The sequence below is a fragment of the Copadichromis virginalis genome, linkage group LG2 (assembly GCF_057382275.1).
Source record: "Copadichromis virginalis isolate Kocher_CV1m ecotype Utaka linkage group LG2, C_Virginalis_male_GT1.1, whole genome shotgun sequence".
In the NCBI taxonomy this organism is placed as follows: Eukaryota; Metazoa; Chordata; class Actinopteri; order Cichliformes; family Cichlidae; genus Copadichromis; species Copadichromis virginalis.
Window position 1 is genome coordinate 2,768,488 of NC_140619.1, and position 142,964 is coordinate 2,911,451.

Consider the following 142,964-nt stretch of genomic DNA (forward strand, 5'->3'; position numbering starts at 1 on the left):
CATCTATCACCCTCTTCCTGTAGCCACTTCCTGGGTCTTGTTTCAGGGCCTCATAAATAATTTTGTCACTGAGCAGTGACAAAATTTTCTTATCATAGTCTTTTTGGTTTAGCAAAACTGTGCACCTAGCCTTGTCCGCCAGAAGGATGAGAATGCTGTTGTAATGTAATGAAAACCTTTTTTTTCCTGATTTAATGAATAAAAAAAATATGCCAGCAAACTAGAGATAAAGATACTTGGGCAGGTTGTCATATTATAGAACTATAGAAAACAGACATGCAGGCTACCCAGGTGAACGCTGTGGCCGAATATAGTACTGAAGCAGTAGGAATGTTATATCTAAAAGCTCTGTGCTCATCTGAGCCTTACAGCTAACTGAACTAAATGTACAGTCGAGGCATGCAGTATGCTCACAACTTTTATGTATTCAGTATGTGGGTCGGAGTGAATGTGGACAGACAAAACATACTACTGAGTTTAATTTTGTCTGTACGTCGTATTTATGATTAAAAACAAATGTAATCAAATTAGATATTGATATTTTCATATGGGAATTGATCCTGCAACATGAAGTGCTGATATTGGATCAATACGTTATCGATACGGTCGCCACTGACAGAAAATGGCAGTAAACATGTTTTTAAAACTTTAAGCACTTATTTCTTAAATCCAGCTCCACACACGGTGTTACGTCTATGTCAGTTACGTGTAGCATTGCATGTCCCCTTTAACCCAAAGGAGATCCTTACAGTTTTTTCTGAATGCTTAAACCCTAACTGTGATTCCTGTAGCACAATCTCTAAAACTATTCAGACTTATAGCAAAACCACTCACTGAGTTTGCAAAACTAAAAGCACAAAAACTGCTTTGCACTCAGTTTGCAATTTTGTAACACACGCTTTGCAAAACTTTAGGCACAATTCACTGCACAACACTCAATTACCAAATTTCCAACACACTCCTAGCAAAAGTATACACATGTATGGCTATCATTAACACTAATTTGCCAACTGTCTGGCACACTTTCACATGTGAAAACTTTTTTAGATAATTAGTTCACTTTGCAATCAGCCTAAGCACTATAATCCAGGTAAGCTGTGTGTGCGGAGTACAATGGAGGGAGCAGAAAGAGTGAGAAGTAGAGGAGGCCGAGGAAGAGGACGTGGAGGTGAAGAAGTAGGATGAAGAGGACGACAAGGACAAGGAGGAGGAAGAGGAAGACGAGGAGGGGGGAGAGGAAGATGAGGGGGGGAGAGGAAGATGAGGGGGGGAGAGGAAGATGAGGAGGGGGGAGAGGAAGGGTAAGAAGAGTAAGAAATAGAATTGCTGATGACATCAGAGCTACAATAGTGGACCATGTAATCAACCGTGGAATGACCCTGAGGGAAGCTGGCCAACGGGTCCAGCCTAACTCGAGCCGCTACACTGTAGCAAGCATCATAAGGACATCTTGAAATGAGAATCGGTGAGTACAGTCACTTCGCACAAAGATTTGTAGCACTGCCATATGCCAATGAGAAACACACCAATACCATTGATGTAAAAATACTGAAATTGTTACTTTACAGAATTGCTAGATGACCAGATGCTGGGGGCAGAGGAAGCATGTTCACTGCAGACCAAGTAACCCATATAGTCATTATGGCGATTGCAAATAATCCTATACTTGGAAATAAACACTTGTGTTTGTTTTGATGTGTGTGAATAAACACCAGTACTTGAAGTTTGGATCCCTCTATGCTTATGGATCTATGACAGAAGTATGAGCTCACACTGACATAGCCTACCTTGTGCACAGAGAAAGCAAAAGCCAGATGTGTTTTGTATTCATACCATCAGTGTGCAGTTGGCGCATTGTGTGCTTAGTAGATGATGGCTTGTGTGTACTGTTTGATACGGAAACACCATTTTTACGAAGGTGTGAAGAGTTAATCTAGCTGTGTTTGCTTTTGCAAGAGAACTACAGTGTTTTGATGATTGGGTGACAGGTTTTCTTATTTGTGTGAAGAGTTTTGCAAAATTAGCCAATAGTTACAAAAAATGTGCTTAAGCAATCAGAAAAAACTGTAAATATCCTAAAGTAATTGTTCCTAATGACAAAAACTGGCAGCTTCCCAAAAAAATGCAGTAATACTGTTATATATTAATATTGTTTTGCACTTTAAATGAGTCAGTCTTTTAAAACTACTTCTGCCTAAGATATTCGTATCAAGTATAATTATATTTTGGGGGGTTTAACCCTTTGAAGGCCAGTATGTTTACATAGCTGCACTGTTTTTTAACTGGAAAACACCCAAAAAACTAAAATATTTTCCATAAAATACATTTCAAGAAAGATTTCATTGCTATTATAATTAGGCCTTTAGATTGGCACCAAGGTTGATTTTGATTCATCATTATGTTTTTTTGCAGGGGCACAGTAAATGTAATAATCATAACCTATAATGGTATATGATGTTTTTCACTTTTTCCACACTAAATGTTTATTACCTTGCTAACGTAAATAAAAATACAAGCTCAGTTTGAACTAGAAAAACATTTATTTTAGAAAGATAAACATGAACATTTATGTTGTTGGGGATGGGGAGAGAGACAGTGTTGAAATCTCCCAATTCTTTGAATCTTTGGGCTGAAGGAAGGACAATACTCGGTGTATATATGCTCAATCAACAATCATTTATTTCCATACAATTCAACACAAAGAGCATTTAGAAACATCATGATGGGGAGACATGCCTGAAGAGGGTCACAGCAATCTCAAAATGCAAGCCCAAACATTAACATTCTTCCTCTCTTACGGCGCCTAAGTTATGACCTCGGCAGTTGTTTCTCTGCTCTCTGTAAGGTGGGGGTGTGGAATGTGGTCTATCTCCCCTATCTTAGACACAGAGTCTCCTGCTTACAACCTTCTTTTTATGATTCAACAATTAAGCATGTCAAGAAAACAGTGTAATACATTCACAGCAGATCAAGGATACAGAGTGATGCACATTTATCTAATAAACTAATAAGTGAATATGTTCTTTTAACTCAAAAGTATAATGAGAACTAAACTATATACAGATCACACACTCTATATTAAAGGGTATAATATGATCTACAGCAGTATTCTAATTCAACTACTTTGATTACATATATAAGGTAACATATGATAACAGAATAATCTGATAACAGACAGGGAGAGAGGTAGTATGTGTCTGGGTGTGAGAGTCCTGCTCAGTAGTGATGTGCGATACCACTGATTTCCTTTCCGATCTGATACCAACTAATATCAACGATACTGATCCGATACCGATACTTTGTACAAAAATTTATTTTATTTATTGTATCTTTTATTGTATCTCAAATTATAGCGTCATAATGATTACAGGACATCAGATACTTGTTCTTATCACTTAATAATGCAGAATTCATCATATAGAAATAAAAAATCTGAAGTTGTTATTTGAACTATTTGAACACCTTGCCAGCCTGTAGCACTAAAGGACTCAGTGAGAGCACCTGTCCCTGTCCTCTTCAGTTCGCCTCAACATATGCTCGTCATATTCTGTGATATGATTTACTCTGAGCTGTTTGACAAGGTTAGTGATGTTGCCACAACCATTCATGCCAACCCTCCCGATTTTTCCAGGAGAATCCCGAATTTCAGTGCCCCAGAGCCACCATTCTCCCGAATTTCTCCCGATTTTACACCCGGACAACAAAATTGAAAAACCATATCGCAGAATTCATAGGGCCCAGCCAATTCCAGTTTCCAGATACTTAGTTTTAATATTACTCTTATTTCTCTTTCTGGGTCGCAAAAAAACTTTTAACATATTTTCAGGTGAGAATGTAGCTGTGTGAACTTCAAATATCTGAGCCGACACATCGTCTTCAAACCCCCGCGGTCTTTCGCTACTCGGGTTAAACATGATGTATAAGTCACTTTGATAATTAAAAATGTTATTGTTTGGCTTTTTCAGTGTTTTATTTGTTCGGGAGTAAATCGGGTTGGCTGAGATTAAAGTTATTAGATTAAATTAAATTTAACTTTATTAATCCCTCGGGAGGGTTCCTCCGGGGTTTTCACACAGCTGAATAAACGTCAAACAGGAAATGATTAAATAGAAGTGTGAGACGGTCGAGGGTTTACACCAGCGCCCGGTTATATTTTAGATAGCAAGGAGCAGACGGCAGAGTTTCATCCCACCGAGGGAGCTCGTGACGCACTACCTGGCTTTCTTTAGACCGCGAAGGCCGGGTCCTCAGGTGGAAGCAGCCTCTGAATTTGGACCCCTGCTGTTTCCGGGCCGGCCCATTAGAATGGTGATATTTAACATATTTTATCCGATAAATAAACACTGTAATTTATTTATCCCCCCCCCCTTTTTGAATGTCTCCCTAATTCTGAGGTCTCAAGGTTGGCAAGTATGACCACAACACCTCCCTTTTTTGACACATGTATCGCAAACCACGCCTCGGCTGTTTGTTGATGTAAAATACGCCCGCACATGATTCCAATTACGCTCAGCCAGTGTTGTGAGTGCGCGCGCCAAGGGGCAGCAAGACATTTATACAGCCGCATTTCGCACATGACTATGAAAGGCGGAAGAGGAAGTAGTTCCTTGGAATGTAGACAATCCGAATGATATAGTTTCTTTCCTCTGTGTTCCTGTTAATGATAATATACAAATTTACCCTAAATTACTAAAATATTGATATTTTAATATGAGAATCGATTCTAGAACATAAACGATTGGTATCGGAGGAATCGATATTTCAGGATCGATCCGCACATCACTACTGCTCAGATGGGGCAGTTGTTACAAATGGACACACTGTGGTCCTTGCATGTATACTTCTCACATTTGCAGCAGGTGTTGAAAACTCTTCTCCTTTTGTCTTTGCAAAGTTCGCACTTCCCCCTGCTCTTACATTTAATGATGGGAGAGTGGCCTGTAGCCGCTGCAGCAGTAGTCAGATTTGTGACTACTGCTGCAGCGGCTGATGAGCGAGGAAGGTGCCCTCTCTTTGCTATGTGTGGGTTCACCAGCATTTCTCCCACTTCTTCAATGAAGACCCTCCGTCTGTATCCTTTCTGCTTCTGCCAGGATGACTCGATTAATGTCCACAGGACGTAGGCATTGTAAAGTGAAACATCAAGGACGTTGTGGAAGAGGGCCATTGGCCAATAATTTGTTTTCCTCCTGCAGGAGTAGGTGCCAACAACCTAACAAAAAAAAGAAGCATAAAACATACATATATATTAGACATGAATATGAGCAAGAATGAATAAATATATGCATAACTGGTTCATAATGACACCTACCTTATCAAGGTTGTCGACACCTCCTTTGCATTTGTTGTAATCTTCGATTATTACAGGCTTTCTCTTCCCTTCTTTGCTCACGTCTGGGCAGCGGTGTTTTGTGCTTAGTAGCAGCACATTCTTGCCCCGTCGGGGGATGTAAGACACAAGTGTGCGGGTGTTTGTAAAAGCGAAGATGGAGGAGAAGATCTCTCTCTTTTTTGCCTGGAGCAAATGAGGTGGAAGCTCAGGCTTGTTTTGGCGAATTGTGCCAACCAGGGCCATTTTCCTCTTGAGTAGCTCATCTGCCAGTGCACAGGAAGTGAAAAAATTATCACAGGTGACGACGTGTCCCTGGAGCCCCTCTGTCATGTCCAGGACCACCCTCATCCCCTGGTTGACTTCAACACGATCTGGAGCTGCTTTGCCCGTGTACACCTGCAGTCTCCATGCGTAGGATGTTTTGACATCACAGGCTGCCCAAATCTTGATACCATATTTGGCCGGCTTCTTTGGCATGTACTGCCTGAAGCTACACCTGCCTTTGAACGCGACGAGTTGTTCATCCACACAGAGATCTCTGTCTGGGCTGAACAGCATCTCCAGGCGGTGCGTCCACATATTCCAGACTTTGCGGAAGGGAGTCATCTTGTCAACACGGCGTTGGGGGCGGGATAGCTTATCATCGAACCGCAGTGCTCTGCTGATGTTCTGAAACCTCTTCTCGGACATCGTAGCCCGGAAAATGCTCCGTCCCCATTTTTCACTCCAGAGGCTCTTCGTTGATTCGTGTTTTGACCTGTAAACACCGGACAAAACGAGCAGCCCCACATAAGCCCGAAACTCCTCTGCGTCTATATCTCGCCAGCCGGGAATTTTGCGATTCCCATGCAGGTTTGTCATGGACACAATATGCTTCACGATCTCATCCGTTAGAAACAGCGCGAAGCTGGATATGGGGTCAACGATTCGGAGAGTGGCATAGCGTGTAGGTCCCGGGGTCAGACCAGTGGCTGCTGGGATGTAGCGGAACGTCTCAGCGTTTGTGGGAGACCAAGATATTTTTCCATTTTTTGACGTCCATGCTGCTTCATCAATTTTCTCTCCGTTTTCATCTCCGGCCGCTGCTGTTTCATCAATTTTCTCTTCGCTTTCATCTTCATCCGAGTCGGAACTGGACCCCAGCTGCTCTGTTTCTGCCTCCGATACCTCCTCCTCTTCCTCCTCGTCCCCAGATTCCACGGGGGATAACGCGGAGCTATCCTCGTACTCAGAGTTCATGATGACTGGATATCACGGATATTTAAATAGATTTCCTTATGCGGCCAGGAGATCGTTTCTCTTGCCTTCCCTTTTGCCAGCACGTGCAGGACTAAACCGATTCAAAACTCTATCCGGTTAGTCGTGACGCATGGACCCTGCTTCCGGTCAGTCCAGCTAACGTAAAGCTACAAACATCTCTACTGTTTAGGCTACGTCCACACGTACACGGGTATTTTTGAAAACAGAGATTTTCCGTATTCGTTTTTAAAAAAAAAAAATCCCGTCCACACGTGAAGTTTTGAGAAAAATATCTCAGTCCACGCGTAACCCCCCCCTCTAACAAAACAAAAACAAAGGCAAACGCTGTAATGAGCACGCCAAAGCAACAGGTGGCGATATAATCCTAACCTTGCAGAAATGTTGGCCAATCGGAAGTCTTGAAGCCAGGGCGGGAAAGCATAAACAAAGACGGTGGAACTTTTTTTTACTTCCAACTTTATTTCTTAAGAACAATAACAACAAATATAAAAAGTTTGGCTTCTTACTTGAGAACTAAAAAGTAGTGATGGGCAGATGAAGCCCCATGAAGCACTGAAGCTTTTCATCCAATTGGTTCACCCCAACGCGAAGCTTCATGAAGCTTCATTTGCTCTAGCAGGACACCTACTGGACGTAAAAATAATAGCTGGCATGAATTTGAAGAGTGTGGCATTTTGCACACAGCCTGTAAATGTCAACAACAAAAGGAGTGTGTAAAACATGTATATTGTAGTGATGGCAGTATACTGTGTATATTTATAGTGGCAGTATGGGAAATGATTATTTGGAAATGCTTGAAATGGAAATGATCATTTACTGTGAGGTGAGGTGTGGTTGGGGTGTGGACAGTAGTTGTGCTTTTGTAACGTTGAGGTATGGACAGCTACACACTGAGGCTTTGAGCCTCAGTCCTGCCTGTTCACATTTTATTCTGTAAAAACTAAATTTTCACTGCTTTTACGACCTTTTTAGTGGGGAGAACATAGCTGGGATTTAATGATTTAACAAATCTTTTGAATCCTTTGTCCTCCACAATGCTAAATGGCTGGGAGTCCTCAATCACCATGCTGACCAGGTCTTCATCTATTTGAGATTGTTCTCCTGAGGAAAGACAATAAAGATAAAGCACAAATATAAATATCACACACGTAACTTATAACAGTTGTATAATATTGTTATATCATTTAGTAACATTACTGCATCCTATATTATCATTGCATTTGATGGCTCACCTGGTCTTGCTCCACAATCGGTGTTCCCCTTATTCTCATGCAAAGCTCTGTAGTGCCTAAGCATGGATGAGGTGTTGCTGTTATATCCCAGCTCCCTGGCACATAGCAAACACTTCACCTTGTACAAAAGTCAAGACAGCTCAACATAAATTGTATTGCACCATCAGTATCATGAAAATACATCTTCTGTAGAAATTTACATACCTTGTTGGGAGGGATAAAATCAAAATGTTCCCACACAGGGGAGGACATCCTCCTCTTCTTAGCTGGCTCCATTCTCTCCTGAGTTTCTCTCCTCACTCTCATAAACCTCCAAACGGTCTCCAAACTCTCACTAACCGCAACTCTCCATCAAACACCCACATTTTGAATGAAGTCTGAGGGGTTTATATCGCTGTCATATCTCGCGGCAAAGTTCGAACCACTTCATGAACCAGTCACGTGGTACAGCCGGGCAGCGAGGCTTCGGACGTCATCATTTTCAGCTCCTCCCATAAATGAAGCAAGCCTCGATACGCGCTTCGCGGAAACGCCCCCTCCATTACTCGACACACGCTCCGAAGCCTCGATACAGAACGTCCCATCACTACATAGCTGCACTGTTTTTTAACTGGAAAACACCCAAAAAACTAAAATTTTTTCCATAAAATACATTTCAAGAAAGATTTCATTGCTATTATAATTAGGCCTTTAGATTGGCACCAAGGTTGATTTTGATTCATCATTATGTTTTTTTGCAGGGGCACAGTAAATGTAATAATCATAACCTATAATGGTATATGATGTTTTTCACTTTTTCCACACTAAATGTTTATTACCTTGCTAACGTAAATAAAAATACAAGCTCAGTTTGAACTAGAAAAACATTTATTTTAGAAAGATAAACATGAACATTTATGTTGTTGGGGATGGGGAGAGAGACAGTGTTGAAATCTCCCAATTCTTTGAATCTTTGGGCTGAAGGAAGGACAATACTCGGTGTATATATGCTCAATCAACAATCATTTATTTCCATACAATTCAACACAAAGAGCATTTAGAAACATCATGATGGGGAGACATGCCTGAAGAGGGTCACAGCAATCTCAAAATGCAAGCCCAAACATTAACATTCTTTCTCTCTTACGGCGCCTAAGTTATGACCTCGGCAGTTGTTTCTCTGCTCTCTGTAAGGTGGGGGTGTGGAATGTGGTCTATCTCCCCTATCTTAGACACAGAGTCTCCTGCTTACAACCTTCTTTTTATGATTCAACAATTAAGCATGTCAAGAAAACAGTGTAATACATTCCCAGCAGATCAAGGATACAGAGTGATGCACATTTATCTAATAAACTAATAAGTGAATATGTTCTTTTAACTCAAAAGTATAATGAGAACTAAACTATATACAGATCACACACTCTATATTAAAGGGTATAATATGATCTACAGCAGTATTCTAATTCAACTACTTTGATTACATATATAAGGTAACATATGATAACAGAATAATCTGATAACAGACAGGGAGAGAGGTAGTATGTGTCTGGGTGTGAGAGTCCTGCTCAGTAGTGATGTGCGATACCACTGATTTCCTTTCCGATCTGATACCAACTAATATCAACGATACTGATCCGATACCGATACTTTGTACAAAAATTTATTTTATTTATTGTATCTTTTATTGTATCTCAAATTATAGCGTCATAATGATTACAGGACATCAGATACTTGTTCTTATCACTTAATAATGCAGAATTCATCATATAGAAATAAAAAATCTGAAGTTGTTATTTGAACTATTTGAACACCTTGCCAGCCTGTAGCACTAAAGGACTCAGTGAGAGCACCTGTCCCTGTCCTCTTCAGTTCGCCTCAACATATGCTCGTCATATTCTGTGATATGATTTACTCTGAGCTGTTTGACAAGGTTAGTGATGTTGCCACAACCATTCATGCCAACCCTCCCGATTTTTCCAGGAGAATCCCGAATTTCAGTGCCCCGGAGCCACCATTCTCCCGAATTTCTCCCGATTTTACACCCGGACAACAAAATTGAAAAACCATATCGCAGAATTCATAGGGCCCAGCCAATTCCAGTTTCCAGATACTTAGTTTTAATATTACTCTTATTTCTCTTTCTGGGTCGCAAAAAAACTTTTAACATATTTTCAGGTGAGAATGTAGCTGTGTGAACTTCAAATATCTGAGCCGACACATCGTCTTCAAACCCCCGCGGTCTTTCGCTACTCGGGTTAAACATGATGTATAAGTCACTTTGATAATTAAAAATGTTATTGTTTGGCTTTTTCAGTGTTTTATTTGTTCGGGAGTAAATCGGGTTGGCTGAGATTAAAGTTATTAGATTAAATTAAATTTAACTTTATTAATCCCTCGGGAGGGTTCCTCCAGGGTTTTCACACAGCTGAATAAACGTCAAACAGGAAATGATTAAATAGAAGTGTGAGACGGTCGAGGGTTTACACCAGCGCCCGGTTATATTTTAGATAGCAAGGAGCAGACGGCAGAGTTTCACTCCACCGAGGGAGCTCGTGACGCACTACCTGGCTTTCTTTAGACCGCGAAGGCCGGGTCCTCAGGTGGAAGCAGCCTCTGAATTTGGACCCCTGCTGTTTCCGGGCCGGCCCATTAGAATGGTGATATTTAACATATTTTATCCGATAAATAAACACTGTAATTTATTTATCCCCCCCCCCCTTTTTGAATGTCTCCCTAATTCTGAGGTCTCAAGGTTGGCAAGTATGACCACAACACCTCCCTTTTTTGACACATGTATCGCAAACCACGCCTCGGCTGTTTGTTGATGTAAAATACGCCCGCACATGATTCCAATTACGCTCAGCCAGTGTTGTGAGTGCGCGCGCCAAGGGGCAGCAAGACATTTATACAGCCGCATTTCGCACATGACTATGAAAGGCGGAAGAGGAAGTAGTTCCTTGGAATGTAGACAATCCGAATGATATAGTTTCTTTCCTCTGTGTTCCTGTTAATGATAATATTTTTACCCTAAATTACTAAAATATTGATATTTTAATATGAGAATCGATTCTAGAACATAAACGATTGGTATCGGAGGAATCGATATTTCAGGATCGATCCGCACATCACTACTGCTCAGATGGGGCAGTTGTTACAAATGGTCACACTGTGGTCCTTGCATGTATACTTCTCACATTTGCAGCAGGTGTTGACAACTCTTCTCCTTTTCTCTTTGCAAAGTTCGCACTGCCTCCTGCTCTTACATTTAATGATGGGAGAGTGGCCTGTAGCTGCTGCAGCAGTAGTCAGATTTGTGACTACTGCTGCAGCGGCTGATGAGCGAGGAAGGTGCCCTCTCTTTGCTATGTGTGGGTTCACCAGCATTTCTCCCACTTCTTCAATGAAGAGCCTCCGTCTGTGTCCTTTCTGCTTCTGCCAGGATGACTCGATTGATGTCCACAGGACGTAGGCATTGTAAAGTGAAACATCAAGGACGTTGTGGAAGAGGGCCAGTGGCCAGTAATTTGTTCTCCTCCTGCAGGAGTAGGTGCCAACAACCTAACAAAAAAAGAAGCATAAAACATACATATATATTAGACATGAATATGAGCAAGAATGAATAAATATATGCATAACTGGTTCGTAATGACACCTACCATATCAAGGTTGTCGACACCTCCTTTGCATTTGTTGTAATCTTCGATTATTACAGGCTTTCTCTTCCCTTCTTTGCTCACGTCTGGGCGGCGGTGTTTTGTGCTTAGTAGCAGCACATTCTTGCCCCGTCGGGGGATGTAAGACACAAGTGTGTGGGTGTTTGTAAAAGCGAAGATGGAGGAGAAGATCTCTCTCTTTTTTGCCTGGAGCAAATGAGGTGGAAGCTCAGGCTTGTTTTGGCGAATTGTGCCAACCAGGGCCATTTTCCTCTTGAGTAGCTCATCTGCCAGTGCACAGGAAGTGAAAAAATTATCACAGGTGACGACGTGTCCCTGGAGCCCCTCTGTCATGTCCAGGACCACCCTCATCCCCTGGTTGACTTCAACACGATCTGGAGCTGCTTTGCCCGTGTACACCTGCAGTCTCCATGCGTAGGATGTTTTGACATCACAGGCTGCCCAAATCTTGATACCATATTTGGCCGGCTTCTTTGGCATGTACTGCCTGAAGCTACACCTGCCTTTGAACGCGACGAGTTGTTCATCCACACAGAGATCTCTGTCTGGGCTGAACAGCATCTCCAGGCGGTGCGTCCACATATTCCAGACTTTGCGGAAGGGAGCCATCTTGTCAACATGGCGTTGGGGGCGGGATAGCTTATCATCGAACCGCAGTGCTCTGCTGATGTTCTTAAACCTTTTCTGTGACATCGTAGCCCGGAAAATGCTCCGTCCCCATTTTTCACTCCAGAGGCTCAACGTGGATTCGTGTTTTGACCTGTAAACACCGGACAAAACGAGCAGCCCCACATAAGCCCGAAACTCCTCTGCGTCTATATCTCGCCAGCCGGGAATTTTGCGATTCCCATGCAGGTTTGTCATGGACACAATATGCTTCACGATCTCATCCGTTAGAAACAGCGCGAAGCTGGATATGGGGTCAACGATTCGGAGAGTGGCATAGCGTGTAGGTCCCGGGGTCAGACCAGTGGCTGCTGGGATGTAGCGGAACGTCTCAGCGTTTGTGGGAGACCAAGATATTTTTCCATTTTTTGACGTCCATGCTGCTTCATCAATTTTCTCTCCGTTTTCATCTCCGGCCGCTGCTGCTTCATCAATTTTCTCTTCGCTTTCATCTTCATCCGAGTCGGAACTGGACCCCAGCTGCTCTGTTTCTGCCTCCGATACCTCTTCCTCCTCGTCCCCAGATTCCACGGGGGATAACGCGGAGCTATCCTCGTACTCAGAGTTCATGATGACTGGATATCACGGATATTTAAATAGATTTCCTTATGCGGCCAGGAGATCGTTTCTCTTGCCTTCCCTTTTGCCAGCACGTGCAGGACTAAACCGATTCAAAACTCTATCCGGTTAGTCGTGACGCATGGACCCTGCTTCCGGTCAGTCCAGCTAACGTAAAGCTACAAACATCTCTACTGTTTAGGCTACGTCCACACGTACACGGGTATTTTTGAAAACAGAGATTTTCCGTATTCGTTTTTTAAAAAAAAAAATCCCGTCCACACGTGAAGTTTTGAGAAAAATATCTCAGTCCACGCGTAACCCCCCCCCCTCCAACAAAACAAAAACAAAGGCAAACGCTGTAATGAGCACGCCAAAGCAACAGGTGGCGATATAATCCTAACCTTGCAGAAATGTTGGCCAATCGGAAGTCTTGAAGCCAGGGCGGGAAAGCATCAACAAAGACGGTGGAACTTTTTTTTACTTCCAACTTTATTTCTTAAGAACAATAACAACAAATATAAAAAGTTTGGCTTCTTACTTGAGAACTTAAAAGCATTCGAGTCTTTCCTACTAGAGTCAGTATAGCCAAATAGCACATTTAGGTAAAAAAGCACAAAATCCGATAAGACATCGCATAGAAGCAGAACTGAGTCGTACATGTGACAGACAGTGAGGTGGAATTATTCCTCAATATCACACTGGAATATGAAACAGCAAAAAAAACAAAACAAGAAAACGTGGACTGGGAGACTTGTCAGGGGAAATAAGGTTAGCCTACCATACATGTATAAACGAATGCCCTACTGTATTTCAGTAGCCCAATTATAGATGCCTTTAGCACCTTTAGGTTTGACCTAGTAATGATACAGCTCGGCTTCATTTCTTTAACTACTGTGTAGCTTAACCTACACGAAGTCATCATAATGACAGATTTATATTCATCTGAATCTGCAGTGTAACTGTGTTGGTGTTGAATCCCTACCTCAAGAATGTTGTAGAGTTAAAAGTATAGGAAAAGAGAACACTTAACCTAAAATATTTAAGTGTAGCACTTAAGTAAATATTAATCTTGGTATTCCACCACTGATTTATTTTTAACATTTATTGTGGTTAATTAGTTTTTCATTGTTTTATTCTACCTTTTGTCAAGGCAAAACTCAAGGGCCACAGACAGGACAGACTTGAAAGAAGACTTTCAACTGAAACACATTTGCGTAATGTTGCAGAGGTGGACATACAGATGAAGAAAAGAATTCTGGATATGATGGAGACATCTGAGAGGCGAGCTTCTGAACATCACAGTAAATTATAAGTCACTCTTGAGAGACAAGTTCAGTTGCAGATGGATTTTTACTGCTAAGACAAGTCATGCATCCACCACCACAACCTTTCAACCTGCCACCACACCATGGTGGGCACATCTATGCATGTGCACCACCACCACACGCTGTACCTGGCTCATTTCCACCCAACAGTACCATAACTGAGCTGCCAAGCAGCACACCCTACCCACCCCTACCTTTGCAGGGAGCAGGGCAATTTTTCTTCACACAAGCACTTTTGGAGGATGATATTTGAAATAATCTGCATCGTTACCTATGCTGGGAAATTAATAACTTATGTTGGGAACTTTTGGGGCTGCATCTGTATGCTCAACTGTTGGCATGTTAAATGTTTTCTATTAGCTATTATGCAGCTCAAATCCTTTGTTCAAAACAGCACTTTGACTTTGACTTAAGTGTAAGAGGTCTTCCTTGTAATTTACAGCCCCCCCCCCCCCCCCCCCCTCCAAATAATCAGACCCAACCAATATAACCCCTTCAATAAAATTATCTTATCTTACATAAATAGGCTGTTGATTTTCTTTACTCATTTCAGTTATTACCAACAAAATAGTTGCATGTTTAATCATCTGGGAATTTACCCAGATTTATTTATTTAGACAGAGATCTTCTCCGAGCAACTCAGCCTCCACTCTGCATGCTTTAAATCTGTTGCTCTTCTGCTTCTACCATTCTGCGTTTCAGATCCACAGCCATGCAGCCCGCCCTCTCTCCTTTCTCCTCCTCACCGTGGTCACTCAGAACCCTGTCCCAGCCTCCATCTTCATCACTACCAGCATTTTGACTCTGGGGTGTGGCTTGTGTAAAATCCTGTCACTGCTGAGATTTCTTCTGCTATGATGGGTCATTGGAGTCTAACTTCCTAACAGTTACATTGATTTCTGTATCTCAATAAATCATGTTCGGTTTTTCCACATGATCTCTCCTTATTGAACTGCTTTTGTAGATAAGCTTCAAGCCAGAAAGCAACAATACCTAAACCAAAAATATCAGTGAGAAAGTGTGTGGACTATCTCCAGCTGTGTTTCATGCATTAAAGATAACTTCAGACACTGTCTGGTTGTCATGTCTGAAATAGGCTGTACAGTCACACAGATACAAGACAGCAGTCATGTTTCTAATGATATAAATCAACCAGAAAGATTATAAAGATAAAAGCTGTGAGACCCCACTTGTTATCATTACATGAAGTGATTTAGAAATAATATGTAAGCTTTCAGGGCAGCACTCACAGCTTTTTAAAACTGATTACCTGATGGTGAGCACACACAGGTATATAAACATACAGGTGAACTCTAAGAGGTTATAAAGAAGAGAGCTGTGCTGCTATTTTTAAAGAACACAATTTATTCACATTTTTATATTTACAATCAGTTTTTATTTATATAAATAAAATAAACATTACAAAACTAGAACAAAACTATATTATGTACAATATCAACAGTTTCTCCCCTATTTCCTCTTTTCTTCCACCCATCTTTGTCTCTCTGCCTCATAGAAAGGAGACTCCTGAAACTCCTTCCAGGTCATCCCCTTGGCCAAGCCCTTGTGCCCGGGCAGAGAGTGCACTTTTGAAGGGCAGTAGATATATTTCCCTGCCACTCCAGGGAAGCCTGTGTGAACATGTGAGCTATTTGGGCCCTGTTTCAGGTCCATGTGGCAGAACCTGCAGAGGCGGCCTGTTTGTTGGGTTTCTGGCCTTTTCCTCTTTTTCTCCATCCTTTCCTCTGACCTCTTCCTGGTAGCATCCAGTTCCCTTTGGAAAAAGTCTGTCTGGGCAAATTCCTCAAAGGTCATTTTAGGGTTAGTGATTCCCTCAGCAGCATAAGTTTGATGCACCTTGTGGGAACTGTAGAAATAGCGCACAGGCCCTCTCTGGTAAAAATAATCGACGGTGGATCCATCTGTCTCACATTGAGACTTGGGCTGTCCACAGGCAAGACAAGTCTTTGTCTGCCCTTTTTCCCCTCAGGCTGCTGCTGTGGCTGCTGCTGCTGTTGCCTTTCTAAGATGCCGTCCACAATCTTCTCTGTTGAGACTTGTGTCAGTGGTGTAGACGGGGCAGGAGGAGGTGGGTTAAACGCGGCAGGCTCTATGGTGATTACAGGGACACTAGTTGTTTCACTGCCTTCAGTTAAAGAGTGCCACAGCTGCTGAGTCTCCAGTAGTTTTTCTGGGCTTATGTTCAAAGATGAACTGGTGTTGAGAAGCTTAGCCAAGTGCTTCAACTACCAGGATATGTGCACCTTGGATGTGGGACGCAGCAGGCTGTTGGGATCTGTAGCCGAGTGATGGACCATGTCTGCATAATCTTGATCCACAAGCTTCAGGATGTCCTTCTTCCCATGGTACTTTTGCAACAGATCATCTATTGCCTCTTTCATGGGTCGTGTCCAGCATGTGTGGTCCAGCACAAAAACCCGTCCACCTGTCTTTATAGGTCCAGTGCGAGCACTCCTTGGTGAGGCCCGCATCGGCAGAGGTAGAGCTTCAGAGATTTCTGGGAAACATTAATAATAGTTACTCATATATCATGTAATGAACTAATAATAATAACGTATACATTAATAATAATAATAGTAAGTACACGGAATTGTTTGACAATACCACTATGTTAACTTACCCATGACTGTTGTAGGTTGCTGGGTGTCTTCTGATGCTAACTCCTGCTTTAAAAGTGCACCAGAGAAAGGGTGGGTGACAGGTGGTGCTGGTGTGGGGGATGCCACACCTAGCGGTGCCAGGCTGGAGGAGGGTCCTGCTGCTGGAACCTGAAGTTGGGCAGCCACAGGTTTTGGAACAGAGGATGGGGGCTGAAGGGCAGCCGGTTCATCTTTTCTCAGGGTTTTGTGTTTGTCCCAGTTCAGAGGGACTGGACGGCAGCCTGGCTCTCTGTGTTCAAGCCCAAATCGCTCTCCAGTGTCTCTGTCAGAGAGGTGAAGTGCAGGGTACTTCTCCTGATCAGTCACTCTTCTGGAGGCTGCATTCAACTCCACCACTAGAGCTGGATCAAAAACAGAAGGGAGAATGACACCTGGATGCTTAAGGTCCACCAGTCTTTGGTAGTTCCATCGTGCCACCCCTGTCATGCCCTGGACTTGGAATAGTTCATTGGATACATGAGTCCCGGTAATCCACTGGGCCTGGTGGAAATGATAACCCTCCTGCTGTGAAGTGCCTCGGACAGGAATCCAGATGGGGACCTTGGCACCTTCACCAGGGACATGGTTAAGCTGAAGAGTCCCACCGTACCTAAACATTACACCCTCTGAGAGTTCAGGGTCACTGAGGCAGCCACGCAGAATGTGGACTCTCTGAATGCACCACGTCTTCAGCATGGATGGCTTGAAGAGTGGGACATTGTTGGGGTCTGTGGCCAGGTGAAAATGATTCAGGATCTTTTCCGCTCTGTTCAGCAGCTCAGTGGGTTGTGGTATTTGGATCCTGCAGTGCTCCCATATGTGTTGCTTTGTGGGATTAGCAGGATGGATGCCACAAAACTTATAAGCATCCTGGAGCCTCTTCAGGTCCGCCTGATCAACCACTGAGAATGCAGCAGAGAGAAGCTGGCAGAAAGTGCTGAACAGAGGATGATGCTCAGAGGTACACTCCACTCGCCTCAGGCAGTGGAACGGGTCCACTGGTACCAGTGGTAGCCGGCCTTTTCCACTCCTGCATCACTGTACCTTTTGGCCATTCCCTGGTACATGGTTCAGTCTGAGACCTTTCTGTCTCAGACTGAACCATGACCCACGAAACACTCAGCCAGTTTTCATTCATTATGTAATAACTGGACATGACCCCAGATGCCAGCGTGACTTTTCGTGCCACCTTCCTGGTGTGGTCAGACCTGAAGATGTGGCCTGGAGGAGTTTGGATATGACTGGATGTTGACGTCGGAATTCGTCGAGCAGGCAGTCAGTCAGGTAATGGCTGGACACAGAAACACCACACTAGGCATGTGGGTCTTCATAAGACCTGAACTCCTGTGGCTTATTTTCCTTCCTCAGGAACTTCCCAATGGTCCTCTGTCCATGGGCTCCTGCCTCAGAATCCCAGACCGATTCTGTGGCATGGAGGTACGCCAGGTGAGCTCGCTCGTACTTGAGGTGCATGAGTTCATTTAATTGTTTTGCAATATCTGCTGGAGATTTCCCAGTCCTCCTGAGCTTATCCATAACAGACTTGCAGATGGCCTTTTTATATGTAAGAAAAGCAGGGAGAAGGTTGGTAAACCTTTTGGGCAGTTTCTCCAGCCATCGTGGATTGTCAGCAAACCAGTTCCTGCGACAAGCCCTGCAGCAGAGTCGTGAGGACAGGATGTAATACTGACCACTGGTGCCAACAATTACTCGTGGCCTGCCCACACCAGCAGAGACCACTTGTGAACCAAAGCAATCATGGAGACATGGCAAGATATAATTGTTTCTTAACCTGACCATGATAGCACTAACACTCTCAGGTTGGAGAAGAAGGCTGAAGAAGGGGTGGAGCTGGAAGAAATTTGGCGATGGTAGGTCAGCCACTGTATCTATGAGCTCAGGCTGTGGAGGGAGACACCAGAGTGAAGTCGCGTTCCCTGTGTGACGCACTGGTCGAGACCCAGGCCACAGTCCAAGGTCCTGAAGCTCAGTCTTCATCCACAGCTGCTGGTGAGTAGAACAATTCCAGCTGCTGAGGTCATACTCATAACCAGCCACTGGAACTGGAACAGCTGGCTGAGCTGAAGGATCTGGGATTGAAACGTAAATATTTGACAAAACAGTGCTACTCTTATATTGTTACTGTTGGAATACACAGAAAAAAATAAAAGACATGCAGTATACGCTCACCATCTTCACTGCTGTCTTCAAAAGTCAGCACTTTGCACACAGATGTGGAAGCAGCATCTGTACTCGGTCCTGAAACAAATGAATGCAGTCATTCTGTAATTCATTTGTGCAAATTATGAGCAAGATGACAAAATGTAACCTGAGCGTGAATAATATGCTATCATTAATGATCTATGCTTTAAGCAGACGTTTAACTGAACATCAACTGTAAATGAAAATAGAGAGGGACCAGGATTTGACTCAGACCTTTCTGTTTCACTGACCTGTGGTCTCCTTAAGTAGAAATGCCAGCTCCTGTGGGAGGGGCGCAGGTGACTTCCTCTTCACACTTGAGGCTGCACCTACAGGTATAGTAATCGAAAAGAGTAATGGAAACATTTTTTTACTCTAGACACAATAAACAGAACATTTAATTATATGAAAAACATTATAGTTGTTTTGTACCATCGGCTGATGATGCCTGAGGTTCTGCAGTTGTACTGGACGGTGGTATGGACAGTGCAGCAGATGGAACTACAACAAGAAAACGTGTCAGCAGCTTCATAATTTACACTGTATGTGAGTGTTGCTGTTAGTAGGAACTCACACATCCATACTCTTACTTCTCCTGTTTCTCATTGCAGAACAAATGTAATTTATTTATATGCAACCGAGATGCCAAACCAAATCATTTTAACCTCTTCTCATCGAAGCAGGAGGAGCGGTATAAGTCAGTGAACAACATGCATTCAGGTGTTAGTAACTACTGCTACTTGTTTTTAACACATTCATAGAGAACAAGAACACATACTCACCCTTTGTGGTTGAGTCCTCAGGACAGTTAGCATAATGCCAGCTGTTAAGAAATATATTCTAAAACACTTCTTCAGTAAAGACTCAGAGAAGAGAAACACACAGAACTTCTTGCTAGCAAGGGCAGCCTCCAGACTGAGAGACTCGCGCTGAGAAACTGCCCCGGTCTTTATTTATACTTCAGTGAGCGTTTGTTCCTTACATTGGAATGTGGAGGTGTGTGTGTGTGTGTGTGTGTGTGTGTGTGTGTGTGTGTGTGGTCAGAGTGTGGCCCCATAAACAACTTCCCTAAACCTGCTGGTCTCGAAGTCCAGCAGTTCATCAAACCAAAAAGCACTTAGACTAAAACTGACATAGCTACGTTAATCCTACCGTAAAACAATAAGACAAGGTACGACCTCTCCCATGCTCCTAGGATGTGGGGGTGAACACCCTAGAATGTTACAGACCTCCTAGGATGAGACATTCTTTCAATATGCCACCAACTATATACTTCTACACACAAATAATTACATGCAGCATTCTACCATATGCAAACTTATATCATTAAAAGATTATACTGACTACTAAGTACAATTTTCCTATTAACACCAGCATACAACTATACTATTAGCGGAACATCGCCAGAACGTGGCCAGAACACACAAAACAAGAACAAGACAATATATAAAAGTTCAGGCTCAGCTTTGGAGAGCAATTATGGGCGACCATGGCTCAGGGGGTTGGGAAGCGTATCTGTAACCGGAAGGTCGCCGGTTTGATTCCCGGGCTCTCTGTCCTGGTCGTTGTGTCCTTGGGCAAGACACTTTACCCTACCGCCTACTGGTGTTGGCCAGAGGGGCCGATGGCGTGATATGGCAGCCTCGCTTCTGTCAGTCTGCCCCAGGGCAGCTGTGGCTACACCTGTAGCTGCCTCCACCAGTGTTGAGAGTGAGTGAATAGTGGCATTGTAAAGTGCTTTGGGTGCCTTGAAAAGCGCTATATAAATCCAATCCATTATTATTATGTAAAACAATTGTACTCCAGTTCTGAAACCTTTCATTTGAAAACCTGTGTTTGCTCCTGAAGCTCCTCTGGGTGTGGACCCTGCTGCTGCTGGCACAGTGACTAGTTATACAGAGACAGAGGACAGGGACATATGAGACAGAAACAGACTTAGCAATTATCGCTTCTGACATTTAGTAATAACGCAGTACTTACAGCTCTGCATGTGTAGTTTTACAGGTGACATGCTCAGCATTGCGTCCTCCAGGTCTTTATCCTCATCCATCCCTATGATGCGGGCAACAATTAGATAAATATATAATGAACTTATATTTCACATCAACACTGTTATTAAAATATTATTAAAACAACTTACCCAGGGGTTTAGTTGGAGCATTTGTGGAAGCAGGCGCAGACTGCTGCAGCTTATGCATCCGTGTTCCTTGACTGCAGCTCTTCCTCATGATAAGGTCTGCATAGCCGTCACCTCTGCCGTCCCAAATCTCCTTCCAGGTGCTCTTGGCTCATGAGCCAAAGCCAACCAGCTGATCATCCTCAGAGGCTTCTGCAGCAACACTCACTCTGCTGGCCTCATAGTCCAGAAGAGCTTTTATCTCTGCAAAGCTGAGGGTATACTGTACAAATGAATGCAAGCTCTCCTTGCCATGCCCTTCTTCCAAAGAGGTCCCTGCATCCACTTCTTTCCTGAGATCTTTGATCAGGTACATGGTGTACCCGACATCATTCTCCAGAAGCCACCGGAAAGATTTCCCTTTATATTTTCCAAACTGCAGGATGTACTCTCCCTGCACTTCCTTCATGTTGGAGGCATCCCCTCCTCTCTGATGACAGTCAGAGCATCGTCTTCCCTCACAGGTGCAGACTTGTCCTGAAGCTTGGGGTCATTTTTAATATCCAAGTGGCCTCTTGCGGAACGCCACAGAGATTTTCCCTGGATATGGCGCAACAAACCTTTGTGCATCTTGACATGCAGTGAAAAAATAAACAATTATATTAAACAAAATTGATTCCAAACAGAAACAAAGACATTTCAGGTTATAATCTTGCTGCTTGGTTTAGACAGCAGGATGCAGGAGAACAATAAAGAGACACAATTTGAAAGAACATTGACAACATTTGCGATAAAATTGTTTTTTCCTCCAGGTATAACAAACTGTTCTGTCTGTAAATAAAAACCTTTCATGGTTGAATGATTATCTGCAAAATTTGTGGTAACTGCTTAGCAGTCATGGCACATAAGAATTGCTGGTAGATTATCAACATATCTATTTAAGCTATCGTGTTTATTCATACACGAGTGGGCATTGCTCATGTTAGAGAGATATCAAGACAGACTTCCGCATTGATAAGATTACTGCCCATTACAAGATGAAAGCAATACATTTTTTAAGCAGGTTCAGTCATTTAGCATGTCATCTCATAACAAGCCACTTATCGGTTATTTAATTGTACCACATTATAGTAATGTCAGTGTCACAGCAGTCAGAAACCTACAAAGTTTATTTAACAGTAAAACACGTCAATGAAACACGCAATTTATTTAAGGATCACGTTCATTCATTTTTTACCGTGCCACTTTACAACAGCAGATAAACTCCCACCGTCTTTAACTGAGCGATGGATGCTTCGTAAATGCAATCGCAACACGCCTATTACCTGTAATATACAGCTGTAAATGTATTCTGTTTGTTTATTCTTATTTCAAACGACGTTTCTTACCTTTGATCAATGAATGAGGAGCGTTGGGATGTGTTGCGAGAGGTGAGTTACTTGTTTTCTCTCCCGAAACGTAAAAGAGGAGATTTTTTCAAAGTGCCGCCGCATCTCAAACTCGCAACAGCGCCGGAAGACCGTAGTGGCCAAAAATATATCACACCCGTAGTGCTTTAGCGCTACCATAGAGAATGAATGGGAAACAGTTTAGGGCCGTTTAGCTAAACAAACCCAAGCATCGCGCGGGGGCATTTAGATTAATGTCCACAATGCCCCGAACCGCGCTTTCAGTCTGCCAAAAGCACATCCAATGTGCATTCGAGCTCGAATGGTCATTAAATAAAAAGATCAGCCACACTGATCATTTTATTAAAAATTAAAGAATTTAGACAGTTTTTAACTCTCAGTGATACCGCAGTGTGTGTTTGACTTTGGGACCTGAAGCGGAGTCTGAACTCGGAAATTAAACCTAGTCCTTTTTTATGCTTTTTTTTAAAAACGAATACACGTAACAGTCAACTGTCTTCAGCTGCAGCAGAGTGGCGCAGCGGAAGCGTGCTGGGCCCATAACCCAGAGGTCGATGGATCGAAACCATCCTCTGCTATCTGTTTTTGTCCCTTCAAGATTTCTGACGTAATTCAGTGATCCCAATCTTTATGCATTTCCCACACAGCTCATGGATGACCGGTTAAATTCAGTGTCCTTTTTTAGTGATTAGAGGTTTCTTATATGAAGTTCATTTTTACATTATTTCTCACTGGACATGAACCTCACGTAAAATACAATCTCGCGAGACGCCACGTTGTTTGGACTACGTTGAACGTGTCTTCCTAGGTAGGCTGCGGATAGGAGTGTTTACAGGGATGCGCTCGTTTAGAGACAAAGATCAGTGTATACATTGACATTTTCTAAAGATGGCTCACGCAGCAGCTGCTCTTCTCGTCCTGTAACCGCCTGAGTTCAGACCGAGCAGTAGCTGCAGTGGAGCCTGATAACTGACAGCTAGTGGACACTGGGCCCAGAGTCGTCCAGCTCTTCGTTGTGATATGGCGGAGAGCGGGTCGTCAGCTGAATTCTCCAGCTCCCTGACGAGCTCCAGTCTTCCACCGCCGAGGACCCGCATCTTCAAAATCATCGTCATCGGGGACTCCGGGGTCGGGAAGACCTGTCTCACTTACCGCTTTTGTGCCGGCAAGTTCCCCGAGAAGACCGAGGCCACGATCGGGGTGGACTTCAGGGAGAGACTGGTCGAGATTGACGGCGAAAATATCAAGGTGTGTACTGCAGAGGAGCTTCATTGTTACACATCCAGTTCCTCAGGGTGTCTTGGCTGGACTTCAAGGTTCAACGACAACACAAAACGGTTTATGCTATATGGTGATTGACAGCTAGTGGCAGGTCTTATCAGTGGGCCTCTGATCAGGTCCACTGCAGCAGCTATGTAAAAAATGCCTTCTGTAGTACTTGGGACATGTTTTACTTCGACCTCACTGGATACCAACCCTGATGTGCAGGTCATTAGGATCATTTGGATGGTCACTTTGAAACAGCACTATTTAATCCTTGTTACAAGTTCTCATCTGTAGGCAAGTGATTACAGACTGTATATAAACGATGGACGTAGTCATCGTGACATCAGCCATGGGCACTTAATCGATATTAAATGAAAACCAACATTCAGAAGATCTAATTGAAGTACTCTTGCCCATCTTTTCTTTCTAAATTCTGTCTCCTTTAAATCATGTAGTGTTTTCCAGTTGAAGTCGGAATTTTCAACTCGTCCACGAACTGGCCAAAAGTCCTGTGATGTCATTTGTTGTGAACACCACAACAATGGAGGACGTTGAGCAATGATATACCTATTGCTTAGTCTATGGCTATTTGTCACATGTGGGGGCCACGTTGTTATTTATAAAGCCTCGTTGCCAGGTTTAAAAAATATATGTTACTATAAGGTAGACTTGTAGTCAAGACCGCCTAAACCAGGACCAAGACAATACCAAGACTTACCGAGAGGACAGACGCACGCTCCACTTGACTGTCGCGTCTCTCACCCTCTCTGTTTTTCACATAATGATATTATCCTATATCCTCGCATGTGATTGGCCACAATATGGAGGGATTGGAGCACTATGTCGATCTGAGACAGCAAGACTGAGACAAGACCAAGACCACGTAAAAGTTTTCTCAAGACCAAGACCAGTCTCGAGACATCCAACTCTACTACAAGGTCATTAAGATAAGATGGGGCCTGATTATTTAAGACCTTGTATGTGAGGAGCAGGATTTTGAATTCTGGATTTAACAGGAAGCCAAAACAGGAGAAATCTGCTCTCTCTTTCTAGTCCCTGTCAGGACTCTTGCTGCAGCATTTTGGATTAGCTGAAGGCTTTTCAGTGAGTTTTTAGGACTTCCTGATAATAATGAATTACAGTCGTCCAGCCTGCAAGTAATAAATGCACGAGCTAGTTTTTCAGCGTCACTCTGAGACAGGATATTTCTGATTTTAGAGATGTTGGTGCACATATTACACACAATGAAGAAAGCAGTCCTACATATTTGTTTGAAGTTTGTTTGAAGGACATGTCCTGGTCAAAAATGACTCCAAGGTTCCTCACAGCGTTACTGGAGGCCAAGGTAATGCCATCCAGAGTAAGAACCTGCTTAGAGACCATATTTCTAAGATTTTTAGGAGCAAGTACAATAACCTCACTTTGATCTGGTTTTAGAAGTGGTGCCACTGACTAGCCAATATTTGGTATGCAGTCTGTTGACGTCACATTTTCAGACCACCTGGCTGGTATGGAACCCCAACCGAGAAGGTACTAAAAAGGTATCTTGTACCAGGTAGTACCAGCTAATGGAAAACCCTAACAACAGAGTCGAGTCGAGCCGACCGGAGTAGGTACTAGTGGAAAATGGCTATAGATAAGCATTACACAGTCACTGACCATGCAGGAAGACAAGCGTATAAAAGAATGTTAATCGAGTTGAGTAAAATGTTCTGTCAATTGTGATTCTAATTTTTTTTACTGCACTCTACTGCCTCAACAGTTTGGTCCACACCATGTTGATTTTGTCTGTACAGTTGTGAGCCTGTAAAGAAGGAAAGGTTGCTGTTGCTAGCTTTGCTAACATTAGCCACTCTTTACAAACGAATCTGTTTTCAGTAATATTTACAAAGTGCCACACATTCCTACAACATTTAAAACATGACTTGATTATCAAAGATTTTAATGGCTCCTAAATCCACTCAAATGTATGTTTGTGTGGCCAATGTTTAACCTCGCCTACTCCACTGCGCTCACTTTAGAACAATGTACCACTTAATGTGACCTTTTTTTTGGGGGGGGGGGTCTTTATAAGAGAAAGAACTTTGAACACATATTTAGACCAGGTATTTCAGTTAATGAGCTAGCTGCATCAATGATCTGCACAGATATTTGGATTTCTGTGTTGCATAAGTGTGATCGTAAAGGGCTTCATTTGCTGTTAATTCAGTTAATTCAGTTAACTGGCATTAACAATGACAGCCACATTTCAAGACTAACTGACTCTTCCCTAATTTCTAATACTGATGCACAGATCATGAGACCTGCAACAATGTAGAAACAGTGTGTCAGTGTTGTGTTTGTAATGGTTTTTGGCTGACAGTAGAACTTAGTGACACAATAATATGGATAAAAACACAGTTCTAGTTTGGACTGTTCTAACTAAAACCACTTGGAGCAGTCAGTAAGATTAGAAAAACGGTATAATAATAATAATCTTATTATAATAATGAATGTAATTTGTGAGTAAATGACATCACTGCTTGTCTTCTGGCAGGATTTCACTTCTGTATTGTCTCGTACAGATCCAGCTGTGGGACACTGCAGGCCAGGAGCGTTTCAGGAAGTCCATGGTGCAGCACTACTACCGCAACGTGCACGCTGTTGTCTTTGTCTATGACATCACCAACGCTGCCAGCTTCCACAGCCTCCCTGCTTGGATCGAAGAGTGCAAGCAGCATGCACTGGGCACAGAGGTACCCAGGATCTTAGTCGGAAACAAGTGTGACCTCCAAGACTCCGTGCAAGTAAACACGGACTTGGCTCAACAGTTCGCAGACGCCCACTCCATGCCGCTGTTTGAGACATCTGCAAAGAATCCCAACAGCCAAGGAGACAGAAACTATGGAAATAGTGACCATGTCGAGGCTATTTTCATGACAGTCGCCCATAAGCTGAAGTCTCAGAAGCCCCTGGTGCTCAGCCAGCCCCCTGAGGCATCAGGGGGAACCATCAACCTAAACAGGGGGCAGGATGATGGGGGGGACGGGACCAGGAGCTGGGGCTGCACCAGCTGCTGAGATAGGCTAACGGAGAGGATAGAAGGAGACGAGCTCGGCCCAAGGTGGCTGATGGCTGATGAGGTTGGAGGCAGACGGGGCAGAGCGAAGAACGGATGTCAAAAAAAGAGAAAATTGTTCTTAAAAAATGGCTTCACAATCAGAACAACAGATGAATGTTTCCAGTAGAGGATATATTAGTTCACTGCTTGTGCTTAACTGACTTATAACCATTTGAGGCAGTATGTGACTGTCTAGGATTGGCAGGGTTCACGGAAATGAACTGTGCCAATGAATGATTGGAAAACTGGGGCCAAAAATCTGATATTAAATCAGTAATTATTCGTTTAACTCCTTCAGTAGAGGCAGATATGTAGGGTCAAAATAACAGAGCACTTTACAAAGTAATGCACTACATGCCGTTTAATTAGACTGTATGTTAGAAGAGCGGTGTCACTGTGGTATTATAATGTTTGTAGACTGCATTATCTTAAAGGTGTTGGTCATGTTATCTCTGCCCCCCTCGTGGGTGTAACACTCCACAGGTAGCTGGTTTTAGTTGTCTCATCAAAGGCTCCATGTGAAGTTTGCATCTAAATAGTATTTTCACTCTTTGTTTATGTTGAGTGTGAATATGCAGATGCAGTATTCTGAATATTTCACATGGGATCTGGTCTTCCCAGTCCACGGTCTATGTTTCTATTCTGGGACACCATCAGACTAACTTTTCTCAAGTAACACTACATTTAATTCTTTATTCCTGGGACTTTGAATTTCCAGTGTATCCCCTCTGTTCATACACTTTCTTCTGATTGGTCGCCCTCCAGAAGCTGAGGGTGTTTTTGCTGAACTGCTTGCTTTCTTAGCTTGTTATCACCATTAATGCTAAAGTTAATTATAAGAAGCAGAAACGGGCGCGTGCTAGCAGAGTGTGCAGACCGTTAAAAACAGCGGCTACAACTATGAGTTGAAAACTTCACAGGGTGCCTTTAAATCCTGTTGCTTTTACTCCAGTGATCAAAAAATTGTCCACTTATATTAATATTCTGTGTGTAACTTAGTCATAACGAGTTCACTGAAATACTAAATTGGAATGAAATGCATGGAGGGAACAATATCCACATTATTGACTTTTTATAGAAAAAGTGGAGTTTTTTCAACTCGGTTTTGGGCTGATTCATTGAGTTATGGACAACCTTTCTTTTTCCTCCTACTATATGAACTTTATTATTATGCCGAAGTGAAGTTTGTTTAATATTAAGAGTAGATGGAAAGTAAAGAAGTATGATTACTTCAATGACAGTTTTACAGAGTGGTTTCGTAAAGTTAAAGGCAAATTTTAGCTATTTGTCAATTATTAGGACAACCTCAAACCACAGCAGGGTCTGGGAGCATGTACAACAATCATGTGTCCATTATGACCAATTCATCACATCTTTTCCAGCCAAACAAAAAGATTCAACATCAAGTTCATGCCGTGATGTCTGCTACTGGCATCGCACCTAGTGAACCACTCCCGTCTGTGTCAGCTCACTTTTATTTTTACAGCTGAAGCTGCTTCAGAGAAAACGATATTAATCCACTTCCTGTTCCTCGTAACAGTGGGGGAAACTGCTAAGGTGTTTTCAGTGCATGTACAGTCATTGCTAACCACAGCTACCAGTAGATATACTTGGTACTTAATGTCCTGATAAATGTCCCAGGGAAGCACAAAACCATCCACATAATTACGAGACAACTCAAATTTGTTTTTTGAGCAAAATCTTTGCTAATAAATTGTTTGTAAACGTAGCATTAGCATTAGCGGACAGTTAACAAATGGTATTATCTTTCGCACCTTTACTGAAACATTGTGCCAATAAAAGGTGAGGAAATGATCAAGTCTTTTTCATGTCAGGCCTTAATATAGCTCCTCATAATTGGAGCTAAAATATCCAGGAAATCATGGCTACCATCTAGCTGCTAATCTAGTTTGCTAATTTCCTCTGTTTTTGTTTCACTATGTATGTACAGTCTGTGTGCAGCAGTTGTTATTATTAGGCCTTTAAATGAACCTTTGTATACTGCAATAGAGTACCACAGTCTGAAAAGAGCTAGCACTGTTTCACTCTCTTTTCTCCAGGTTTTTGTTTTTGAATGGATTTGCTTCCTGAAACAAGATCTGTAGTTTTCCTATAACATAAAAACTGGGACTAAATACCCTGCTGATGAACACTGAGATTGTGGCATTGCAGAAGTTGCCAGGAATATAAAATGTAACAGGACCTATAGCTTAATAAATAAATTTAAATACATTTTTGTTAAGATATCGATAAATCTTGAAAAACCTTTGGCTTTTTGAAACATTTTAGATTGATGCTAATGTTCTAAGATGCCCCACAAAAATATGGCGCTATTGCTTTTCCAATTCCTAATCTTGTCTGTAATTCAGGAGCAATGACATATAAGGAATGTGCTCAGTCAGTCAAACGGGAACCTTTACGGGAAATACTGGTTAAATACTGCTTTTTATGTGTAGGGTACAATTCTGCTGGCCAATCAGATGATTAAAACAAATAAGTTAAGTATGTATCAATGTGGTGGCGGTGACGCCAGCCATCATCCACCCACGATGCATTCTTCAGATCCCCTCCCAGGTCATTAAGCCCTCACTCACACCTTTGTCTGTGTGACCATAACAACTCACAGGATGGTGGGGAGGGGGGGGACACCTGATGAAGGATTGACACCTTGGCTAGCGTGACCTAGAGATGTGAATCTGCTCTGGAACCACCTCCAAGAGGACAGTTCATCAAAGGGTTAAATACCCGGGACTCAAGTTTTAAATAGTTTTTTCTTTACAAAAAAGGGAAAATTAACTATCAGGCAAATTGTTATTGCAGACATTGCGCTGACCTTGGATTTCCCTACTTCATAGTGCGTCGCTCAGGTGTCTTAACATGTGGAGTAATGTCTACATCCGCTACTTAGATTACACATAAGCTTGTGATATAATACTAAGCATGTCTGGCAGCATTCTACAATAAATGCCATCATTCCGTCCACAAGCAGCGACGGCCCCTTTGCTGGTGTCCATAGAGTCATTTTGTGGCTTTGTGTCAGTTTGTGCATGTCTGACCACAGCTGGTACACTAGAGACACACAGTAAATGAAAACACCACTTTCTCTCAGGACTTGCTGTTCACAGCCCAAGCATCTGTGGAGCCTGTCAGTGACGTGACTGGAATGGGGGGGTGGGCACTGCGTGGGTTTTAATTGTTGTGGGCTCGGCTGCTTTTTTCTGTTCGCAAAGTGTCCTTTGTTTTCATTCCAAGTCCGCCTTCACACTGGGCTCTACTGTAACTTCCTTTGGTTTACTTTTGTTCTTTAAAGATGCAAGACAGGATTGCTGTATATCTTACTGTAAATGGGCCGAAAGAAATGAATTAAATCCATTAAACTGGTGGAGAAAAAGGGAGATTCTGTGGTTTTATGTGCAATAATGTTTCAGCTCTCCAACAGTTCAGTCCAATTTGTATTTAATGCATACATATCAAATATATTAAGTCAGAGCAAAAGTCATTCACACAGCGTAAAAAGAATTAAACATGAAAGTACTGACACGACGCACACACAGGTGTTCAGGCTTTGGCAAGTTTAAATGAGTCTGACTGTGGAATTGTGAGGCCATTAACCAAAAGAAACTCCCACAGCGCAACAATTCGTGTCTCTCCAACAGATCTGTAAAAAGTCCTGTTTTTCAAGACTTGGCATCTTGAGCTTCACTTGAATTATGTAATTCCGCCTCTGCCTGTGCTCAGAAGTAAACCCATAGACTTTAGCTTTAAATATAATGAACCTGCAGTCAGAAGGAAGCAAGCAGGAGTATGAAGTCCCCAACAGGCATGGTGTCAGGTCAGTCTGCTGTATGGGGGCAGGTTGGAGGAACCCTCCTCTTCTTCTGGATGGTCTTTGTGAGTCGTTTGAGCTGGAGAGTTAAACAGCCTGTTGTCTCCTCCTGCTGGACACACATGAGAACTTCATTACAGGACTGCTGAGAGTTGGACAACAAAAAACAGAAACGCGGGCGAGACTTAGGTCCCCTGAGTTTGTGGTGCATAAAGGCGCGACTAGTTAATGGGTGGGACGTTTATTAGAAGTCTCTGGATCATAATGGTGGCCCGCTCAGCCTATGTTGTTTGGCATCAGAAAAACGATGCTGTTGTTTTGCAGATTAGATTCAAGCCCCTCCCACAATGCTTCATGTGACAAGTACAAGAAAAAAGATTAATGAATATGTTTCAGAGGAAGAGTGCTCATGCTACTTCCTTTTACCACTAGAGACCAATCAGGCACACTGCTACACAAACCTGACAGAGCAGCACACTAATGTGGATGCCCCCGTGACCTTTGAACCTGCTGCTTCATTGTACATGATTGTCTCATTCTCTGTCAGAGGCTTCATGGTGAGATTTCCTGAGTAGTGTCTGAAATTTCTTTCTTTGTTATCATTGTTTGGTGATAAAACACCAACACACACTTAACCTAAATCCACCACATTAAAATGTTATATGCTGGGTTCACCTTGATTATTGAGAAAATTTCCTAACACAGGATCCACATTTAAAGCTTACTCTGCAAAGTGCACATCTCCGTGTCCCCGCGATCACACTGAGGAACCAGGCTCTCCTGAAAACACACACACGACACATAGTGAACAAACTGAAGTGAAAACAGAACATCCAGGTGTGGCCTCGTGAGAACCCCACTGTGATTATGTCACACTGGTTAGTAAAGGGTTTTTTTAAAGACGTCACCAGCTTGGTTTTAGGAAACTGGACATGAGAACCAAGGGGTGGACCCAACTAAGAAATGAAGACACGCTGGACTTATATGGCAGCAACCTGACAACCACAACGCCCACCCTTAATCATATCTGGCCTTAATTGCCTTGTTTACTCCAACTGGAACCATCATTTTGAAAATAATCATAAGACGCGTAAGATAAGATAGGCTTTATTAGTCCCACAGTTGGGAAATTCACAGCACTTTGTAATGAGACGTTAAACTAATCAGAGAGCGCTTGCTGATATCGCACAATCAATAAACCAGCTCAAACAGCTGGGCCATTTTCCTGCAAACATTTAGGATCCGCTTCATTAGGTACGCCTGTCCAAAGCCCTTTTGATGTAAATGTATAGTGTGCTGCACTTCCCTGTTGATGCCAGAGATCAGAGCCAGACTATTTCAATCTGACACTGATGCAACGTGAACTCAAATAAGCACCCGTTATGACCAAGGTGTGGCGAAGAGAATCTCAGAAAGCACAGCCTTGTTGAACTTTGAATCAAACGGGCTAAAGCAGAAGACGCCGTTGGGTGCTGCTCCTATGAGCCGATCAGGTCACAGTGACTCACCAAAATGTTATCAACTGCGCACGGCTCCATCCTGGCTTTCAGCTGCTCCTCAGGATGCTGGTGCCACTTGTAATGGTGGAGACACTTTTGGAGACTCGTTATAAATGAAGCTGACCATGTCGTCTTTCAGTGTGCTCATCTTCTGATGGCTGCACAGCGTCACAAAGCTCATCTCAAACAGCTCAGTAACACCGAGTTCGCTGCACTCAAATCACCTCCACAGTCACCACACCTCAATCCATTACAGGGATGTGGCAGAGTGGGAGATTTGCATCAGGGATGTGCAAATGGCAAATCTATAGCAACTGCTGCAACTGTCAGTATGGACCAAAATCTGCAGCATCTAGTCTGGAAACATGCGGAGCTATGCTGGAACTAGCAAGCTGTAACTAATATTTTAGGCTAATGTTAGCAGCTCCTTAGTGAATGTGGACAATCCTACGAAAACAACCATAGGTAGCTTCTTTTTTTGTTTAAATCTGTGTGGCAAACACATTTAGTCCTGACCCGTGTCTTTGTCCAAGTATGTTTGCAACATAAAAACATTCTGCACGTGTTATTAGTTCATGTTTTTCTTTAGTTAAAAACCAGAGTCGTCTTCCTCTGAAATACACTGTTACTCATATTTTAATGTGAGGGTTATCATGTTGCTTTAATCTTAGCGTTTTCAAATGAAATCATGACTTTCAGGGTTCTTGTTCCTTACAATTACAGCACATTAGAGTAAATTTGACCTTTGTGTTTTTTGTTCATTCTAAATAAATAATTTGAGATGAAAACATGTTATGATTTTTTACTATGCTGTCCTTACCAGTCCAGTTCTGGCATCATAGCAGGCACACAAGGGGATGCTGCGACAGCCCATGTAGCCGATGACAGAGGAGAAAACCAGGCTGATGGCGCAGGTTAGCAGGATGGTGGCGTTGGCACCTTTCACCATCCGATGAAGCACAAACGTCTGTGCAGGGAGACGAACAATGTTACAGCCATGAAGTGTGTGTGTAATAAAGAAATGGGGGGAGATCAGAGTGAAATTATCTCTCTAAAACACCAGCACCGAAACAAAAAGCTGCACATTTATTTATCCCTCCATGTGTTGGACATTTTTGTTACACATTTCAGCAAACTACCCAAAAACAAAACAAAACTGGAAAGCCACAAGACATGTTTGTGTGTAATCAACTTCCATGAACTGTGGATAAGTCTGCATATATAGAGTCGTACAAAGGAGGGCATATAAAAAACATCAGGATGTGACAGACAGGCAGCACTGACGTCCCACATCCTTAGCAGCAACACCAACTCACACATCCATGCTTCATCCTAGTGTCTGCACTACTGCGAAACAGCTGGCCAGAAGTGCTGCTGATGTGAGTCAAGATCACATCAGGAGAGCGCATAGCAAGGTTTCCCTCTCCAATAGGACGCCTCTGACATTGTTGGAAGATGTGAGCTTAAAGGCATGCTAACATGAGCTGCTGGTAAATATGTAAATCATCAACCCACTCAGAGGAACAGAAAAACAACAACAACAAAAAACCCCAAACATGGAATTTGATTCGTTTGTTTGCTGAACAACATTAATGTGTCAGGACATTCAGAAAGGTTATGCTAGGTTCCTGCACAAGTAACTGTGCAGGAGATGCAGGTGACCAGTGTCACATCTAAAATAATTGGAGACCTCCGGAACATGATAAATGGACCTGTTCCTATAACACTTTCTACTCTGAGCACTCAAAGCAACTTGCCTCATTCACCCATTTGCACAAGCACTTCTTATCTAACATTCACACACATTCACACTCCGATGGATGTACTGGAGAGCAACCTGGGGTCAGTATCTTCCCAAAGGATATTTGGCATGCAGACTGGAGCAGACAGGGATTGAACGCATTTTCCTGAATGTTTCAACCACTTTACCCCTGCAGATGATCTTGAGAAGTTAAAGTTCCTGAAACTCGTTGTGTAAAAGCACCTCAAGCTGGTCATTCACAACAGCAGGACCTGTTAGTTCTTGATGAAATGCAACCAGGTCTTATTTACTACAACTGACTTCGTCAAGAAATGAGTCACTGATTAAAACAGTGATTGTGTGTGTGCAGGTTACCACTTCAGGACTGTTGTGGTGATGGAAGACCTCTTTATCCTCCTGCCCATAGGTGAGGGTCAGACAGGAGTAACTTGATATGATGATTGCAGCCAAAACAGACAGGCCTGAGGCCACCACCATCACACTCACCTGAGGACAGACACACAAGTTCAGCCAAAGAAAGAGGACTCTGTGCTTATGTGTGTACGACTACCTTTTAATGAAGCCAAGTTTGAGTTTCAAACCATTGGAGAAAGGACATTTTTAGAAAGTGAATACAGTCTGGCTGGTTCTTACAGCGCTCCAAAGAGCTGTATGAGTTTTGTATTGGTTTAGAATTAGGTGTAGGGTGGGGTATCGGTTTGTTAGAGTTCGATTAGAGAACATGTTGTCTGAAGAGGAAAATAAATTAAGTACATCATAAACTTTCTTCTTCCACACTGGACCATCTGCATCTACCTCGCCTGGTCCCTTGCATCCTTGACCATCATAATCCAAATAATTTATTTTTAGTCCAAAGCCCTGTTGATGGACTGAACAGGAACCTGCTGGTGGCAGATTTAATATGTAAACATTAGCAGGTTGGCAGGTGAGGAAAGGCCCAAATCCAAGTTTTAACCAGAGGTCCTTAAACGGTTCTTTATTGTGACAGGGCTGCTGAAGTAACACCCATCACACACTTGTATCTGTGTGAAGTTTCACTGGCTGTAGTGCTCAGAGTGCAGTGTGGGGGCCAAACATAACAATGGTGGCCAGGCATCAAATAACAGATGAGTTCAGCAAAGGTGCATGGTTGGCCTTTAATGCGAATGTGAGAGATGCACCAACACCTTAACTAAAGTACAACTCTGAATTTACTCCTCCTACTTTGCGGAATCTTTTTATTTTCTTGTTAGTTGTGTTACTTGTTATTTTTGTTTGCTTGTTTTCCAGAGAAACGGACACGGTCATTCATTCTAAAAGTCCTGCTGATGTTATCAGTCAAGAATAAATGGCAACCATCACACTGACCAGTACTGGGTTCTTCCTCTGGGAGGCAAACAGCGCCAGCACACCTGGAGAGGCCATGATCTAAAGAAAGTGACACAGTTTAAAATGCAGGGAGAAAGTCTTTAACACTGTTCACGCGGAAATCCTCCGTGTATTTCTCACGGAGAGAACGCTAGACTCGTTGCCTAAAGCTTTGGTCAAAAGAAGAAAAGTGATGACAAAACAAGGATCCTAGCGGGAGATCTAAGTGACGAAACCCGTTTAGTTTTATACCCGAACAGGCAGGTGTCCTGCGGGTTTGTGTTATACTGAATGCCCGTTAGTCTCACCAGTCCTCCCCACAGCGGCGTCCTGGTGGTACTCAGCGGAGTGTCCTTGCGAAAAACAGCGTCCATGAGCCCGCAGACCACACAGAGACCAGCACAAGCCACCTGGAGGATACCGAGGCCGAGCACGCCCTTCTGGTTAAAAATAAAGTACCTGTACCGGTCCATGTCCGGGTGCTAACCCGACGCAAAGCACCCTGAAGTCCTTCGTGTGCCAACTCTGGTCAGAAGAAAAGTGGAGCTGCTCGACGGTGGAAACCTGAAGTTACTTTGATGCTCGCAGCGGCTTTCAGAAACATGAGTCCCGCTACCGACACCTGTGTCGTTGTTCTTCTCGTCCGACGGCCCTTTTATCGGGTAAAGTGAATCTTCCGGGCACTCGACGGATCTCGATGTTGGTTCAGCAGGTAGGAAGTTTATCCATTAACCTGTGCCCGGCGGCAGGTGGAGAGCAGGAAGGGATTTCCGAGTCCAGAGTCTGGACCGTGGGCAGCCAAGCCCCACCCTCACTGCAGGTTTAACACGCACACTGTGGAAGCTCCTGACCTTAAATCCAGCCCGGTCCTTTCGGCGTGGAGTGTCCGTGCTCTCCACGGTCCAAAGACTTTCAGCCCTGCGACCGGCCCGGTCTCCTAAGCTGCACAACGATGGGCAAAACCAGGAACGAAAATGGATGGACTCTGAAAACAGCGATCCTCTCAACTGTGTGGACTTTGGAGCCACGATAATCAATTAAATCGATAAGACACGTTGCATAGAAGAAGCTAGGCTTTTCCCTGAAATAAAACTTGCTTTGGAGCCCCCAGACTTTCCCGATTTAGACAACATTTTGATCCATCTCTCATCTCTGTCAGGTTAATGGTTATTGCACAAGTAGCTTTATGGAGAAGTTTACAGAACATTGTTTTGCTGCAGTAAGAAGCTGTTCTTGTACACCGTGAGTGTGTGTTTACAGGTTATCTTTAAGATCTTGATCATGATATCTACACCTAATCCACACGAACCAAACCTTTAGGATCCAAACAGTCTTTCTATTCGTGCACCTGTATGATGTCCGGCACACGGCTCTTATTACAAGTACGCAAGTAAACTGTGAATCACACAAAGCTAGAGTCAAGGAATAAAAATATGGAAGCCAAGATTTACTTTCATGTTTACCAAGTAGCCTCCTGGACATCTGAAACCAGAGCGGTGAAAACTTGTTTTCTTCAGTGACTGTATTTGTGTTTTTGTAAACATTAAAATATTAATGATAGCGCTGTTTTGGCTGATGTGATAAATCAGGACACAGGATAATGAGCACATGGGTAAAGAGAGGATGAGAACTCGTCAATAGTCTGTCCTCATCGTTTTATAAATCAGCAGCGATGTTATGGGGGTCGTTGCTGCTACAGGAGATTCTACCAATTAAAAATTAAAACAAAAAAAGTCGAAACTTTCCATTCTTGTGTCTTAAGATGATGATGCATGCAGACTGGGTTTCCTTACCTTGTACTTTTATTTCCGAGAGCATATGCACACAGATAGTTTGGTTAGAAAAGTGAAACAAGCTCACAGGTGAGTAATGGCAGACAGTCCATTATTTTCTCCCAAAGTTCTTGGATTAGAAACGCCCTTTACAAAGCTCAGGGCGTACAGTACCTAACCACTTCAGATCTTAGAAATAAATTAGCCACTGCGATGTTTATCCTGTACGGCAAGTAAACAGATCTGTCAAGTTACACTTTATGAAATGTATAGATTGGGATACGTAAATTAGTGCAAATGAAGTGTGGGCTGAACAGTTTGCAACAGATGACACAAAGACTGTGGGGTCCAAATAGTGGTGTTTGGAGGGGAGCTCTGTTAGGTAAACAGCAGCTAGAAGACACATACAGCGAGTGAGGATTCAGACAGTGGAAACTGAAGGAAGTCATCATTGCACAGAAATCTTGACTTGAATGAGGGTGTGTGTGATGAAGAGGATGTCAGACAGAGCGGCGCCTCCAGCCACAGATGTGTCTCCTCTAATATCATTTGGTTTCTTGCATAGTTCTTGTGTTTCTTTGGCCTGAGAGAGGCCTCCAATCATCCTGAATTGCTCAAGTAGTATTCCATTTGAATACTAAACTTGGTAACTTTGCAAATATTTCTCTAATATCAATTGCCACAATGCTCCAGCAGTCTTGTAAGGTGGTAGCACAGGTAGAGGGGAACGTTTCCATTGTCCAGAGGTATTCATCTGCAATCTCACTGTCCAGTAGGAGCCCCTCCTCTCTGCTCAAACGCCTCTAGCTCTCGCTTGTACCAATCAGGAGCCTCCGGGCCATTTTTTCCAGTTGGCTGGTGATCGTAACCGTAGGCAACCGTTAGCTCCTCATCTTTTTGCACAGCCCTCAAGGTTCGGATGCACTTGATTGGCCCAAAACGAGGATGGACAAACCTGTGCAAACCCAGGATAAACACAAATGCACAAAGTCAGGCAAGAAACACTACTTTGTGATTTCATTGTGAGATATGCTACAGTGACGTCTGTCATGGTACCACAAGTTAGATGCTTAGTATATTACTGGGTCTCGGGGCAAATCTTTGGAACATTTTTGGTGTAGGAAAGGTGATATGAGACAGGGCCGGAGGCAGGATGTACCATGGACTGGTCCTATTAGAATCACCCACTGCCCTAAGTGGCAGTGACTGAAAGTGTTGTTTAAAATAGTTAACTAAAGTTAACTAAAGTAAACAGGTGCCTGAATTTATTCTCAAAGCATCTAACTTTGTGTTTTAGAGACTTCTACATTGTACTCTCAGATGGTGCAGCAGGCTAACGCAGGCTAACACAAGGATAGAATACACGGAGCTTCCACATGAATGGTACAACGGTTATTTTATTGAATGGGATGGCAAACAATGCTCTAAGCACCTGCTCCTGGAAAGAAACCTTGCTGGTTTACAAAGACGAACACGTAAATAAATAAATGTGTGCATGATGAGAGTAATGATGGTTGATTGATGACCCTGAACTCAGTGTTTACTCTACACAGATGAGATATAAGCTGCTAATGCTAATATTTGCTTATAAAAACAACTACTGGTTTAACTTTAAAACTTGACAGTGCTCACATGCTAAGTTAGCTTTTTGTCATTTGAAGCTTAGTAAAATAAAATAATCAAATCACTACATGTCGCTAGTTCAATGAGCTCTTAGCTCAGGCTTTCCTGAGCAGCTGTATCGTTTGTCATCTTTGTACAAGTGTGGCCAACTACACAGAATAACTGCAACCTGTGTCAAGAGGTATATATGAATATAGCATTAGCCTCCTTACACTGACTAGCCCCCCAAAAAAACCAAAACCAAAGAATCCACTGCTGGTGCTGATGTGATATTTTCCATAACAACATTAATGGGACCATTGCTGTTAGGGGGTTAAAGCGGGGTACATGTACTTTTTTCTCTCTTGATCTTTAACTTGCTGTTACTGGAAGGGGAATAACCACATGCAAATCAGGTGTTCACTGTCCAGGCTATGGCTCACTGTTCACCTACCGACAGCTGAAAACGGCTCCAGCCCCACTATACGACACTGTGTGTTATTAAGACAGCATGACCACTGAACTGTTCAAACTGTCTCCGTGGTTCTCAGTTCTGACAGGTGGGGCACAAGTTACCTGGCAGAAAAGTCGCGCTGAACTAACTTTTACGGCAGAACAAAGAAATTTATAATTAATTAGGATTAATAATATGCACATCTGCTGAAAGCTGCAGCCGTGTGTCCATAAGAAGAAGAAGAAGAAGTGCACTGAAAAGCGTGAACACGTGGTCGGGTCTGTCGTGCATCGTTTACAGTGGTGCCGAAAACCAGGACTGGGTCACGAGAGACCCGACCACGTGTTCACATTTTCAGTATACTTCTTATTGCAGCTGTCCACTAACACACTGGGCTGCAGCTTTTGTGCTACAGCCTACACACATCAACAACAACAGGACCCAGTTCATTCAGTTTTAAGCCAGCGAGGCATGATTGGGGATTGGCGTGATCGGCTTGATCAGGTGTGCCCGTCTCCCCTGCAGCTGCAGACCATGCCCCAGCACAGCTCTGCAGTCAGAAACAGGCTCACTGCAGCCACTAAGAGTGAAGAGTATTAAACTCTCACTGAATTATATGTTTTCATCTCTGTGAACAAGTTTCTGGATTTCTTTTCTTTAATAAAACTAAGACTGAACTTTATTTTTCCATGTTTGGCAATGTTCACGTTCTATTTAACTTGTTGCGTTTTTGAAGAAGTGCTGCAGACTAATGAAGCAGTCTAGTGACAAAAGCCTCAAATAGTTAAATGAAAGTTGTTTGTTTAAAACAAAAATTACTGAAGGATTCATTGTGAATGACTTTGTTATCTAAATAAAGTTGCAGCTTTCTGTCACTGTTTTGCTTCGATGGGGCGTGAATGTGTGGGGAATGATGAAAAGGTTTGAGAACCACTGATCTAGCTGAGGAAAAACAGTTCTATTAAAAATAATTCCCTTCTGTATAACTCATCAAAGATTGCTTGATGTCTTCGGGAGCAGTAACAACATTGGTGGTGCATGACTACAGAAAGTCTTCAGCTGGTCTGAGTGAGGTTATTTCTGTTCAATTTGTAATCACATCAGGCTTCTTTTTTTTAAATGTCAGACTCTGCTGGTCAACCTGTCAGCTTATACTCACGGGTCATATTTGCAGTTGGGGATGAAAGAGTGGTTTGCTTTATGACCCAGAGACGCGCAGTATCTGTCCGTCTGGCCAAATGGCTGAGGGACGTCAATCACGGTATCCTCATCGAGTGAAATTGTGTTTCCATTCAGTGCCCAGTCCCTGCTGTCCACCTGATGAGTCACGGATAAAAACACAAAGAAAACACAAGCGCATTTAATGGGGATAATTCTACAGGGTGGGCCATTCATATGGATACAGCGTAACAACATGGGAATGGTTGGTGGTATTAAAGTCCTGTTTGTGGCACATTAGTATATGTGAGGGGCAAACTCCTCAAGATGGGCGGTGACCATGGTGGCCATTTAGAAGTCGGCCATCTTGGATACAACTTTTGTTTCTTCAATAGGAAGAGGGTCATGTGACACATCAAACTTATTGGTAATGTCACAAGAACAACAATGGTGTGCTTGGTTTCAATGTAACTTTATTCTTTCATGAGTTATTTACAAGTTTCTCTTTGTTCACAGCCATTGACATGTCGAAGAGGTTAACACGTGAGGATCGAAATTGTGTTGATATCTGGTGAACGCATTAACCGGGTCATTGCAGCAGATTTCAATGCAAGACCCCCTACGAGACCACCCATCTCCCATGCTGCAGTCAGCAAACTGCTTGCTCGTGAAACTGGTTCAGTGTTGGATTTGCAAAAATGTGGACACATCAGTAGCTGTCCTAGCTTCATTCAGCAAGAGCCCACAGCGTAGCACTCGCCGCATGTCACTGGAGAGTGGCATTAGTCGAACGTCCCTTCGGCGGATATCAGCTACTCACAAATGGCACCCTTACAAACTCCAGCTACTGCAGCATCTCAGCGAGGATGACCCAGATCGGCCACAGAATTTGCAGAATGGGCAAAACAAAAACTGGAACAGGACCCTCAGTTCACGCAGAAGATTTTGTTCAGTGATGAGACAAACTTCTATGTGAATGGTGTTAACAAACAAAACCACCGCTATTGGTCTGACACTAACCCACACTGGATGGATCCCTCCAAGACTGTTGGAACAACAAAAGTGATGGTTTGGTGTGGTATATGGGGCACAACGATAGTGGGTCCATTCTTCATCAATGGAAACCTCAAGGCCACTGGATATTTGAAACTGCTACATGATGACTCTTAATGACCTTGGTGCGTTGTTTGTGGTCTGTGTTTCATACCTCAGAGTGGGTGATGCGTACTCCATTGTAAAAAGCCATCACAGTGTTGGCCTCAGCATCTGTCTTGGCGAAAAGTCCCTGTCCTGCTCCTCTGATTGTAGAGTCTGCCACAAACACTCTGACAAACAGAGGCAGGGGTAAGACAATGAAATACTGACCACGAATTCAAGAGGAACAATGTGATTGGTCAGGATTCCTATAAAACGTATCTACCTTTGGCTCTCATAAGGATCTGGAAGCAGAGTATGGGTGGCGATACAGGTGGATGTGGATTTGTCATACGAGTACACAGGACCTGTAAAAGAAGATTGTCAGATTAGTGGGATTCTTTAACCACAGGCCTTTCTCCATGAAATACAAGTGGAACCATATTAACCAGGGCCAGAGGAAATGACACGAGCATGGGTGGTGGACAGCACATGCAAGGCAGCATTGGTTAATGAGTGAAATGTAAAAAAACAAACTTCAATTAGAATGATACCAAAGTGACAGTAATTCCTCTACATATATCTCAGAACTGTTCAGTCACATTAGCCAGCTTAAATAAACGGTTGCATCCATGGCTCCTGCTGGCTTTCGGCTCTTGAAACTAGCCTAAATATTAATAGTCGTTGTGTCTCACGTTTCTGGACACTGACCAGCTGAGAGAGGAGCAGCACTTAGTGATGATGTGAAGAAGTTAGTGTATAACTTAAAGCAGTTTTAATAAATCCTTTAGAACTTTAAGGGGAAGCTTTCAAGAACATAAGATCAGCTCTTGTAGGTTTTAACACAGTTTCACAATTTGGCTCAACCGAAAACTTTCATATTAGCATCCATGGACCGTGAACTTGGTTATATGTTAATCTTCTTAAACCTGGTAGGAGCAGAAAGTAAAGCTGTCCAGGCAGAGTGCAGCAAAATGCAAAGGAGAGACTTTCACACAGGAAGTACAAATTATGAAATGGGATGTTTTAGTCTGGTCCATTTGTCAAGCTGCAAGCTATTAAACTGCTAAACAATTTAACAGCTTGCCCGTGCACATGATTGAGGTTTCTATCATTACGTTTCCAGTATATTACATTGCACTGAAACAATCCATGTCATCATGCATTATACCATAACACAGTTTCTTGATAATAAATGTATTATTATTTATTCACATCTATTAACGCTTTAGCCTTTTGCATCTTGAAAATCCAACATAATCAATTTTAGGAAAAGGGCAATTTCTTATTAAATGCATCAACTCCTGAACAAAAGTCTCGACAAACAAATGTGGACGTTGGCATCACTCCTTACTATTGGGGCTGATTTCGAAGCGTGGTCTCCCAGTCTGGTTGGAGATGACAGCAGCAAGTTGGGCCTCAATGAGCTCCCCATCCACAAAGCTTCCATATAGAGCCGTTCGACCGTCAGGGTAGATATACGCTACAGAGTCACCAGTCATTTCCCCGTCCTCGTTTACCTCCCCAAACACACAGCCTCTGTCCTAGACGCACCACAGTACACGCCAACATGCACAATACACATGGTTAGAAATACTTCTGCTATGTTCTGTATAAGCAGAAGTTAGACAGTAAGCTGACTCACAGGGTAGTAGACCCAGCATTCCCCACAGCGGTTGTTGCCTTTGTACTGGCCCTTGAACACCAGGTGACCCTCGCCATCGAACTCCTGAGCAGGCCCATTAAGCTCTCCGTCCACATATGTCCCGTTGAGGACGCCCCCATCTTCGTAGGTGTACACTCCTTGGCCCTGCAGAGCATCATCTACATAGAACCCCTCTAAAGTGCTGTGAGAGGGAAAAGAAGGACAACTGCAATTAAGATTTTTACATTTGAAGTCTAAATTCAATCTTCAAGGTGAATAGGGCCAGACAAAGGTTATTTATGTCTCCAGTATTTCTTTCTGAGGTTTGTCTAACTGTTCCTTCTTATTCAGGACAAACTTTAATCCTGAAAAACAAAACCAGTGCTGACATTCTAAAAAGTACAACATAATATTATCATTATATCAGCCATATGATATCATTTATTAAAAAAGAACAAACAAAACTTTTTCACATTTCTGTGGTATTGTTTTGAGAGAGGTAGTGGTGGTATGGCATAAAATAACTCAATGTATACTGCACGACAATTTTAGGGGTAGTTTTAAAAGGAAATTACATCTGTGATGGTTTTGTAATTACATCGGACAGGTTTGGTCACAGGTTTTCTGGCAGCCCACAATCAGACTGTGTTGGTATATCTGCAATGGTCCCATTAATAATCTATTCCATCTACGGGGCAAGCCGCTCAGTCATGTGTTGTACTGCATGTTTGGACTTGGAGGAGGAGAGTAGTTGTTTTCTTGTTTACTTCTGATGCCGCTGCCTGTAATCCAGTAATGTTTGTAACTGTAATGCTCAAGAACTTTACTCTGTTTTTCTACTGAAAAGCACACATGCATTAACACAATATTAATAAGTAAGTCTCAAAACCTTCTATTGGCAAATACATATGTAGCTTTGGAAAGGTGCCATTACACAGCTGCAGTAACACAGATGTTCACTTATCGCACAGCACACTATCACAATACCTGCGTCTGACTGCTCCTGCAGTGTTACACTCTTCTCCTTGGAGGAAACTGACCGCTGCTCAAAGCCATGTCCTCTGCTGTCACATGCATAATCGTACTTTTCTTTTATTATTACCAATATATCCACAATAATGAGGCGTTTGTCAGATAAATGCAGAACATACATCTTTCATATCTGGCAGTGACAGCGGTCAGATATAGTAAATGTTTTTAATTCAAGTAATGTCAGATTTACGTCCCCATCAGTGATCCTAACAGATTATTTAAGTCCTTAGTTTGTTATGTTTACAGTACCTTCCATCAAAGAAGAAGAACTTGCCCTTGCCATTTTTCTCTCCATGGGTGAAATGTCCTTCAAAGCGATCACTGGACGAGTAGGTCACAGTGCAGAAACCATGGGGCTGACCATCTTCATCCAATGGACCTGAAAGTTCATGCAGACACAATGTTTCAGTGTGATGAGGATGAGTTTTTAATGAAATCAGGTTATAGAAATAGATCCCAGATAGGCCCATCCATTTGTTTTCATGGATCTACCATAAAATACTAAACAAAGCATGTTCAGCTGATTTAAACGAGTACTACAAATAAAGCCTGTAAAGGTTTCTGCTGAGGTCCTCAAGCTCCTTTCTTAAACGCCTAAAGCACTTCCTGTATCTACTGTTACATTTTAGCCACGTCCCTCATGGAGCAGCAACAAGACCCGTGGATGATTACAGAGGCACCTGGCTAAAAGGACATGTCAGTCTAGAGCTCTAATAATTTGTTTTTGGACACTTTTGCTAACAGTGACATCTCTATTTTTTACTCTCTCGGTCTACTCCAACAACTTACTTGTTAACCTCTTGCTTTAACCGTTACATCCAACCAAAACATCAGTTGTGATTTGTAAAGTATGAACCAAATGATGCCTAAAGTCTATTTAGCATAGATGGGTCATTATTTTCAAAATCCTCACAATAAACAAAGTATCCTTCAATGTTCCAGAAGTTCAGTGCAGGTTACATCAGGTGGTTTCTTCAGTGGTGCTGACATAGCTCAGCAGAAACACTTGGTCATTACACACGGCGATAGAAATTAAACCCCAACTGATACAAGGTTTGTTTTTTTGTTTCTTTAAAGACTGATACTCATATTTGGTGATTTAGTAACCCGGGTTTCTAATATCACAGGTTTTGTGATAAGATCGTGACAATGCAAATTAAAAAGCAATGACGTTGAAGAGTGCCCTCTGATGGACAAACTGCAACATCAACACTCAAAGTTGTTGAGTGCTTCTCCCATCTCTTCTTTTTATTGGATTTATAGGTTCTTATCAGCCATCGATAATCCGGCAAACAGCAAATATCATCAGCCTGCTGATAAATCAGTCAGGCTCTAATGCAATTAAACACCAAACACTGTTGTTCCTCTATGTTTAATTGCACTAAAGTTCCTTTCAAAGAAAACTCGAACAGAAGAATAATTCAATCAGTTCCCATTAGTTGTTAATGACACACGGAACCAGTTACAATATTTTACTTCAGTCAGGAAATGAAACGGCAATGCTGGCGACAAAACACCAACTAAAATCTATTTTATTGCAAAAGGAAGCATCAGTACGTCCCTGGAGTGGAAATAAAAGCTTCATTTGCACGTGCTAATCACATCACAACACTCCTGGAAATAAATAAATTCAACAATAATAACTCGACACACTTTTAACCAACCACCAAGTAACAATAACATTTCTTAATATGTGTTATGTGAGAGTTTGGTTGACAGCATATTCGTACATAATTGTTACTCACTCACAGTGAGTAGATAACTGAGATTACAGCAAATGAAACTAAGTTACAGCTGGAATATAAACGAGGCAAACAAACAGCAGCGCAACACGATACCGTTGTATTTGCAGAATTCAGTAGGCCAGACTTCCAACGTGCAAAGCAGTACTGAGTCAGGGAAACGGGTTAAACCGTTTCAACCTCTGAGGGCAGTTATTTAGTCGGGGTGGGCAGAAACCCTTTACGGCGGTGTTGGGGCTTTTTAAACCTTCTGACTTCTTACAGCGTGTCCAGTCGGTTTCCTTTGAAAGAGCACTGTGATTAGCTCTGTGAGGGCTGCGTGCTAACGGGGGCTTCGGGTCCGTAGCTTTCAGCACTGTGTGCGCCACAGCGGAGTTTTCAGCCCGGGTCTCCTAACGCGACAGCACTACTTTAGTCCGACGCAGTGAAATCTCAGTCCAGCCTCTGAACGAGGGAGAAAGAACCCGCGTGTAACGGTGGTGCTAGTTTAACAACAAAGACGCGCAGCACTACAACAAAAAGTAACATTTGGTGTCATTCTGCACTTCCTGCCCTGCTGACTAAACACAGCAGCCACGCTGGCAGCGGAGCACTAATACCCCACACACCGCCCTCACGCGCCTGACCGGCGGATCTCCTTGTCAAACAGAGGGCCTGGCGCTGCGAGCTCCCGAGCAGGCCCGCCGACAGATCCACTCATGAAGATTTGTTTAAAGACAATCGACACCACTCAGCCAAAGCGCTGAGAATACCTTCTCCACGGTGCAAATGCAGTCGTTCACGCGTACACGGCACGAATGGCAGAGGTTACGTACCTTCTACAACCTCTTCTACATTTTCATCGTCGCTGTCCATGCTGCAGGAGACCGCTGTGACCGCACCACGGCTTCGACTGCTTTTCCTGCCACCCATGTGGCGTCGTTTGGGGACGGTAACATGACAACCGGGGACACCTTTTTTCACATGCCACACGTTTCGTGGGCATTTCATTATATTTGCACGGAAATATAGCGTGTTTAAAACTAGTAGGTTATTATTAAAAATAAGAAATCTCAACGAGCTTACTTTAATAAAAAAAATCATAAGAGTAAATAAACTGACAGTGCACTTAGATCCCCCCAGTAGAGCCAACATTTACATAAAGAATTTCTGTAAACATTTAATGGCATTTCTTAGCCGTCGCTGCTCAAAGTGGGGTTTTCTACAAAATAACCATTATAGCTATAAGGTCACATTTTCTTCTTCTTTCTGCACTAAGAAGAAGAAAAGGCCATCTCACCCTAACCTTTTCTGTCACACCAGCGTGTCCTCCATTACTACATCTATGAACGTCCTGTGTGGTCTTCCTCTTTTCCTTGTGCCGGGCGACTTCATTGTCAACATGCATGTGCAAACTTGCTCAGCTTCATCTCCAAAGCAGTCCACCTGAGCTGTCCCTCTGATGTGGTCATTTCTAATGTTGTCAGTGCCGGTCACTCCCAGGGGAAAAGCCCCTTCAGCTCTGCCACCTGCCTTTTTGTCAGTGGCATCACTTCCAAACCAAACATCATAACAGGTCCTACTGCCATTTTGTAAATCCACCCATTCACTCTTACTCCTATCCTTCTGTAACAATCTCTCCATCACCTCTCTATAAAATGCCTCTTTACATGGTTGACTCCTGGTATTTCAACCATTCCTCATTCCCTACATCTACTTGCAGCTTCAGTGTTACACCTGCCTTCTTTGTACGTCTTCATGAACTCTCTCAACACTGTTTCTCTGCATGAAGCCCTACTGCTGCTCGCTGACCGTCACCTCTCTAGCTTCTACTTCGTTGTATGGCTCATCAGCTTGATTTTCCTATAGCTGCATCCTTGTTGAAGATCAGTACCAGAACACTTCTTCTTCGTTCCTCAAGCGTCCTTTCCAAAACTGTGTTAAATAATCTGGTTTAAAAAGTCCACTGCCCTGTTTCTCAGACATCTCTATACCTCCACATGTAAATCATCAGGACTCACTACCTTTCCACAGCTGCCCTCACTTCCTCCTTATACTTCCTGATTCATTAACATTCCTTTATGTCATCCTCTTACTCTCATGTCCATACCTACCCAACATCTTCTCATTATCAATTTTCTTTCACCTACAAATCCACTAAAATCAACCAATCACCACTATGTCCAAACAAAAAATATGTGGTGAAAGCTTCCATACAGATGTAATCATTCATTTCTCAAACATTAAATACATACATTATATTTTGTCGTAGCATTCACATACAATTGCAGTTTATACAGACTATGCCAGGGGTCAGCAACACCCAAAGAGCCATTTGGTAGAGTTGGATGTCTCGAGACCGGTCTTGGTCTCAAGACCACTTTTACGTGGTCTTGGTCTCGACGGACTTTTGTCTACCATTTGGACCCAGTTTCCACAGAAAAGAAAACACTGGGAGCCGCAAATACTTTTTGTCATCTAAAATGAAGATAACACTGTTATTGTTATGCCTTGTATACACCTGTATTGTGTATTGTGTTGCATCACAGAGGATCTCTCCTGGACGTACAACACCACAGCACTGGCCAAGAAATCACAGCAGCGTCTCTTCTTTCTCCGCAAACTAAGAAGAGCAGGAGCACCAGCCCCCATCATGTACACTTTCTACAGAGGCACCATCGAGAGCATCCTGTCGAGCTGCATCACTGTGTGGTTTGGAGCCTGCAATGCGTCCTGTCATAGAACCCTCCAACGCATAGTGAGAGCTGCAGAGAGGATCATTGGTGTCTCTCTCCCCTCCCTCCAGGACATTTACAGCACCCGTCTCACTAAAAAAGCCCTTTGCATAGCGGCTGATCCCACGCACCCAATGCAAAGCTTCTTCAAGCTGCTGCCGTCGGGGAGGAGACTGCGGAGTCTCCAGGCCAGGACCAGCAGGCTGAAGGACAGCTTCATCCATCAGGCTGTCAGGAAGCTTAACTCCCTCCCGATTCTGCCCCCTCTCCCCTCTCTCCTCCACGGTCTCACTGAACTCTGTCACACACACACACTCTCTGACTCACTCACTGGCCTGCACCAGTTACCAGTCACTTTGTGGAGCATTGGACTGCCATTACCTCATAAGACTCTGTTGTTACACTATCTCTTACCGTACATTACTAAATCTCCATTTGCACTATTTGCCTACTTGCACTACTCTGCCTGGTTTACACCCAATGTCATTTACCCATTATATTGTATATTGTATAGCTTTCTTGTTATATGTAAAATTGTATTGTATTTATTTAAATTTTTACTTTTTAATTATTTTACCTGCATTTTTTAATCACTCTTATATTTAAATGTTCATTTGCTATTTTATCTAGGGATTGAGAGTAACGTAGTTTCTATTCTCTGTATGTCCTGTACATGTGGCAGAATTGACAATAAAGTTGACTTTGACTTGACTTTGACTTATGAAATCAATGAACTGCTACAGAGAAAAAAAATTTTTATTTATGGAATGAACACATTTTGAACTCTTAAAAAATATAACACAAAGGAAAGACAGTTGAAGGTCTCTTTTAAATGAATTAAAAAGCTGATCTTAAATTATTCATATACCAAACAAAAACTGTAGCGTTGAGCTGAATTTTAAAAGTAATTGGAAAAATTCACTCAACTGCTAAAAAAAGAAAGAAAAAGAAATATTTGCAAAATATCTGTATAAATATTTATTTTAAGTGGTTGACGTGTGTGGCGGGGCGTGGTCTGCACGCTACAGGGGAGGCGGACGCACCTGAGCGGCATCCGCAATCAAGCCCCCCCGGCTTAAAGTCTGTGCTCTCTCTGCTGTTGTGTCGACTGTGTGGCTACAGCAACAATGTGTAAAAATGGTCAATAAAGAAAAAAAGCATGTACATGCAAACATCGCTGGGTCTGCCATGGCGCACAGCGTCTGCAAATCGGGGCTGTACGAAGTCACTTCGTCTTTACGCAGGACTGTAAGCTGCCATCTGTGAGGCGTGAGCGCTGTTTGTTTTTACCGTAGTTCATGGTGGAGAACAGCTGCTCACATACGTATGTGGATCCGAAGCTCCATACTTGGCCTGCCTGGGGTTGACACTCTCCATAAATGCAGGGCATTTCGGCTGATATGGTTTATGCGAGTGTGACGCTTATTTTGAGCGATGATAATAACATATGATTTTATTTTGATATTTGAAGACCACGAGAATCTTCCAATTTACAACTAGAAGTTAAAAAAGAACTAACACAAATAAAATACACTTCAGTTAAATACTTATATTTTTTCAAACCACGTGGAGCCGCAGGTTGCCGACCCCTGGACTATGCTCTAAGAAATGCCCCCCCTACAGTACCAGGCCTGCAGAATAAACTCACACTGATAACAGTGCGTGGTATACAGTGGCATGATAAATGAAGCTCGAGCCACTGTAATTAATTAAGGACCATCACACTTTAATTGTTCAGTTCTGTGCATGCATTTATACATGTGCATATATGACTGTATGATATGCTGATGATAAACTAACAGCAGGTATTAAAGTTTTAGCCAGGTTTTTCTTGTGGAGTGTTAGTGATAGAGTTCATAGAGAGTTCTGCCCACTCATGGCAGATCTTTAGCTGCATAAGAGTCACGGGACTTTCTTACTTGCACAACTTGTGGGATGTGCTAAAGTCCCTTTGCCCCAGGAAGTACCTCCTATTTGTTATGTAAAGCTGACTTTGTGTTTAGGAGCAAACTGTGAGGACGGCTGTTTTTTCCCAACAGTCTGATGGAAGCGGACTCCCCTCTTTTGTTGGCTGCAGTGTCCCTGCTGTCAGTTCTGCACATGGGTAAGTAAAACACAGCAGCTTAATGGATGTTGTGCATGTCAAGGTATTGTCCCAACTTAATAATAATGTGGGTGTGGTTTCCCACTCCTGTGTAGGTACTGTGCAACAGCAAGACTAGGCAAGTTTTACACTTAGCACTCCACTCATTTAGTGATCATCAGATCACATCTAGGATGCGGATTTCCTCTTGTCAGCAGCTTGAACATGGTTTCCCACACAGAAAAGCACATACATTCTAAATGCAAACAACATCCTTATTATTTTAAATGTGTGCATTTATCAAATCAAATCACTTTTATTGTCACATCACATGTGCAGGTACACTGGTACAGCACATGTGAGTGAAATTCTTGTGTGCGAGCTTCACAAGCAACAGAGGTGTGCAAAGTACAATAACATAAGCAAATATAAGAATGGCTAAATCTGAGAATTATATGAAGAAATATGTGTACAATATAAGAGTGTATGCACATTACTGAATGTGTATACTAAATATGTATGTCTACATGTGTGTATGTGTGTGTGCACATATTTTACAAATTAAATAGAGTTAAAATAAAATAAATACATAAAATCAGAATCAGAATCAGAATACTTTATTGATCCCTGGGGGAAATTATTTGTTTATATATATCTGTAAATATACAGAGGTTGTTAGTTGGATATTGTGCAAAACAGTGGCATTACTATACAGTACGGAGTGCATAATGTTGAAGTTCCAGTAGTGAAGCTGAGGTGTCTATGACGTGTTCAGCAGTCTGATGGCCTGGTGGAAGAAGCTGTCTCTCAGTCTGCTGGTACGGGACCGGATGCTGCAGAACCTCCTTCCTGATGGAAGCAGTCTGAACAGTTTATGGCTGGGGTGACTGGAGTCCTTGATGATCCTCCCCGCTTTCCTCAGGCACCGCTTCCTGTAGATGTCTTGGAGGGAGGGAAGCTCACCTCCAATTATCCGTTCAGAGCACCGCACTACTCTCTGGAGAGCTTTGCAGTTGTAAGCGGTGCTGTTGCCATACCAGGTGGTGATGCATCCAGTGAGGATGCTCTCAATGGCACAGCGATAGAAGGTCCTCCCCTTTATACTAGTTTATTGATTTATACTGAGCAATCTCCACTTTTTACACATATGTTGAGCAGTATATGTTGCCGTGTTTTATAGTATAGTATTCTTATAGTATTTTCAGACTTTGATTCTTGTGGGCCTTTAATGTGGCTTCAAGCGTTTCTTCACCCAGAAAAATTGTGTGCAGGTTTAACTATCACCAGGCCAGTGTTAACCGGAATTCTTGATCATGGCTGTTGTTGATGCATTTTCTAATGTGGAATCATTCTGAGGAGAATGTCAAAAACATGATAATGCGAACACCACGGCTCACCATGAAGCTCAGAATATTCTTCTGGGTAGAATCTAGACTCTGTAGAGCATTTGGACAACTACGAATCTGCTTTGAGACAGAGGAGCTGAGAAGTGCCTGCTGTTCAACTGACACTTCATGGAGCTTGGTCAGTTTTATCATGGTGGTCTACAGAGAGAAGTTCATGGCTTGGATTTTGTTCCAATGTTCAATTTTATCCCTTGAAAACAAAATCTACAATTTATTAAACTGTGCAAAAAAAAAAATTAGGTGGCTAAAATAGGAAATATACTTGTGAATTGTATAAAGAAACATGTAAAGAAACCTCTGTCACTGTCTCCTCTCAGGCTACCTGGCTCGGCGGGTAGGAAGATCCAGGATGGCTTACAACATCGTACCTCCTGTTGTCACTGGACCTCCAGAATTTGAGAGGACATTCCGTGCACAGTAAGAAGACCTGATTGTAATGCTATAGTCAAATGAACTGAAGGGTAAAACTAGTTTAAACAGACTACTTTAAAGTAGTAGTCTGATTACAGAGTGATATGGGAGAGAATGCCTGAGGAATGGAGAAACAGTTTACTGGTACCACACCATGAAGTTATTCAAAGGAGTTTCTGAAGCTAGGTTAAGAAGAGAGCTGACAATCAGTGAGCAGCAGTGTGGCGGAGGGAGCTGATCTGCAGTCAGAGTAGGGACAAGGTGGAGCTCCAAGGATGTCCTAACATTACCTGTGTTTGTTCTCAGTCAGAACTGTGTGGAGTTCTACCCTCTCTTCCTGGTGTCGATGTGGACCTGTGGTACCTTCTTCAGTGAGGTGATTGCAGCTGCAGGAGGGCTAGTGTACATGGTCGCTCGACAGATGTATTTCAGTGGATATATCACGTCCCCCAAGAAAAGGTCTTTCATGATACTAAAATATCAAATACTTAAAAGCACATGGTGGCAGCGCTGACTTTAAAGTATCTGATGTTTGACCTATTACAGCACGCTGACTGAGTACTTTCTGGTTTGCAGGTTACCTGGCTTTATTCTGAATTTGGTTGTCCTCGGCATTCTGTCTCTGCTGGGTTCGATTGGAGTGCTGCGTGGAATACTATACAAATACTTTCTTATCTAACTTTGAAAAATGTCATCAAACTGTGCAAACCAACAAATAAAGTTATTTGTATTTGGTAGAAGTTTTTATAAAATTATTTTCCAATGTTTATATTTTCAGTTCTTTATAGTTTAGACTAGGTTTACATGTTCAGTTGTTGTTGTTTCTAAATTAGTTTCAGTGTTTGATTCAGTGCTGTATGTTTCCTTATTATTATACTATGTGTGTATTTACGATTAACTTTTCAGTTTTACTTTTCGAGTTAACTATTTTCTTTCTCTATACTTTTAGCTTGGTTTTTATTCATTAATATAATCTTGGAACAAAGACATATAATAGCATAAATATCTGTTAGATTTAACTGTGTGACCATGGCCTGCATAGCTTATCTAAAACAGCATTTTCCAACTTCAAAAAAGGAGTGGCTTTAAGCGATTTACCTTCAAGTGTGCAACACCTTAAGTGTTGTTTCCGGCAAGAACTGTGGTACAATAAAATAACTGCAAACAGTGGAAAAAAAGGGGGAAAAGATGAACTATGATGTCGTTCTGTTGTTTGTCCCAGCGGGGTGTACGGCGCCCCCTGGCGGCTGTGAGGTGCAAGTGCCTGATAATAGCCAATGAATTCTAGCACTGCCGAGAACAGTCAAGCTGTGCTGAATTACGCTAGTCTTTAATTTTCCTATCGATATTTAGCGCTGCAACGTTTGTTTTTCCACGTCGCTGGGTATGGGTCCTTTCATTTTACGGCTTATACCTAACTGCGTGTGGCAGCTAATTTTAAATAGCCTCCGGCTAACGGTTATTAGCATAGGAGCAGCTAGTTAGCACCACACTGTTAGCACGGTGTGGTTTACTTTGGCCAGCTGGTCTCTTTGATCAGTTTTAAAAATACCCGTGGTTCACGTGACCTTTAGAAGGGTCCGATACCAGACAAACAAGCGGTCATAGGGTTTAGCTGTTAGCATTATTAACGCTGTTGTAGGCACTGTCTCTTAGTCACGGCGCTGCACTGGTGTGCTGAGAATAATAAACTCTTGTTAAAATGTGTTGTTATTATTATAGGTGTGGCAAAAGTGATGATTAAAAAGAATTGTGTGCACCGCATGACAACAAAATGTAAGCGTTTACTGCCAAGTGACAGCTGAGGCAGCTGCCCAGAGCAGTTTTGGTAAACAGCATTTCATCACGTTGTGTAACATACGTGTGAAAAGCTGTACGGTCGTTTTCAAGCATGCGTAGCTTTTGCTACAAGCAGTGGATAAGCTAACTTACAGATATTTAACTGTCAAATGTTCCTGCAGTGTCCCCGAGAGTCGCAGCCCTGCATTCCAAAAAGGAAGACGAGTACTTCACCATGAGCTCAGAGGATGGTGAGACAACACACACACACCCCTCCACAGTGTGCATGTTCACTCTTTCCTGCGCCTGACGGCTCCGTTCGCCTGCTGCAGGTGACATGGAGAACCAGGCTGAGCTGGAAGAGAAGACCAGGCTCATCAACCAGGTGTTGGAGCTTCAGCACACTTTAGAGGGTAGGCACGTGCAGCCTCACAGCTGTTACCTGCTAAAATGGAAAATGAATTCTTTAAATATAAACTGTAAGGTTTCTTGTGGGGTGGCTTAGACTCGTGTTGCAGCTTCATGTCACGCTGGGATTTGTAGATGAAATTGTGCATTTACATTTTTAAAAGTTGCCCCTAACTTTACGCACTGTAGATGGGCTTTTGGTGGGAAGCATCAGAATGTTGATTTCTCTATGTGAATGTTACTCATAAATGTATCTGTGCCAGCAGAATGTTCACAGATTGATAACACACAGCAACACTGCATCACTCAGAGTGGATTTGAGCTGTTTAGCCTCATTTTTAAACCAGCTTAGTTTGGCCCGTTGAACTCTGCACCGTCTGGCTGATAGTAGAAACTCATTCTGAGAGTTCTGGTTGCACAGTGTTTGAACATCAGTGGGGAAAGGTGACTTCAACACAACCCTACAGTCTCTGCAGTGTGGACAAAGTCCTTGGTGTTTCACGCCAAGTCAGTGGTCGATGGTGGCCTCAGCGATTGCCTTACTTTCTGAATCAATACAAAGCTTCTTATTATGGTTAAATATAATTTCCCTGTTGCACGTGCAGCACTGAGATGTGTTGTGTGAACAGACACACACATTTATTTTGTGTTTGGAGAGTGGAAAGATCAGGAGGTGTGACAGAAATGAAGGAAACACAGAATAGGTGCACCTAACATAACAGTGTTTGCTGAACTATGAATGAGCTTTAAATGTTTTTTTAATGGATTCTTGGATAATGATGATGTTTTAAACTGTAATGAATACGTTTACCACCCTTGTAGTTTCCACATTCCTGTATGGTTGACTGATGTTTTTGTTGACGTGTTCAGACCTGTCTGCCCGAGTCGATGCTGTAAAGGAAGAGAACCTGAAGCTGAAGTCGGAGAACCAGGTCCTGGGTCAGTACATTGAGAACCTCATGTCGGCTTCCAGTGTCTTTCAGACCACTGACACCAAGAGCAAACGAAAGTAAGGAGACCTTCAGAGAGGCCTGACCTAAATCCACCCCTCCACCGTCCCTAACAGAGCCCAGACCGTACCAGAGGACTGGACTCACGGACCCTTTAATACTGCTGAAACCTGAAACCCGTTTCTGTCTCTAACATGTGCAAATAAGGGAATTTGTTGTTTTCGTAATGTGGCTGCAGTGGCCAGTGTTGCATTCATTAAAAGAGGATGTCCACAAGAAAAAGAAGAAAGGGAGACCTGATCCAGAGCTGCACATTAATATTAAACCTAACTCACGAGCTGACACACACTTGTCAGGAAGGACAGCTGGCCTGAATCCTCTTCTGATATCTGAGTGCCTGAAATCTGTGCAAGTCTACAGAAGGAAAACATGCTTTGCTGTTTTTCCCACATAATGAGTCCTATTTCATAAAGTACAGTTCTGTGAGGTGTTTAGCACTTTCCTAATTTCTTATTTTCTTTACATATTTGTTACAGATCATCAAAAGTTAGACTTTGAAATGAGTAAAATGCAGTTTTTAAATGATTGTTACACAGGTTGGTTTGCACAGCTTTAACATATGTGGGAAAAGTAATCCCGACTTGATCCGATTGAGTGATGTGAGACACTCGTTGCCACTTAACACAAATAATTGACAGCAGTTGTTGCACAACCAGTTATTTGGTCTTTGGGGGTAATAACCATAAGTAGGGACAGAAAGGTGGGTTTGTATCGTTTATTTCCCTTAAATAATTAATAATCATTTAAAAACTACATTTTATATTTGCTCCGGTTATCTTTGTCTAATATGAACGTTTGTTTGATCTGAAACATGTAAGTGTGACAAATATGTAAAAGACCTCAGGAAGTTGGAGGAACACTTCTACATGACACTGTCAATCCCATTTGTTCTTCTGGAATATCTAAATGATGAGATACGATTCAAGCAGCTGTCACCTGGTTAACTGTAACACCAACTCTGTGGACATCACAGTTAGTCAGTTCAGTTATGTTTGCAAACTCGTGGCACACAAACAGGAAACCGGTGAGATACCTGGAACTAGACTTTCTAGAATCCTGTTGTGTAATGTGTTGATGTAAACAAAGAAACCAGACCCAATCAGTGTGTAAGACGGGCTTCCTGTTTAAGCGACGGTGAGTGCTTTGAGTTTCAGAAGACGTAAGAGCTCAGCTTTTGTGCCATGTTCATATATTCAGACTTTGTTTTTTGGCATTTTGCACACATACAAAGCAAAGACAAAAGTGCAATCTTACACTGGCCTTTTGTGTATCAGCAAACAAGCTGAACTCGTGGTTAGGTTTCCACCTTTAGGAAGCCTGCCGAGGGGCAGCAGTCTTGTGAGCTGTACTGCATGTACGTTTTGGAGTCATTAAATAAATAATGGTTTGCTTTTATATGGCTATTCTGTGAGTGTGACAAAAGTCTCGGTGTTTTCATGTATTCGGTGCTCACAGATGTAAATCAGCAGAAACAAGAATAATAGATTAGCTTCCAGTCAGTGTGGTTAGTGTTACACCTCCTGCAGATCTTCTGATACACAGGAAGGCATCACCGAAGAACTGACACTGGATTACAATTGTCACAGTTCAGATGATGCTTTGAAAATACCGGTGACGTTACTGCTCCTGAGCGCTGCACACAGGCCTGACACACAAAAAGAAAACTTCCACACCACAGATGTTGAAGTGTTTACATTAAATTCTGTCTTCTGCTCTCGATACTTGTTAGTGAGGAGCTTGGCTTGATCTAAGATGGGATTGACACACCTTGTTTTAATTCTGAGTCAGTGTTGCTGCCATTGCTACAGCTCCAGTGGATCTTTGAATGGCTACTTTAGTTCCAAACCCCTGGTCTTTGTCATTTCAGCGTGATGTCACTTCCTCTTTCTTGCTGCTTGGGTTGGGATTAAACAACACTAGTGGCACTGTTTGAGTTCACAGCTAAAACCATGATGTGTCATTTTGATTTGAGCCTGTGTGCGCTGATTGATGAACTTCTCTTTAACCATGCTGTATACTGTTTACATTTTGTTCGATTGCCAGTTTGACTTGGCAAGTCTTAGTTAAATAAAGTTACGATCTTTTCATGACGTTTCTAAGTGATATTTCTTGAGCTAACAATCTCTTTGTTTTATTTGCCGCTCACGGAGTCAACTAAAGGTGCTCACCAGGACCTGATACCATCCATTATGCATTTAACAGCTGGTGTATGAATAAGAACACAGAAAGGTGGTCAAACTAAAAAAAGGAAAGAAACTATTTTGGTATATTCAACTATATAATAACGAGAAGAAGAAGAATATGTACAAATGATGACAAAGATGCAATTTAAAATAGTATCTTTGCTACAGTGTTACATCTGCATTGTAAGAGTTGAGTTGTTTTTATGGTTAACTTTGATTCCCTGGGTCTTTTCCTGTGTGTTATAACTTTTCGATATATTTTCATGTGCCTTATATTTGCTTTGTGACTATGTGTCTTATTTTGAAAGAAATATTTACACGTTACCATAGCGACCAGAGAGCATTAAGGGGCAGAGAGGAGGATGCTACTCTGTGTTGTTGGCGCATTTCAGGAGGACTAATAAAATAAAGGACTAATAAAGTTACACAATTACAGTGAATTTGCATTTATTATTATATTTACAAGATACCACAGATTTTGTCTTGGTCGTATCATTTTATTTTGTTGTGTTTATCTGCGACAGCTTAAAGGCTGGTCCGTGAAAATGTTGTCTGACATTAAACCGGTCCATGGCGCAAAAAAGGTCGGGGACCGCTGGTCTAAACAACACTGGATCATCTCGAGTTTGGTGCCTTTCTCATGCTTGAATGGTTCATAGATTTATGCTAAGTGGCTTAACAAACAAAAGATTTCTCTGGAAGTGGTCAGTTAAAAGTTGCTTAGGCTGCTGCCCCCGCGACCCGGCCCCGGACAAAGCGGATGAAGATGGATGGATGGATGGATGGTCAGTTAAAGGACTAGAGTGAAAGTGACCAGTATCAAACGCCACTATCCAAAGAAAGCCTGGAGACCTGCTGCTCAAGAACAAAAAAAATGCAATATTAAATTTTTGCAGATGTGAATTTCAAAATATTTTGCTCGGTTATATTTATATCAGCGGTGCATTAGTATCATTGAGTCAGAAGAAACTACAGTGTGTGTCTAGCTCTCAGGGAACTGATGCAGCTGCTACCTTCTGTGCATCCATATAGCATCAGACTGTGGATACAAACACTACATCAGAATCCTCTGCATGCTTTAATGCTGGATTTTGCTTGCGTCAAGTAAAATATAGAGTGTCACCATACTTGGACAGCCTATAGGAATGGCCTGTATCAGATGCATGATGAGATGAAACTTGACATCTTTGAGCATCAAACTAAAGAGTGCTGTCGCTGCAGGGGATTCTTTGGACTTTGAAGAACCTGTTTTGCGTTTTTTTCATGTAAAATGAGCTGAAATGAAATCCTTACAAGACAACTTGATATTCTTTATTTGTAACAAAAATAGAATAGTGCAGTAATTTACTCAGTGAATAGCTCTGGTGTTACATCAGTGAAACGTTTGGGTGGAGTGAATTTAAGCAGCTAATATGAGCCACCACTGTGGCCAATTTGGACACTTCCATCCAGGATGGATGGAAGTGTCCAAATTTATTCACATAAACTGCCTGTTATGTGAATAAGGATTATTCACATAACAGGCTGTTTAGGCACATGTAAGCCTTTTATTGGACGTCCATGTAGACAAAGTCTTTGTGCAGCAGGTGGCGCACTAATCAGCCTGAGTGAGAGTTTCCTTCTTGTCTGTGGTCTTCAAACTTTAATGAGTATCTGACAGACAGAAAGAAAAAGAAAAGTGTTAACCACACACAGCATCCACTGACGCCACCACCTACCTCTTCCTGGCTTATTGTTTAGGTTAACAAGTAACACAAAGAAAAACTGAGCTTTGTAGATTTTCACAGACCGAGTTATTGCAGGGAAACCTGCACGCATGCATGAGGTATATGTTGAAACAACTTGGTGCACCTCAGAATAACTTCAGTCAGACTAGCTGCTGTGTGATTGAACATCTGCATGCCACCACAAGCCCAGTTGTGAAAGTAACAGCGGAGCTCAATAAGGGCGTTTCGTCATAATTTTTTTTTCTCTATTATTTCTGTTCTTTCCAGTCTGACCTCATACTTCATAGGAAGAGAGTTAGAGGTCAGACCGGTTGTACAACAAGCCTGGTTTTCTACCTGATCTGTTTTTAATGAATATTCCTGTTTGATTTAACAGGAACTGAAAGTAGTCTGAAACTATGGGCTCAAAATGTGGTCAGAAATATTTTGTACTTGTAAAAAAGATTTGTGTGTGGACTTAGCCAAAAAAAACCCTGCAAGTTACAAGTACGAATTTTGACCCCTATTTTTCTTCCTTTAAGCTGATTGGTCAATGTCATGTCAATCACAAATTAAACAATCCAATCAGAGAACAGATGGGTTTGCCTGTCGAGGGGCGCTTTTTTTGAACTGCAGGTCTTTGAAGGGAATAAATGCCCTTTTACATGCCAACCCAGCGGTTTCCTTCATCACCACGAAGGAAAACAGTCTGTGGTCGTCCGAGTTTGGTGATTTTTGTGTCACAGGTCTACGTGTTTAATACAGGGACTTCCACAGCCTTTTCAACAGCGCTGCGGACCGCGGGGTGGGGGCGGGCAGTGTTTTGGAAATGACAGTCTTCATTACAAAGCTTTCTTCGTTATGAATTAGCATACATGTTTTTATTGAACATTTGAAGAACCAGCAAAAAAAACAGAAACTCTTGTAGAGGACATAAAGTCAGAGATAGAAAAGACAAGGAGCAGGTGCATCTAGTACAGGTAGAGCTGCTGCACACAGAGCCCAGCAGCCAGCAACAAATTCTGGATTCTTTGCTTTTAGTTAGCAGTTAGCATTAGCAGCACATCCTGCGTCCGATGTGAAAGGACCTTCATGCTGCGCACTGTGACTCACAGCAATGGTCCCGGGTCAGCCCTGACGTTGTGTTAAACTAATCCTAAAGTAATGATGGTATTTCTAACCACTGATATAGCACAACTTTATCCTTTCAACAGCTGCTGAAAGTTAGGGGACCTAGCTGCTATCGGATATTTATATAGAGATCCTCCAGCTTCAAACTGTATCACCCTTCAAGGACCTGCAGTTCAAAAAAAGCGCCCCTCTGACAGCCAAACCCATCTGTTCTCTGATTGGATTGTTACATTTGTGATTGACATGACATTGACCAATCAGATGAAAGGAAGAAAAATAGGGTCAAAATTCGTACTTGTAACTTGCAGGATTTTTTTGGCTAAGTCCACACACAAATCTTTTTTACGCACACACAAATCTTTTTTACAAGTACAAAATATTTATGACCACATTTTGAGCCCATATGAAACCACAACATTGACTCTTTTCTTGTACTAGTTGCCACAACTCCTGTTTCCTGATGATCTTCAGTGCACTCTGTGGGAGTGGGGGTGCAGCCGTATGTGAAGTGGCTGGGATACTGATGGGAGAAACTGCTGCATCCAGAGCATGTGGCCTACTAGCACTACTGTGAGCTGACCACAGTGGTACTGAGTCCGTTTTAAAGGTTCATCTTAAGAATCAGCAACTTGAATGACAGAAATCCAACAAGATACTTTGATCACATACGTTTCATAACATCAAATTACATCATGTGACATAAGAACAGGGAAGAACTGTTTGTTTGATGGCTGCTTGCTTTTAGTTTTGTGCATTTCTTTTTTTTTACTGTTTTTATTTATTTATTTTCTTACACGAGATTGTTTTTAAGTGCATAAAAACACACTTAACACAAGTATTTGGGTCAGACCTCACTCAGCAGAGCCCAGACATCGGAGTCGGAGTGGACCACCAGGCGCAGTGCAGAGACCGGCTGCAGTGCTGCTTCAATCTTTCCTTCAGCTAATCCATTCACAAATTCACCTGGAAACACACAGCAGTAGGTTGGTTGTGTGTGTGTGTGTGTGTGTGTGGGGGGGGGGGGGGGGGGGTGTCTATAAAAAGCACAGGTAACAGAGTAACTTCCTTTTCTCATATAATGCAAAAGATTTTTCAAACATGCGAAATACTTAGTGCTGTGAACACGTTTAATGGTAATAAGAACAAACTAAGAACAGCTGCTCAGAGCTTTGGTGAAGTACTCTCCCAGAACAAGAACACCACAAAGGGACTGGCTAACAGAGGCAGAACAGTCCTGATTATGAAGGATCCCTACAAGGCTGTGACACCATCAAACTACTGGCCAATTACCTGCCGCTTTATAACAGGGAAGCTTCACTCAGGCATCACAGCAGAGGTTCAAAGCACCAGCTGCTGGTACAACAGGTAGAGCAACCTGAGCAGCGGCTAAATGTACAATAATATTTCCCTTTTAGAATAATAAGTAGCTACTTCATCCATACAGCGTTTAATAGGAACCTGTTGGCATGCTTTTCCTTCTTCATTAGTTTCAACCCTCTCCAGGCAGGCGTTGCAGATTTACAACAGTTAAAAACTAACAACCTGATTCCCCCACATACATATTTTATGAGGTTTTTTTACTCAGAAGTACCACTGCAGGACTTGGTTGTGCATTAGCAACTAAAACTTAATTTGAGCCTGAGAGGGTTAACACAGATGGTTGATGAATAATGTGTGATTGCTGCTAAATGTACGATAAATGAGTGTTTTTGAGACGCTGGGAGCCCCTTCCTTTGGTTTATGCACTTACCAACAATGATGAAGCCATTGCCCGACTCCCTGTAATGAGGAATGGCCACTTTGTGTCTTGCCAGCACCTAAAAGAAGAAAACAAGTATCTCAGGTGTAAAAGGCACAACACTGACATTTGCCTATCATTTGGAGTTCAGCATGATCAGCAGGAGCTGTGGTATTCCAGAGACAGCGGGTAACGTATTCCCCACAGAAGCAAACATGGATGATTATATTTTAAAAACTGTGCCACAGACGAACAACAGACCTCAGACCTCAGAGTCGTGGTCAATCACATGACCACTTCAAGATGACAAAGCAACAATGTGATATATACCAGGTTTTAAATTGTGTTGATGGGCCAGTAAAACCAGAGTCATGATAAAAAAATATGTACGCGTGTTTTTTCCTGGATAGTTTCGTCACGTTTAACGTCTAAAGACAGCGCAGCGAGCGCTCTCTGCTTATGAGCAAAACATAAAAAACTAAACAAAAAACAGCCCGTTCGTGTTGGTGGAAAAATGCACCATGTCGACCAATCAGAAATGACATGGCAACATGATGTTTGGTTGTTTAGGAAGAGAGAGAGAGAGAGTTTTGAGATGTGACGTTTAGCGTGTTTGGAGTGTGTAGTTCATGTGTTGTCTTGTGTAGTTAGTGTGTAGTGTTGTGGATAGTTTTGTGTTGTGTGTCAGAACAATGAGGCGACTGCTGTCTCCAGGTAGAAACAGGAGTGACACACCTGCTGCTGTCAGAGCTGCAGGTATCAGGCTGTGATGTTTCCTTTATAGTGGACAGAAATATTTGCAGTGGCACAAATAACTTGTGTGGCATCTTATTGAAGAACAGCTGATTGTTCTGTAAATAGTTTATTTTATTTTTTTTAAAAAGGGTAAAAGGTAAATGGCTGCAAATATCTTTGTTGTTTGCAAAACTTGTGCACATGAAATTTAAAGTTATGAAATATGATTCAATAAACATGTTTGTGGTTGTTACAGTAAAAAATATAAAATCCGAGTAGAAAGTTGTATTTTTTGTCTGATTGTAGATCAATTGTGTTACTACAGTTTGTCAAAATGAAAACATAACTGTAAATTCAGACACGTGAGGAAGAAAAGTGGTTAAAAATGGCCAATTATACCCTGGAGCCCAGAGGGCTAAACTTTTTTTTTTTTAAAGTAACGCAATAGTTACTTTTCAAGTAATTAATTACTTTTAGAATCTTCTAACTCACTAACTCAGTTACTTTTTTGAAGAAGTAACTAGTAACTATAATTAATTACTTTTTCAAAGCAACTTGCCCAACACTGGTAATGCTGCCCATGTTTATGGAACAATTACGAACTTGTAAATTTACGTAACGACCACACGTGTTGTCTTTTTGGTTACCTTACTGCTTTGGCATTTTTACAGGTTTTTATGAAGTCCTATCAGGACATGTAGTCAGAGTCAACGAGTAATATAAGGGGAGAAATCATGCGATTATATGTCATCATTTGAAAGTGTAAACTCAGTACAAGCACTAGTACCGTTTCCAAACTGAAGGTGTGCCAAGAAGACGTCACCACAAGAAGACTGAGGACGCGCAGGCAGTCTTCTGCAGAGTTTTAGTCAGTTTTAAGCTGAGGTTTGCGCGACATATTCCCGACAGCTCTCTACCCATACAATCAGAATAGACTGCACACATAGGTGCCATCTGTCTCTGATGTCATAGCACTTCAAAATGAGAGATGGCTCAGGGTCATGTGATTTAGCCCCAACTATAAGGTTTATCCAAAAGTTTTGAATCTAATCTTAAAAGAAGAGAGGATGTCTGTCTCCCAAATCCAAACTGGTAAGACATCATGGTATTAGAGAAATAACTCTCTCTCTGTGCTCCCACTGCAGCATTTTGAATTAACTGGAGGCTTTTCAGGAACTTTTAGAACAACCTCCTAATCCTGGTCTGCAGCAGTCCAGCCCCAAAGCATCGGCATCACTCGGAGACAGGATATAACTTTAGAGATGCTCTGTGGATGAAAGCAGCGCTACATATTTGCTTCATTTGGACCCTGAAGGACAAGATTTCTCTCAGTGTTGCTGGAGGCTAAGCTAATGCCATCCTGGTTAGAAACAATGTTACTAAGATTTTTCAGGTCGAGTAACATAATCTCAGTTTTGTCTGAGATCAGAAGTAAGAAATTAGAAGTCAGCCAGCCTTTTATGTCTTTAAGACATGACTTTGAATCAGCAGTCCAACGTTTTTTGCGCCACGTGTCGGTTTAATATCAGACGGTATTTTCACCTTTAAGCTGTCTTTGATAGGACAAAGACAAAAACTGTATTTTGTAAATATAATAATAGCAAACGTGAATTCACTGTGTAATCGTGTAACTTTGTTAGCAGCGCCCTCCTGAAATTCGCAGACAACACAGAGTAACATCCTCCTCTCTGCCCCTTAACGCTCTCTGGTCACTATGGTAACGTGTAAATATTTCTTTCAAAATAAGACACACAGCTACACCACGGGAAAAGACCCCGGGAAACAGAGTTAACCATAAATTTCACACCTGAGCCCAACTCTCCCGGCCCGGTACCAAACGGCTCACAGACCGGTACCGGTGCCCTGGTTGTTGGGGACCGCTGCTTTAAATTGGTGTCATCCAGCTTCATAGCTCAATACATCTGGGTATGACCCGCAAAAATAAAATGTATACATATGCAATAAAATGTACATGTTTTTTTTCTTTGTGACTGGAACATTTTATTTGTGGTGAAATTCATTATTAGTTCAGATAAAACAGGTAAAAAAGGAAGACTTGGCCCTGACTGTCAGCCTGGCAACAGTGCTGAAAGAAGCCTGGGGTTATCTCATTTTACTACATCAGTAGCCAGTAGTAAAATGACCTAGTCTGTGGAAGGGTTTTTGTAGAGCTGCAAACTATCCTTCCGTGCAAAACAAAGTTCTTTTAAATGAGTGCAATGTCATTTCCTCTCCAGTTTTCAAGTTATCTGTCTTACATCAGGGGATCAAACCTCTGATTTCAAGCTTTTTTCAGAGGAGCCACAGTTTTCTGCAACGTATGCAGTGAGGATGTAACACGAGATATTTGACTTCTGAGAATAACATTTACATAGCTGCTCTACATTATTGTGGCATATTCTTCCACTGAAGAAGATAAGAAGGAAGCACCTTTAAAAAAAATTATTACCATGCTTTTTATTGTTTTTTAATGTCTCTGTAAAGAACTTTGAATCACCTTGTTGTTGAATTGTGCTATATAAATAAACTTGCCTTGCCTTACAGCACTTTCCTAAAAAAAAAGAAGAAGAGTGTACTGAAACTGTGCAGTCCATTATTGTAAAATGGACGTTACTGTCCAGACAGATTTGGGTTATTGGTCAGTTTCTATGTCGTGTGTGATCAAAACAGTCAGTCAGTTCATTCATATTTAGCAAAGAGTAACAATGCAGTGTAGGGGTTGTCATTTGGCGCATCCACGTGAATGTTATGAGCAACAATTCAGGTAAAAAGTCTAAGAAATCAGACAGAAACAAAACCAAACTTCTTCATGTGTTAGAGGGTAACAAGGCCAAGAGTGAGGCTTTCAAATGAATCATGAATCTGTCAAATTATTTGGATTTCTTGATAATTCTTTGAGTAAAAATTTGCTGCCACTCGTCCTCAGCCTGTGCTGTGAGGACCCAGATAGCGGTTTAGCAGAACTCTGGGAGGGTTATTCATTTAGACAAATTCATCCAGCTGCAGCCAGGTTTTTGAAGGAAAACAAAATAAATCTGTATTTTGATCAATTATTAAATCATTTATTAACTTAGAAAAGAGTAACATAATACTGGATAGTCCACATTTGATCATTTTACTGTTTGAGTCAAAAGTTCTATTTAGCTGATCTGGGAACAGACACGGACTCTGGGGACTAGTGATGTCATTCTGTTAAAATACATAATGGCAAAAAGAAACTAGCCCTCGCAGTCAATCACGATCACTTATGAGAAGTTTAAAGGCCTCAGCTGCTTATGCTGTGTATCTTAGACAAACTATACAGACTTGGTGTAATTTCCCCGGGTACACTCTGTGCTATGAGGCCTGATCAGACATCCACAATTACTTTGCTTCCACATCTGCAGCGTTATTGTTTGAAACGGCTGTTTTATGGTTGTGATCAGTTGCACAACTGTGGGATTTGTCTGTGCGTGACTGCGACTGAAAAACTTGTTGTGAGTGGTGATAGTTTCCATCTTATCTATTTTAATTCTTTTTATCACATTATCCCTCTGTTCAGCACTTTGGCCGACACTTGATGTCTTTTAAATGTGCTATATAAATAAAGATGACTTGACTTGAGTCACTTGGATGAGATGAAACGTTTCTCCCACTGACACTGCTGTGTGCAGATGAGCAGAATCAACTGTCCTGGCCTTTAAGGAACCACATCTAGCACTGGATATTTCATAATAAAAAATAAAAACAGAAATCTTGTTCCAATCCTTTGTTTGTTTGTTGTTATTGTGAACTGAAAAGCTTGTGGACCTGGAACTAAACGATGAGGTTTCCCTCTTATCTTCCACACAGGGATTCCATGTCTGTCTAACTTTACTCAAAGGCCACCGCTGGCCTGACCACTTTTCCCCTTCAGCGTGACACACACACACACACACACACACACACACACACACACACACACACACACACACACACACACACACACACACACACACACACACACACACACACACACAGCTAAATAGAGGCAGCAGGCTGATAGCAGATAGCTTGTTGTGGTAGATGTTTCTTGTTGCCTTGCTACTCTTTTCATCAACACCCGAGATGAAAACCAAGACCCACTCAACCACAACATTAGAACTAAAGAATACACGCCCAGAAAATAAGCACACGCACACACAACTAAGGGAACAACTAAGCTGTAGTGCCTCTTCACCTCACTGTGCAATACCTTGTGCAATACTTTTTGTAAATAGTCAACAGTGCAATAGACTCAATACTTGAAATGTGCAATTCACTTGTATTTTTATTTTTATTCCTATTTATTCTATTTTATTTATATTTGTCTCTGTATTTATATATATATGTGTGTGTGTGTGTGTGTGTGTGTGTGTGTGTGTGTATGTATGTATGTATGTATGTATGTATGTATGTATGTATGTATGTATGTATGTATGTATGTATATATATATATATATATATATATATATATATATATATATATATATATATATATATATATATATATATATATATATATATATATATATATATATATATATATATGGCCCCAACTGACCGAGTGCTCAGTGAATACCTCAGGCAGCAGAAACCCAAGAAAGAGGAGGGAGACAAGGAACCATCATGGAAGGACAGGCCCCTGCACGGTATGTACCACCGGCAGATAGAGGAGGTGGCTGATATCCAGAAATCCTACCAGTGGCTGGACAAAGCTGGACTGAAAGACAGCACAGAGGCACTAATCATGGCAGCACAAGAACAAGCTCTGAGCACAAGATCCATAGAGGCTGTGGTCTATCACACCAGGCAAGACCCCAGGTGCAGGCTGTGTAAAGATGCCCCAGAGACAATCCAGCACATAACAGCAGGGTGCAAGATGCTAGCAGGCAAGGCATACATGGAACGCCATAACCAAGTGGCCGGCATAGTGTACAGGAACATCTGTGCCGAGTATAACCTGGAAGTCCCGAGGTCAAAATGGGAGATGCCCCCAAGGGTGGTGGAGAATGACCGAGCTAAGATCCTGTGGGACTTCCAGATACAGACGGACAAAATGGTGGTGGCTAACCAACCGGACATAGTGGTGGTAGACAAACAGAAGAAGACGGCCGTAGTGATCGATGTAGCGGTTCAAATGACAGCAATATCAGGAAGAAGGAACACGAGAAGCTGGAGAAATACCAAGGGCTCAGAGAAGAGCTCGAGAGGATGTGGAGGGTGAAGGTAACGGTGGTCCCCGTGGTAATCGGAGCACTAGGTGCGGTGACTCCCAAGCTAGGCGAGTGGCTCCAGCAGATCCCGGGAACAACATCGGAGATCTCTGTCCAGAAGAGCGCAGTCCTGGGAACAGCTAAGATACTGCGCAGGACCCTCAAGCTCCCAGGCCTCTGGTAGAGGACCCGAGCTTGAAGGATAAACCGCCCGCAGGGGCGTGCTGGGTGTTTTAATATAATAATCTGTAACTGTAACTTCTGTCGGTGTTGTGCTTTTGGAAACCGAATTTCCCAGAGGAACCCACCCGAGGGATTAATAAAGTTCTAACTTATCTTATCTTACACACGTTACTCACACTGCTAGGCAGTACTTCCACTGTTGTATTGAAGAATTTATCTCCATTGGTCTCGATATTTCCACTGCGAAACAGGTACCTGCATTGTTAAAGAAAAGAGCACAGGTGGAATATAAATACACCAAACTGGTAACATCTACACACAAAGATGCTCCTGGGCTCAAATACTGCACGCAGCATTATTATCACGTCATATCAGTTTCATTTCTAAATTACATTTTCCTTTAAACTGGCGTTCATGTTCATTTGTGCAATGAAAAAAAAAACCCCAACAAACTTCAACCTATCACTTTAAACTTTACTGCTCTAACATACAGAAATGATTCTGAATAATAACTGAAACCTGTGCAAAGATGTTTTAAACTGCTACAGCATCACTTGACAGGAGGAAAATATTTAAAATTGAACAAAGAAACTGTCATTTTTCTAGTTTTCGTCTTGATGCATTTTTGTAGTTGGTTCATATTATGGAGGGAAGTCATTCTTTGGAACCAAGCAAACAGCTGTGTGACTACCAGACAGTCCTGTCAGCACAGGATCACAGTCTGGCACATGTACTGTACAGGAAAAGTCATGAAGCTCATACAGTTAGAATGTTGACTTTCCAGAAAGACGTGCTGCAACCAATCATCGCTTTTTGTTCGACCATAACAGCACAGGTTTCACAAAACGAGTGACATACTGACTCTGATGCTCCAGTTTCTCTTTACTTAGTAGCACAAGGAGATTTAAACATTCTTAGGAAATACATCACACATTAAATAATCAGTTCTTATCAAATTTGGTAGAGAATATGAGTGCTAACGTTTTTTAAAAAGATTCTCAGATTACTATCTGAGTATCTTTTTCCTGTGCAGTATCTTTGATGTACTTAAGACTGCGCTCTTCTGGAGCCACTCGCCCAGTTTGGGCGTCACTGCCCTGAGTACTCCAATTACCACGGGGACTACTAATGCGTTCACCTTCCACATCTTCTCTCGCTCTTCTCTCAATCATTGGGACTTCTTGAGCCACCCATATTCCTTCTTCCTGATATCTGTTAGTTACACATTTTAAATCTCATGTTTTGAAAGCCCGGTTGGTTAGCCATCACCGTTTGTCTGTACATGTTCCACAGAATCTTAGCTCGGTCATTTTCAATCACCCTAGCGGGTGATAGTAACCGCTTGGTTATGGCGTTCCATGTATGCTAGCATCTTGCACCAGCCTGCACCTGGGGTCTTGCCTGGTGTGATAGATCCCAGCCTCTGTGCTGTCAGACACTTCCTCTACCTGGTCCATTATGGTTCTTCTCTTTGCTCCTCTTCTTTCTCTGGTTTCTCACCAAGCACGTGGTTGGTTGTGGCCATCTTCCTGATGTACTCCTGGGTTTCTTGGGGATAAGGGCAGTCCGGCCTTAATTTTGGGTGCATCTCATCCGGTAGCAGCTGGTTCCTTTGTGCTGCTAGACATTCACTGAGTGCAGTTAGCTTCTTTAGCCAGCAGGAGTGAATCATGTCAGGGTGTGCTGCTGTCCAACTCTTTATAGTGGAAACCTTTTCTTGGATTTCTGCCATTGTGATGGTTGGTCCTGTTTAGGGAGGTTGCTGTGGTCTATTCTTAGATCCACTAGTCAATAAGGATTGTTGTTATACGTTGTGTCCTTCTCCTATATGTTCTTCCAGTATTGCTCCGTCTCCAGACTCTATGGGGTTGTTCTCACATTGCTTCCCTACTACTGAGAGTACAGCTTGGATAGTTCAGTGGGGCAGGGCTGGTTTATTCTCCTGGGTCCTATCGGTCTTGTTCAAGCAGTTAGCCAAGGCTTTGAGTCTTTGTTTGACTGTCTCTAAGGCCTCAGGTAGTGGCAGTTTGTTGTACAACAATCTGCCACTACAATCTTCATTAATCCTTTCTGCCATTCTGATAGTTGGCTAACCTCCCTCCATGCAGCCTTGATTTCCAGTTTTCCATGGAGGGTACGGCTCCTTGTAGCCGTTGTTCATCTTATAGTCAAGCATCTGAATGATCACCAGTATTGGGGAGTAATGGAATACATGTACCGCCGTTACGTATTTAAAATACAAACTATGAGTAACTGTATTTCGTTACAGTTACCATTTAAAAAGGTGGTATTCAGAATACAGTTACTTTGCTGAAATAAAGGGATTACACGGCGGTCTTTTCCTGTTTCATATGTTCGGCTATGCCCTCTCTATTTTTGGTTTCCACGCCCCAAACAAAACAGGCATTAAGAGGCTCTAATGTCTGTGTCTCAATCTCGCCGCCCATGTCACCACTGCTTGCAGCAGCATAATGACGTGAAGAAATATGTTAAAGAATTATTCACAAAAATGATTTAATATGAAGGCAGAGTGTTACAGGCATCGCCCTAAAGCATGCAGCCTGATGGGCAGTGTAGTCCGTGCTGCAGGGAGAATGGACTGCCATACCCGTCATGTGTCTGTGAGCGAGGGGGGGAGAGAAAGGAAAAGTACGAGCTGTCACCGAGCAGAAACGGGAGCTGGAAGCAAGTAAATATAATAATAACCACTGCAGCCAAGAAGAGTGCCTGACGAGCCCAGCTGTAAGTAAGCTGTTAAGACTCGACTGTACGCTGTGTTCGTGTTTTCCTCTGAAACAATAAGCTCCATTGGAGCAGCCTTTCAACGCCTCTTTCTAAAACTTGACCCAGACAACAAAGTAAAGCTAGTTTTCGGCTACGAGCCCGACGTATTAGCCAGAGGTCCCTTTACTACGGTTTGGAGCCGCGGACCTGTTTTATATACGCGAGGAATAGTTTTCTATACGAGATCGCTGCAAATATATTCAGATTTAAAAATCTAGTTGGTATTGATATGGAGAGTAACCTTCAGTAAAAGTAATAAATCACACAGCAATAGTACATTCATGTAGTTGTAAAAAGCAAGATAATATATTAAGTAATCCAAAGTATTCAGAATACGTTACTGTCACTGAGTAACGTAACGGAATACGTTACAGAATACATTTTGGGGCATGTAATCTGTAATCTGTAGTGGAATACATTTTAAAAGTAACCTTCCCAACACTGATGATCACTGTTGCTGTGGTGTACATCAGTCAGTTTCAGTAATGGTCACAGTAGGGATTGTTTCTAATGCTGCATTCACATCGTCTAGTAGACTTTCAGAGGGTACTTCATGTTTTCCAGCTTAGCCATGACCTTCACTTTCGGGTCAGCTGCTCTCACATTCAACACCTTCGACGCACCAGTTGCTATTAGGGCTTGGTACCCAATCTCTGAGGGTGGTGATAATGACATTTCCCCCTGACCCAACATCCTAGCTCTGCCTTGCCGCAGCATTTGTGCTGTACCTTGTCATCCTCTAGCTGCTGCTTGTTTCATGCGTGTGTATGAATGAAAGCAGTTTGTAAAGCAGTTTAATGTGCAGACTGGGTCACCATCATTTGTGTTTTTGTCCTCTTCTTTTCTTCTTTTTTTTTTTTTTTTTAAATAGAAAACATTCATTTGCAAAATTTACAGAATGTATGGAAAATAACTAAACAAACTAACCCAGAAGTGTAGACTGGCTGGGAGAAGTTGAAGAGGATGTAGTCACCCTGGAGGGGAGTTATTGCCCAGAAGAAATCTCGTCCTTCGTAAGCACTTTTCAAACTGTGCGTCTGGTAGTGCTTCAAAGTGCTGCTCACCTCTGCAGGTGGGTTATTGTGAGCCTTGTACAGCGTCTGCTTCCCAAAGTCTTTGTCCTGAAGTGGATAAGAGAAAGAAGAGAAAAATATCTTTGCACATACCACAGCACATCCACAGGCGAGAACACTTAACAGAAGGCCGCTGAAGGCCCCATCCAAAGTTGTGTTTCTTAATGTTTACAGGCCTCCCAAATACTGCACAGACTTTTTTAATGACCTCAGTGAACTGCTGTCTGTGATCTGTGTTGATTTCGACTGTGTAATTATTGTTGGGGATTTTAACATTCATGTGGACAACCCTCAGGACAAAGGGACTAAAGACCTGAGTAACACTCTGGGCAACTTTGGGCTGACTCAGCATGTAACAGAGGCCACACATAATAGAGGACACACTCTTGACCTACTGATCTCCAAAGGCCTGAGCATTTCAAAGGTTACTGTGTCTGATGTGGGCCTGTCTGATCATTACTGTGTTTTCTTTGAAAGTAAAATCTCAGCCCACACAAATATATCAACAACAGTGATCACAAAACGGTGTATAACTGAACACAGTAGTGCAATTTTTAACCAGGTCTTCCCATTAACACCTGACCTGCCCAGAGGGTCAGTCAATGAGCTCGTCAATAGCTTCAATGCTAACATGTTAAATGTAATGGACACTATTGCTCCCATTAAGGTGAAGGTTATCTCTGGAAGGAAAAAGTCTCCATGGAGAAACTCCACACTGGTGAAAAATGAAAAAAGAGAGTGTAGGAAAGCTGAGCGCAGATGGAGAAAAACAAACCTCCAGGTTCATTATGACATCTATAAAGAGAAACTTCACAATTATAATTTACAACTGAGGAGTGCAAGGAGGTCCTACTTCTCTGACATCATCACTAAAAACAGCCATAATGCTCGGGGTCTTATTTTCTACAGTTGACAGGCTAACAAACCCTCCTGTGTCAGTGGCAGCTGAACTTCATTCGACCATGGCCTGCAATGACTTTGCCAAATTCTTCACTGAAAAAATCCAAAAAATTAGACAAGCAATTGGTACATCAACAGCAGATCCAGGATATGTACTGTGTCCACCAAAAAACTGTTTAAACACCATGAAACAGTTTCAACCTATTAACAGCAAAGACCTGGAGGACATCTTAGGTAAACTGAACTCCTCCTCCTGCTGTTTAGATGTCCTGCCAACAAGTTTTTTCAAAAAGGTCTCAAAGACTTTAGAGTCAGACCTGTTACAGATCGTCAACTTTTCTTTATTATCAGGTGTGTTTCCAGAACCACTAAAAACTGCTGTAATCAAACCTATACTGAAAAAGGACAATCTTGACAAGACACAAATGAACAACTACAGGCCGATCTCAAATCTCCCATTTTTAAGTAAGATCATTGAAAAAGCAGTTTCTCAACAGCTCAGTTACTTCTTAAAACAGAATAATTGCTACGATGCCTTCCAGTCAGGTTTTAGACAGAACCACAGCACTGAAACCGCTCTGACCAAAGTGTTTAATGACATATGTCTGAACACAGACAGTGGAAAAATGTCAGTCCTAGTTTTACTGGATCTCAGTGCAGCATTTGATACAGTTGACCACAACATATTACTCAAACGACTGGAGAACTGGACAGGTCTTTCAGGAACTGTACTAAACTGGTTCAAAACATACGTAGAAAACAGGAAATACTTTGTATCAATAGGTAACTTCACATCTGAGCAGACAAGTATCACATGTGGAGTTCCCCAAGGTTCCATCTTGGGACCCCCTCTGTTTAACATCTACATGCTCCCACTGGCACAGATTATAAACAACAACAAAATAAACTATCACAGCTATGCAGATGACACACAAATATATATCACAATGTCACCAGGAGACCGAGGCCCTGTACAGGCTCTTGGTAAATGCATTGAGGAAATCAATGACTGGTTGTGCCACAATTTTCTCCAGCTAAACAAAAACAAAACTGAAGTAATAGTCTTTGGCGCCAAAGAAAAACGATTACAGGTCACCAGAGAACTTCAATCTATACATCTAAAAACCACAAACCAGGCGAGAAATTTGGGTGTAGTGATGGATGCAGACCTAAACTTAGAAAAACACATTAAGACAATAACAAAGTCAGCTTACTATCACCTCAAGAATATATCAAGGATAAAAGATCTGATGTCTCAACAGGACCTGAAAAAACTAGTCCATGCATTCATCTTTAGTAGGCTTGATTACTGTAACAGCATCTTTACAGGTCTACCTAAAAAATCAGTCAGACAACTACAGCTCATTCAGAACTCTGCTGCTCGAGTCCTCACTAAGACCAAAAAAGTGGACCACATCAGTCCAGCTCTGAGGTCCTTACACTGGCTGCCTGTCCGTCAGAGGATAGACTTTAAAGTTCTGATGCTGGTCTATAAAGCTCTGAATGGTTTAGGACCAAAATACATCAATGACCTCCTGACCCAGTATGAACCATCCAGATCCCTCAGGTCATCTGGATCCGGTCTTTTATCAGTTCCCAGAGTCAGAACCAGACACGGAGAAGCTGCATTCAGCTTTTATGCTCCTTATATCTGGAACAAACTCCCAGAAAGCCTCAGATCAGCTGAAACACTCAGTTTATTTAAATCCAGGTTGAAGACTCACCTGTTCTCAGCTGCATTTGAATAAAGCACCAAATCCACACTTTAAGCTTAAATTTCAAAACTTACATTTAAACTACTGATTTTATCTACTGTTCTGATTTTATCTGTTTTGATTTTATATACTGTTGTTTGTTTGTTTGTTTGTTTTTTGTTAATTAGTTAGTTAGTTTATTTGCTTGTTTTATTCAATTTTAAATCATGCTTTTTATTTGTTCTTGTTTCTAATGTCTCTGTAAAGCACTTTGAATCACCTTGTTGTTGAATTGTGCTGTACAAATAAACTTGCCTTGCCTTAACAACATGAATGAATGATTCTGGGTCAATTCAAAACACATACAGTTAAAATGCTAAAGCTGCACATTCACATTATATGCCAGTGTTCATGTTAAATCAGGCTGTGCTGTCATGTAGCTACTCCATGACAAACACCATCATTCTTTCACACTCATCTCAGTCGCTTTCTCTTGTCTTGAACTCTATTGTCAGCTAAGCAAACAGCAGATCAACAACATTTTTTCTGCTCAGGTTAAACTGTACGGCTGATCCTATAGGGCCTTGGAGTTGACGTCACGCCGCAATGCACTGTGGGAGCGCGGCACCATTTCAGCAGGCCACGAATCAAAACAACCACACTGTGTTGGAAGGAAGATTGCTACGAACCACACTTAAAAGCAGCTCAAAATAAAAACGACGGTATAGAGACAGATTGCGTCCGGATGCAAAGACACGGTACTTGCAAAAAAAAGCGTGCACTGGAAATGTGGACCCGTATGAAATAACGACAGTGGAGTAGAAACACTAGGCCAACCGCTATTGACTTACGGTGTGTCCACACCGAACAGAGCGTCAGGTTTACATGTAAAGTCAATGGAAAAGTGCGATGACACGCGATTGCGGGTCCCGCGAAAATTCCGAAGCAGATTTGCGTCGCGAAAACACGTGAAACGCGCGTCAGTGTAGCGCGTCTGGCGCGTTTGACTCGCAAACAAACCCAGTTTTTGCGTTGCATTTTGTGCATACGCGCGTTTCGCGTCTACCGCTCGAGTTGGAAAAATCTGAACTCCAGCGTCAAATCGCGCCGCGACAACCAATCAGGAGCCTGGTGACGTGGCTCTGACCTAGGTCAAAGGGGCAGATCCAGCCAAAGCCCTTCATTCTTCAATGGAGGGATAACCCATAATGTTGTATTTAGGGGGTCTACATTTGTGCCTGAAGTGCATTGCCATGTAAATAATTAGCATTTACTGAATATGTACTTACTAAGTAACACTGTTCAAAAGTTGAATAAAGAAACAAATAAATGTTTGCCTTTAATTAAAACATCACATCAGTTACAATGTAGAATCAATGTATAGTTTACAAATGACAAAATGTTCACATAAAATCATGAGAGCATTTAAATAATATCACCCGCTGCTAGCATTCTGTCTCTTTTGAAAACTTATCACTACATATACAGCACAAGACTTTTGAGAGTATTTAACAAGAGCATTTCCCCTGGTTTTACTACCACACTGGGGCACATGTTCACCAAAACCTTCACCATCTTATCCAGAAGGGTCACCTCTTCACCCTCACATGGAAGAAGTAATCTGAGTGGCCTGGTGGTGTGTAGCATGTGGTTTGAAGCAGGGATTTCGTAGTGCCCCATGTGTAGCGCTGGAACCCAGTCAGGATTTGTTTCATCCGTTTCATAGACTGGTTTGCTGCAATAATGACAAACAATTAGCAACTCTATAAAGAGAATGTATATAATAATTATAATTCTATAACTGTTTATAACTTGCATAGTTCATATTTCTGTATAGTTTTCATATTTATATCCTGTTCATAGTCTGTACATACTTATAGTTATAGCATATTCATAACATACCTTCATACTGTGTACACTGTAACATACCCATAATTGACCCATATTTTGTACCCTCATACCTATAACAGACCCGTTTCTGTAATATAGCTATATTATGGCTAAAGCCCTTCTGGATGGATGCAAACTGCATTTCGTTGCCTGTACTTGTGACATGTGCAATGACAATAAAGTTGAATTCTATTATATATATATATATATATATATATATATATATCTACAAAATCACTCATTAGGATGTTTGTTCTAATTTGCTACGACCTCAGAGCGCATTGAAAATACAACTATTAGGCTATAAAGAGTAATATGAACTTATTTAGATCTTACCTGAATGAAAATGTCTGGAGCACCAACAGATATCTGGAGATGGAAGAGAACTGGATATCAGCTCATCTCACAGCTGCTATCCAGGCTAGACGCCTTCTTTCGGTAACATCCGACACATGAGCTCCCTCATGCTGCTTCCAGGTGGGGAAATGATAAAAACAGAGCCAATTTTCTAGCTTATTCCCTTCCCGATCGTGCGATCTAACATTACAACCGACAACACAGCAAGTGCGAACCACTGCTGATGCTTTCGCTCCTTTGTTTGGCCTGCTAAAATGGCGCCTCGGCGGTCACGCCCCCTCCCGTGACATCACGCTCCAAAGCCTTGAAGTGTTTCACAGGAATGCTTTTCATTGCTCAGCTGTCACACCTTATTTAACTCTACTAGTTTCACAGGTAGTTCACAGAGCTGTTTTACCACCCTGTTCACCTTTAGCCTTCTTCTGTTGTTTAAGTCACGTTTGACACATTTCCTGGTTCATATTTGTAAAACAGGTTTTAAATATTTAAATCTGAAAAATATTTTACAAGTTTTCAATAAAGGCCTACTAATGTAACAGAAGAAAAGATGACTAGAAAAGCACCTTCTCTTTTACTCCCACTCAGGTGTCCTGACACCATTACCACCAGATTCTAGTAATATGCAACCCCTGCACATGTGACCCTTGAACCTCGTTATCAAATTACAGTTCACATTACAGATTACAGTTCAGCGTTTAACACAATAGTGCCCTGCAGACTGTTCACAAAGCTGAGGGAACTGGGACTTAACAGCCGTCTGTGTGCATGGGTGTTGGACTTCCTCACTGGCAGAACTCAGGTGGTGAGGGTGGGCAGGTGCTTCTCCAACAGCATCACCATCAACACAGGAGCACCTCAGGGATGTGTCCTCTCGCCACTGCTCTACTCCCTCTACACTTCAGACTGTGTGGCCACCCATGGCTCCAACACCATTGTGAAGTTTGCTGACGACACAGTGGTGTTGGGTGCCATCTCCAACAACGATGAGGCGGCCTACATGGATGAAGTGAAGAATCTGGCATCGTGGTGCCAGGACAACCACCTCCAGCTGAACGTCAGCAAGACCAAGGAGCTGGTGGTGGACTTCAGAAGGGGTCAGCACAGAGACTACAAGCCCATTATCATCAATGGAGCTCCAGTGGAGAGGGTGCAGTCCTTCAAGTATCTTGGTGTCCACATCTCCTCAGACCTGACATGGGCTGCCCACATTCAGGTCCAGACCAAAAAGGCTAGGCAGCGCCTGTATCACCTACGACAACTGAGGAAGTTCAGGGTCTCTCCAAAGATCCTCAGGATTTTCTATACAGGCGCTGTGGAGAGCATCCTCACACAGAACATGACATCGTGGTTTGGGAACAGCTGTGTGAAGGACCAAAAAGCTCTCCAGAGAGTGATCCGTACAGCAGAACGCTGCTGCAGGATTGCTCTCCCCCCGCTTCAGGACACCTACACCAGGAGATGCCGGACTAGAGCAGCGCAGATACTGAAGGACCCGTCCCATCCTGGCAACAAACTGTTCCAACTTCTGCAATCTGGTAGAAGGTTCCTCATCATCCGGGCAAGGACAGAGAGACTCAAGAGGAGCTTCTATCCCCAAGCCATCCGTGCCCTAAACACACACACCCGCCCTCTCACATCATCTATAATTGACTGAGACAGGACTCTTCCAGACACTCTAAACCAAGGCACAATGTACATTTCAATTCCTTTAATTTTAAATATGTTTATTGTCTATCCTGTAAAATAGTCAGATGTCTATTCATATTAATGTACAGAATTCACCTGCTTGCTACTACTACTGCACATTCACCCAGTGTATATACTATGTGTGTGTGTGTGTGTGTGTGTATATATATATATATATATATATATATATATATATATATATATATATATATATATATATATATATATATATATATATATAATGTTCTTCCTCTACACCCCCCCCCCAATTTTTGCACATGTCGAGGAGCGTGTCAGGCTACATTTCACTGTGTGTTATACTTGTATAACTATGCATGTGACAAATAAAGAACCTTGAACCTTGACTTCCAGGAAGGAACACCAAGCTCTGTTTGTGTTTACAAGGACCTTCTTCAAGCCTTCTCTCTCTGTAAAATACAGGTTGGCAGACATCTGTGGAGTTCTATTTATTCTAAAGGTCGCTCGCAAGGAAAAACACAATCATGAGTAAATTATCAGACAATTACATTCGTCAAACATAAATTCAATAACCCATGAAAAATTAAAATGAGCAGTCATGTGTACAAAGAAGCCATAAGACAGACTACGGCAGATTCATGCTTTTGGATAACTCTGCTTTCAAAGCAGTAAAATTTGAATTTGAACTATTAAATCCGGTTCTTTTGTATTCTTTACGGCCAAGAAAGACACAGCTCAGAAGTGGTCCTTTTACTTTAAAAATGATCTTTATTTTACATATCCTTGATATGGAGACCTGAACACAAAACACACAACCCCAGGTCTGAAGCACAAACGGAGGTATTTATATACTTGCTCTCTACATCACACCACTATAAGTTTCAATCAAAGACTCTGCTTAGTTTCACTTTCCGGCTGCAAAAGCTTGCTCTGCAAAAGCATGCAGTTCCCTGTCAGTGCTTTTTGGCACAGACTGTACTCAGAGTTAGGCCTCTCTTATATTAAAACAATATAATCAGCAAATACGCATTCGGATTATATATTCAAACCCCAACAGAACTCTCACCTTCAGATGCTGCAGTTTCCCGGGCAGAGAAGAGTGGAGACCAACATGCTGAAAGAGGGAAGGCTTGTACCTCTGCTTGAGTAGTGCCTTCTGCTCTGTGCAGTGTTTCTATATACAATATGAGAACATGTGAGTTTGAAACGCACTGTAAAAGCTGCTCTTTACAACAACAACAAAAAAAACAAGCAATAGGAAAAAATGTACTGTTCAATGCTTTCTCAGTACTGGAAATACCATGCTTTGTATAGACAAGAGGTGTCATCTACATAGAGTGTGTAGAGTCTGAGTCCCAGATCTATTTAACCACAGATTTATTTAGAGATTTATGCTCCATTTTAACAAAAATCCTCAACAACAACGTGTTTTTTCTTATTTGTAGGGCTGTAACAAACAGCAAAGTGTGTAAAAAAAAAATAATGAAGTGGTCTGACTCTTTCCCAAAACACAAATGAATCTATACTTTGCATTTCTTGACTCTTGATATAACTGACTTACATCATCTTTCTCGGGGTTGCAAACCTTCACCCACAGAATGTGATCCAGCAGCCAGTCAATAGGTTTGTCTCTGTGAAACATGAGGAAGAACTCGGCGATCATTGGGAGGTCCCGGGTGCGAAACAACTTGCCTGGAGAATCACACATACACACAAATGCATTCGTGTAATATTACCTAAAAAAATCCACACACACACACACACAAAAATTACTTCAGTATTTTACACAAAAGCACACCTATAAATCCAAGCTGGGAGAACTCAAGGTAGAGCCATGGCTTTGAAGCTTCGTTTGTGGCGTAGGCCTTCATCTCGTCATAGTAGCCCGACTTAGCAACAACATCATCCTCTAACTGGAAATCAACAGACAACAAATAATAATTTGCTCCTTTATCCTTTTTCTTAGTTATCCTAAACGTAACAGGACTCTGTGCTGCACTTAGGCATTCGACCACACATTTTAGATCTGCTTAGCTTGTTAAAAACAGACGTGTCAGGAAGTAGACACTATTTATAAAAAGTTTAAACATAAGCACAGCTACAGCCCAATCAGACCACTCCTGGTGAAAAGGAGAAAGAGTTTACAACAGGCTATCATTTCAGACTTTTGTATTTCACATTTCTGTGATGTCATCTTTGGGTCTTCTGTAAGCATTTATAGTCTGAGCTCATCTGCAGTGCCCCTACCCAGACAAGCAATGTGAAAGCGAAAGATATAGAAGGAAGAATTATAACATACAAAGCTACTCTGGCTGATATCACAAACAAATAAATGGTGCTAAAAATAACTTTCCTGAAACATGATATGCAAAACACAATAGAAATAAGGTGTTTAATAAATAATAACTAAAGTCTGACCCTAACCTGAACATAAAATGTTCCTTTGTCTTGAGCGTAGAGCATGAGGAAGCTGAAGTCCAGATTCTGTTTTGTTCGCCATCTAAAATCAAACAAGAAGCACAAATATAACCCGAGCAGAAATTCACTCACCTTTTTGGTTTTGGTACTCACTGTGTGTTTATACACCACTCTGCATTCAATAAATAACAGTTTATTGTTTAACACACCAAACACATTATAAGTCTCCTACTCTTCATCATTTATTTATTAGGTTATGTAGTGTATATGTTGGTTTTGTGTCCTCTGTGCCACTGCAGCAGCACCTACTCTATTTTCTGCACTATAAGGCGCTCTTAAAAATCCTTTAATATTCTCCAAAATCAACAGTGCGCCCTATAATCTGATGCGTCTTATGTATGAATTCTGGTTGTGCTTACTGACCTTGAACCGATTTTATGTGGTACATGGTGCTCAAAAATCTGTCAAAAAATGTTTTAGTACGACTTTGGTTGCTACGAAGCCGCACAACTTGATGGATTGTTGGAGCATTACGGCTACCATAGGCAGGAGCCTCGCGCAGTAATCTGGGTCCTAAACTCCGTCATTCTCAGGTCCCAAAGTCAAACAAACACTGCAGCATCACTGAGAGTTAAAAACTGTCTAAATTCTTTCATCTTTAATAAAATGATCAGCGTTGCTGCTTTACCAGGTGTAACAATTAAGTTTAACATCCAGGCAACCATGAACACAGAATGTATTAAATTTAACGGAGTTAGAAGTTAGCAGGAAGTTAGCTCGCTAGCTTCCACCTAAACATGATATAGCATGTTCTGACTGACAGATTTGTGAGAAAATTCAAACGTACAGCTCTGCTATCACTTCCAACATAAATGAAACTAAACAGCAGTGACGTTTGTAGCATTACTAAAGTTCGGCTACCTGGTATATAATGTTGTGCTACGTGATCGCTGGCGACACAGCTATGCTAGCATAACATAAACACAGTGAAGCTGGAGGATGAACGCTAACTTTTTTTCCCCACTCGACAAAAATGTTAATGCGAAGGTTCCCGATGGTTATGGACAAATGCAATTGCATGGCAGGATTCTGTAATGTATAATCTGGTGCGCCTTATGGTCCGAAAAATACGGTAAAAAACACTTCAGAATTACCATCACTGACAAAACATTTGTAGCATTTCGAGACTGCATCATGTGATTTTGTATATGCACCGTACTTGACTCTTTCTTTGGAGTCTCCAAAAGTCTCCTTAAGGCTGGCGAAGTCAGGGTAGTAATACTGTGAAGGAGAGATGACCTCCAGCAATCCAGACTGCACCTCCTTGGGAAAACTGCAAAGAATGAGCTAGTTAACTGCAGAGATCAACATCAAGATACAAAGGAAATAATAGACATTCTTTGTTAGTATTTAGAGGTTAATCAAACAGTTATGTGTATGCTAACAAAATATGTAATAACAAGTCTTATGAACTGTAGGGCGTTTCATTCTCACACTTTACCTAGCTGTCCTGAAAAGTTCTTCCTAAATCACAGATCAAACATTGTATTTGACCAACAGGCGTTTAGGTTAATCAGAGAACAAATTCCTGAAAACATATGCTGGGAACCAACTTTCACACTTTCCCGTTGCCGGGAGGAAGAGCAGCAACAACATTAAAAACCTGTTTTGTGACAGCTTTTGTTAGCATGTAGTAGAGGCTAATGTAAAGCATCAGTGCACATAGACTACACTGAAGCATTTGCGTAAACAGAAATGTAATCAGGCGTTTCCAGTTCCATTTTACCAGAACATCTAATTGAGTTCAAAAAAATGAATGAATGTATGAAGATAAGTTTTATACACTCCAGTGATACAGTCATTTAAGATTTGGACATTTCTTGTGTTCTCTTTGCATAAAATTACATGCCAATGTGTAGTTTTATGCTTACAGATTACCCCTGTTATCTCAGGTTTATTTCTTTTAATCTGTGGTTGAATCTCAAAGAAGAGAAATGGAAATGTAGCTGCCTAACTTTTCCTTTATTTGTAAAGCGATACATAAAACAGACCATTTCCATGTTGAAGTTGCACATAAAGAGAAATACTTCCCCAGTAGACAAATCTCACACATATGACCATCAGCCATAGTTAGTCCATGGCTGACTAAAGAAAAATAGATTGGTGAATGCCCACATGCAATACAATCCTACTGTAATAATAAACATCTTATTTTTTATACACTTACAGACAGAAACAGCAGTCTGCTGCTGGTGCTGCAAGCAATAAAGAGCATGAAACTTAAGTCTAACGTGAACACTGATACAACAGAGAAACTGCCCCATGGGAGGCAATCTAGCTCACTTACTTCTTCATGATGGTCTCTGCTACACTGTTCACATAGTCTAAGTTTGTCTGAAAGACAGAGAGAGAGACAGGACTGGGTCAGTGATGGGGAGGGGGGGCATATTTGACTGAATTAATATAAAACTTGAGCTCCTCGAGGCTTTTGCAACAATGAATACACGCTGGTGCTCTTACAGACTGAGACTGTAAGTCCTTTGAAGGCCAGACATATTATCAGTTTCAGTTTGGGGGTTGATAAAGACTCGTTGTGTTCCTGTTTATAGTTTTTGTTACTCACAAAAAAAAAAAAACAATAAAAGAAAACCCCAAAGATGAGCAGGTATGAAAGTCGTTAGGTGTTCATGTGTCCTTTCTCTCAGATGTCTAGCAAACAGCACATTATAGTCCATATGCAAGAGCACTCTCAGTGAGTCAGACTGACATCAGAAAAAAGTTCTTTAGTGGCACTGTATAACAGCTGTGTGTCACATCTCACCCAATATGTAAATCAGCATGTGGGAGCAAAGAAGGAAGCAAAGGTCATTCTGGTCCTGAATACTTATTTATGGTATTTATTTATGATTTATTATAATTTATGACATGCAATTGAAATTAATTGTTTGCAGTAGGGAACAATTTACCTTGTTCACCACTAAATTATGGTGTTTGAGTTCAGGAGTGTTATGAGGTCAGGTGCATTAGGATAGGCTAACAAACACTGATGTGCCTTAGGTAAGCCAAGCCAGCTGCTACACTGCATATCAAGGAATTTATTATAGGCAAGCTAAAATTAGCTAGCATAAACTGGAAAGGAAAAAAAACAACTTTAATCCAATGAAGCCCATCTGAGTGAGAGGGGAAAACCACATCCCCACAATGTGAAACTTTTACCACTGTGCTTGAGATTTGGTGGTTGTTTTTTAAAGTTATCAGCTAACTTTATAAATTAACCACCACCACATGAATGCACCGTAGCTAAGTTACATGTAGCTGGCTAACTATAACTTAGCATAATTGCATCGCAGCAGAAATTAAAGTTATATAGCAGGCCAAATTACTTCACTGGCTAACATAACTCTTCTTAGTAACTTGTGTTTAATATGAAACTACACTGTGTCTAGCAGGAAATGATCCAATGATTCAAAGCAAAGATATAAATAACTTACATTTGTTTTGTAAAGTAACAGCAAACTTACGGACAGTTAGCCAGCTAGAGTGTGTGTGTGTGTGTGTGTGTGTGTGTGTGTGTGTGTGTGTGTGTGTGTGTGTGTGTGTGTGTGTGTGTAACCTCAGCAACAAAGACGATGATGAGGAGATCCTGGCACTGTGATGAAGTCAGGCTAAATAGCAGAGAGCTAAGCGTGTTGACCAGGTAACTTTGCTTGTCACGCTTCACAGTGGGAATGCCAAGCACCACGGACACTGAGAGATGACAGGATAGAGAACCAGAGAAAAACTATAGTCACTGTCTGCTTCCATTAGCACAGCAGATGTAAAACTGACTATCCCTTATTTGACTCTTGCATTCACTTTATTTATTTATTTATATACACATATACATATATATATATACAGTCAGTGCGCCCCAGGGTGGCTGTGGCTACAATGTAGCTGCCACCACCAGTGTGTGAATGTGTGTGTGAATGGGTGGATGACTGGATATGTAAAGCACTTTGGGGTCCTTAGGGACTAGAAAAGCGCTATACAAATACAGGCCATTTACCATTAGGGTTGCCAACCGTCCCTTAAAATACGGAATCGTCCCGTATTTAGAAACAAAAGTACACGTCCCGTATTGAGCTAATAAGGGACGCACTTTGTCCCGTAATACAGTGAGAATCAAAAGTAGTCTATAAATGTTTATGGAATTAACGCTTTGTTTGAAAACATAATTCCCAGCCCCTCTCCTGCTTTGTGACCAATGAGCTGACAGCACACTTATGACAATTCGAGTATGACAATTCAGATTACCGCTCATCTCATTGGTCGAGGAAAGGTCGCTTGCGGAGAAAATACCGGAAGACAACAGATGACCACAACAAGAAGCATGGCCAACAGGGAAACAAACGCCGACACTGCGGTGCAAGTCTCGGATGACAGTCACCTAAAGCTGGGCAGACACTGTGCGATTTTTTCAGTCACGTTATTCAGCTCCTGCTCAAACTGCACGATTGACTCACAGGGGTTAGAAGTTCATAGGTCACGATGCAGGTCTCACACTATACCGCCCGATGCTCCAATGCGACCTGAGTGCTCACACTGTGCCTCCATAACATGAAGGTTATAACAGAAAATCTGTCGCTCTCTCTCCCTGTCTTTCACTCACACAGACACACCACCACCATCAACTTTGCTAAATTGCTAATGAAAAACATGATCAGGCAGCTGTGATTAAGCAGCATGTAAATCCAACTATTGTCATGGTTGTTGTGGTCGTGATAATTTTGTGAGGCCACATCGAAAAGGCTCGGATGAGCTTTCCAAAGTTCTACAAGTTGTGCCTCCATCGCTTGTGTCCAGATCACACGCTGCACAGCTGTGCTGCTCCATCTTTTTCACCAACGTTTACGTTTGCGCGTGAGCAGTGTGAGCGGCTGTGGTGACACCCTCACGAGCGATTGATGATCGGGAGCTGGTCGTGAGGTGTTAATCACTTCTCGTTACCCCACGTATACTACACGACGCACGATGAAGGCCAAAATCGGTCCGATCACTCAAAAATCGGCTCAAAATGGGCCTAAAACCGCACAGTGTGAGCCCAGCATTAGAGCAGCAATGTTTGTTCCCCTCAGAGAAAGGGAAGAATGGGAAAAGGAAAACACCTGGCTGGAAAACGTTAATATGGGCATGTGCAGTGAATATCAGCGCTATGTGGCCAGAAGTGTGATAATATAATTTATTTTGTGTAATAAACAACTGCAAGGATAGATGATTACAACAAATAGATGACTAATACATAAAAGTAATACATAGATGAATAATGATGATGAGTTAAGATGCGTAATCATGGGAACAAGCGGGTTTACAAACAGGAGCAGCTGATTAGCATTAGAAAAGCTGAAATAATACCTCAGCTGAAGCCAATTGTACTAAATGCACTAAATGTGCACTGTTACAAGAATATTTTTCTTTCTATTGTTTTCTATTATTTTAAGTTAAGCAGGACAGAGTTCTTTTAAAGAAAGATTTACTTATATTCTCAAAAGTTAAGCATGACAGGCTTCTGTTTAAGAAAGAGACCTGTTTTATTGTGTTAATGTTGTCATTGTGAGCTAAAAATAAATGGCTAAATGATCATTTGTTTCACATGTGTTCATATCACAAAGAATACACATCTACTTAAATCAACTTCAAGTCAAATGGTTAAAAAAATAATTTCACACACAAAAAAAGAGCTAGAAAATTCACCACACTGGGAAGGGTGAAGACAACTGGGTCGCCCGGCCCTGGCCACGAGGTGTCCCTTATTTATTTTTCAGGGAGTTGGCAACCCTATTTGCCATACACACACACACACACACACACACACACACACACACACACACACTCCTACCAAGATTCATTGAATAGTAGGGCTGTGCATTTTTATTAAATGTGAGGGCTTCATACCTCCACGACGTCCCTGTCCCAGCACTACATTAGGTACAAGGCTGCCCGGATGGAGTCTGAGGTGGGGCATGAAAATGTAAATATTGGGCTGAATGAATGTTTGCAAGCCTGTAGGTTGCTTTTCTGTTTCTGTAAACACAAAGAAAAAGGGATAGAGGCATGTGGTGTTATAGTTAGCACAGTTAGCACACAACATGCTAATAGGCCAGGTAAAAATATATGATTAACTTTCATATGTATTTTGTTTCCTATACATACAGGAAACTAAATAAATAGGAATTATGGCAGACAGACAAAATTTGAGACCTGTGCTCCTGTGTCAACCATCAACTGCAACTTCTGTAGATAAACTGCCCGTGGTACATTACACAGAGAGAAACCTGGGTGATCTCCTTATGTTTTACAAGTCAAATGACTTAGGTCCACATTTCTTTTGATTGTGTGGAAATGCTTAAACAAAGTACAGTTTCAGCTAGAGGTCTCTGTTGTGACTTTTTTTTTTTCTTCATTAAGCCAAAAAACACCAATTTAATTAACCAGATTCAGAGAAATCCTAGAAATACTGTGTATTCACCATTGCATGAACACTGACATTTTAACCCTGGAGAAACCATGGGGTCAAATTTGACCCCATGGTTTCCTAGTAAACCAATGGGGTCAGAGCCGACCCCATTGGTTCTCCAGGGTTAAGAAACATTTACAAAGTTTTAATAGGGTTGAGGTCAGGGCTGTGGCAAGGCCATTCTGAAAGAATAATGTTAGCCTGCTTCCATTCTAAAAGCAGCTTTGCTGTGTGTTTGTCCTGTTTGAACATTTAATTGTGTCCAAGTTTCAATCAACTAGCTCTTCATCTGATGTTACGTTAAAGAATTTAGAGCTAGTCCTCCTTCATTGTTCCGTCCACTTTGTGCAATGTTCCACTGCCACTGGTGTCAAAAAAGCCCCAGAGCATGGAACCGTCACCACCATGCTTCACATTTGGCTTTACTGTTTAGGTTTGAAAGCCTCACCTTTACTCCTCCAAACATACCTTTGTCATTACAGCCAGATAGCGCAAGCTGCAAATTCCAGTCAAGCTCGAAGGGATCAGTTTTAGAGCAGAGGCCTTTTTTCTTGGCACGCCCTCCGTCCACAGCAATATAAAACTAACTTCAGTTCGGCAGGCTTGAGCCTTGTTGGCCTTTGAGTTGTTCTGAACCAATTTCCTCTCATCTGAGAGTGACACTTTGGGTCTTCTTCCAACTGAATAATCTGTACCAACTTACAGTTGTTTGAATTCATGACCTTGGAACCTCCAGTTGCTTAAAAAATGTCTCCAACAGATCTTCCAAACTACAATTTTTCCCCTTAGATCTTCGCTGAGTTACTTGGCCTATTATTCAGTCCAATAAATGCCATCAAACAGTGCAGTCGAACGAACTGCCAGTTTGAGTCAATCGTGATCACTAATAAGAAATGAACAGGCCTTGGCAAGTTCAAAGATGCTGTAGAACTTTAGCACCACGATTGTCTTTTTTATTGTTTTTTATCATTCTTATTACAAAGTTAAGAAATCTGTGTTTAAAGTTGAGTCCAGTGTTGCCTTACACATAAAAGAATGATTCCCAGTGAGTGGAGAATAGCATTGGTCAGTACATGCTATCCAGCATGGACTGTGTTCAGTGTTTTCAGCTTTAGGTCTGTTGATGCTGTGTACTGTATCCATGTAGTTATCTTTTTTGTTTCTAATATCTTGCTCTTATGACGCATTTCCAAAGACATTTGCCTTTATTCAAAGTCATAAAAACAAATAGTGCTGGGTTCTCTGCTACCCACCTTTAAAGCCTGTCCTGTTGTGGACAGAGTAAAGATAGGTGTCGTTGCCAGTTTTGGAAAGGTTCCTTAGCTGTTCCAGGATGCTGCTGAGATCCTGACTGACCTGCCCCCCCAGCTCCTCGGCCACCAGCAGACGCTTGTACAGGATCTGCAGGTCAGGCATCACTGTTGAACCTGGATGCATACAGCAAAGTTTAAAGAGTTAAGACACACTAGTTGTCAGCAAACTGACTGCTTATCGGCTTAATTTCTAACTTAAAGTCACATCATTCCATAATAACCGCCCACCTTAAGCAGATATGTCCCTTCAGATGGTGGAAAGCCTAACTTGAGTCAACTTTCCTTATTTTATCTGAATGACCACAGAAAACAAATAAATATGCAAATCTTCAAAGAAGTTGGAATCAGTAAGCTTTTGTCATCTTTGCTTGGGAGCTGGCATTTCAGCATCTCCCCATATTTTTGTTTTCACAATGACATTCATGTTTCTAACAGACGCTTCTCTCTCTGTTTATACACCAGGCAGCTCTATTTATAGTGCAGACACGTCTGCAGCACTTGAAGAGATTCTTGTTTTCAATCACTCCAATCTCTTTGTTCAACTGCTTTCAACTCTCCGACATCAACGTTCACTCACGGAACATTTTCATGTAATCAGTTCACACTTTGTGCTTTTATCTGCCACTTTTATAAATGACAGTTGATTACTTTTGAAAGGACATGTTACACGTTCAACAATCAATTTTTTTTATATGCATGAATGACTTTGAGTTTTCCTAAGCTGTAGAGGCTCTTAGGGTCACATTAGTATTAGGGATGGGTACTGGGTTCTGACATAAATGGTAGTAACCAGACCGAAAAGCAGCGCACATTTCGGCAGAGATGGGCGGTAATGCGTTACTTGTAACGACGTAATGGGAAACTCACAGAGAAACTCGCGGATTCTTCAACTGACCGCGGCACACCTGCACCAGGGTAAACCTCCGCCTACCGCACTCCTGCTTTACAGGTGAAAATAGAGCAACAGGACCGCTGAGTCTTTGACTTTATTTATTTTCTGCTGTGTTTTACTTGCATCTATTTGAAAGACTGAGTGTAAACACAAAAAATATTTTATTTTATGAGCTGGAATGTGCAGAAAATAGGTTTAAATGTTAAACTAATTTCTTCCAGTCAGAGAATGTTGCATATAATTAAATTTTTGCTTGATGCATAAAGTTAAAAGATTAAAACTAATAAAACAAGTTTTAAAAAGAGACTTTTCCATCTGATTACATTTATATGATGGATTATGCAGAAAAAGTAGAATTGGGCTGAAAGAGCTATCGCTTTATCACCTCTTCAGGTTGTAAATCGTGTTTTTAAAAAGTAACTAAGTAACTAAGTAATTAATTACTTTTGAAAATAAGTAATCAGTAAAGTAACGGGATTACTTTTTGGGGGAAGTAATCAGTAATTAGTTACTGATTACTTTTTTCAAGTAACTTGACGAACACTGCATTTCGGTGCTTAATTTCGGTGCTTTTTTTTCCTGAGCTGTGATACACTTTGGATTCTAGCCAATCATTTTACGTTTCCGAGGATAGTAGGAGGGCCCAGGTACGTACGTTCTTTTAGAGCCGAGCTACAGATTAAAAATGTCCAAGGCGAAGCGGTCCAAAGTCTGGCTGTACTTCACAGCAAAAGATGAAAACTCAGCAGCAACAAGTGTTTTAAGGTGATACTGTAATACTGTCAAAGGAGGTAACACCTCGAATCTGATGAAACATCAGCTTTTTTAAAGCTGAGAAATGCACCGTACCTACTGTGGGTGTGGTCCTTGTTATCGGAGTTAGCAACATCCCCCAAAAACCCGAAGAGGAGAGTCCTGGCCCCTAGCCCTGCCAGTGTAGCAGAAATGATGATGATGCAGCAGCAGCCGTTCTTCTCTGCGTGAGTAGCTTCATGTTCGTGTGTAATTTATGTTGAGTAGGCTAACCACGTTATTACATTAATGCATGTACGGTGAACTATAGCTGCAGAAAAGGCTAACATTGTTATCTTTTTACAAAAAAACAGCTAAACATGAAAGGTTTTTGGACAAAGTTTGTGTTCTCCATTCTTTAAGCACCAGCACCGTTTCAAAAGTACCGGTGTGGCACCGGTATCGGATAAAACCTAAACGATACCCATCCCTTTTTTTTGTAGCGTGTAGCGTGCCCACCCCCAAGGTCCTATATGTATGTGTTATGAGAGTGTGAATAATGTGAATATCTAAGTTGTGGAATACAATTGAGGGTGGGTGAGGAGGAGTCTCATATAAGACTTTGTTTAGGCATTGTTGTAATGCAGGCTTGTAGGAACAAAGCACATCAGGTGCTCAAATTGATTAGAAGAGCACTCTGTATGTGCCTTTCCATTTAGCTTTTCTACAGCTAGCCGTATAGGTCTGCTTTTCTGTGGGCGGGTTTTGTCAACACAATACCTTCACAACAATGTAAAATGCAGCTACCCAACTTCACAGGTGTGGCTCTGGCATTAAGATGAAAGCTCTGGTATGAGAGCTCACCAGTATTGCAGCAGACTTAATGGTGTCTACAGTTATTGGAGTATTTATGATAGAACATTTACCTGCACAGCTTGAATATGTCAAAAAAAAAATCCTCAAATAACTCAAAATATACCAAATAAAGTTCTAGTATTAACTTCCGGTTTTAAACTACTATCCCACTATTAATAAAACTTTGTCAAGGTAAGGAGGAAAAAGGACAAGCCTAATGACAATGGCTCATTTCCATCAAGCGTCCCAATAAGCCACGACAGCAGCTGAGAGGAGCCCAGCTGTGAAGATACCTGTGCTTTCGCTGTTATGTTAAGATGTCTGTTGTCTGAGCTGCAGTGCCTTATTAATCATGCAAATATTATATGTTCAATAAAACTTTTGGTTTCATTAAAACTGTGTTTCAGCTTGCTAGGCCTTTACTCCCTTCTTTAAGTTGCTTGAAGACGTTTCACCTCTCATCCGAGAAGCTTCTTCAGTTCTAAGGTCAAATGGTGGAGAGTCCCAGATATAAACCTAGTGGGAGTTTCCCCCCACAGAGGGACAAAAGGACCCCCTGATGATCCTCTAATCGCCTGAGCCAAGGTGTAAACTGGGCGTGGGTCCCAATCAGCCAGAGTTTCAGGTGTGTTCATTGTGAAACCTGGCCCCACCTTATCATGTGAATTCCTGAGGTCAGATGGCCCAGGATGTGAGTGGGCGTTAAGGCGTCTGGGAAGGATCTCAAAACTGGATTATAGATGGCAGAGAGTTGGTGTCGTAAACCCCGCCTCTGTTCAAAGATGGTCGCTCACAGTGGACATAGATGCTTCTTTCACTCCTCTTTCAAACCATCTGTCCTCTCTGTCCAAAATGTGAACATTGGCATCCTCAAAGAGTGACCTTTATCCTTAAGATGCAGATGGACTGCTGAGTCTTGTCCTGTGGAGGTGGCTCTTCTGTGTTGTGCCATGCGCTTGTGAAGTGGCTGTTTGGTCTCTCCAATGTAGAGGTCTGAGCATTCCTCGCTGCACTGTACAGCAAACACCACATTGTTAAGTTTGTGTTTTGGCGTTTTGTCTTTCGGGTGAACCAGTTTCTGTCTGAGTGTGTTGCTGGGTCTGAAATACACTGGGATGTCATGCTTGGAGAAAACTCTCCTGAGTGTCTCTGATACACCGGCTACATAGGGGATGACAATGTTGTTGCGTCTGTCCTTCTTATCCTCCCTCGCTGGTGTCTGGTCTTCTTTTCTGTGCCTCTTTGCTGACTTTAAGAACGCCCATTTAGGATAGCCGCACGTTTTGAGTGCTTCCTTTACATGTGTGTGTTCCTTCTTTTTCCCTTCAGGCTTAGAGGGAACATGTTCTGCCCGGTGGTGTAGGGTCTTAATTACTCCAAGTTTGTGTTCCAGAGGGTGATGGGAGTCAAAGAGGAGGTACTGGTCCGTGTGTGTGGGCTTCCGGTAAATTTCGATGTTGAGTTTGCCGTTCTCTTCAATGTGCACGGCGCAGTCCAGGAAAGGCAAACAGTTGTCCTTTGTGTCTTCCCTGGTGAACTTGATGTTTTTATCCACAGCGTTAATGTGCGCAGTGAAGGATTCCACTTCTTGTGTCTTGATTTTGACCCAGGTGTCGTCCACATATCTGTACCAGTGGCTGGGTACTCTTCCTTTGAAAGAGACAAGAGCCTTCCTTTCCACTTCCTCCATGTAAAGGTTGGCTACAATAGGTGATACGGGGGAGCCCATGGCACAGCCATGTTTTTGTCTGTAAAAGCCTTCGTTGTACTTGAAATATGTAGTGGTGAGGCAGAGGTCTAACAGTGTGCAGATCTGATCGGGTGTGAAGTTGGTCCTGTCCTCCAAGGAGCTGTCTTCTTGTAGAAAGAAGCCATCTAAGTCCACTGTGAGCGACCATCTTTGAACAGAGGCGGGGGTTTACGACACCAACTCTCTGCCATCTATAATCCAGTTTTGAGATCCCTTCCCAGACGCCTTAACGCCCACTCACATCCTGGGCCTTCTGACCTCAGGAATTCACATGATAAGGTGGGGCCAGGTTTCACAATGAACACACCCGAAACTCTGGCTGATTGGGACCCACACCCAGTTTCACACCTTGGCTCAGGTGATTAGAGGATCATCAGGGGGTCCTTTTGTCCCTCTGTGGGGGGTCACTCCCACTAGGTTAACTGAACAAACACACACATCCACACATGTGCAATAACACTAAGTGCAATAATCTTTTCTGGCATCGTTGTATTTTTACTCAGTTGTATATAGCATTCGTATTCTATTTTTATCTTATTGTATATTTTTATTCTATTTTATTCTACTGTATATAGTATATTATTTTATTCTATTCTGTACAGCTGTGTACTGTATTTATTCTTATTGTATTCTAATTTTTGCGTCATAACTTTTGCACTGTCCACTTCCTGCTGTGACAAAACAAATTTCCCACGTGTGGGACTAATAAAGGTTATCTTATCTTATCTTTATATCTGGGACTCTCCACCATTTGACCTTAGAACTTGAAGAAGCTTCTCGGATGAGAGGTGAAACGTCTTCAAGCAACTTAAAGAAGTCCAGACGCTTTTCTTTGCAAGCTCCTTTGACTACGATGACCTGGATGACTGAGAACCTTCACAGACATTTTACTCCCTTCTGTTTACCAGTAAAATAAGTATTTGTACCTAAAAGATAAACAAAGTCATTCGCAATAAAAATACAAGAGCTCGGAATGAGAAGAACAGAGTGAAAAAGCAACAGCAGAAAGCGTTTGTTCCTTGAATACCTCGCTGTTAGTAATGGAGCAGGTCGGCAGGCCGAGATGGTGGGTGTGTTGGCTTACTACTAAAACTCACACGGTGATGTTATGACGTTAGGGAAAGACTTTATAACCGGTATAACTTTCATTTTTTTTCTTAGGAAACAACATTTCCCACAGCCTCTTCAATAAGACGTTTGTACTCCATGTGAAACAGAGAGACCGTCGCCCGACGATCGAGAAGGTTATGCTAATAATTTGTAAAAATAAATAAATAATTTAAAAACATAAAAATGTAAAAGTTGCTCATGCTACGCTGTGACGCGAACTTTAACCCTGCGGTATTTTCTGTTTCCATGAGAATAAACAGCAGATGAGTATAAAGTTTCCGTTTGAGTCAGCATGTGAAAAGTAAAAGCAGGTACACTCACCTTCATCACTGGGAATCGATTTAATCCAAGTAACCGACACAAAACACCCGAACGCCAAGAGACATGCTAACTTATAGGGGTAAAACCTCATCTCATTCCTCACTCACAGTCCCACCGTCTTTGTGTGCCTACTTGCCGCCGATGGGACAACAGGTGGATGTGAGCGGACCAGGTAAATGCAGGTAAGTTAGAAGAAACGCTTAGTGTCTGGTCACAACTGTGATTCTAGCCTACGTCAAAGCCAAGCATCTACGCGTGTCCGCTTTCATGCTTTTCCGCATGTTGAAAACGTTGTTACACGGTGGCATGATGACAGTTCCTGACAAAACGCTGTGAAATTCTCCGAGAGCACAATCTGACGTGTTGTAGGCACGCACGGCCAACAGCGACACCTGTTGGCCGTGTCATGGCGTTCACAGCCTCGGGCGAACCGGTCTATGACAGGAACCCACAGAACAATAAAATAAATAGTAGCAATCGAAAGTCTTACTATCTCTTTATGTAATATTTCAGGTTTAGCATGAGAAATAAACCTTAGCCCAAGTTTTAGTAGGCAGCACATTTTTAGTGTCACGTGTTTCGTAGTTCGCAGTATGGTTAAGGAAACGTGTGCTTCAAGGTAGCCTGTGTAAGTCCTTCTAAGTGACGGTACGGAATGTTGCCACTGACAATCTATGCTTACGTTGAGAGTATAATAGTACGAAACGTGCCATGTTTATATAGGCTACGGTGGGACCCTCCGCTCGTGTGGGGATGTAGCTCAGTGGTAGAGCGCATGCTTTGCATGTATGAGGCCCCGGGTTCAATCCCCGGCATCTCCAACGTTTTTTTTTTTTTTTTTTTTTTTAATAAATTCATAAATTGACTGTTGGATTCTGTGTCCGAGTCAAATTTTCTCATTTTAAAAAAGTAGCAATTAGTAATATATATCTCGTTTCATGGTTAAGCTACTAGTTTGCCAAATGCACTAGTTACTCTGTGTTTGAAAGCACTGTTAGTATGATGTTCAAAACAAAAGCAGGAAGATCTCAAAGTAAAATTAAGTTAATTATTTATTTTAAAGTATATATTTTAATCGATGTCTGAGACAAAATACAAAGTGCAGGAAGTGACTGTTTCAGTTAGATGACATATCCCCGTTTCCCATATTTTAAAGACGATTTTAGGTTGTAAAGAACAATTATATTTTTGTCATTGTGTTCTGGCTGCTCAATCCAATTCCTTTGAGACTTCTTTCCTACCATCCATTTATTCTAAGTGGGGGGGATCACCGATTAACCAAACTCATGCATGTCTTTGGACTGCTGGAGGAAGACGGAGAGAATCCATGCACCACTCGGCACAGAGAGGGCATGGAGAATGGAGCAAAACCCAGAATCTTCTTGCTCTGAGTCAGCAGTATGGACAACCACACCACTGCCCACTTTACATATCATGAGATCCACCTGTGTAAGAAATTCAGAACCAAATGATTTGTCAGAAAAAGGTTCCCGTAGTTTTCATCACCATCATCACCTTTACTGGAACAGAGAGAACACTCAGGGCAACAGAAAATGCATCCGTAGCCAAATGCATTCAAAACTGGCAATACAGCATGTGCTATTGTACTATTCCAGCTGACAGCAGTGTCATTGTTGAACCAAGTAAGGATTTTATCCTGTTATGAATTTAAGAAAGATTTACATGAAATATCAAGTTAACTTTGTTGTGAGTTTCATAAAGTCTGATGATCTCAGTTCTGACATCTACATTAGTAATCACTCTTCACACTGCCTTCTTTGTGGTCATGACCTCTCCTCCACCCACAGCTCTGTTTGGGGTTTGCCATCATCAGATCACCAGGTCAGCTCCATCAGGACCAGGCTGGCCATTGTTAGCGCCATACAGTGCAGCCTGACCTCAGGCCAATGGCATATTCCATCATAAGGTAATCAGCTGCGGACACCCTGACTTCATGTCTGTTAAAATCATGGATACTGAAACAATATATTGTCTTTTAACAACTTGAGCTTCAAAATAACCACATGGCCTTCAGAACATCAGTCCCACTGCAACACAGATGTGCTCAGAGCGATCCCATGTGTGCAGCGCTTCAGAAAGGCTCATTCAGACAAGTTAACAGAGACACCATGCACACCAAAAAGGGCCATTTCTGTCACTACGGGTAACAGCAAGATGAACCACACACAGCCCCATTCACATATTTACCAAGATCCCCCCACCCATCATCCATCACCCATTACCCCAGAGTGACCTTTGACACCTCCCAGCAGCTGCATTTATCGGGAAATAGGCTGTTGTCACGGTGACTGAGGAGCAGTTTTATTTTCATTTACCCCTTAAACAGTGAACAAAAACACACAAGGAATAAAAAGTTTAAAATCTGACTTTCTTTGTAAATTATCCACATGTTTATCCCTGTATGGAAATATATATGGTAATGTTTCTGACTGCAAAAGTGTTTTAAGCTGGAGTACCATATGCTGTAACTAACCAGGACTAGAACAGTTGTTGTACTGTAATCTTAGCTTTTTAGACGTGGATATCACAGACAGTTCACTCTCATATACTGTAGCAGCTAAAGGAGACCATATTTTACAAAATCAGCTTCATGATGTACTCAGTAACCCTTGAAACAAGCAACTGAAGCCATGAGCCCACCAGGAAAGTAACTGCGATCATAGAATAAAGGAGCTTAGCGTTGTTTTCCCCTGTAGGTCTATACAAGCAAAATTATTTTGGCTGCCACAGTAGCTAACCCCCTGCTGGTAATTAAAAAGAACGCAGGTTCAAGGCAACTTTTCAAAGCCAGAAGCTGTCCACAATTAAAAACAGAGACAGGATCCATTAGGAATGTGAGTTATTGTCCTCTCCTGACGGTGTTGACTTCAGTTTAAATATCTTCTTGTTCTGCTGTGTTACTATCCTATAAACAACTGCATTCCTCAGCATGTCTTACATGCATTTGCATGTAAGAAAAGCATGTCTTACATGCAACTGCATTCTTATTTGCAGTTTACACAAAATTTGCATCACACCAATCGTATCGTATTGCAATAAAAGAAGCAGCGAAGGACATTTTGTTCAACAAAGAAAGGGAAAAATTATTAGTAAAACATTTTACTATCTTTCTCATAATGAGAGGTAAAGGTCTTTGACAGAGGATTCACTGTTGGGGTGGAACGTTCAGTCACAAAACTGGTTGACTGGCCAGTGTTTGAACAGGAATACTGTCTGAGTTGACATTGCTCAATGTGCTCATTGATGGCTGCGATCCTTGAGCATTAGTGAGGTGTGTGAGGATGCGAGCAGAAGTTGAACCCATGGAAGTGCAGAAGAGTGATGAGTTAGATGAGGGAGTGACTTGGTTCTCTTGGTTCATGAGTCATGTTCTACTTGTACACCAGGAGGACGATTCACTCAGTCTTTGCTGTAATTTTTATAATTAAATACCCAGAAAAATGACACACACACACAAACACACACATATAACCCAGGACCCATGAAGACCAACAGGTTCTGGTGAAGACAGAGATGGAAATTGTTGTTAAGTTGTTACAGTAATTCATCAGCAGCTGTCTTTTTAAATTACTTAATGTTTCCCACTGAAAACACTGCTTGACTTTGCTGTGACGTGAGCACAGAAAGCAACAGAAAGCATAAAGCAAGTATAACAGTTTACATGAGACGGTTCAAAAGGAGCCTGAAATGAGCATTTGACTAATGCTAGTTAGGCCTGAACATTTGGCCCCTACAGCGAGGGCATCTGTAGACTCGTTTAGTGGTTTTGACCAGGGATAGGCCACTAATGATGTTCATGAACATCATGAATGACATGCACCATCACTGCTGGCTATGCATCCTGTGTGTCAGCACACCCGTGACAAATGTACTTCAGTCTAAGAAATTGAAGTCAAAGAGCAGAGAACGGTCAGTCCTGAGCATCAGTCCGTCACTGGATCTGCCTGTTCTGCTACAGACACACATAACAGGAATCAGGTTTCCTGAAAACACACTGCATTCGTCCTACACGTGTTTCTAGTTGCAGCTTTTTTCTCTCAGCAGAGAAAGACCAGATTAGATTGAGCTTCATGATCCCAGCAGGATGGTGCAGGGTTCACATGAAGGGGACTCACCAATGGAAGAAATAACATTAGCATTGACAAGAATATGGAGAACATGGCTTAGTGCAGTTCATGCTTTTTTCATTGACATGAACAGTAGGATATCAGTTGCATTTAAAGAAAGAGGCCAACATGAGACCACCCCTCCCACCAGTTCAGTGGATTAAACACAAAGAAGAAACACAAGGAAAAAGCTGCAGCAGAACGAGAGGGAGCCACAAATCTGTCTTGGTTTTGTTTTAATCCTCATGTTAAGAGGATTGTGTGTAAAAATGTCATCATGAGAGAAGATACACATAAACATGCAGATGTTGCACACATGCAAAGGCACACACACGTGTCTAAACCCATCTTTACTGTGCATCACTAATCCTGCACGAGTCAAATGTTGCATTCTGCACTCACAGAGTATTGTGCCACAACTAATTGTTTTCAAATCAGATTTTCTTTGTTCATAAATTGTGTACTGAGGGCAAATAACTGACTGATAGGAGGAAAAACAAGTTGGGAAAAACCAAGGCACAATCTCGGGATAGAGGAAGGAAGATATTTCTGCAAAGATGAAACTCTTCATTTGTCATGCTGCTGTGGCAGTGGGTGGGGTAGGGGGTGGGGGTTAGGAGTCAGGCTTTGAGGAAACGAGCAGGAGAGTAGAAAGGACCCATCTGTTCCCATTGTGGCAAATGAAGAGAGAGCAGGGAGAAGCAGAAGGCAGAGCAGCAGGAAGGTAAGTGTTAAAAGCACTTTTCTCATCTTTAACTTGCTGTGATTCAGCTTTCAGACTAAATTTGGAGTTAGTGTAACTTAATGTAATGAATGAATGTGCCGTGGTCAGTGGTGTGAGATGTTAGGTTTCATTGTCAGATGGTGACAATATTACATGTGCAGGGACTAATACACAGCCTGAATTACTGTACAGCTGTGCCAATACCGCTGCTCGAATTCCTCCAAACTCTGCTTTTCATTTAAAGCCTGACTTAACTAGTCAAACGCTGTGAAATGCAAAAATAAGTCAGCTTTGGGGTTAAGACAAAAATGTATGCACTTACATTTTAGAGCATGAACTTTACCTGATCAGCTGCTTTGATGCAACGTGATTTGCCACCAAAGCAGTTCCTCTAATGTTCATTCCAGCTTGTTTAATTCAGAATGTTCTTTCTGACAGTCGGCTCCTTCGACCTTCGCCCTCTACTCTTGTGGCTGCTTTAATCTCATTACTTTAAAGCTGCCTTGTCCTCCATTCATCCTCCCTCCTCCTTCTCTGCCCCAGTGCTCTAACTGAAATGGTACACCCTCTAACTTAATTAATGGAGGCATCTTCTGATTGACATGGGCACACACATATCTAGCAGTGTCCTATGGGGCAGGGCACAATGCCCTCCTCTCTGTATTTTATGGAAATTCTCGTCCATCTCGTGATTGAATCTGGTAGGTTTCTCCACCCTGTGGGAATATACAACGTTTCCCATCAGCTTCTTTGACTCACTGCTTTAACGCGTCCGTGCTATTGTGACATGGAGTGTCACAGTGTGCTTCCTGTTCTTCTGTGACAGTTTTTGCACTTTACTTTCTAGCAGTAGCAAAAGTAGCCACAGGACGTGCATCACCACACAGGGAAGGTTGGGAAGGGCCTGGTTGCATGAAGAGATTTGATTGGGTAATCTAGTGTCACCGATAAAAATGAATGGATGGGCTGCTGTCAGTGCTTGTAGGGCCAGTGCACAGCAGACCTTCAATCCAGTCTGTGGCCTGTGTAACTATATCGACCAAAAAATGATATTGACACATCAGCACACCGGGCATGCCAGATTACCAGTAACTCTTTAGTGGATCTGTTAGACTGGAGTGCAAATTGCACAGCATCCAGAGACGTGCCATGAATAACCTTCATGATGATTGAGCGCCATGGGCAGCAGTCATGCAGGCAGGTAGCAGCTGTCCTCTTTGGGACTATGATGATGGTGGTGGATGTGAAGCACACTGGGACAGGCATTATTCTCTTATATTTTATTACATTGCAGGTGCAAATGTAATGTACTCATCTTTGTATCCTTCTGAGACCCAGAAAAAGGTTTTAGTTGGTCTCATTAATGCAGCCTTGTTGCATCACCAGCCAGAGGACATTCTTTCTTTCTCACCCGAGACATAAAGATGACTCGTGACTTTGACTGACTGCCAGATGCTGAGTTATACACCGGGTCCTGGCTATAACTAGGACCCAAGATAATCAGAGTCATGTCACATATACAGATATGCTGAATGATGCTTTCAATTTTAAGAGACGAGCACCTCCCTCTGGTTTGTAGTTGATCTGTTTTCTCATTAAAAAGTCTTTCTACCCAATTTCAAAAGAGTTGAACTCTAATGAAAAAACCTCCAAGGCCTAGCTTACACATAGCTTCTTATACATAATGGAAGATGAGTGCAGAACATACCAGTGTGTCCTCTGACCTTTCACCATCCCGGGACAGCTATTCGTCTGACTCCCTGCCTACAAACTGAGTGAAATCCTTTAAAATCTCATTCACAAATCAGAGTTAGTAATTCCTCTGTCCACTACAAAGGACACTTGATGGGTTTGTAGCATAAACCTATTCGCTGGAACGTTGAAGGCAATATAATTACACCGCAAAGCAAGACACGAAGTAGGCAAGCTTCATGTTACTCGTGCACGGGAGAGAACCGGACAAACGCCGTTCCTTCGCTTGGCCCCAGTTGCTCTCGTCCGTTCTCCCGTATCACTGTCCTTTTATTGAGGTTACATGAATATGCATAGGTTCATTAACATATGACGTCTACATACACAAAGAGTACCGTGTGTGTGTGTGTGTGTGTGTGTGTGTGTGTGTTACTGCTGATCAAAGGGTCATAAAAGCACACAAGCAAACATCCTTGGTCAGGAAGAGGGTAGACCCCCCCTCATCCTAGATAACACAGTAAGGAAGTCTAGCAGTTCATTTATACACAAAAAGCACTTAAACTAAAACAAATGTAACTACGTTAATCCTACCATAACAATTAAACAAGGTACGAACTTTCCCATGCTCCCAGTGTGGAATGCACACCAGGCCTCTGTAGCCTGTTAAAGATCACACAACTTATCACTACACAATTGATTATACACTTCTAAGCATCTATGGTTAAATATTTCTAAGCATAAATGAGTAAATGTTTCTAAGCATAAATGACAATCAACAATACAACTCTATCAACACTGAATAAAAGTTCTCTTTCAAAAGTGTTAACATTACTGCACATTTCTGAAATTCTACTAAATTGAAGATAACAATCTAATATTTGTCATGAACCAAGGTTCCGCGCACAAGCTGGACCCAGAAGCAGAACCAAAAGGGTCGAGGCGGCGGGTGCTGATCGTGATCCAAATCTCAGACGGGCAGGCGGACAGGCAGGTGGCTCACAACACGCCGAGTTGTGATCTGAGTACACAGGGCAGAGTAGTGTTAGTTCAGACGGATAAGTTTTCATAAGGGCTTTCCCGCAGGTGTGCGTTACCGTTGAGCGACGGCTACGGACTGGCGTGGAGCAGCAGGTAGGGCAGGATTAAATAGTCCACCTGGTGATCGCCTGGGATGGGATGCAGGTGTGGGGTTAGCAGCCACGCCCACGGGCGTGGGCATCCCATCAGCACCCCGGACGCCGGGCCGTGGACCATGACAATATTGAAGAAACAATTTGAGGGTTCATTAAAATATTCAATTAAATTCAATTTTATTTACATAGCGCCAAATCACAACAATAGTCACCTCAAGGTGCTTTATATTGTAGGTAGACCCCTATCCAGTTGTTCAGTGATGACGCGACGAATCCTACTTCCGGGCCTAAAGTAGTCTGCGTTTAATATGGCTTTTGTGTTGTTAATGTTTAATGTTATGTATTTTCTTCTATTTGATCTCAAGAAGCTCCTAAAACAGTCAGCGATCACTGTTGACCTCCCTCGGCTTTTATTACCACTAATCATTTATTTAAGCTCAGTTTTTAAAACCTTAGGACGTAACTACAGCCCAGCCCATGCAGCAGTATATGAATGACTAACCTCGTATTGTGGATGGATTATCTCAGTTGTTCTCCTGGCTGAAGTTTGGTCCTTTTACAGCATCCTGCCATGCGATTACATTTGTTCCTGACCACCGAGAACACTCACGTTAACTTTTATCGAGTGGAAATAAAGTTAGCTTGTTTATATTATGCTAACATAGCTGTGTCGCTAGCGGTCACATAGCACATCATTATATACCAGCTAACCCAACTTCAGTAACCCTACAAACGTCACTGCTGTTTAGTTTTCTGTCTTCATTTATGCTGGAAGTGATAGCTGAGTTGTACGTTTGAATTTGTTTCCAAAACCCCGCAGTCAGGACATGCTATATTGTATTTAGATAGAAGCTAGCGAGCTAACTCCGTGCTAACTTCTAACTCCGTTAAATGTCATAAATTCCGTTTTCATGGATGCCTGGATGTTAAACTCAATTGTTACACCTGGTAGAGCAGAACGCTGATCATTTTATTAAAGATGAAAGACTTTAGACAGTTTTTCAACTCTCAGTAATGCCATAGTGATCGTTTGATATATGGACCTGCAGCGGAGTTTAGACCCAGACACGGCTAGTGACGTCAGACTGAACAACCGGATATCATATCACTTAATCTGAAATGTGGGACCTCCAGTGCCTTTTCATTTGGAAAAGAACTCTGTTATTACTCTACTAGCCCAATCCCCCAAAATGTGGCATCAATAAAAGCCCAGCGTGTCCCCTCGACACCACAGTAGGACTCAGATTGCATAGATTCTGGTTGATGTAGAGGTTCATGTCCTTCACAGAGGACACAAATGAATTGCGGCCTTTTAAGAGAATATAGTGTTTTTTCTATTTTAATAACTGCAAAGAATGCAAACTTCTGTGACTGCTGTGAGGCGACAGAACTAACCACTGCACCCGACCTTGTGTCCGTGTCAAGCCACCCTCTGTACCACTGTGCAAAATGTTAAAATATTTTTTTGCTTTGGATAACTTAAGGAAAACTCTTTAAATGTCGGGCTTTAGGGTTTTTTGCTGCCCTGTCTGTATCGTTGTCTTTAATGTTTTAAAATGCCTTTGCTTCATTTCCAGTGGATTTCCACACACTGAAAATACTGCTTTCCACTGAATATTCAGTTCCAAAAACATGTAATCAAGATGAAGATGTATATGACTTTCCTCTGCTTGAGCTGTGGATGGATGCAAACAACTTGTGCTGCTAGTGTGACTCTGTCACCATCCTCTGCACCAGTGACACCCACTCAAGATGAGAGCTCCAAACTTGTGGTAATAGAAACCATACAACTATTGATGGGAAATTAATAATATCTTTACCAACTCTCTCATATATTACATTGGTAGTGAGCTTTATATATAATATAGATACAGGACTGCAGGATAGAAATGGAAGAAGAACACCCTGTTAAAGAGATCATTTACCCCCTTTGTTAGGATTGGCTGATGAAGTATGGTTACCTCCCACCCTCAGACCCTTCCACCGGTCAGCTGCAGGCTTGGACAGGTGTCACCAGTGCTGTGAGGGCCATGCAAAGGTTTGCAGGCCTAAAAGACAGCGGAGTTGTAGGTGAGGAATACAGATGGTGTCTTAAAAAGATGTTTATGCTGCTTCTCAAATCTAGTGTTCTCTGTGTGATTGGATAGAGTCTGTTCTCTGGTGTCCAGATGAGGAGACAATGGCGGTGATGAACACGCCACGCTGCTCACTACCGGACCAGGAGGAATCATCCAACCAAGAGAAAATAAATATGAGGAGGCGGAGAAGATGGGCTGTCTCCATGTGGACGCGCAGGAACATCAACTGGAGGTGGGATAAAACTTGCGAGGAGACTGTGATCAGTTCGATGTAGTAGTTCACAATGGCTTCCTATTGTCAGTAAGCTGTGCTTGGTGAAGTATCTGCCACTCGGTGAGGTCTTTGCGTCTATCTTACCTCGTCAGGTTGCAATCATATCCCTCCTCTTCTCATCTGTCTCGGGAAACAATTCGCTCACTTATCTTCTACGCTTTAAGAGTGTGGGCCGAGCCAACGCCACTGGAGTTCCATGAGGTTTGTCAGATGCCACTTTTGACTAGAACTAGCCAAAGTCACACAGTCGATGAGTTTCATTCATTCTGTTTCCAGGTGGGCAGTCCGGATGCAGCTGACCTGCGGGTAGACTTCTTCCATGGTTACCATGGTGATGACTACCCCTTTGATGGGGCAGGTGGAGCAGTAGGCCACGCTTTCTTCCCCTCAGACCCAGCCCGGGCAGGAGTAGTTCATTTGGATGCGGAGGAAGAGTGGGCATTCAGACAGCCAGGTAGAACAACACTTCAAAAACATAAAAGTCTAACCTTTTATGAGTCTTTTAATAATAATAATAATAATAATAATAATAATGGATACTTTATTGATCCCCATGGGGAAATTACTTGTTTTTCTCTGCATTTGACCCATTCACTCAGTGAAGCAGTCTTTTGTCTTGTGTCTTCACATGGTGTAGATTAATGCAGCTTGGTGACCAAGCTTGACAGTGCTAGGCGGTAACTCAGTTATGGTCCTTTCTTGCTCCAAAGTTGCCAAATGGCAGTGGACAAAACAATAACACTGAGTCCAAAACCAGTGAGCTTTGGACCACAATGCTACCTCCATACACTCTATGGCCATACTATCCGGTTGTTCAGTGATGACGCGACGAATCCTACTTCCGGGTCTAAAGTAGTCTGCGTTTAATATGGCTTTTGTGTTGTTAACATGTTTAATGTTTTGTATTTTCTTCTATTTAATCTCAAAAAGCTCCTAAAACAGTCAGTGATCACTGTTGACCTCCCTCGGCTTTTATTACCGCTAATCATTTATTTAAGCTCAGTTTTTAAAACCTTAGGATGTAACTACAGCCCAGCCCATGCAGCATGATATAAGTGACTAACCTCGTATTGTGGATGGATTATCTCAGTTGTTCTCCTGGCTGAAGTTTGGTCCTTTTACAGCATCCTGCCATGCGATTACATTTGTTCCTGACCACCGAGAACACTCACGCTAACTTTTATTGAGTGGAAAAAAAGTTATCTTGTTTATATTATGCTAACATAGCTGTGTCGCTAGCGGTCACGTAGCACATCATTATATAGCAGCTAGCCCAACTTCAGTAACCCTACAAACGTCACTGCTGTTTAGTTTTCTGTCTTCATTTATGTTGGAAGTGATAGCAGAGCTGTACGTTTTAATTTGTTTCCAAAACCCCGCAGTCAGGACATGTTATATTGTATTTAGATAGAAGCTAGCGAGCTAACTCCGTGCTAACTTCTAACTCCGTTAAATGTCATAAATTCCGTTTTCATGGATGCCTGGATGTTAAACTCAGTTGTTACACCTGGTAGAGCAGAATGCTGATCATTTTATTGAAGATGAAAGACTTTAGACAGTTTTTCAACTCTCAGTAATGCCACAGTGATCGTTTGATATATGGACCTGCATCGGAGTTTAGGTCCAGACTCGGCTAGTGACGTCAGACTGAACAACCGGATACCAGTAAACCATGACTTGTTTCTCTTCTTCTTCTAATCAGGTCATCATTTTGTTTTCTGTTCCTCCTCTTCTGTTTCCTTCCCAGTCTCTGAGGGTACCGACCTGTTCACAGTGCTGGTTCATGAGTTTGGCCACGCACTGGGCCTTCCTCATTCCTCATCCCGTCACTCAGTCATGAGGCCATACTACCTGGGTCCTGTCGGAGACCCTCTCCACTACCGCCTGGGACCCCAAGACCTGGAGCACATCACTCAGCTCTATGGTGAAGCTTCTCACACCATGATTTAATCATTAATATTGATTATAGTTGATGTGTGAGGATGTGTAAACTAGACTGAATGTAAAATTTCAGTATTAGCACACATAGGATAATATAAAGTTTGATGTAAAAGGATAAACACTGAAGTGCAGTTTAAAGGATGGATGAGGACAGCTGTGAAATAGCTCCCTGGTCTGACCTCTGGTGTGTTTATTGAGGAAGGACAGAATTAGTTTCTTCACAGCTTTAGCCTCCACATTCAGCGAAGACTCTCATGAAAGCCTCATACTGTAAAATATAAAAACGAGGAAATGTCTGACTGCGCTGTTGCTCAGAAACCATTCTTAACTTTTTTCAGTTCATTTTGCTTTTGCATAATGTCATGAATGCTTGACAGGCAAACCGCTGTGTCTGTGGATATTCAAGCTTCTGCCCACATGTTCCAAAAAATACATCCTTCCACTCAGTGTCGTTCCAGGTTCATTAACTATATTTGCATCTCGGGTTTAACAATTTGTCATTGTGAAAATTTACTAACCACAATCCATTTTTTAATGTTTGGTACTTAAACTAATGAACATGTAAAATATATTATTCATTGGCACAACATTTTATACTAAGGTCTGTGGCTCCTAGAAGTTAAACTTGAATATCTTTGCCACAGATATGATATGAAATTGTTTCTGTGGTTTTAAGTGAAATGCAAAACTATCGTCTGACAAGTAGTTTATAAATGAATAATTTCACAATATGAAGCACGCTGGAGAGGAAACAAGCCTTTCTGTAAAATACTTGGTTACCAAATACTGTGGCAATAGTTTGGGACATTGAACTGTGTTGTACTAACCTTCTAAAATGAAGCTAAATGAGTAATCATCACAGTAGGCTGGGCTTAACCAAGCATGTGTGACACACTGGAAGTGACAGTAGCTCTGGCTGTGTCCCACCAACCTGCAGTTGTCAAGGGCGAGAATGCGGTGGACTCAAGAGCAGACTCAATTTGCTTAGAACTGTGTATAATTTATTGAAAAGAACAAAACGTGAACGGAACTGGGTTTAACAGAAACCATACGCAGAAACTAAAGGAAATCCGTGGGCGGAGAAACCGGCGTAGAGCACGGGGAAACTTCTAACGGGAACTTCTGTAAACACAGGAGAGAGATGTTACTGAATGGGAAAAAACGAGTAAGGGACAGAGGTACGGAGTGCCAGTGGATAGTCTTGGGCTTACTTGGAGACCCTAGTTATTAGGCGGGGAAAAGGCTGCCATGGGTGTATTCCAGAGAGGGTCAAGAGTGGAGAGTCCGGTCCAGATTCCGAGGAGGTGGAGAATACAGACTGAAGGGCAGGCTGAGGAGAAGTGGAGTATATAATCCTCGGGTTCCGAGCAGACGGGAGAACAGGATGGAGACCAAAACAGCACTACTGGTGAGTGCGATGGGTGGAGAATCACAGATGGTAGCAGGACGAACTGGCGAGGAGTGGCAGGCCGTGCTGGCTTAAAAACCCTCTAGGTGGAGCCCCGGAGATTGACAACAGGTGATGAGCTGGCCAACTCCACTCCCAGGGACAAATGACAGGAACCTGGACCACGCCCAACCAGACACTCCCACAGCATATGACAGTACCTCCCCCTCAAGGGCCGCCACCCGGCGACCCCCCAGACCGGGCCCTGCGAGGGGAGGAACGAAACGCAGCAATCAGGGACGGGTCCAGAATGAGCGACCGGGGAACCCAAGAACGTTCCTCAGGCCCATACCCCTCCCAGTCCACCAGGTACTGGACACCACGACCACGGCGGCGCACGTCAACGATCCGCCGGACCGAATAGGCCGGATGACCGTCCACGAGCCGGGCGGGAGGCGGGGGAACAGACGGCGGACACAGAGGACTGCTACGGACCGGCTTGACCTGAGAGACGTGAAACGTCGGGTGGACGCGCCAGGAGGCCGGGAGCCTGAGACGGACCGCCGAGGGGCCGACGACAGCAGTGATCACATAGGGGCCAACATAGCGGGGAGTCAACTTCCGAGAAAGCGACCGCAAGTGAATGTCCTTAGCACAAAGCCACACCCGTTGTCCAGGCCGATACGCCGGAGCGACAGAGCGGCGACGATCCGCATAATCCCGTTGCCGGTCGACAGTTGCAAGGAGAGCCCGTCGGACCCTCCGCCACACCCGCCGGCAGCGTCGAAGGTGATGCTGGACCGAAGGAACAGCCAAATTCGTCTCATCCTCTGGGAACAACGGTGGCTGATACCCCAGCGAGGCCTCAAAGGGCGACAAACCCGTTGCCGAAGACGTGAGAGAATTATGGGCATACTCCACCCAAGGCAACTGAGACGACCAGGCAGCCGGGTGCAGTGACGAGACGCAGCGAAGAGCGGATTCCAACTCCTGGTTCAAACGCTCAGTCTGGCCATTGGTCTGCGGATGGAAACCAGAACTCAAGTTGGCCTTGGCACCCAGGGCCGTACAGAAGGCCCTCCACACTCGGGAGACAAACTGAGGCCCCCTGTCAGACACAATCTCCGAGGGTATGCCATGAAGACGGAACACATGGTCTGTAAGGATCTGGGTGGTCTCTGCAGCCGTCGGCAGCTTGTCCAGGGCCACGAAGTGAGCCGCCTTGGAAAACCGATCAACTATGGACAGAACCACCGTCTTCCCCGAAGAGGCTGGGAGGCCGGTAACAAAATCCAAGGCGATATGAGACCAAGGCCTATGCGGGGTACTCAGCGGTCGGAGTAAGCCAGACGGGGGCCGATTAGAGGTCTTGTTACGGGCACAAACGGAACAGGCAGCCACATAAGCCTTCACATCCTTGTCCATAGAACGCCACCAGAAATACCTCTTCAACAGAGCCGTGGTCCTACTCACTCCCGGATGGCAAGTAAACTGGGCTGTATGGATCCAATGGATAACAGCCGACCGGGCGGCAGAGGGCACAAAACGCCGACCGGGCGGGCCAGTTCCCGGATCAACGTCGTCCCGTAGTCCTTGGCGTATAGCCTCCTCCACATCCCAGGTGAGGGAGCCAATCCTGCAGGTGGAAGGGAGAATGAGCTCCGGGTCCCGGGAGTCCGAGTCCGAGGAGTACTGGCGAGACAGAGCATCGGGTTTAAGATTCCTGGAACCCGGGCGATAGGAAATATCAAAGTTAAATCGGGCAAAGAAAAGGGACCACCGAGCCTGGCGGGAGTTCAGTCTCTTAGCCGTTCTGAGATAAGTCAGATTCTTGTGATCTGTCCAGATGATAAATGGATGTTCTGTCCCCTCCAGCCAGTGGCGCCACTCCTCCAAAGCCAACTTAATGGCCAGTTCGTTCTGTCAAGGGCGAGAATGCGGTGGACTCAAGAGCAGACTCAATTTGCTTAGAACTGTGTATAATTTATTGAAAAGAACAAAACGTGAACGGAACTGGGTTTAACAGAAACCATACGCAGAAACTAAAGGAAATCCGTGGGCGGAGAAACCGGCGTAGAGCACGGGGAAACTTCTAACGGGAACTTCTGTAAACACAGGAGAGAGATGTTACTGAATGGGAAAAAACGAGTAAGGGACAGAGGTACGGAGTGCCAGTGGATAGTCTTGGGCTTACTTGGAGACCCTAGTTATTAGGCGGGGAAAAGGCTGCCATGGGTGTATTCCAGAGAGGGTCAAGAGTGGAGAGTCCGGTCCAGATTCCGAGGAGGTGGAGAATACAGACTGAAGGGCAGGCTGAGGAGAAGTGGAGTATATAATCCTCGGGTTCCGAGCAGACGGGAGAACAGGATGGAGACCAAAACAGCACTACTGGTGAGTGCGATGGGTGGAGAATCACAGATGGTAGCAGGACGAACTGGCGAGGAGTGGCAGGCCGTGCTGGCTTAAAAACCCTCTAGGTGGAGCCCCGGAGATTGACAACAGGTGATGAGCTGGCCAACTCCACTCCCAGGGACAAATGACAGGAACCTGGACCACGCCCAACCAGACACTCCCACAGCATATGACAGCAGTGGTTCTTAGACTGTCAGGTGGGCCCCTTTAGTGGTGCATGGAGCCAACCGCAGAAGGAGCATTGAAGAACCAGTCAGTATAACCCAAAATGGATCACCGTGAACTCAGCAGGGAAGTGTTTGCAGAGGTCAGGAATGACGTTTTCCTATGGACCCATATAGTGCTGCAAGACTTTTTATATCTATCACTGCCCTTTAGATAGAAGCAGATTTGAGGCATTTCTGCATTGGCTAAATTTTTCCATTGAGAATCTACGTTTATATTCCAGTTAAATGGGGTTTAAGTCTGGAGACTGTGCTGGCCATCACCATCTTGTGATGTCTTCGGTAGTCAAAACATGACATCACTGTTTTGTACATTTTAGCACAATTTAATCCCACATTTGTGAAAGAAAAGAAAAACACTTTTTTGAAAAGTCTGTAACAAAACTGTCAAATCTGATAAAGGTTATTTAAATGCTGCAAAAGAAGAATGGATTGGAATAATAAAAATACGTATCCTAGCCTTAATTACTGGTTTATTAATAATGAATGATGCTCATAGTGAGTAAAAAGAGATTCACTTTTAATGTGTTTGTATAATATAATACAGATACATGAAAAACACTCCCAAAACAGAATAAATTGTTACAAATAAAAATCTTTACTGCAGACACTAATTTTACTAATTTAATAATAATAATTTTGTGTTGTAAGATTTATGGGTTTGTCTTATCCTGAAATCTTACTGATGGCTCTCTTCCTGCAGCTCGAAGTTTCTCTTCACAGCTTCTCTCTCCACAGGGGTGGAGGGGGAATTTAGGTTTTTTTTAAAGCTTTTCCATTTAAATTGTTGTGATTTTTGATTTAGGCCAAATGAACAAGCTGCTGTCTACGGAGGCTCCTCGTATCACCACAGAGTTGCACCACAGAGGCCATCATCATCGTCGTCGTCAGCATCATCATAGGCATGGGTATGACTTACTGAGAGATTTTTCTGTTAATAACAATCATATTAATATTATCATTATTAATAATAATACATTTAAGAATAAATAAAATCATAAGACTATAAAAAAAATAAAAAGCAGAGGATTCATGTGACAGGATGAGTAATTAAACCCATTTAAAGGAGTGTGTTTTGAGACGGGATGTGAAGATAGAGAGAGTCAGAGTTCTGAATGTCTGGCGAGATGGAATTCCAGAGGCGAGGAGCAGAGCAGCAGAAGGTCTAGATCCCATAAAAGCCAAACGGGGGAAGGGACGTTCACACGGACAGAAGGAGACAAAAACTCTTTGTCATAAATATGCTAGATGGCTACAAGAATTCTTACTGTGTGCCTCTTTTCTTCCATATTTTTGCAAAATCATCTAATATCAGTATTAAGATTTTAAATTTAATTTCAGCCACCAAAGATATTTACATAAACAAGCTAGATAAACAATAGATAGATTTTGTAAACAGGAAAATGTTTACAGTGCTAAGTTAACAGCTAATGCTAGCAAGTTCCGCCTGAAACAGCTACAACAGACAGACATTCGTTACCATCTGAGGACAGCGGCGAGTCTAGGATCAGAGCTTTGGGGGTGCTGAGCACCCAGAGAGCTGCCCAGCCAGGCAAGATAAATCATAAGATTCTGAAATTCATCAAGTCACTCTGTGCCTGGGTCCTCGTCTCAAAACATGACGTCACTGTTTTGTACATTTTAGCACAATTTAATCCCACATTTGTGAAAGAAAAGCAAAACACTTTTTTGCAAAGTCTGTAACAAAACCATCAAATCTGATAAAGGTTATTTAAATGCTGCAAAAGAAGAATGGATTGGAATAATAAAAATACGTATCCTAGCCTTAATTACTGGTTTATTAATAATGAATGATGCTCATAGTGAGTAAAAAGTGAACTGAGTGCATTTTTTGGACAGAGATTCACTTTTAATGCGTTTGTATAATATAATACAGATACATGAAAAACACTCCCAAAACAGAATAAATTGTTACAAATAAAAATCTTTACTGCAGACACTAATTTTACTAATTTAATAATAATAATTTTGTGTTGTAAGATTTATGAGTTTCATGCTTTCATAGTTGTCCTTAGGAGAGCTTGACATTTTTATCAGGTGGTCCACACTGTAAAAAGTGTGAGAATCACTGATAAGTGTGTGTGTGCTTTTGGGAAACATTTAAAGCTGCAGTACAGAATCTTTGAAACAAGCTTAAAACATTTGTAGAAACAGAGCATCTGCTTCTCTTTACAGCTCCTCACTCCACCAGGGCTGTTTGGCTCTTTCTGATAGTGAGCAAATGTGATGCACGTACTGCGGCAGTCATACAGACAACTGGACTGTCCAAAGGTTGGCCTCCCTATTACTGGCTGAGGTTTTAGTAGAGTTGTGGCTGAACCACATAAAAATATATCATTAATTTTAATCTCCCCGATCAATGATAATGTTATGTTGGAATGTTGTTAAAGAGGCTCAGAAATGTTTCAAACCAGTTTGTTTAGCAGATTCTGTACAGCAGCTTTAATATAGGGAGGACACAACTTCCAGACTGTGAGTAAAATCAGGTTTTTTCCTCTTTGTCAGTTTAACAGTTTCTGTTGTGCCTGTCACTGCTCCCTGTCTGTTTGCTTACCTGGTTCTTCCTGACCTTGTTCTTTCTCCTCACGTTCCCTCTTTCCTCTCTCCCTCTTTGGACTGACAATCATACACAAATATATTGTATTCAATTAGATGATAAATTACATTAATATGAAAAAAATACTATTAAGATCACTAACAAAAAGTCCTCTCAGTGTACTTTCAACCAAAAGGAAAATAACCAAACCACACAAACATCTAATAAAAGATAAATATTGAAACACTGATCCAACATTATTCTTGATTGACGGATCATTTGATTTTACACTTTTACCTGAATGTGGCTCCTTTTAAAAAAAATAATAAAAAAACTTCCTTATATCCATTATGAACCTGGCTGTCTGTCTGTACAAAAAATGGTAAATGGCCTGTATTTGTATAGCACTTTACTGGATGTGTAAAGCGCTATACTAAAGCGCTTTACACATCCAGTCATTCACCCAGTCACACACACATTCACACACTGGTGATGGCAGCTACATTGTAGCCACAGCCACCCTGGGGCGCTCTGACATGTCAGTTGATTCATGGGGCGATTTTAGCCCATTTTTGGGCTAAATTCGCCCCTGTCTCAGGACAAAGAGTATGGCTGTGCTGTCTACTACTGTTAACCAAATGAAACCCCGACATTCCTTTAACAAGTATCCCTGTGTGCTTCTGCCCTTCAGCCCCTCCATAGATCACTGTAACACCAGTTTTGATGCTGTGGCAAAGATTCGAGGAGAAACTTTCTTCTTCAAAGGTCTGAAAACAGATTTTTATAAATGTAGTTTATGTAGTTTAACTATGGAAGATGTATCTATAGTAACAGGATACCACAATTCATTATTTTCATTGGGTCATCGCTTCAGGTCCGATGATGTGGAGGGTCAATGGCGGAGGCTTGGTGTCGGGGCGCGGTTCTTCAGTGAGGAGGTTGTGGAGGGGTCTACCCCCTGACCTGCTTCATCTTCAAGCTGTGCTGGAGAGGCGCTCGGATCATGCGATCATCTTTATCAGTGGTACAGTACAGTAACCTACTTGTGAGAGGGGTAAAACGGTGTAAAGGCCACAACAGTCAGTGCAGATTACGCACCATAACTGGCTATTAAAATCGTTACTGAAACTGTTTAAAAAATCTAAGAAGATTCCTTATTTCTTTATTTCTGTAACAATTGATTGACGTGAGTTTTTTTTAGCTCATATCTCTTCTAGCCTTTACATTTTGCACACTGAAGTACACTGAATGTGTTCTTCAAAATTGTCTTTTTCATAGAATTTGCCTATAGCCATTCCTGAATTACTTTTCAAGCAAGCAGTGATACGTTTGAGAGATAGTGATGTCTTCAGAAAGCAGAACTTGTTGAGATTTATGAGATTATTACTTACTTCCTGCTACTTTCAGAAGACCTACATGCACCTGTCCTATAGCTTCTTTGAACATCTCCTACAGTTTGGCTGTAGATTACATTCTCTATAACCAAAATACTTTTAGCATAGTTAAGGACTAAATTCTCCAGCATCAAAACTGATGTGTCCAATTATTAAACTTTATCTGGCCTTGGATGTGGCTTCAGGTTTTTAAACCTTTCCTTCTTATTTCTTTGGCAACAGACATCCACTGCCTAGAACATGCATGCAATGATAAAGTGAGAGTGTAAATACAAAATAATACATCAAAGCAGTCACAGTGGACAAGCTTAAACCTTTTTGAAACAATCGATGGTGTTTCACTGCGAATCATCGAACTGGCTTACTAACCTTTTCATGTGACGTCTCGCTGCAGGTCACCAGTTCTGGCTCTTCAAGGACCTGTCTCTGCAAGAAGGTTACCCTCAGCCCCTGTCTGCTCTCAGGACGGGCGTCAGCTTAGATTTAGCAGACACTGATAACGACGATGATGACGAGCAGGCAGCAGGAGCATTAGAGAGATGGGGCCTGGTCTGGGACCCGGAGGAGGGGGCTGTGTGGGGAAAAATTGGAGATGCCAAACAAGAGAATCAAGGAGACACCTGGACACAACTGCTCAAAGAGGGTGTGAATGGAATCACTACAGACACTAATGGTGAGGATCTGATTCATGTGTGAGATCTTTCTATTAAAGGATCAAATAAACGGACAAAGTTGACTTAATTTAACTAGAACCAGACTAAATTCAGTGAAGTTTCTTTTATTTCTCTCCAGGCTCTGTCTATCTCTTTAAAGGAGAGTCCTACTGGAAGTTCATATTTCCAGGTTCATCACTGCATGATGGATACCCACGATCCTCTGCTGCAGACTGGCTGGGCTGCACTGACTCATCCTCACCTGGGATGCAGGACCTCTCCTTTTCACTGTCATCACCTGGAGGAAGAGAGGAGCTCAGGGAGAGTTGGAGATATCGGGGAGAGGAGGAAGAACTGATAAAAAGAAAGCGGGTCAGAGATGGAACTAAACACAAAGAGGTGCTGGACAGAGGTTCACACATCTGGACAAAATGCACATGCCGAAACGGAGCCCTGGGGGGCAGGACAACATTTTTGATAGCTGCCTTGCTGCAGGTTACATGGGCACTGTTAGCTGTTTAAAGGTGCACAATGAAAGAAAAAACTGAGGTTTTATTAGACTAAACAGAGTGTGTGTACAACCTTTCCACAAGCACTCGCATCCTCGCCCTGTACTCCTGTCTGAGTGTGAGATTAGAAATGTGCTGCTGGTTTCAGGTAGCAGCGGTGCTAATTACGAGTGCTATTTTAATTAGGAGGCATATTTATTTACCTGTCCACCAGTCATCCGGTCATATTGTGAGTTATGACCAGAAAACTGGTTCCATCTGTGAAGGACTGAAGTTGCCAAAATCAATTATTAACAAAAACAACAATAATAAATAATAATAATAATCACGCAGACATTAACTGACTGATAATTTGACATGCTTGTATTTACAGATATCAGTGTTTTAAATGTATGTATGGATCTCTGTATTACTTTTACATTCGTACTTTACAGCAATACTAATCTATCCCAGGCATCACAGACACCACACTAGAAAATGAAAGTGGTTTGGGGAAGTTAAAATTAAAGAGATCATTTTTAATATCATTTTGATAATATTTTAATTTCAGTTTGACCAGTTTCACCCCAAACCCACCGTAGCTTTTAAACTAAGTTTCTCTTTATACAGACAAAAAGTGGAGTAGTGGCTTTATTAAGTGGTTTTATTATTTCACCTTCCTGGTTAATTTCTCTTATTGCCGTCCCATAGGTGACAGTCTGCAAGCACACACTGTTTAAAAATAAGGATAAAAATCTATGAAGAAGGAGAATAAATGACATTATTATTATTTTTTATCAAAGCCTAAGTTTACTGCAGTTGAACACAACCTCCAACAGGGCAGTCAGTGATGGAGGTAGCCTTTAGCATGCAGCAGATTTGAGCAGTGTAAATGTACACCAACCAATTTGCACTTTTAATAACTCAAAGGGCAGCTGACCCTGACTCAGGTGACATCACTTAAGGACAGCTATCAAACTTAAAAACATTATCCTGCCACATGTTTCAGGTTCAAGGGTCTTTATTCGTCACATGCATAGTTATAACACACAATCAAATGTAACCTGACACGCTCCTTGACTTGAGCAAAAGGGGGGGGACATTATATAATATAACATATACATTAGGTGGATGTGCAGTAGTAGCATGTATGCAGCAAGCAGGTAAAGTCTGTACATTAAGTGAATTAAATAAGAACAGACAATCGCTTCTGAACACATAACAACACACGAGAGAAATAGTTTGAGCTCTATTTTCTGACCATTTATTTTTACCCATTTTCCATTCATCTTAACAGCATTTACATAAACTATGCATTTTAATGGTGCACGTGTGATGTACTCTCTTAGAAAAAGCATTTCTTACTGCGTCTTCCCTCCTCTGTCTTTTGTTGTTAGAGGTTGTTGTTCTGGCCTGCTGCTGCTGCTATTTCACATGCTTTTTACTTAGTTCGATGTGCTTATGAGCCCTTCTGTTATTTAAAGACTGCCTGCTTGTTCTGAACTCTGATTTTGATCATGATATTCCTGTAAATAGGGTTTGAAATGAAGTAACTGAAATATGTCAACTTTTGTCAAAGCATTCTGCAGCTGCTGCTTCAACTCCATAATCCACAACAAATGGGGAATATAGTAGAAAAAAATGATCAGTAACTCTAAATGTGTTTTATATTTGAGATTCCTGAAAGGAGCCACGCTTTGCTTTGTTGACAGTGCAAACCCTTGCACTTTTCTCACTGAGCTTCATGACGTTGTCACCTGAAATGGTTTCACCCCACAGGTTTGCCTTGTCAGGGTTCATCTCTGGAATTTCTTGCCTTCTTCATGGGATTTGGGATCATCAGTGCAGAAGTCAGGTTGGTACACAGCTGGCGGCCCTATTTAACAACTGTTAGAATTCATATTATGGCAAGAACCAATCAGGTTTCTTGTGAATGCTTCCAGTGACAATAGCCATCTGCAGCCACAAGATGGCAGGTATGTAAAGGATAGATACAAACAGACAAGGAGCTTTATGATGCTGAAATGAAAGGTGAGACATCATTTTTACTGTAGTACATTTTAGTTTATGACTATTTTTAGATTTGATTAGGCAGTCAGTCCTTGCCTTCCTTGTCTTAACAGAGCGCCGCTGTATCGTAGGACTGGTTAGAGTCTGATGTTGTACCTGGTATCTGCAGGACCCACTCTTCCAGTTTGTGGGTTACAGCTCCTTTACCACTGGGACTGCTGTTTCCCATGGTACTTCTCTATTTTCTCATGAACATTTTTCCTGATGTTGGTGCCGTAATGCTTGAATGGTTGGAAGATTATGGCATCGAGTTAAAAGGGGTTTCAGGTTACATCGTAAGCTACTACATAGAGGTCTAAATCAAGCATTCCAGTGTCTATGGATGTCTATGGATGTCTATGGATGTCTATGGATGGGGCATTTGAGAACATAAAATACCTTTCCAAAGAAACACACCCCTGCTGGGATAATAAGATGGACAAAGGAGGAGATAGAAGCCACCAACATCAAGACCAGGAAGCTCCTGACCATGCATGGAGGGTTTCACCCTAAGTCCAGCACCCTGAGGCTGTACGCTAAGCAGAAATCCTTCCAGTGGCTGGACAAAGCTGGACTGAAAGACAGCACAGTGGCACTAATCATGGCAGCACAGGAACAAGCTCTGAGCACAAGATCCATAGAGGCTGGGGTCAGACCCCACACTGTAAAATCTAATTAGTTCCCAGAACTCAAAAAAATTGGGGAAACTCGTTGACTCAAAAAAATTGAGTAAAGCTTAGCTAAAAATGACTAAATTAGGACAACTTATTTATTTTGAGTACTCTGTACAAGCTCATTTGTTCCCAGAACTCAAAAAAATTGGATCAAGTTTACGTAAGATGACCAAGTTAGGGCAACTTACTCATTTTGAGTACACTGTACAGCCTTGTTAGTTCCCAGAACTCAAAAAAATTAAGGAAACTCGTTGCCTCAAAAAAGTAAAGCTTACTTAAGATGACTGTTAGGACGACTTATACAGTGCAAGTCTGCAGTATTAAGAATAACTTGATATTTCTGACTGTACAATACTAATTGTTTACTTACTGACAAACATTTCAAGTTCAACTAAATGAAATATGATCAGAACCTGCCTCCCCCCCCTACTCTGGACCCACACCAATTCACATACCGGACACTGAGGAGGCCATAGCCATCGCACTCCACACAGCACCGAGCCACCTGGAACAACAGGGGAACTATGTCAGAATGCTCTTCATCGACTTCAGCTCTGCCTTTAACACAATCATTCCAGACATTTTGATCACCAAGTCAGCCAGCCTGGGGCTCCCGCCATCCACCTGCTCTTGGATAAAGGACTTCCTGGTCAACAGACCCCAGCGGGTGAAACTGGGTCCTCACCTCTCTTCCCCTCGCACTCTCAGCACCAGCTCCCCCCAGGGCTGTGTACTAAGCCCACTACTCTACTCCCTCTACACATATGACTGCAGTCCCGCCCACCCAGAGAACATCATTGTCAAATTTGCTGATGACACAACAGTGATGGGGCTGATCACAGGAGGAAATGAGGCGGCTTACAGAGATGAGGTCCTGAGACTGGGAGAATGGTGTGCATCAAACAACCTGGCATTTAACATCACCAAGACCAAGGAACTCATCCTGGACTTCAGGCAGAACAGAACTACCCCTGCCCGCCTGCACATCAACAGAGAATGTGTAGAGCGAGTGGAGTCCTTCAAATTCCTTGGCTTCCACATCTCTGCAGACCTCTCCTGGTTAGCTAACACCACGGCCCTAGTCAAGAAAGCCCAGCAGCGGCTACAGTTCCTAAGGGTGCTCAGGAAGGAGCAACTAAACACCCTGCTGCTGGTGACCTTCTACAGATCCACCATCAAGAGCCTGCTGACCTGTGCAGTGACAGTGTGGCACGCCAGCTGCAGAGGGTGGTAAACACAGCACAAAAAATCATCGGCTGCCCATGTGTGGGCGATCGTGGCTCAAGAGTTGGGAGTTCGCCTTGTAATCGGAAGGTTGCCGGTTCGAGCCCCGGCTCCGACAGTCTCGGTCGTTGTGTCCTTGGGCAAGACACTTCACCCGTTGCCTACTGGTGGTGGTCAGAGGTCCCGGGGGCGCCAGTGTCCAGCGGCCTCGCCTCTGTCAGTGCGCCCCAGGGTGGCTGTGGCTACAATGTAGCTGCCATCACCAGTGTGTGTGAATGGGTGAATGACTGGATGTGTAAAGCGCTTTGGGGTCCTTAGGACCAAGTAAAGCGCTATACAAATACAGGCCATTTACCATTTGTCTGCTGTCTACAACTCCCGTTGTCTTAGTAGGTCCAGAAAGATTTTAAAGGACACTACCCACCCCGGCTGCCATCTTTTCAACCTCATGCCCTCTGGCAGGCGCTATAGATCCATAAGGGCCAGAACAAACAGACTCAGGGACAGCTTCTTCCCCAAAGCCATCACCGTACTCACCTCAAACTTGTACAAAAAGCAATCTGCACTGAAATATCATCAACTCTCTGCCGGTCTGTCTCTGTCAGTACTGTACTGTGTATTTATATTTATAGTAAGTGTATATTTAAATTATTGTATAGTCTTTATAATGTGCTATAAGCACGTGTGCACTTTTATAGAGCCGTTTCTAATTTCGTTATACTATGTATAATGACAAAGGCTTTCAACTTTCAACTTAATCGGAGCACTAGGTGCGGTGACTCCCAAGCTAGGCGAGTGGCTCCAGCAGATCCCAGGAACAACATCAGAGATCTCTGTCCAGAAGAGCGCAGTGCTGGGAACAGCTAAGATACTGCAGGACCCTCAAACTCCCAGGCCTCTGGTAGAGGACCCAAATCACCTGCAGGTGCGAGAGGGGAAAAACTTTCTTTTTTGTTCTTTTTATAGATTTTCAGTTGGATTCAGGTCAGGCGATTGGCTGGGCCATTCGCGCAACTTTATTTTTTATTCCTCTGAAACCATTTAAGAGTTTTCTTGGCTGGTCTTGGGTCATAATCTTCCTGAAACGTCTTTGTTTCATCTTCATCATGAAGATGGCAGCAGATTTTATTCCCTTCAATTATATGAAGTGTGCCTTTGCCATGTGCTTCAAGATGCTGTTGAAGACTCTACAGAGTCTTGGGTGGTGAGCATACATACACAGGGAAATCTAATTTGTCCACAGAACTGGGGGGAAATTATGCAAAAAGTAAAGTTTAAAAAATGAACTTAAAATAACTAAGTTAGCACAACATTGTGAGTAAACAGTACTGAGAATAACTTGATTCTTCTGAGTGAGCAAAACTAAATGTTTGCCATCTTGACGCATGCTCAATCATCCAAGTAACTCTCCAGAAGTTGATTCTGTTCATACATACAGATATATCTACATATCTATAGATAGATAGATAGATAGATAGATAGATAGATAGAAAATTAAATGTATATATTAATGAATATATATTCATTTGTAGTCTCAGCCCTGTGACATCCCACACTGGAACTCCCCCAGCTGGATAAGCTACACACTGAAAAGGGGAATCTTAAGATTCTATCTCATCAACGGTCTTTACTGCAAGTTCAGCTGTGAGGCTTTCCCATTACACTCATAGAAAGAGCAGCAATAAGATAAGCTGCATTGCTTCTCATTCAACTCAACAAGAGTAGTTTCTGATGAGATTGTGGAAAATTATGTGCATGTAAACCTGGAACATACTTTAACTCAGTGACGTCACTAAAATCAAAGCGTTTCATTAGGAACACATCGCAGCCCTCAGATGTTTGAGTTCAGTTATTAATGAATGTACAACTACCGAGAGACACAAAGAAGGCAGTAAAAAAAGCTAAAACCTCAAAAAGTGCAAACATTTTGAGGAACATTGTTCTTGTGAAAAGAATTCACTGAATTGTGGATTGTTCAGAGAAACATTGTGATTTTTCACTTTCACAAACAGACTGGTGGAAAACTTTGTGCTTCTGCATTCAAACCAAACAAGATAAGACAACCCAGCGGCTCTTCTCTCTCCCTATCACCACCATCACGTTGGTCAGGCCACACAGAGCCCTTTCCACCAATAAATTAGTCAACATTTCAGAACTGAGAAATAAAGACCTTTCTCACTTTTCAAATTGACTGACAGGTTTTTCTGCGATGTTCCATGGAAGCTCAAATCTTGGAACAAGTCAGGCCTCCAGAGAAACAAAAAAGAAATGGAGAGAAGATTAAAATTCAGCAAAGGAAATAGGTTAGTTATCATGAATCTACTCTATACTGCCAGAATGAATGATGACATTTAATGAGGTGTCATTTAAACCACAACTTCTGAGCAAATGAAAGAAACAAAAAAAACAACCTTATCCAAAACTCTTCAAACGTTTAAGCAGGTGAGTCAAACTATTACTAAGGGCCACTGTGGAAACCTGTCACATCAAGGGTCACTCACATATCATTTACTGACATGCTTTAATACCTCAAAAACTAAAATCAAATACAAATACCTTAGATGTTATATATGCATTCATAAATCTGGAAGCTGGACAGGCTCCAATGGATGGATGTTAAAGCAAAATAATTATTAAAGTGTGACAACAGATGTACTTTGAGGAATGACGAGCCAAAAGGCTTAACTTGTGATTGTTGTTTATTAAGTCATTAGATGATTAAATATGAGCATGTACGTGGATCTCTTGTGTTCAGAAACCAGGCACAGCTGCAGCCAACTTCCCTGAAGAGAGTAACCTCTCCCAGTAGTTCACAGAGTTTTATATGAGAATGTGCATCCGTCTAAGCAGTTGGTGGTGACTGATATCAGGCGCCAGTTATCGTGTCTCCAACTGCCATAGGAGACAATTCTAACCACGTATCCTTGGCTGGTGACTTTGCTTCCACAAGTCTCCATCTTCCAGTCCTTACCAACGATTATCACCAGTTGCTAATAAGTCCAGGGACTTTGCAGATATCTCCCTGCCAGCCAACCCAGCACATGTCGTACAATGCTGTTTTTGCATCATTATAAAACCATGCTGGATCAGTTCTGCAGTTGTGTCATTTCAAGTTAAGTTTTTCCTAACAATGTTTTCTAAAGCCAAGGACCCTCAGAAAGAGCTGAGGCAGGGAGAACAGGGCATGATTAGAGCCTGAGTACACAGAGTTTGCTTAACATCATTCACAGTAATTTGTACAATTTAAATAAATAATAAAAGTTTACTTTAATCTCAGAGGCTCATCATGAAGACATGAGATTGATGCTATCTATCGTTACAGGTAACAGCTTCATGGAAACGTGCTACTCAAGTTGTTCTATGAGCTGAAAGCAGGAAGTGTGCAGTCTGGCTCTGGCAGCTCAGTAATGATGGGAGCACCTCTGACCTGAGAATCACAAGAAGCTTTCTTTCATTCACCTGATGGTTCCCAGGAACTTAATTTTGATATGTAAGCATTGTGAGTATACGTGGATATGCACTTTGTTGACTCTTTTGACGTCAGCCAAATAAGCAAGATGCAGGAGTTGGGGGAAATAGAGGAGGAGAGGGGAACGCACAGACATCCCAGAGGCCTGTGGGGGAAGATTTGGACAAGGAGTTTCTCACTTTCTCTGACAGTGACAGCAGTCTGAGGAGTGAGTTCATAAAGTAGAGATGACAAAGACAGATGGGGTCTTTTCTGCTACGGAGCTACAGATGGTTGAATTATTTCATTCATTTACTGAACAACGTGCACATTTTAATTGTTACACCTCTCCCCTTTGAAATAAAAACAGAAATCACTGCACACATAATTTGATGTACAATATAATTTAACTTAACCGCTTCAAAACAGTCAGATACATGCAGTTTAACATTTGTTTAAAAGCAACAGTAGGCCCACTACTGCAGGCATGGAGAAATTTCATAAGGAAATGTGTTGTGTCTCATTATAGCAGACATTATTATCACACAGAGAGATATTAGAGATAGAGCTATTAGTAAAGGTAAACACAGGAAATAAAGCAAACATTTAAGTGTTTTGTTTGTTTTTTCAGATATGACGCTGTCACGCTGGGTGAGCCATGTCTCAAACTGTGCAGTCGAAGGGGGAATTTAATATCAACACCAAGCGAAATATATACATATACAGTGATCTGGGGAAGGGGGGCTCCAGGTTCTTCGTTCAGTCTGTGGCAAAAACACACTCCATCTACAGGGAGTGCAGAATTATTAGGCAAATGAGTATTTTGTCCACATCATCCTCTTCATGCATGTTGTCTTACTCCAAGCTGTATAGGCTCGAAAGCCTACTACCAATTAAGCATATTAGGTGATGTGCATCTCTGTAATGAGAAGGGGTGTGGTCTAATGACATCAACACCCTATATCAGGTGTGCATAATTATTAGGCAACGTCCTTTCCTTTGGCAAAATGGGTCAAAAGAAGGACTTGACAGGCTCAGAAAAGTCAAAAATAGTGAGATATCTTGCAGAGGGATGCAGCAGTCTCAAAATTGCAAAGCTTCTGAAGCGTGATCATCGAACAATCAAGCGTTTCATTCAAAATAGTCAACAGGGTCGCAAGAAGCGTGTGGAAAAACCAAGGCGCAAAATAACTGCCCATGAACTGAGAAAAGTCAAGCGTGCAGCTGCCAAGATGCCACTTGCCACCAGTTTGGCCATATTTCAGAGCTGCAACATCACTGGAGTGCCCAAAAGCACAAGGTGTGCAATACTCAGGGACATGGCCAAGGTAAGAAAGGCTGAAAGACGACCACCACTGAACAAGACACACAAGCTGAAACGTCAAGACTGGGCCAAGAAATATCTCAAGACTGGTTTTTCTAAGGTTTTATGGACTGATGAAATGAGAGTGAGTCTTGATGGGCCAGATGGATGGGCCCGTGGCTGGATTGGTAAAGGGCAGAGAGCTCCAGTCCGACTCAGACGCCAGCAAGGTGGAGGTGGAGTACTGGTTTGGGCTGGTATCATCAAAGATGAGCTTGTGGGGCCTTTTCGGGTTGAGGATGGAGTCAAGCTCAACTCCCAGTCCTACTGCCAGTTTCTGGAAGACACCTTCTTCAAGCAGTGGTACAGGAAGAAGTCTGCATCCTTCAAGAAAAACATGATTTCCATGCAGGACAATGCTCCATCACACGCGTCCAAGTACTCCACAGCGTGGCTGCAAGAAAGGGTATAAAAGAAGAAAAACTAATGACATGGCCTCCTTGTTCACCTGGTCTGAACCCCATTGAGAACCTGTGGTCCATCATCAAATGTGAGATTTACAAGGAGGGAAAACAGTACACCTCTCTGAACAGTGTCTGGGAGGCTGTGGTTGCTGCTGCACGCAATGTTGATGGTGAACAGATCAAAACACTGACAGAATCCATGGATGGCAGGCTTTTGAGTGTCCTTGCAAAGAAAGGTGGCTATATTGGTCGCTGATTTGTTTTTGTTTTTGAATGTCAGAAATGTATATTTGTGAATGTGGAGATGTTATATTGGTTTCACTGGTAAAAATAAATGATTGAAATGGGTATATATTTGTTTTTTGTTAAGTTGCCTAATAATTATGCACAGTAATAGTCACCTGCACACACAGATATCCCCCTAAAATAGCTAAAACTAAAAACAAACTAAAAACTACTTCCACAAACATTCAGCTTTGATATTAATGAGTTTTTTGGGTTCATTGAGAACGTGGTTGTTGTTCAATAATAAAATTATTCCTCAAAAATACAACTTGCCTAATAATTCTGCACTCCCTGTACTCCATCTACTCCACGCAGATCCTCACTGATCCTCAGCCAAGAAGGATCCAGGGAGATCTGTATGAGGAGATGGACAAACAGCTGTTTGAAGAAAACCAGGAAACACAAGGGAATTCACTAAGAAGAGACTACACTAACTGAGGTAAGTACAACGATCCAGGGAGGAACAGTACGCCGCCCAGGTCTTAAGTACAGGCTGGAATGATCAGGAATGATGAGTCTGCAGAAGGCGCTGCCCTGGCGGGAGGGGGTGAAGACAGCAACCCAAGGCAAACCGGAGGACCATGACAGATGTTCTTTAGCTTGTGGTGGGGAGTTTGCTTCTTTGGCTCAACCAGTTTTTTTTGTCTGAAGGTGTTTCCGGGTCTGGGGTGTGCTCAGACATTCAAACTGACCCTGTCTGTGGTTCTGTTTCTCCGTGGTTGATGTCTTCTTGCTTTCTTTATTTTTTGTGTTTTTATATGCTCCCTTTTTTCTGCCTGGTGGTGTAGGGTCCTGATGAACCCAAGTTTGTGCCCCAGTGGAGTGGATAGACCACAACCAGATGTGTGCTTAAGAAAATGAACCAAACAGCACTCCACAACGGCTCACACAATTCAAACACAGCCCAAGTAGGTAAGTACAGATTTGTATATTACACTTTGCTATAAACAAAAATATTTAATTAAGAAATTATTTATTGTTGTAGCATTTTATGTTATGCATATCCTACCAATGTGATATATTTATGTGTTATAAACCATATCAGTTTAGATAGTCGGTTACATCACATTTTTGCTGATTTTTTTTTTATTTATTTTACTTTCGTCAGCCACAGATAAAGCTGAAAATTACAAAATCACAAGGAATATCAACTCCTCCATTCATTTAGGTATTGAGCAAATACATTTTAGCTTTCAATGTTTTTCTGAGGAAAAGGTTAACGTGTGTTCAGCCTTTGACACTTTGGACAGTTGGCCTCAGATTATCTTCAAAGTGTCATGCTTCAAAGTTTCCCAGACCTCGAGGCACTAAAGAAACCCCAAACCACAGACATACTTAGAGATGGTGTGAGGTTGTTTCCCTAGAAAGTTGTGTTTGTTTGCATCAAATAGTTGAATGTCCTGCAGTCAGAAAAAAATGGATTACATGTTGATGACACACACACCAAAAACACATTTTTGATGCCAGATGTGTAAAAATCTAAGTAGGTTTTTTTTTTATTATTATTATTGTTACTAATTTCCGTTATCTTAAGTCAAATGTGAGGTAATTCCAGGATTTGTACATTGGAGTTTTGTTTTTGTTTTTTGCTATATTATATTATATTATATATATTATATTATATTATATATATTATATTATATATATTATATTATATATATTATATTATATTATATATATTATATTATATTATATTATATTATATTATATTATATTATATATATTATATATATTATATTATATTATATTATATTATATTATATTATATATATAATATAATATTATATTATATACATTATATTATATTATATTATATATATTATATTATATTATATATATAATATTATATTATATTATATACATTATATTATATTATATTATATTATATTATATACATTATATTATATATACTATATTACTATATTGTTTTTATCTGTTGCTTTCAAAGAGGATCACGTAATAAATTATATATTAAATATATATTATATATATATGTGTGTGTTTGTGTGTATGTATGATACGTTTCTTGAGTTTGCCAAATGTTATTGAAACAAGTGTAAAACACTGAAATTTCATCAGCAGTAATCGCAGAGTAAGGGCCTCGTATTTCTGCTGCCTAACCACAACAGAAAGGGCAACTCTGCATTGTGTTTGCCACTTCCACTGTAGCTCAGCTTACTGGTGAAGTAACACAAACCCCACCTCCTCTGATGGACATCACCTACTGAGATGAACAGGTCTGATCCTATCTGGCCAAAAAGTAAAACAAGTATTTTCCCCAAAATGTCTAAACAGAGAATGCCGACGGCCTCTTACTCATTTCACATCCTTTTGTGTTTATTTAGTAACACTTTCATATTTGCAGAGTGGTTAACCTCAGTGAGCTGACAAACGAGGTGTGAGTCTCTCATAGGAACGTTTACAACGCGTTTCTACAACATGATGAATAATTTTGATGACCCCTTGACAAGTTTGTGTCCTGGTGTTTTTGGTGACCTTATATCAGCAACTTCAGATGAAAAGGTCTTACAGAACATTTAGAGTGAACTTTGGTCTGAATGAAAGGCTCCACAAATTAAAGATCTGCAAAGATATTTACATTAGAAAACATTAGAAAACGTGAGTTTTGGTGAATCAGAAACAAAACTCATTGTCACATCTACGAGTACAACAACTGCTGTAAATGTATAAAAATATGGCCCGAGTGCTCATCAAGTCCCGAAAGAAGAAAACATCCATAAAGTTAAAGAAACATTAGACAGGGTGATTTATTTATTAAAATCACAAAAAAGCAAAAACAAGTTCAGTTATGGAAATTGTATTTGAATTTCCCAACTCCTATTGCAAAAGCAATAAGTAAAGCTGAGAGCTGAAGTTTGTCTTTAAAGTCTCAGTAAATGCATTTGTTCACAACTCTTTACTAACGAAGAGAAGAAGAAATGCTCAATGCATCATGGGAATCCCCAGCAGCCGAGGCCTGTGCAGCGTGACAGGGTCACCTGATCCAGGCCTAACTATATGCTTTATTAGAAGGGAAAGCTTGAAGCCTAATATTAAAAGTCTCTGATTTCCGAATCACTGTCGCTGTGATGATTTGAATCAGGGGTCTCAAACTCGTGGCCCGGGGGCCACTTGTGGCCCACGCCACCCATACTTGTGACCCCATATATTGACGTGAATAAATACAACGCAGTTTGACCCTTGAAGTTACTTGTTCTGTTCGTTGCTGAGTGCAATGTTAAAATACGTTTTTTTAAAAGCACAAAATGGTTTAATATGTGCAGCAGAGAGTACACACGTGTGAGCAGTCAAAAACTAATGTGTACACTTATGTCTGCATTAAATTTCAACAAATAGGAACAAAATTATAGCAGAGGTGCTGCCACGGGTCCGGACAGAAAAAGTGTTTAACTGGTAGTTTAATGAAAGGCTTCAGTTAGTTAAGAGTGAGAGGAAAAAATTTGTCTTGTTATACAAAATTTGAAATTTTAAAAATACAACAAAACATTAGAATTTTGGAAATGTTTGTGCTTTCTCATTTGTTTGTTTGCTTGTTTTTTTGTGCTACTTGAACACTGAAGTGGCCCTCACAGGAGACGACAGTGATAGCAGTGGCCCACAGCTCATTTAAGCTTGAGACCCCTGCTTTAAATAAACCAAATAAACCTGATATTTTAAGAATCTTTGAAAATAAAGAGAGGTTGGAGAGTGACCTATAATTAGCTAGCACAGCTGGGTAAAGCGATACTGCCGTGTTAAAGACCTGTCAGGCCGGCATGGTCCATAAACACGCAGCTGCACCTCGTGGAAGGTCTTGCCAGAGGAAGCTGTTATAGCTGCAAAGGGCGGGCCAACATCACACCGCAAAATGTTGTAGATACACAAAACGTTACTTCACAACCCTTTTTATAACATGTTGTTGAAAGAAAGATGAAAAGGTGTCTGCTTCTTTTTTGTAATTAGTTTTGTTTTTTAACAAAGGCGTATGAGGTCATCTAGCAAAGCAAAATGAATTACATAACACAGACCAGTTCAAATGGAGATTTATGGGTATAAAATTAAGTTTAATTCATTTATACTGGAGACTAGCTTGACACCAAAGCGACGTGCACCTCTGTGCGCCCTAACTTCCTGAACTCTTCCATTTCGTATCCCTCTGATAAAGCAGCAATTCTCAGATGTGGCGAGGTGGTTTTACTTTCTAAGAATCGCTGCTGAGTTCGTCTGTGTCACAAACGAACGATATGTTAGGCTTTTAGTGCGAAAATGTGCTAGATTTTGTTTTGTTTGTCACGATACCTCTTTTAAAAAAATGATCTTTTAACTTTTTGTCTTCTTTCTTTCACACGGCAGCTTGAAAACCTTCAAAGCAAAATTAGTTTTGCAGAGGAAACAAAGCCACGTTGTTATCATTTTACTTCATCAGTGGAATTCTGTGTGAGGTTTGCACCCACATTGCCACCAACATTAACAAAGTGTCTTGGTCGGTAATTCCAGGGGAATGTAATGGAATAATTGAGCAAGATGGTGTCTAATGACTAAAATAAAGATGACAAGCAATCGACCAGTATGGAAGAGGAATATTTCCCCTCCAGTCTTTTCAAAACCTTTATCAGAGACTGCATATCCCTCCTACCCTTGCTCCACTACATTGGCCACCAGATACCAAACCAGTTTAAATCAGTTTAAGATACCAAACTCATTTAAACTTTTATTTATTACTTTAACCTAACCCCACCTCTCCTAACTCTTCCCACAGCCCGCCTCAATGCAAAAGGGATGGAGCAGCTGCAGTTAGCAAGCTGTCTGCTTTTAAATCACTCCTCAAAACTTGTTTTTACAAAAACGTCAATGTTCATTTAGTATTTATTTTAATAGGATCATTTATTCTCTTGTGTTTATTTCATATTTTAACTACTTTAACATGTTCAAAAGGCATGATATGTCAAAAGCTGATGTGACTGGTAAATGGTAAGCCGAACAGAGTGTCTAGTTTCAAAATGCAAGGATGGGGATGGTTCATAAAGCTAATCTTGACACTTTACTAATATCTGTCTACACCACAGCAGCAACCCTTCACTGCAGCTGGGTAAAATACACTTTGTATTGAACACTTCTAGTGAACTCTGAAAACTTGGTCATGTACTGCTTGTTTTCAGTTCCTGATGTAATGTTCTTCTACCAAAATCATAATGAATGCTGTTCCAGAATCTGATCAAAATTCAGAACTGATCATTTGCATGGCTCGGGTGAAGACGTGCAAATTAGAGATGTTTGCCTTAATTTCTTTCTGTCACATAAAACACAGAGTTAAGGTTCTGAAAGGCTTGATTTTAATTTCAGTTAATAAGAGAATGTTAAGTAAGTCCGAGTCTTCGGTTTCACCCATTCTTCCACTACACTGTGTTCTCCATCACCCTTTTCTCACACAGTAAAAAGAGAAGCACAGATTAGCCCTCCGGTTGTGTTCACCTCCCGCCCCTTACTTTAGTGTTCCTGGTTAAGATGGACCGGTGTGATTTAACTGCTCTTAAATTAGCACAAAAACATTTTTTGCCACCAAATTCAGTCAGTAAGCGAGTGAGTGGATTCCCACAGGTGTAACAAGGTTGATTAAAACACTCAAAATTCAATGAAAGAGGTGCTCATCACTTTTATATGTTCAGGTGCATGGTCTGGAGCAGCGGTCCCCAACCCCCGGGCCTCGGACCGGTACCGGTCCGTGGGTCGTTTGGTACCGGGCCGCGAGAGTTGAGGCTCAGGTGTGAAATGTCTGGTTTTCAGGGTTTTTATCGGTTTCCAGCGTTATTTTGTTATCGTTTTTATCGTTAACTCTGTTTTCCTGGGTCTTTTCACGTGTGTTATGAATAAATTTTCTGTTTTTCGGTACTGGTACTGGTTTTATTTTGTTGTATTTATCTGCGACACCTTAAAGGCCGGTCCGTGAAAATATTGTCGGGCATAAACGAGTCCGTGGCGCAAAAAAAGGTTGGAGACCGCTGGTCTGGAGGATGTCAGAAGGCCTTGAGGCAATCAGATGTAAAACACAATATTTATGAGTGTTTTAAGTTGTAAATCAGTCAAATTGGACCCGAACACAACATGAAAGATTATTAAGCTTTTCTTGGGTGAATTTGACTTTTATTAAATGCCAACATTTATTTCCATAATAAAAGGTCAAACTTTACAGTTTCCAAAAGCACAAGTAATTACATGAAAATTAATATTTGTTCATCCAACTTTGTCTGACACATTTGATCTTACTAAACAACAGCAGGTTGCAGATTTCTATAACAAACAAATGTCAGTTACTTGCATAATTTTTCAGTATGTTTATAGGTTCACAAGAAAACAAGGGAGAATTTTTCTTCTCATTTCATTTCTCATCTCCACACATCTCCTCATATCTGCTTTCGCTGCTTGTGCCAAGACTGCTAGCCTGTGAGAGATAGCTTTTATTTGTCAGCTGCAGGTCTTTTGCCCACAACCGAGATGACAGACCTTGCTGACCGTACATACAATACAAACATCACATTGGGGAGACAGGTCAGGCTCGGTAGCGAGGAAAAAAACATGGAAATACGTAACACAGAAGGATAATACAGGAATGCATAGATATCAACACACCATAACACAATAAACACAGACAGCAGCATGGCAAAGAGTTCCAGTGTGTACATCTGATCTGGCACCGCTGCAATCTTCGACTGCGCCTCCAGCTGACCCGATGTCCACATCAGAGGGGAGGTAAGCGTTGGATCCGGGGTAGGGAGGGTGATGCGTCAGTGAGTGCTTATCAGTATATGTATGTGTGTGCGTGTCCATAGCTCAGCTGAGACAGTGTCCTTCGCCCTGCCAGGCTAAGTAAACAGTCTTCCAGCCAACCCAGGTGGCCTTGCAGGGAATGGGAAGGAACAGACTCAACACAGTCGTTATCAGGGTGTTGTTGTTCAGCTCCGGCCTTGAGCTCCGTAAGTCTTCAGTTTCACCCATTCTTCCACTACACTGTGTTCTCCATCACCCTTTTCTCACACAGTAAAAAGAGAAGCACAGATTAGCCCTCCGGTTGTGTTCACCTCCCGCCCCTTACTTTAGTGTTCCTGGTTAAGATGGACCGGTGTGATTTAACTGCTCTTAAATTAGCACAAAAACATTTTTTTGCCACCAAATTCAGTCAGTAAGCGAGTGAGTGGATTCCCACAGGTGTAACAAGGTTGATTAAAACACTCAAAATTCAATGAAAGAGGTGCTCATCACTTTTATATGTTCAGGTGCATGGTCTGGAGCAGCAGTCCCCAACCTCTGTAACTGGCATTGTGCATATAATGGCCAACAAAATAATACAACTGCTCATTCACTTAGCCCACAAAAATACTATTATTGTAAGATTCTTAGCCAACTAGACAAAAGCATGAATCTATGCATGTCTTTTGTTTTCTCTGCTATGCTACACAGAACTGTAAAGTCCACTGTGTCCTTCTCATGCTCCAAAAGATGAAATGTATGCAAAGTTACAACTGCAGTAACAGCAGAGATATTTTATTACAAGTCAACATGAAAATAATCACTGGAAAGTGACATTTACATGCATTTACTGCTAAATGGTAAATGGACTGGTTGTTATATAGTGCTTTACTACTCTTCTGAGCACTCAAAGCACTTTACAGTGCCTGCTTAGAGGCTGCCCACTGCTTCACTGAGAGAATGGTTCAATTGCAGAGAGAGTAATTTTCCCATGGGGATCAATAAACGACATTATTATCATTACAATATGATGAACTTGTTGTGATTTGGAGCTGTATAAATACAATCAAATTAAATTTTCTCCAAGTTCTACCATCGTGCTACATTGTTACCTGTTTCACCAAGTTGACACCAAGTCTCAGAGCTGCTGGCTGGATAAAACCTGATTTCAGTGCACAGCCACCAAACTACAAAAGAGAAAGTATCTGACTTATTTTCCTCTGTACAGTGACGGCCAGCTCTTCACAGAGGTGAGGAAATGCCGCGACAGTCATAAGTAGTGAGATCTCACTGATATGTGGCTAGCATGAGCACAAACATGCTGTATCAGTCTTGCCACCATGTCAGGGTCCTATTGACTAAGGACATCCTGTGTGGGAGCATCACCTAATGGACACACAAGTAGGGATTCCCCAAAGTTTGGAAATGTGTCGACCCGGTGTATTAAAAAGGTGGCAAGCTATCACCTATCCACAAACTCAGTAGAAGGTTCATGCAACAACACTTGGGACGAAAACTGATAAAGCTGTATAAACAGTTAACAGTTTATACAGTTAACAGTTTATATATTTTAATTCAATTATTTGAATTAAAATATTGACTGAAAATCTAAAAGAATATTTCAGCGTAAGCTCTCAGGTCTATATCTATTATTGTCATCATGACTGGATCCTCTACCTCCACCTCTTCATGGATGCTGCTCCCAATGCTTCTGGCTCTTTTTGTCATTTCATCCTTTTCAGCTCCTGCTACCAATAATTGTGCATCAGCACGATCGGTACTATCGACCAAAACAGAGCTTAATGCTCTGAAGGTAAGCTGACCAACCAGTGAGTGAAAAATTGTATTGTGATTCTTTTTATGTGGTGGTACTTAGAACTATAAAGAAATTCAACAAAATTATGCACAAAACCATCTTTTAAAAAGCAGTCAGATGTTATTGTGTCCTGTCTGCTTTATCTGATTACATACTTTGTTATCCAAAGTGTTTCTCTTTTCGTTTAGGTTTTAGGTTGTTATATAGATGTGTAACGTAGGGTTTCAGTATGTCAGGGGTAAAACTTTGAATTGGTGAATCAAAAGCCTCTTCTCAGGGATTCACCTGCACCATTCTCATGTAAGCTACAAGAAAACTGCTGACTTTGTGTGGGTGAAGTGCGGAATAGATAGCTGATAAAGTAGCCGATGTTGCTGCTTGGCATCTATTTGACATTTAGGTTGTCTGTTACTGCTGTTGCTTCAACTCTGTTTCTCCTTTTGACAGGAGTGCTCTGACAAGTCCAGCAAAACTGTAAGCCTACAATTTATTTTTTCCCATTTGACACCTTGTGTTGCTTGAACTTATGACTTTTCTCACCAACTTCTCTGTCATTTTAATTGATTGGAGTTCAAATTCATGAGCCTGTTAGCCCTTAGCGGCCTCTGCTTTCTTTCTTTCTGAACAATGTCTATCTGTATTCCTGCTTCCTACATTATTTCCATTCATTATATATTTATATAATTACACTGCTCTTGCACTTGTGAGAAAACATATGAGTAATGATACTGAACCATGAGTAGTAAGTATTTCAGTGCACAACAAATTCTGTTCTAACGCTGGTCATTAGCGGTGGCGTTTTTATTTCCCATGCTTTCATTCTGTGACTGTGATTGTTATATAACAGGAGGGAAGAGATTGGACTAACAACACAGCTTGCATTCATAAATCATTTCTAAAAAAAACAACAGAATATAAAATTATAATTCACACGAGGTTAAATGTGATATACAATAAGCAAACAGACTGATAATGCTTTTTTGACTGTCACTAAAAAATGTTCAAAAACGTTCACAAATGCATTTTCTATCATGCGTGCTCTATTCTGCATCTTTACCACTTCCTCTTTGCTTCCCTCTTATCTCATCTGAACTAATTTCAGCTATTCATGTGCAGCTTTGTTGACTGGAGGATGCTTGCTTTCTAATTCATCTCTTTTTTTACATACATACAGAAACACATCCTTATAAAGTGCACCCATCCACTTTCCTTCTTGTCAGTAGTTGAAACAAGTAAAACAAGTTGTAACTCTTGCATTTGTCCTCGTACTGAACAACAGCACAAGGACAAATGCTGGTTTACTGATTCAAGAATATGATGGCTCATCTCTGTTTTCTCACTGTGTTTTCTCAGCAGTTAAACATCTCCGTAGCACAATCGGTAAGTAGGAGTTATCATTACCAAGTGCCGTAATTTTCAATCGTGAGAGGTTTTAAAAGGGGTGCATGTAGATGTAGGATAGGGAGACATGTAATGAAAACGAGCACAAAGATCCTTTAAAAGTGGATTGGATTTATACTTTGTTAGGACACAACTGGGCATGAAAGCTGCTTCATGAACTGCATTGAATGAATGAATATGAATATTCTTTATTGTCATTGTCACAAGTACATTCGTCATTTAAAAAGTCCTGTCGCCGCTGTGTTGTAGCAACAGGGCTCAGCTCTGTTGCTTTGTGACCACAGAAAACACTATCCTGTGTGTGGTCTCATAACTAGTTCAAATATGATGTTTATGTTTCTCAGTTATAGTTCCCATTAGGGTATAAATTGAGGCATGCTTTCAAAAATCAAGTATAATTGTGGTACAAGTGTTAAATTGAGAAAATGGGGGATGTTAGAGATTTACTGTTCACTTTTAAATTCAGTCTGGGGGTTTAAACCATTTTAATCAAATTTCTAACGAATGTCTGTGTAAACTGACATTCTGACGTACTTACTATGTTATAACATGCAGGACTAAACCTGCTACATTCTGGGAGTTAAACAGCATAAGTAGGATACTTACAGCTACTTACAAGTAGGATTCCCAACGTTTGTACTAATGTTCCTGTGTTTCTCTGGAAAGAACTCTTCCATTCAGTATTTTATCGAGGGCATCAAGTTACTCAACTGTACAGACCCAAACTCACTCATCTCAAACCTGTCAGAGCGCCTGAAACGTTCCTCTCAGGTAAGCGATCATGACTGTTCATTTATGTTGAACCTAAAATCATTCATGTCACTTTTTAACATTAATCTCTGTTAATGTGTTTTCCTTTAGAGTATCGTGACGTCTGGGTGTGTGCAGACAGAACCGTATCAATCAATCGAACCAAAAGAGTTTCATGAGAAACTGGAAACGCTGTTTCATTGTTACAACAGTTGCTTAAAAACAGCGAAATTTACCACCTGATTCTTCTGTCGCAATACAACTGGCATCCAGATTCATTCTGAATCCTTTGTGTTCATGGAAAGTCTGGTTAAAGTGATTTGCTGCAACATTTGATGTTAGCTTATATGAAATTGTGTTCAACTACTTTTTCACAGAAAAATACTATTGTTTACACTTTCCTTTGATACACTTTTCCTATGGTAGAGACTGGCCGCATATTTAAGTTTGCTCTGTAGTTTGGGAAATAATGGACCACTGTATAAGTTCTCAACAAAAGAAAAGTCATCTTAAGTGCCCTGTAGGTCCCTGTGCCTCATAAATAATCTATTTAATCTGTCAGTGAGTAAATCAGACACTATCTCAGTATGACAGCAGTTCTTTTGTGGAATTTAACTTACTGATGCTGACCTGTTTTCAGATATGTTCTAATGTTGCTTTCTATTTATATTATTTATTATTTATTTATTAAAGTGCAAATTAAAAATGTTTACCTGTTACCGATTGTTTTTTTGTTTTCAAATATGCCATTTGGTTTGAGAACATAATGCTGATTGTAGTCGTGATTTTCTCTACACAACAATTTTTTTGCTTTCATGCTGCAATGACACAGCTCTGCCTGAGCTCTCATATTCTTCTATGGCATGCAAATATCCCACCAGCTCTCTTCCTGATCAGAAATCCTTTTATCCGTTTACAAACACAGCACCAAACAAACACTGCTGCAGCCACCTTTCTATAGAAAATCAATATTCTTTGAAAACATAACTTACAATACAGAGTTTTATGTTTTCTGGCACGAAACGTAATACTGACCATGCTGTATGTACAGCACTGAAGAGACGGGTTGATGCTGATGACAACTTTATTCTTCAGTTATCAAAGTGCTTTCCTCGATGTGGAACAGAGGAGGGATAGGTAAGAAAAACCAGCCTGTGCACTGGATTCTGCTTCCCTCTATAGGCTTTCAATCACAGAGAGAGAGCGAGTTGCACATGTGCATTAGTGAAACTAAAAAGGAAGTGAGAATGCACCACAGCTGAAACAAACTGACAGTAACAGCTTCCAAACATGCAGCCACCACATAGAAAGGTAAAGTCATACTAAGAACCTGATAAATGAAAAGGAGCTAACGGTAAGGTAAAAGTGGTTACTGCTTAAACACTGTGCTAATCCACCACTTTCAATTCATGAGTAATATTAACACTACATCCACTGACAGGTTTTTGTTCATTTTTTGCAATAAATGTCCTTCACAATATTAAGTTTGTTGGGTAAGCAGGTTAAGTTCCAGCTGGAAACACAAACCAGCCTTTTGGGTTGTGTCAGGACATGAAATACCTGCCAAATCTAACCTACTATTCAAACTAGGATTTATGTGAACGTAATGAGATTGAGCTTGATTTATTTACACCAGAGACTAACCCGGGACTAAAATAACTTGTTGCCGTCTCTCGGCTCTTACATCGTGGACTCTTCCATTTCGCAGCGCTCTCTGATAAAGCTCTCAGATGTGGCAAAGTGGTTTTACTTTCTAAGAATTATTGCTGTGTTCAACTGCGTCTTGTGTCAAACTAGCAAAAAGTAGAGAACGCCTTTTGATGTGGAAAGCTGCTAAATTTATCTTTTTTCAATACTATTTGCTTGAAAATTTCTTTCACACGGCAACTGGCAAGGTTTCAAAGGAAAATTAGACTACCCTTTTTATTGTCGGATAACAAGGGTTACAGTTGAAAACAAAGTCACATTCTTATAAAGACTTAATTTGTTGAAATTCACCAACATTAAGAAGGGAACGTAATGGGGTATGTGATGGCAAGCCACACATGGTAAGCTCCACATTTCACCACCAGTTGATTCACTTTAGTTTACTTTGCAGTCACTACTTTAAAATATTCTACTTATTGTTCAATATTGTTTCTTTATTAAATGTATTTATTCTTCCATCACACCTTCCAGTGTTTATATGGTCAAAGTTGTGTTTTATGTTATATTAATACATCTTTCTTTGGGGTTTGGTTTCTTCTGTCTGGCAAAGGGCTGGAAGAGCTGAAGTTTTTGTTTTAAACTTTATTTAACAAACAATGAGTATACAACATACGAACAGATGAAGTATACAAAACAACAGAACATGAACACAAAAAGCCAGGGGTAAAAGAAAAAGGTAACAATTATAAGAATACATGCAAAAATTCACATACATAAATTGTTGTGAGAGCCTTTTTGTTGGTGCAGTCTGATATTGATTGTATGTGCATGTGCACATCCTTAAAATAAAGACAGAAATATGGTGTTTTGTTAGTAAACTTACATTTATGGATAAAAAATTTAGCTAAAAGTATTAACAAATTTATCATAAAAAACATTTATCATACTTCTTGGGGAACTTAAAGAATCTGTGGGGGCGCATGCCCCGGTTCTCTTAATAAAGAAGCAACTGTGAGCTAAACATGGTCTCCGTGGTTCCTTGGTCTTAGGATATCACATATGGCGACGAGGGTAAAAGCCAGGTTTTGCTGTGAAGTTACACCGTGCTAAGTGACTTATGAACTGAGGTTGGCAAGTGGTACAGCGCTAGCATCTGTGGGAAGTGGAGCGTAACCCTCATTGTGGAATAATGGCTACCACTTTGGGCTCGGTGGCACCGTTCGACAGCGAGCTGCAATCCTGGGAGGAATATTGTGAGATTTTGGATTACTTCTTTGTGGCGAATGATATTAAGGAGGAGGAGAAGAAGCGAGCGGTACTGTTGAGTTGCGTGGGCGCACAGACCTATGCCCTGATTAGGAACCTACTCAGTCCGGTCAAGCCAGGGGATCGTTCTTATGCTGAGTTGGTGGGATTGTTGAACAATCATTTTCACCCTAAGCCGAGTGAAATTGTGCAGCGGTGGAAGTTTAACACACGGAATAGAAGGCCGGAGGAAAGTGTGGGCGATTATGTAGCGGAGCTGAGGAAGCTCGCACAGGACTGTAACTTTGGTGACTCCCTGACGGTGATGCTGCGGGATCGTTTAGTATGTGGAATAAGCGACGACAGAATACAGCGCAGATTGTTAGCAGAGGATTCGCTAACATTTGAAAAGGCGCTGAAGTTTGCTCAAGCAATGGAGGCTGCTAACAGAGACATTGTGGACTTGAAGAGCATGACAGAACAGTCGCGATTCACTAAAGGATTAGGAGCCGTGAACAAGATGGAGGACGGCGGCTCGACGTCACAACAGGTTGTCAGGAAGTGCTACAGATGTGGAGGACTAAATCATGTGGCCAAGGACTGCAGGTTTGTTTCAGAAAAATGCCACAACTGTGGAAAGGTGGGACACATAAAAAGGGTTTGCCGAATGAAAATGGAACAAAAAGGAGGGCGTGGCAGACAAGGTAAACAAGCCCATTTCTTGGAAGAGGAGAATGTGGAGAGTGAGGAAGAAGGAGCTGAAATGCACCACATAAAGGCAAGTGTGACTATGTATAATGTGCATGAGGAGATTAGCATCCCAAGGGAAGAACCCATCAGACAGAAGCTAAAAGTAAATGGACAGAATGTGACATTTGAAGTAGACACAGGCTGTGGTTACACTATCATGTCGAAGGAGTCATTTAAAAAACTTTTTGAAGGCAGTAAGGCGCCCAAAGTAAGCAAGTGTGGAATCAAACTGAGAACGTATGGAGGCCACAAGGTACCCGTGTGGGGAGCAGCCCAAGTGCAGGTGGAATTCAGAGACAGTAAGAAAACACTGGATGTGGTGGTGGTTGAAGGGGCTGGAACTAGTTTGATGGGTCGGGGATGGATTAAGGCCCTCCAATTAGACTGGCAACCTGTACATAAGATCGAAGGCGGAGAGGATGCCTTACAGCGGATACTGGCCAGACATGAAACAGTGTTTAAGGATGAGTTGGGAACGCTGAAGGGGTTTGCGGCAAAGATACATGTAGCTAAGGATGCTAAACCGTGCTTCTATAAGCCCTGATCAGTTCCGTTTGCTATGAAAAAGAAAGTGGAGCAGGAACTGGAGAGACTGTTGGAGGAGAAAATCATCCAACCAGTGAAATTCTCAGAGTGGGCCGCACCCATTGTACCCATACTAAAGCCAGACTCCAGCGCCAGAATTTGTGGTGACTACAAACTGACTGTTAACAAGGTGTCGCCTGTAGAACAATACCCCATTCCACGAATGGAGGACATGATAGCGGGGCTGGCGGGAGGAGAAAAATACACCAAGTTAGATATGAGTCACGCATATCAACAGGTTGTACTTGATGAGGAATCTAGAAAGTATGTCACAGTGAACACACACAAGGGTTTGTTTACATACACCAGGTTGCCATTTGGTGTGAGTTCAAGTCCTGCCGTTTTTCAGCGCACCATGGAGAGTGTGTTGCAAGGTCTGACCAATGTCGCAGTGTATCTGGATGACATCATCCTGACGGGAAAGAATGACAAAGAACATCTTCAAACACTGGATGGAGTGCTGCAGCGCTTGGAGGAGGCGGGCCTGCGCTTAAAAAGGAGCAAATGTCAATTCATGGAGAAGGAAGTGACATTTTTAGGACATCGGGTGGATAAGACCGGTTTACATCCAGTGCCGGCAAAAGTGAAAGCAGTGCAGGAGGCGCCACCCCCAAAATCAGTGACAGAGCTCAAAGCTTATTTGGGGTTGTTGAACTTCTATAATAAGTTCTTGCCAAACTTGTCCACACTGTTGGCCCCACTGCACAAGCTTCTGAGAAAGGGGGAACCATGGTGTTGGGGACCAGCACAGGAGAAGGTTTTCGGCAAATCAAAGGAACTGTTGCAGTCAAGCAGTGTATTGGTACACTATGATGAGCAAAAGGATTTAATTCTTTCTTGCGATGCGTCCCCCTATGGAGTGGGAGCAGTACTAGCTCACCGCATGCCAGATGGTCAGGAAAAACCCATTGGGTTTGCATCGCGTACCCTGAATGCAGCAGAAAAGAACTACTCACAGCTGGATAAAGAAGGATTGGCTGTGATATTTGGTGTACAGTATTTTCATAAGTACCTGTACGGCAGGAAGTTCATGATTATCACGGATCATAAGCCATTGATAAGTTTGTTCCATGAGTTGAAGGCCGTCCCTCAGATGGCGTCACAGAGGATCATGCGATGGGCAGTGTTATTAAGAGCCTATGAGTATGTCATTAAATACAGAGAAGGCAAAAATAACAGTAATGCTGATGGTCTGAGTCGTCTCCCTCTTCCAGAGAACCTCCCTAAAGAGGTGGCAGCTGAGGACCAAGTGTTGATGGTAGATCAGGACCAGGAGGGCGTGATGACATCTGAGCAGCTGCAAAGATGGACAACCAAAGATCCCATACTCTCCAGAGTGCGTGAGTATGCTATGAGAGGATGGCCCACTACGCAGCATCCTAATTTTCAGCCCTACAGACAGAGACAACAGGAGCTGAGTGTGCAGGATGGGTGTGTGCTGTGGGGGGCGAGGGTGGTGATACCAGAACGAGGTCGACGCCCCCTTTTGGAACAGCTACATCAGTCACACCCAGGAATGAGCCGCATGAAGGGCCTGGCCAGAAGCTACATGTGGTGGCCGCATATGGAGAATGACATTGAAGACAAGGTGAGGTCCTGCAGTACATGTCAAGAACATAGACACAGGCCACAAGAGGCACCGCTACACCCCTGGGAGTGGCCAGAAAAGCCCTGGAGAAGGATACATATCGATTATGCGGGCCCGTTTTTGGGTAAAATGTTCTTAGTAATAGTGGACGCCCACTCCAAATGGTTAGATGTGTATACAGTTCCATCCGCTACAGCAGCTGCAACCATAGACTGCCTGAGAAATTGTTTCAGCACGCACGGCCTTCCTGAGATGGTGGTCTCAGATAATGCCCAGTGTTTTGTAAGTGCACAAACTAAAGAGTTCATGGCAAAGAACGGAATCACTCACGTCACCTCCGCTCCATATCACCCCGCCTCCAATGGGTTAGCAGAAAGAGCAGTGCAAACGTTCAAAGAACTCATGAAAAAGAGTACTGGAGACACACTGGCAACCAAGTTAAACAGGGCTCTGTTTAGTTACAGAATCACACCACAGTCCACAACAGGGAAGTCTCCCGCTGAGTTGATGATGGGCCGGAAGTTGAGGTGTACTCTTGATCTCATACACCCTGACTTGAAACAAAAAGTGACAGCAAAACAAGATAGCCAAAGACGGTATCATGATAGACATGCCAAGGAACGCATGTTTGTTATTGGAGACACAGTATATACCAGAAACTATGGCAGAGGACCCAAATGGATACCAGGACTTATACAGGAGATGACGGGGCCTGTTTCCTACTTGGTGATGCTGGGCAATGGGACAGTGGTGAGGCGTCACGTCGATCAGCTGTTTGCCCGCCTGGAGCCGTACCTGGCAGCAGGAATGCCTGAAGGCCACCCAGGCGAGCCCCCAAAGGCAGCCCCAAACATCAGCGCTGAGACAGGAGACGAGGATGAGAGACACATAGAGGTGCAAGTTACACCAGTGGTGAAGCCACATATGGAGAGTAGTGATTCGCTGGAATCACCTGCCACTGGGTTACGGCGATCGCAAAGGACCAAGAGAAAGCCGGAGCACCTGAGAGACTTTGTGCCGTGATTACGGTGAACTGTTATAGGTTAACCTAAGACTGTTGGACTAAAGGTTCACTATTCCGGAGTGAAATTTCAATAAAGGCTGGGGACGGGGTTGTTGCATTTTTTTTATAAAGGTGAAGTTTTTGGTTATGGGTATTTTCTGTAGTGATTAAAACTACAGAGTAGTTCCAGTTTAAGGGG

At 42.0% G+C, this 142,964-nt stretch overlaps 7 protein-coding genes, 1 long non-coding RNA gene, 1 other non-coding gene and 1 pseudogene across 16 annotated transcripts; 6 read left to right on the forward strand and 4 right to left on the reverse strand.

Moving 5' to 3' along the window:
- Positions 1 to 14,724: 14,724 nt before the first annotated feature.
- On the reverse strand, positions 14,725 to 22,728 carry LOC146716733 (uncharacterized; annotated as a pseudogene). The gene is made up of 9 exons (XR_014922203.1): positions 22,396 to 22,728; positions 21,032 to 21,637; positions 20,872 to 20,943; positions 20,722 to 20,778; positions 19,324 to 19,392; positions 19,143 to 19,220; positions 18,880 to 18,948; positions 16,671 to 18,779; positions 14,725 to 16,547 (listed from the first exon to the last, which is right to left on the reverse strand). The product of XR_014922203.1 is annotated as an uncharacterized LOC146716733 (transcript).
- A 443-nt stretch (positions 22,729 to 23,171) lies between these two features.
- Positions 23,172 to 28,419, forward strand: rab33ba (RAB33B, member RAS oncogene family a). Its single transcript, XM_085467911.1, has 2 exons — positions 23,172 to 23,664; positions 26,247 to 28,419. The coding sequence occupies exons 1-2, from the start codon at positions 23,437 to 23,439 to the stop codon at positions 26,739 to 26,741; spliced, it is 723 nt and encodes a 240-aa protein (XP_085324037.1). The 5' UTR covers positions 23,172 to 23,436; the 3' UTR covers positions 26,742 to 28,419.
- A 1,802-nt stretch (positions 28,420 to 30,221) lies between these two features.
- LOC146716735 (uncharacterized) lies at positions 30,222 to 36,496 on the reverse strand. Of its 3 annotated transcripts, none has more exons than XM_085467931.1 (6): positions 35,525 to 36,496; positions 35,217 to 35,276; positions 34,224 to 34,355; positions 32,928 to 33,074; positions 31,334 to 31,388; positions 30,222 to 30,717 (listed from the first exon to the last, which is right to left on the reverse strand). In XM_085467931.1, the coding sequence occupies exons 1-6, from the start codon at positions 35,687 to 35,689 to the stop codon at positions 30,611 to 30,613; spliced, it is 666 nt and encodes a 221-aa protein (XP_085324057.1). In that variant the 5' UTR covers positions 35,690 to 36,496; the 3' UTR covers positions 30,222 to 30,610. The 3 variants fall into 3 exon arrangements, with proteins under 3 accessions (XP_085324057.1, XP_085324048.1, XP_085324065.1); XM_085467922.1 differs by having other exon boundaries at positions 30,222 to 30,720; XM_085467939.1 differs by lacking the exon at positions 31,334 to 31,388 and having other exon boundaries at positions 30,222 to 30,720.
- Positions 36,497 to 36,642: 146 nt separating this feature from the next.
- setd7 (SET domain containing 7, histone lysine methyltransferase) lies at positions 36,643 to 46,690 on the reverse strand. Its single transcript, XM_085467900.1, has 8 exons — positions 46,571 to 46,690; positions 44,263 to 44,392; positions 42,982 to 43,183; positions 42,691 to 42,880; positions 41,623 to 41,704; positions 41,410 to 41,527; positions 40,204 to 40,361; positions 36,643 to 37,943 (listed from the first exon to the last, which is right to left on the reverse strand). Exons 1-8 carry the CDS (start codon positions 46,665 to 46,667, stop codon positions 37,751 to 37,753), a joined length of 1,170 nt encoding a protein of 389 aa, XP_085324026.1. The 5' UTR covers positions 46,668 to 46,690; the 3' UTR covers positions 36,643 to 37,750.
- Positions 46,691 to 50,432: 3,742 nt separating this feature from the next.
- On the forward strand, positions 50,433 to 53,109 carry mgst2 (microsomal glutathione S-transferase 2). Of its 2 annotated transcripts, none has more exons than XM_085467972.1 (4): positions 50,433 to 50,573; positions 52,276 to 52,375; positions 52,676 to 52,828; positions 52,946 to 53,109. In XM_085467972.1, the coding sequence occupies exons 1-4, from the start codon at positions 50,513 to 50,515 to the stop codon at positions 53,046 to 53,048; spliced, it is 417 nt and encodes a 138-aa protein (XP_085324098.1). In that variant the 5' UTR covers positions 50,433 to 50,512; the 3' UTR covers positions 53,049 to 53,109. The 2 variants fall into 2 exon arrangements, with proteins under 2 accessions (XP_085324098.1, XP_085324088.1); XM_085467962.1 differs by lacking the exon at positions 50,433 to 50,573 and adding an exon at positions 51,284 to 51,640.
- A 68-nt stretch (positions 53,110 to 53,177) lies between these two features.
- LOC146716738 (short coiled-coil protein B-like) lies at positions 53,178 to 57,656 on the forward strand. Of its 2 annotated transcripts, none has more exons than XM_085467993.1 (4): positions 53,178 to 53,753; positions 54,331 to 54,399; positions 54,481 to 54,561; positions 55,427 to 57,656. In XM_085467993.1, exons 2-4 carry the CDS (start codon positions 54,384 to 54,386, stop codon positions 55,567 to 55,569), a joined length of 240 nt encoding a protein of 79 aa, XP_085324119.1. In that variant the 5' UTR covers positions 53,178 to 53,753; positions 54,331 to 54,383; the 3' UTR covers positions 55,570 to 57,656. The 2 variants fall into 2 exon arrangements, with proteins under 2 accessions (XP_085324119.1, XP_085324111.1); XM_085467985.1 differs by lacking the exon at positions 53,178 to 53,753 and adding an exon at positions 53,781 to 54,145.
- Positions 57,657 to 59,043: 1,387 nt separating this feature from the next.
- On the reverse strand, positions 59,044 to 95,073 carry LOC146716739 (alpha-1,3-mannosyl-glycoprotein 4-beta-N-acetylglucosaminyltransferase B). Of its 2 annotated transcripts, none has more exons than XM_085467945.1 (15): positions 94,706 to 95,073; positions 88,986 to 89,159; positions 87,171 to 87,299; positions 84,850 to 84,983; positions 83,584 to 83,630; positions 82,456 to 82,569; positions 81,243 to 81,318; positions 80,617 to 80,731; positions 80,380 to 80,510; positions 79,885 to 79,992; positions 72,167 to 72,360; positions 68,632 to 68,710; positions 62,337 to 62,403; positions 61,437 to 61,549; positions 59,044 to 59,402 (listed from the first exon to the last, which is right to left on the reverse strand). In XM_085467945.1, exons 1-15 carry the CDS (start codon positions 94,794 to 94,796, stop codon positions 59,385 to 59,387), a joined length of 1,590 nt encoding a protein of 529 aa, XP_085324071.1. In that variant the 5' UTR covers positions 94,797 to 95,073; the 3' UTR covers positions 59,044 to 59,384. The 2 variants fall into 2 exon arrangements, with proteins under 2 accessions (XP_085324071.1, XP_085324078.1); XM_085467952.1 differs by lacking the exon at positions 94,706 to 95,073 and adding an exon at positions 94,302 to 94,366.
- Positions 95,074 to 95,454: 381 nt separating this feature from the next.
- trnaa-ugc (transfer RNA alanine (anticodon UGC)) lies at positions 95,455 to 95,526 on the forward strand. Its single transcript has one exon. It is a non-coding gene; the product is annotated as a tRNA-Ala (tRNA).
- A 3,987-nt stretch (positions 95,527 to 99,513) lies between these two features.
- Positions 99,514 to 116,567, forward strand: mmp17b (matrix metallopeptidase 17b). Its single transcript, XM_085468007.1, has 12 exons — positions 99,514 to 99,556; positions 103,959 to 104,153; positions 104,319 to 104,451; positions 104,550 to 104,691; positions 104,826 to 104,934; positions 105,010 to 105,187; positions 106,481 to 106,657; positions 111,503 to 111,605; positions 113,946 to 114,019; positions 114,129 to 114,278; positions 115,043 to 115,321; positions 115,441 to 116,567. Exons 2-12 carry the CDS (start codon positions 104,025 to 104,027, stop codon positions 115,821 to 115,823), a joined length of 1,857 nt encoding a protein of 618 aa, XP_085324133.1. The 5' UTR covers positions 99,514 to 99,556; positions 103,959 to 104,024; the 3' UTR covers positions 115,824 to 116,567.
- Positions 116,568 to 134,087: 17,520 nt separating this feature from the next.
- LOC146716742 (uncharacterized) lies at positions 134,088 to 136,659 on the forward strand. Of its 2 annotated transcripts, XR_014915707.1 has the most exons (4): positions 134,088 to 134,270; positions 135,150 to 135,176; positions 135,864 to 135,968; positions 136,059 to 136,659. It is a non-coding gene; the product is annotated as an uncharacterized LOC146716742 (long non-coding RNA). The 2 variants fall into 2 exon arrangements; XR_014915706.1 differs by lacking the exon at positions 134,088 to 134,270 and having other exon boundaries at positions 135,095 to 135,176.
- The last annotated feature ends 6,305 nt before the right edge of the window (positions 136,660 to 142,964 follow it).

Bases quoted from the DNA above. Each gene is read 5' to 3' on its own strand.
- rab33ba (XM_085467911.1), top strand. From the start codon at position 23,437: ATGGCGGAGAGCGGGTCGTCAGCTGAATTCTCCAGCTCCCTGACGAGC. The intron at 23,665-26,246 runs GTGTGTACTGCA...TGTCTCGTACAG, and splicing joins TTGACGGCGAAAATATCAAG to ATCCAGCTGTGGGACACTGC.
- LOC146716735 (XM_085467922.1), bottom strand. From the start codon at position 35,689: ATGGACCGGTACAGGTACTTTATTTTTAACCAGAAGGGCGTGCTCGGC. The intron at 33,075-34,223 runs GTAACCTGCACA...CTCCCTGCACAG, and splicing joins ACCACAACAGTCCTGAAGTG to ACGTTTGTGCTTCATCGGAT. The intron at 31,389-32,927 runs GTAAGGACAGCA...GTGTGTTTTCAG, and splicing joins ATGATGCCAGAACTGGACTG to GAGAGCCTGGTTCCTCAGTG.
- mmp17b (XM_085468007.1), top strand. From the start codon at position 104,025: ATGAAGATGTATATGACTTTCCTCTGCTTGAGCTGTGGATGGATGCAA. The intron at 104,154-104,318 runs GTAATAGAAACC...CCCCTTTGTTAG, and splicing joins ATGAGAGCTCCAAACTTGTG to GATTGGCTGATGAAGTATGG. The intron at 114,279-115,042 runs GTACAGTACAGT...GTCTCGCTGCAG, and splicing joins TGCGATCATCTTTATCAGTG to GTCACCAGTTCTGGCTCTTC.
- setd7 (XM_085467900.1), bottom strand. From the start codon at position 46,667: ATGGGTGGCAGGAAAAGCAGTCGAAGCCGTGGTGCGGTCACAGCGGTC. The intron at 41,528-41,622 runs GTAGATACGTTT...TCTGTTTGTCAG, and splicing joins GATCCTTATGAGAGCCAAAG to AGTGTTTGTGGCAGACTCTA. The intron at 37,944-40,203 runs GTGAGTATAAGC...GGGTTTGCACAG, and splicing joins CCCAACTGCAAATATGACCC to GTTTGTCCATCCTCGTTTTG.
- LOC146716739 (XM_085467945.1), bottom strand. From the start codon at position 94,796: ATGAGGTTTTACCCCTATAAGTTAGCATGTCTCTTGGCGTTCGGGTGT. The intron at 83,631-84,849 runs GTTACACACACA...TCTGTCTTTCAG, and splicing joins TCATCGTCTTTGTTGCTGAG to ACAAACTTAGACTATGTGAA. The intron at 81,319-82,455 runs GTACGGTGCATA...GTTTGATTTTAG, and splicing joins GACTCCAAAGAAAGAGTCAA to ATGGCGAACAAAACAGAATC.
- LOC146716738 (XM_085467985.1), top strand. From the start codon at position 54,106: ATGATTAAAAAGAATTGTGTGCACCGCATGACAACAAAAT. The intron at 54,146-54,330 runs GTAAGCGTTTAC...ATGTTCCTGCAG, and splicing joins GCACCGCATGACAACAAAAT to TGTCCCCGAGAGTCGCAGCC. The intron at 54,400-54,480 runs GTGAGACAACAC...CGCCTGCTGCAG, and splicing joins CACCATGAGCTCAGAGGATG to GTGACATGGAGAACCAGGCT.
- mgst2 (XM_085467962.1), top strand. From the start codon at position 51,427: ATGGCTGGGGTGACTGGAGTCCTTGATGATCCTCCCCGCTTTCCTCAG. The intron at 51,641-52,275 runs GTCCTCCCCTTT...GTCTCCTCTCAG, and splicing joins CAATGGCACAGCGATAGAAG to GCTACCTGGCTCGGCGGGTA. The intron at 52,829-52,945 runs GTCTTTCATGAT...TCTGGTTTGCAG, and splicing joins ATCACGTCCCCCAAGAAAAG to GTTACCTGGCTTTATTCTGA.